General features: G+C 41.6%; 1 protein-coding gene across 10 annotated transcripts; it reads left to right on the top strand.

The window, feature by feature from the left end:
- The first annotated feature begins 1,698 nt into the window (after window positions 1–1,698).
- Window positions 1,699–99,199, top strand: TRIM9 (tripartite motif containing 9). 10 transcript variants are annotated; one of them, XM_037155801.2, is made up of 11 exons: window positions 1,699–2,675; window positions 51,101–51,196; window positions 52,705–52,827; window positions 65,883–65,993; window positions 67,199–67,352; window positions 72,847–72,891; window positions 75,385–75,542; window positions 76,939–77,077; window positions 93,227–93,530; window positions 95,867–96,083; window positions 98,204–99,199. In XM_037155801.2, exons 1-11 carry the CDS (start codon window positions 1,854–1,856, stop codon window positions 98,264–98,266), a joined length of 2,232 nt encoding a protein of 743 aa, XP_037011696.1. In that variant the 5' UTR covers window positions 1,699–1,853; the 3' UTR covers window positions 98,267–99,199. The 10 variants fall into 10 exon arrangements, with proteins under 10 accessions (XP_037011696.1, XP_037011699.1, XP_037011701.1 ...); XM_037155804.2 differs by having other exon boundaries at window positions 95,867–96,029; XM_037155806.2 differs by having other exon boundaries at window positions 93,227–93,476.
- Window positions 99,200–122,838: the final 23,639 nt, after the last annotated feature.

Here is a 122,838-nt window from a genome sequence, read left to right on the forward strand (position 1 = left end):
CATGAAGAAATTCTATGTAAACAGAGTACATATGCCTTTGAATTCTCTGGACCTGACTATTTAAAAGCCAAGTTAAAAATAAATTGTATAGCATTTGTGATTAGTGTAACTTTAAATAATGAGAATATTTCCCCCAAACAGTGATCAAGTGCTGTTTTCATTGAAGAAAATGTTGGAAAAATAACCTAGCTTATTGGACTGTTTCTCCAAGGGCAGGGTTATAAAAAGCCTATTTTTTTTTTCCTGGGAAGTAAAGTGGTTTTAAATTATAAATGTAGCTGCATATAACCAAATTATCTCTTTTTTGGAAGATGGAAAATGGGAGTATTTTTTAGAATTTAGAAAAAGTTTTTGTCATTTATTTCAGAAATCATTCAGCAAAAGACAGCCATGTACTATTTCAAATAAGTTACTAGCAATTCAAAATGTCACTTGACTCAAAGTTTTCTGTTTTCTTCCCCTTATTATCAACTCAACCATTCCGCAGGCAAGGGACAGGACCAGCTATCTCCAGAAACATTTGGGGAGAGGAAGAAGGGTGCCTGATATGTGAGGACTAACACCAGAACTCCCTACATCCCCTTCCCATCACCTTCACTTAAGAAAACAGAAAGAACCCACCCACCATTCTGAAACTAGGGTAAATGCTCAGGCCATGTGACACTGAATAACGCTGATTGGAGTCAAATATTGAGACTCCACAGCGACACAGTGATTTATCAGGAGCTCGTTATTGAAGAATGGGCGCTCAGAAACGGGCAACCCATTCCTACGGTCCTGCTGGCCTTGTGAAAGCTTGACCAGATGCAGAAAGCGGCATGAGAACACGGCTTTGGGAGGCAGGGACAGTGAAAATGGTACAGAGGCACGTTCAACCTATACCTTAAGAAGCCTCTGTGCCCAGCCTGAATTTAAAGCGGGAAATGAAGGAGCATAGATTTAAACTAATATAATGAACCTTTACTTCGGTCACCTAGTTTAAATCTCTAGGAAGTCGATATTATTAGACACCAGGGACTGAGGGTGAAAGAATGGAAGAGACTGGAACAGACTCTTGCCTCCAGGCGCTGTCAGACTCCCAGGATGGGGAAGCGCCTGGGGCAGGCTTTAGTGGGTTCATGATGGGGACAAAAGCCTGGCTGCCATACAGAAACCTGGGCATGAGTGAGGGCCTGCCAAGGCTGCCAGCAGCGGAAGAGGGTGGTGGTGGAGGGGGGAGAAGGCGAAGGGGGGTATCTGTTGTGGTCGGCGGGGAGATCATAGATGGAAGGCAAACGCAGATTGTTGGAGAGAAGGACCAGCCTCCTCCGCCAGCCCACTCGCTGTGTGGAAGGGTTTCTCACGCCCCCTCTCCTGGATGACTGCACCGGATCCCGGTCGGAAGAAAGCGGGGCGAGGATGAGTCATACCGCCTAATTCCTCCTTCCGAGTCCCCTCGCCAACGCGCGCCGGCCCCCACCCGATACCGTGCAGCCGGGATCTCAGACTTCCCTCGTCCTCGGAGTCCTCCACCAAACCCCCCGTAGCCTGCGGAGACAAGAGAAAGACGGGGCGTTTCGCCAATAAGAGCTCCGCTTTCTCTGCTGCCGCCCAATAGGCCACTGTTTACAGGCGGGGGCGGGACTAGGAGGGCAGAGGGGGCGGTCCCGGGCTGGCGCTCGGCGCCGCGACGCCGTGGCTCACGGAAGAGCGCCTCACTCACCCGGAGTCTGCGTCTGGGCGACGCGGGAAGGCTCTGCTGCGACCGCAGCCGCCGACGCTGGCCAAGGTGCTGGACGAGACAGACCGACTGCCACTCCGCCAGTTCAGCCACCCGTTGCAGCCGCAGCTGTCTCGCTTCCATCCGGGTCTCCATGGAAGAGATGGAAGAAGAGTTAAAATGCCCCGTGTGCGGGTCCTTCTATCGGGAGCCCATCATCCTGCCCTGCTCCCACAATTTATGTCAGGCGTGCGCCCGCAACATCCTGGTTCAAACCCCGGAGTCTGAGTCCCCCCAGAGCCGTCGGGCCTCGGGCTCCGGGGTCTCTGACTATGACTACCTGGACCTGGACAAGATGAGCCTGTACAGCGAAGCGGACAGTGGCTATGGCTCCTACGGAGGTTTTGCCAGCGCCCCCACTACCCCGTGCCAGAAATCCCCCAACGGCGTCCGCGTGTTTCCCCCAGCTATGCCGCCACCGGCCACCCACCTGTCACCGGCCTTGGCCCCGGTGCCCCGTAACTCCTGTATCACCTGTCCCCAGTGCCACCGCAGCCTCATCCTGGATGACCGGGGTCTCCGCGGCTTCCCCAAGAACCGCGTCCTGGAAGGGGTAATTGACCGCTACCAGCAGAGCAAAGCCGCGGCCCTCAAGTGCCAGCTCTGCGAGAAGGCTCCCAAGGAGGCTACCGTTATGTGCGAACAGTGCGATGTCTTCTACTGCGATCCGTGCCGTCTTCGCTGCCACCCGCCCAGGGGTCCCCTAGCCAAGCATCGCCTGGTGCCCCCGGCCCAAGGCCGTGTGAGCCGGAGGCTGAGCCCGCGCAAAGTCTCCACTTGTACAGACCACGAGCTGGAGAACCACAGCATGTACTGCGTGCAGTGCAAGATGCCCGTGTGCTATCAGTGCTTGGAGGAGGGCAAACACTCCAGCCATGAAGTCAAGGCTCTGGGGGCCATGTGGAAACTACACAAGGTGAGTCCTAAGAAAACCCATCCCTGACTCCCCGCACCTCCAATCTTCCGGGTCTGCAGCAGACAGCCCTCATCTTTTGCGCACAGTGCATCCCAGCGGGGGCGCAATGCAGGTGCCTAAAATATTTGCTTCCCCTGTCTGGTGCATTGCAGGAAGCGCAGGGAGATCTTAGACGGTGCACCAGGGAGTTGACTATCCCCAGAGAGCTGTTGCGGGGATGCTTAAAGCGGGTCTCCCTGGGAGCGCTGGGAGCCAGGAGCAGGGCGCCCCCACTTCGCTGCAGATATGTAGCTTGCGGTTGTGGCCAGCACTGCGTAAGTGGGCAGAGCAGCACCAGTGCCGAGGACCGCCAGGGCCCCTCCGGGGCAGCGCCGGCTCTGGAGCTCTGGCCCCGGACCCCGGGGAGGAGGCGGAGGCTGTTGAGTTGCGAGGACTGCCAGGGGCTGGAGCTCCTGGATAGGCAGGCGCTGTGAGTCACTGTGTGGGCGGGAGAAACGCCGCGGGCGGAATACTGATGAGTCCACGCTGGCCCAGACCCCGCGAACCCTCTGGAGGGGCTGCGGATCCTGCTGCTTTGAACTCAGGAGACAGAGGAGTATGGTGGGGGAAACTCTATGGTCGCCTTGGCAACTTGGCTTGGAGGCTTAGATCTTGACCCTTCCCAGACGACTTATAGCTGAAGGAGCAGGACCTGAGGTTTCAGTGCAGTCGAGGCCTGAAGGCTAGGCAAGCGTGTAACCCCTTCCCCCCAAACACCCACACACCCATTTGTCCAGGATTCAATCCTTTTCTTCTTTCAGTAGTTGTGGGTGCAAACTTTGAAGCACCTGTTACCAGATTTCCGGTCCTGGTCTCTTTTGATGGCGCTTCCACCAAAGCTAGCCTCGGTGTTAAGTCATGCCACTTCGCTGCTCAGAATCCACCAATTGCCCCCCACGTTTCTCATACAATCCTTAGAATGGTCCACCAGGTCTTCATGACCTGTTCCCCTTTGGCCTCATCGACCTCATTCCCTGCCACTCATTCCCTCTGCTCCAGCCACAATGTCCCTCTTGCTGTTCCTCAGCCAAGCCCTTCTGCCCCAGTGCCTTAGCATTTGATGATCCCTCAACCTAGAATGCCCTTCCCAAAAATTCTACACACATATTGAAGAGGCTCACTTTCTTGCCTCCTTCAGATCTTTGCTCAGATGTCATCTTTGCAGGGAGATCTTCCTGACCACCATTTGCTGCCACTCATTTCAGATACCCCTTGTTTTCCTCCCTACTTTATTGTTCTCAGTAATAGTTATCACTGTCTGGCATGCTATATATTTTAATGATGTTACTTTTGTCTATCTATTGCTTCCCTCCCCCCACACTCTAGAAAATAAGCCTCAACAGTAAATAGATCTTTATAATGCTGTCCACAGGGCTTAGAAGGAAGGGAAACATTCTTGAGGAGATGTACATAAATTGACTTCTACTTTTTAAGTAGTCCACTTCGTTGGGGTGTGAAGAGCAGGGCAGATTGTTATAGGAGGGGTTTCTTCACATCATTTAGTTGCAAGCCCAAAGATAAGGCAGGGCCCAAAGATGGTGGTTAGTCCTCAGCTATGCCTCCATTCAGGGTTTCCCAGCATTCCTGGGAGATTGGCCTTTGAGAGGCCATTGGTATTTTATTTACAGAGAGAATTTTAAAAGTCACCACTTTCAGCAATCAGGGAGGGTTTCTCAACTCCATATTGATCTAATGCAATGAATATTTACAGTCATTTGTAAATTCAGATTGCATTCCATATATGTTCTTACATATAACCTGTTAAACCATATTAGTCCTGATGGAGATCTAATTTAGAACAAATTTGAACCCCATGTGGCACATGCCATTTTGAAAGTGCTTCAATTTAAATGTTTTTAAATGAAAATTTTGAAAGTTTTCAAAAATTTAGTTAACAGCCAGTTTTTATTTCCTTTTGTGATTTCATTCTTGAACTGCCAACTATGTTGTATTGCCTTATAAAACTTGGTACTAAGAAATTAATCACCCTTTCTGGAAGAAAGAACTTAAGCCATACACTAATTAGGATGGTCAAACCATAGCATTATTTTTTTCTACGAACAAGAGCCTATACTTTATCCAATAAGACTAAGAGCAACCTGTAAATCTGCCTATCCCTGTGTAGATTTCAAATGTTACACTATCTGTTTCATCAGTAATGGAAGCTGTGAATAGAAACTGTGATGGGGCCTGGGCTGGTATTTGGATGTCTGCTAAAAAAGAATACGTTAAAGTCCTTGAGATTTGACATAAGAATGCTAGGAAGGGAATGTTGGTTACTTTTCTTAAAAAAAAAAAGATAATTTCTTCTCTAATCTTATGCAGATTTTTTCCAAAATAGTAAGCAAATATAATTTTGTTCAGTCAATGCCAGTATTATTAAACTGCCAAGAAAAAATAAGGCAGAAGGATGACAGATTTTAACTTTCATTTACCATCTGTTGATGAACAACAAACATTACTCCCCCACCCTATCTCTTTAATAAGGTAGTTAAAATGTTAACACTTTGTTTTTCTCATACAGTCTATTTATGTTCTAGTTAATGATACCTTTATTCTCACAAAAAGGTCATGGACCAAAATTTCTATGCTCTTTAAAACATAGCAGAGCAAAGAATCACACGGAGTAACTCTTTCAAAGTTGGACAGGTAGTTATCTACACCGGTAGATTACTCGATCTGAAAGTTTTCATTAATAGTCTGCTATATTAAACAGCCATTTCCAGTGATAAAGAAAATCTGTGAATAAATATTTTCCTTGGGCATTAAGTTATTATCTTACACACTCAAGACAAAATGACTAGTTTTTTAAGTGGTTTTAAAAACAACTAGTTAAACTTCACTAGTCGTCAACTGATCAAATTAAAGTACTTTTTGGTATATACGACCTTTAAAATCCATGAAAAATAATGCATAAAGTGGTTTTACAAGATAAAATCTGGTAACAGGTTTTATTTAGTATCATCACTTGCTATATATGGTTGGGTTTTTTTAGCCAACTCAGGTTGATATAAAGAATTGTTTCACAAAAAAATGATTTTGTAGAAATTGGAATCATTACTTATTACTTTATAATTTTAGCAATTCACATTCCTAAATCTAGCATTCTTGAATTCCTCACGTTTTATCAGTTATTGAATCAGTAATATATTTATGGCCATTCTTTTGTGTTTGTACTGTTAAGCAAGGATTTTTTGTTTTTGCTTCGTATCCTAAATACTGACTATTCATTCTGAATTTCTTTAAAGATTTATTTATTTGTTTGTTTATTTATTTATTTATTTTTAGAGAGAGGGGAAGGGAGGGAGAAAGAGAGGGAGGGAAATATCAATGTGTGGTTGCCTCTCTCACTCCCCCACTGAGGACCTGGCCTGTAACCCAGGCATGTGCCCTGACTGGGAATCAAACCTGCGGCCCTTTGGTCTGCAGCTCACACTTAATCCACTGAGTTACTCCAGCCAGGGCACATTCTGAATTTTATCTCAATGTTATTTTATACCTTCTTTTTGTTGATGAAGATTTGCAATTTAAAAAACACCTAAAGTACACAGTTGTTATGCTTTGATTTTCAAAGTATTTTGGAAAAAATATCTGCTCCGTAATATGGTGACATCTCATCACATATTTATGTAGCAAAATGTGTTATTTAATGTAACTAAATGACATTCAGTTAACTCTATATCAGCAGTAAGCATGATATGATCTAAGATGATCCCCCAGCTTGGAGAGCTTTGCTTGCTTCTTTTGGAGCACAGAGTGCAGCCCAAAGGCCCCTCTGGACATTGGCCTGAAAGAGTGAGCCGAATTGTGATAGGTCCAGAGAGAATACTCAGTTGAATCAGGCTCAGGGTTCTTTCTATAAGGACATTACACAAAGGTTTATGTACATAAATGAAGGTATTTTGTTATTCAATGACAGAGCTAAAATGGTAACTGATATGACATTTTTTTCAGATATTATTATTACTTTGAACAATTAGAAGTTGTTTTTTCTGTATGTGCCAAGAAAACATGCTATTAATTGGAATTCAGGGTCAAATCACAGTTTGCATAAGTAAGAGAAAATTATTATATCCTTCTGTTATTAATAAGATAATGCACAAAAATTACCTTTACTATCAGTATAAGAAACTACACTTCTCTCACACCTAAACACTTTTCAAACTGTGTATAACTGAACCTTGGTACAGAGGATAGAACTCATTATAAGATAAATGTTTAAGAACAAAATAGTTTTAAACCTACTATTGTAAAACCAATAATTTTACAACCAACAAAAAATTGTTGGTTGTAAGCCTGCTTAGGTGATCTCAGAGGAATTTCATGGGAAATGAAACAAAATCAACTCCCAAGGAGAATGGAACTGGAAAGCTAGAAACTAAGTTCACTCTGTGTATTTGTCAGCTTGGACTAAGTTATTTGTAGTAACAATTTCCAAATCTCAGCGAAGTACAACACAGCATCTGATTTCTTACTCATGTCAATGCTCACTGAGAGTCAGCAGTGGCCCACCTCCACATCCTTCTTATTCTTGAACTCAGGCTGAAAGGACATATTTGAGGTATGCCAAACTTACAGCAGAGGAAGGAGAGCAAAGCAGAACCTCTCAATGACACTTAAAGAGCCTACTCAGATATAACATTGTCTTTCCTGCTTACATTCCATTGGCTGAAACCAGTCATGTGGTCAAACCCGTTATTCAAGTTGTAGGAAACACACTCTTCCAACAGAGAGAGGCACCAGAAATGAGTCCTATAGAGGTGGGCAGAGAACATTTTGAACAAATAATGCAATTTGCCACATGCTTAACTCTGTTATCTCTACTGCTCTTTCTCAGGATGGGGTTCTTGGCCTGCCCAAGGCCGTACATGACTACTCCACCCCCCAACTCAGCAGGACATTTCAGTTCAAGTGTTCACTGTCATCTAACTAGCATCTCTGTGTCTCTGAGTTCACATTTTCAAGTTTACAGAAAGAATCTGATTGACTGAACTTGAGTCAGGTATTTACTGATGACTGTCTGGGTCATGGCCACACCGCTCTGGCGAGATGAGTGCAGAAGACTAGACCGAAACAAGTGGGGCACTCACCTCAGGTGCAGGACTTAAGAGGGCACCAAAAACAATTTATAGGTTTGCTTTTTTTTTAAGACAGAAATGACATAAGAGAGTAAGTAGAGGAGTTTGGGGGGGTGGAATTTTAAATATCTTTATCTCTGTAGATCTAAAGCATTTATAAGTCTATCTTGGAAAATATGCAAATATGTTTAAACCTGTAAGCAGGTATCTGCTTTATGTTTACTTTCAGTTTTCTCTTATACTCTTTGCCAACGCAATTGAAAGAAAATACATGTATGCCTGTTCAAAAAATATATACATGGCTCCACCTTTTACCATAATATAAAAAGGAATATATATGAACTGGCAAAGCCTATTGTTTAAGAATGGATTTAAGCACTGCCAAATAAAATTCTCATAAGCCTTGAGTGTTTTATACCACTAGTTCTGGTCAAAGAAAAAACTGTCTCTTAAAGAGTTAACATTGGAAGTAGAATGCTAAACATCATTGTCTGGTGTGGGAATAGCCACCTCTGTCATTAGCCAGTGCACATAGATGGCCGATTCTCATCTACTGCTGATTCATTCATGTGAAGCCAATTTTCCAGCCAGACAGCATCACTTCAGCTTTATTGAGATTTTTGTTTATCCTATTTTTACTCTTACTTTGCTTGCAGCTGGCATTTTTAAAAGCAACCGCTTGACACCAAATATTTATCACTCCCTTCGGCTCCAGGACAAGTCTGAGAAAGGGCCACGCTGCCCTGACCTGTGGTGTGTGCATCATCTAAACCATTACCTGCTCAGTGAACAAGGCAGGTTGCAGAGAGAAATAAATGTGAATGTCAGAGGTTAAACAGTTTCTACCTAAAACGCTCTTTGACTTTGTATGGGGCAAATGCTTGAAAGGTTAAATATACACAGGTTCAACTGTAATTACAATTCACCAAAAGCCAAAGGAACATAACTCTAGAACATAATCTACCATTTCTGATCATCTGCACATTAATTTCTTTTCATCCATGCAAATAACCAGGAGCTGGTTTTACTGTAGGTGTGTGTAGTCCATCACATAGTGGTGATCCTGCTGCTCATACCATCACCCAGATGATACACCAACATATGAAATTGATAAAATGGTGTAATTTATGCTATGCCATCCTCCCTGAATGTATGAAATATTATCCTAAGAGTGAGAGTAAGATAAAATCAAGTGCAAAATTATTAGTCTTCCACCCAAACTAATAAATCTTACATGGCACGATAAATCTGCAATGTTTTTTAACAAGCAGGTGTATTGATTGTATTGCCCATCTGGCCAAGACTTAGCAAAGAAATATGATAAAACCCCTTTCAGCACACAATCAATATAGTATGAAGAAGCTTGATGTTTACATGAACTTGTATTATCTGGCAATCTTCTGCCATTATGCAAGCAAATCTGACACTGGCGGAATTAACACATTACTTAGTATTAAATAAATTTTTTCTCTGCTTTCCACTTTGAGGATCAAGAAATAGAGTATTTAGAGACTAGTATAAGCACTGATTTCAAGCCAGCTTCCATCAACACAATAAGGATGTAACTACCATTTCCTTACAGTTCAAAAACAGCACCTTTACCCCTGGACAACCAGGACATACATTTCTGATTCCTCTGGTCACTGCATATGAAAATTTTGTGGCAAAGTTGGAATTGATAGTAAGTCCTGCTGTGCAGATATAAAACATAGTAGTCAAACTATTGGTATCAACTGGCAAATCAATGCATAAACATTTTACATGAAATTTTAAAATCATAAAGCCAAAGAGAAATGTAGTGCTTCTGTCATTGAGGATATCTTCGATTCTTGTTTTCTGAAAAGGCTGCACAATCTTACATTTCTACCAACAATGTATAGGGGTTCCAATTTCTTCATATCCTCCCTGAGGCTTGTTATTGTCTGTCTTTTTGACTAGAGCCTTTCCAGTGGATGTGTAGTGGTGTCTCGTTGTTGTTTTGATTTGCAATGACTAGAGATATTGAGTGTCTTTTCATGAGCATGTTGGTTATCTCCATATTCTTTTTAGAGACATATCTATTCAAATCCTTTGCCCATTTAAAAAATTTGGTTGCTTCTCTTTTATTGTTGAGTTGGAAGAGTTCTTTTTATATTCTGCGCACTTACTTTTAACATTGAAGGGACAGAGATGTGAGCCTCTTATCTATCAGAGAGACTTAATGGGAAATAAAAAACAGATATAGAGCTGAGCATGAGGAAAAAACTTGTCAAGACTGACTCACCAAGCCCTGGCTAGTGTGGCTCAATGGATTAAGTGTCAGCTTGGGAACCAAAGGGTCGCCAGTTGATTCCCAGTCAGGGCACATGCCTGGGTTGCGGGCCTGGGTTGTCCTAGAGGCAACCACGCATTGATGTTTTTCCCCCTCTTTCTCCTTCCCTTCCCCTCTGTCTAAAAATAAATAAATAAATATTTTTAAAAATACTGGCCCACCAGAACCTACTGCTAATTTCTTGCCCCAAAACATTTATTAGCCATTTTCTGAGGCAAGATTTGAATTAAGTTCTACTAGGACTGGCTCCTGACAAATAGAAAACATGGAAAAGTCCAAAAGCAGGATGGGAAAATAATGTAGTTATCAGGCTCCCTGGATATGATGGCCGAGTTCCCTCCTTACCTCTAGATCCACTTTTTTTGACTTTGATAATGGGTGGCTGTTACTTATGGGCTACCAATGTCATATTCAAAAGAGTCACTCTAGGGCCCTGACTGGCATGGCTCAGTTGGTTGGGCATCATCCCACAAAGCGAAAGGTTACCAGTTCAATTCCTGGTCAGGGCACATGCCTGGGTTCCAGGTCAGGGTGCATATGAGAGGCAACCAATTGATGTTTCTCTCTCACATGCTGATGTTTGTCTCCCTCTCCTCCCTCCCTTTCCCTCTCTCTACAAAATAAATACATAAAATTTTTTTTTAAAAGTCACTTTAGGGTGTCAAGATGGTGGCTTCTTCACTATATTTGATGAATTATGAATTGGTAAAAGAGACATTGGATCTTTGAGATTATTTCCAACCTCCAAAGTCCAAAAAATAAATGCCAGAACACTTCAGGAAATTGCCAAAGTCACATAGTACATATTATGCGCCCCCCCCAAAAAAACCCTGCTGATTTCTTAGAACTTGTATTAATGTTTATGAATATCCAAGGACCCATTTTCATATATATATATATATATATATATATATATATATATATATAAATTATATATATATATTCAATGAAACACAGTTGAAAAACTAAATCTCTGTTTTGGAGGCTCTCCTATGTCCTCAGACAACTATAATCACAGGGTTTTTTCCATAGCCCTGACCACAACTATCAAAGTTTACTTTACCCTTGTTGTTCCCTCTTTAAGGGGATATCGTATATGCCTGTACAATTGAATTAATGTTCCTTCACTATAAATAAAGTTTTTTTTAACATCGGCCTTCAAGAGATAGTGCCTTTGCTCAAAGGATCCATCTAATGGTAGGAATTTCAGCATGAGGATGGAAAAGGCGAAATCTGTAGAGGTCAGAGTGTGCTTTGTCCCTCACACAGGGGGACTGCTGCATTGCATGGCTGACTCCTTTCACTGACTGCCCGACTGGCTTCTGCTCTAGGCAACAGTACAAAAGAAGTTGATGGGATGAAGCAAAGAGCGTCTCCTGTTGCTCCTCTCCCCTTCCGGCACACTGCTTGCCGGTTTTGTTGGCTCCTTACTGACCACCAGTACTTTCTACTTCTCTTCTTTGCCTGGGGTCTCCTGTGAATCTTCTGTCTGTAAGCCCAGATTTGGCTTCAATATATGAGCCTTCTTTCCTGATCATCTCCATGCCTCTTTCTGAGCAGTGTATATCCTGTCTGTTCATCCAGCTCCAGAACCTTGACCAGCAACTTCAGGGGAGACTCTCTGCCCAGTCCATCTGGCTGATGCACCTTTTGCCTCCAGCGTAACACTGGCTTTCCCAGCCCTGGCTTCATTCCCAGTGAACGTCCCAATGCTAACAGCTCCTCAGATCATACCTTGTGGGCAGCAGCTTCAGGGCTGGCACTGATCCCAACAATAGATTATTGTAATGTACTTGGCTGATCACCTATAATGTTAAAATAAGATTATAACATGTATATCCTGGTGGTATGAAATGTACTCACATAACTCTTTCCTTTTGAAACATGCCATAAAATGATTTAACTACCTACAAACATAGAATTTATTGATATATAGCCACCACTGAAATTAATGATGGCTATTTAGTAGAACTTGGAAGCCCTGCTTACATTAAGAGCAGGAAGTATAGAATAATTTATAAATTTCATCTGCAAAACAAGGAAGGAATGATTTACTTGATAGATTATATCCCAATTTGGAGGCTAGCCAAAGACTGGTCAATTGCTGTCTTCTGAGTCAAACCAAATAGTTCTATTATATTATAATTTTAGTCCCTCCAGTCTTATATTAACTTTTATAGGAACAAAAGCATCAGTTCATTATTTTATATTATTTCACATGTTGTTACAGCTTTGGGGTGATGAACAATTATTAAGTTTTCTAAAACTATATGTATAAAAGTTATTATTCTGAGATACAGCCATCAAAAATTAACTTAGTGTTTTAGGTACATTTTAAATTAGTATGTCTGAAGGGATTGGTATAAAATTTGCATAAGTATTAGAATTGAAAATTAACTTCATTTAGTATTCCTTTACATCTTCTGATTTTCTTCAGGGATTAAATTATTTTTATCAGTGGCATATTAAACCTACTATATTCCTTCCTACCATATTGTCCCATAATCTTTCCAGCTATGTTAAAGAATTTCTATGATCTATATTCAGAGCTCTATCCTCACTCTAACTCCTTCAAGGCCCAGTGTGGGATGGGTGGGGCCCTTACTGTTGTGGATCCAGACTCAGGATACTGATGGTATAGCATGAGACCAGTGGTTGTTCAGCAGGCATTAAGCTCCAGTTTTATTAAGCTGCTCAAGTGGCGAAATTCACACAGTGAGGGAGATTTCCAGTTTGATCATATAAACAAAGCACCTTCATAGGCCCAGAAAGAGGACTACATAGTAGTTACACGGATAATGGTGTATGACTATTTTAATTCCCAAGTGCCTCTGAGAAGAACTGGTTCTTGTAACATATTAAAACCAAGGTCATGGAGGAGTTGTTGCTATAACAAGATTTGCTGTGTAAACTGTGCTATGAGTTGTGATTTCATATCAGTGTCTTGTCCACCATGAACTATTTCTTTGTTTAACAGTGAGAATCATTAGAATTCAGTAAGGAGGACACTGTGCATGTTGAAGCTGAGACTGAGGGCCAGGACATGAGTCTGAGAGCTCATGATCTTTAAAACACCTTATCAAGGTAACCGTGACACATACAGGAAACATGAGACTCCTTCCTGCCTGTGCCTCAAAATAGTTGATCGGATATGCCATTGTGAGGTTCCCACATCAATGCCTTGTTGGCTGAGAGCAAATGATGACAGCATTTGGACACATATCTAAGCTAGGAGATTCTGTAACACACAAGAATTCAGGTAACAAACAATACAATAGTCAGCGAAAGAGGAAATAGAATAAACATAACAGAAATGCAAAAACTAGTCTCTGGTAAAACCCTTGTATAGCAAGCTCTGAAATGAGAGTGAGGGTCAAACAAAGTAGGAGAGCCCAGCGGAAGATTCCTTTTCTTGATAAAGCTATAGTGGGGGTTGCCTGTGAGATATTGTCAGGCTTACTGGTTCAAGGTCAGGAAAGCTGGGTTCTCTTCCTGGGTCTACTATTATTCAGGAAATAGAGTGGAGGGGTTTGGGACATGGGCCTTAAAGCAGACTGCCTGGCTTTAATCCCTAGCTTTTTCACCACTTAGTTGTTTGAACTTGGGTAAATCCCTTGACCTTTCTGTGCCTTGGTTTTCTCATCTGTAAAATGGAGATAACAGTTGGACCATCCTCTAGGGATTGTTGTGAGGATGAAAGGAATGATAGACACCAAGCCCTTGGTATAGAGCCTGGCCAGATTAAGTGCATGATTCATGTGTGCCACTGTTACCTTCAAAATGGAGCTGGTCATTTCCGTCTAGACCTGGGGTGGTGATAAGGACTGGAGAAGAGAATGAATGCATTGAAAAGCCTTTTGCACCCTACTAATAAATCCAAAGGTTGTTTTTAAGCATCTTTCACATAGAGGCAGAGGATATAGAAACAGAGGAAAGGAGGTCCAGGAGACAGAAAATTTTAGCAGGAGGTTATGACAGTCTCTTAGGGTCACTCCTGACTTTGAGAACATATCATTCCATAAAAAAAGAGGGACAGACATTCTTAAAAAGGAGCCCAGCCTTTGGAGCCAGAAAAACTCACTTTCTTCACTTACTTGGGTTTGTCTTTGATCAATTATTTAGCCTATCCGTGACTCAGTTTCCTCATATGTGAACATACCAACCCACCTCCTTGGGTAGTAGGACAAGCTCAGTGAGATTGTCTTTGACAAGTGCCTAGCATTAGCAGGTCTTCAATAATTAATAACTTTTATTACTCAAAGGTTTAAATATTTGTTTTGGTCTTCAGGTACTCTTGTAGCTGCTGACAATATAGCAATAAAAAGATACACTTAAAAATCCCAGCTTGCTAAATTAAAGTTTATTTAATGAAACAGTTGTTGAATTCTTGCTGTGATCCTTTTTTTAGGGTCTGACAAGAGGGCACACAGATTCTTTGCATTCAGCGCATCTTGCACTAAATGAGGTAGAAGTTTGGTGTATTAGCCAGGGGTCTTCAGAGAAATAGAACCAATAGGAGATTATGTATATATACAAATGCACAGGGTGGGGCAAAAGTGGATTTTCAGTTGTTCGTATGGAAAATAATACAATAATCAATAAATAATAATGCAAGAATAAACTGTATTTCACTTACTCAACTGTGAACCTACTTTTGCTCTACCCTGTGTGTGTATATATGTATATATAGACACATGTATACATATGTATACATATATATATATATATATATATATATATATGCTTTATTATAAGGAATTGGTTCATGCACTGGGGTCTGAGAAGTCCCATGATCTGCCATCTGCAAACTGGAGACCCAGTCGAGCACCAGGGGAGCCAGCGGTGTAATTTCCGGTATGAGAGCAGGAGAAGACCAAGGTCCCAGCTCACACAGGCAGGCAGAAAGGGCAAATTCTGTCTTCCTCTACCTGTTCGTTCTGTTTAAGCCCTCAGTGGATTGGATGATACCTGCCCACACTGGAGAGGGCATTCTGCTTTACTCAGTCAGCCAATTGAGATGCTAATCTCATCCAGAAACATCCTCACAGACACTTCCAGAAATAATATTTAGTTAAACATCTGGGCACCCAGTCAGGGTGACACATAAAATTAACCATCACATTGGGTCAGTTAGAAGTTGGCCCAGAGCAATGAAAAATTTAAATAGATTAGACCTGTCTCTCACCCCTCCCCCCCGAAGTCTTGAGAGGACAGCTCAGCCATCTGTGTTGCCATTTGTTCCTCCTCTGAGCCCACTTGCTCCAAGGCTTTCTGACTCACACTCTCCTCTTTGTGTTTGCAAGGAATTCAGGCCACAACCTAAAGGAGGGCAGCGAAAATGCCGGGGGGGGGGGGGGGGGAGTTGACAGGCAATAAGCGGCTAAGGAACTTTCTGAAATGCAGCCCCATAGGGGCATGTGTTTCTGGGAACTTTGTGTAAACGAAATCATACTTTAAATGTCTAGAGACATTCTCAATACGTATATGTAAAACCCTCTGGTATATATTTTCAAATATAAATATCTATTGTAAATCCAGATTGCCTAGATTCCAAGATGCCAACAGGTTAATAACATCTTTGTAAATTTTTTTCTAGAAAAAAAAAAAGAAAGAACAGAATTTTTAAAAAGTTTTGTAAGCTACATCCCAAGTTCAGAAACATTAGCATGGAGTGAGAGTTAGGGAGGGGACCCATCGAGGAATTTGGAATCGCAGTGGTCAAGTGTAATAGAAAAAGCAGGAGACGCAGAGTTAGAGGCCCCTTTTCTGATCTTGTGTCCACCTCTTGGGCAACCTACCGACTCCTGAGGACCTCCACCTTCTCATGTGTAGAATAAGGATATGGGATTAGATAAGAGCCAAGATCCAAGTCAGTGGCAGATTTCACTGGGACCTAGATCTACTGATGTTTCTCTGGATCAGTTCCTGACAAGAGTTTCTTGAATAAAACAGTCTGCTACCTGCTGCACGTGCCTTTGTCAGAGACACTTTAATTTTCCTCCTGTTTCAAGTTTCTCAGTTGGGGCTTCTCCCTTTGGGGATCAAAAGAAGATACTAGATGGCAGCAGCACCTTGCATTTTTCTCATTTGACCCTGGGCTCGGAAGTGCCCCGGGAGCTCCAGAGCCATGAGAGAGAGAGGCTGTGGGTACAGGAGGCAGCTAAGTGGGGAGAGAAGGGCACATGCTGCCCAGTTTTGAGCTCTGCTTCCAAATCTCTCAAGTGGAACAACCCACTGGCGGATCTGTAATGACCTTGTCTAGAGATGACATTGTCTTTTACTTTCAGAGAAAGAAAAGGGCAGGGCAGAGGGGGTTGGTCGAAAAGGAATAAAAAATCTGTTTTTGAGATTTACTTCCTAAAATGAGAAGTAGCATTTTATTGAGCGAGATAAAAAGTAAAAACAAAGGTTAAGTGTTCTCATGCCTTCTCATTCCTTCATCCTGGAGATTTTGAAGCTTGAGTTGGCCTGGAGTTCCTTACCAGGAGCAGGAGCCAAGTTCAATGCTAAATTTCTAAGAGGTATAATGTATTGTTCATGTTAAATGCCCAATTCCTTTGATTTCAAGTGGTTATTATTTATGCAGAAGAAATAGATGTGTGTGTTTTTTGTTGCTATTGCTGTTATTCAGTGGTGTGCTGGTAAATATGTAAAGTCCTGATTTCTAGCATTTGCCATCGATGATTTCAAGCTACCTGACATGAAGGCACTGACCTTGGAGTTGGAAAGAGAGTCGATACAAGCCAGCTCCAGCATCCTACAGCTTCTTTGAGCTCTGTTGCTCTATGTCAGACAGGACAAACTGCCAGATTGTAAGTTTTCTAAAATAGTTTCTAAAATTATTTAAGCCTGCAGCTGCAAAAAAATAACATCACAGAAATTTTTAGTATAGAAATTATGAATGTAGAGCTCAATGAATTTTCACAAATTAATCACATCTGTGTAATTAGTACTAAATCAGATACAGATTATTATCAGTCCCTGGAAGCCCTCCTCATGCTCCCTTCCAGTCCCCAGTCTCCATCCACCCCTGGTAAGTAAGGGTAACCAGTATCTTGCCTTCCACCAGCAAATTAATCTTGCCTGGTTTTGCACTTGCCATGAGTGTAATCCTATATAGCACGCATTCTTAAGCATGGCTCCTTTTGCTCACTTTGACATTTGTTGGACCCATTCATATTACTGCAAGTAGTTTTAGATCATTCTCATTGTTTGACAGTATTCCACTTTAGAAATATTCCACAATTTATTCATTCTACCATGGATGGGCATTTGGGCATTTTCCGGGTTTTAGCTGTTAGGGGCAGTGCCACTATAAACATGGTACTTATCCTTTGGGGCACAAATGTAAGCAGTTCCGTTGGGTGTATGCACAGGGTGGGGGAAATTCCTGGGTGACTGGGTATGCATAGGCTCAGCATTAGTACCTGCTGCCAAGCAGTGTCAGAGTCGTGGTGCCATAGTGCGTTCCCACCAGCAGTACTCCTCCGTCTCACCAACACTTGCTAGTTTATGTTTTTGTTTTTCATTTCAGCTATTCTAGTGGGTAGATAGTAGTATCGTAGCATTGTGAAAACCAGTGGTATTAAGCATGTTTTCATAAGTTGGTCATTTGAATATCCTCTTTTGTGTAGATTCTAAGTCATTTGCCCACTTTCCAATTGGGTTGTTTGGCTTTTTGTCACTCACTTGTCTTTAAATTTTTTTTTAAATCTACAAATACAAAAAAATAAAATAAAAACCCAAACCCTAACTCTGAAATAACCTGCTTTTTCCTTGTGGGCCAGAGGTACTAATTAGAAAAGATTTGCCACCCCTGCTTTTCTCTTATAATTTACTTTCAATGTAGAGCTTCTGCTCTAGTGTGCATTGCCATCAGGTCTTTATCAGATTTTGTGCATATATGAGAGCTTCACTTAGAAATATGATAAAGCAGTTTAGAAAGAGGCATTTTATAAGAGCAAATAGTGCAAATGCAAATACATTTTCAAAAAAGAACAATTCTTTCTTAAATGAAAGTAAGAGCTATTCAATAGTCTGTAATAAGAAAAAACATTGAAACCTCAATAACCTCAAAAAAGTAATTCTGATTTCAAAAAGTTCCTAGAAGTAAGGCTTTTTTTCCCTTTCTATTATTTCAGTAGAAAGACCTCCCTCCTCCTTCCTTATCTACAAGTCTTTTTTTAAAGCCTGTCCACTAAAAATTGAATTTCTCCTGTGTATTGTGTGAGCTGTCTTATATTTTTCAATCCTTATTTAGATATGGGAGTTCAATCTGTTAAGCCATAACTAATTCTATGGCAAGAAAATACAAAAACTTAAAGAATATTTCACTATTTCAGAGTTAAGGAACTTTTGCTTGGAATGATGGATGTGGGTCAGATATACCAAACAGGCTTTTTCGTGGAAGCCTAATTGCTTTACCCTCCTTCAGTATTTTTTCTCATCTAATAAAATAAGATAAAGTATGAGAACTACTATTTCAGGAACAACAAGTTAAGTCTCCCCAAGAAGAAATAAATTACCTGAAATGCTGCGGGAGGAATCTGGGATACTCCCAGACCTCCTGAAGGTCCAGACAGATTTCCCCAAAGCCCGGATTGGCTAATCCTGCCACCTGTGCCGTTTCCTAGCACACGGCGGGGGCGGGGGCAGGCCAGAGCAAAACTGGGGAGAAGGGTAAGTTCCCCTTCCATGCATCTGCTCCTCTTGTCGCTATGCTATCCCTTCATGGTACTTCCTCACTTTACGAAGCCAGGATTGGTGGATACACAGCACCTGCCACTCCTCTACTCTGGTCCCATGGGAGCCATCACTGTCTATCACGGCACTTTTTTCCAGGTGTAATCCAAATGCAGCTCAGAATTTTTAACATGTCACACTGAGAGATCAATACCAATCTCTCAGATTTGGCATTTAAGTGATGGTTTGCCATCACTTTCTTAAGTGATAATGATTCTTAATTCCATCTTTCCCATCAGCCCCAAAGTGTCAAGTATTATGGTTCCCAAGATTATTAACATTATCTTATATGGCAGCCTCTGTCATCTCAATCTCTGACTTACTGTCTTCTATCATGGTTCTGGGCACTTTCCAACCTGGAACTGTGAGTCAAATGTCTACAGGGACCAGATGATACAAGCAAGGTAGCAAGATTTGAACTTTGATATTTTAGTCGGTAGGAATAGGAATAAGAGCAATAGTTTTCACCTTTAAAGAGAAATATACTGTCCATTTTACAGATAACACATGGCCCTCATTCTGTCTTTGGTTTGTCCAGTTTTGGAAAAGGCACATAGTTGATTCTCATTATTCAAAGTAGTTATTTTGTGTAAACCATGAACACTGAATTAGCAAATACTGAACCCTTGCTCCTGGGAGAAGTACAGAGTTAGGTTCCTGCAATCCTCTGGTCACGACATTTTTATCAACCCATCCATATGTAACTTTCTTTTATGTGTGTTTCTGTTCATAGGTACCTCATTTTATATATATTGTTAGTTCATTATCAGTAAACTCATGGCCGGCAGCAGCACTGTAACTCGTGCCTGAATGAAGTGCATCTCACATAATGAATTCATTGTTATAAAGTTATTCAAATATTTATTTATTATCCTTTTAATGTTTGTAGGATTTGTAATGGAAGAGATACTCTTTCTTTCATTCCTGTTATCAGTATTTTTGTCTTTGTTTCTTGATCAGTATTTTTCAAAGAAACAACTACCGACTTTAAAATTGTTCTTGACTATTTCATTCTCAATTTCATTGACTCCTTCATTATTCCTTTTCTTTTTCCTTATCATGTTTCCATTTCTTTTCCCTTTTCTTTTAAGTTTTGTGTCTTTAAAATATAAAAATTTAAAGTCCATCTCTTGCAGACAGCTTATAGTTGGGACCTATTTATTTAGCCTGTCAACTTCAGCCTTTTAATTGGGATTGTTAGGCTTAAATTTAATGTAATTATTGATAAGGTGGGATTTAGGTCAACTGTTTTCTTGTCTGTCCCATCTTCTTACTGTTTGTTGGTTGGTGGGTTTCTCTGTTCTTCTTTCTGCATTTGTTTGGGGTTATGGGCTATTTTTTAGTAAATACAATAATTATAATTCCTTTATTGGATTTTTAGCCAAAGTTCTTAGTGTTATTTTTAGTACCTGTGCTAGAATATTTAATGTACATCTTTAATTGATTATAGTACTTACAGCTAACATTCACATAAATATCAGAACTTTATGACAGTGTAGTTTAATTCCCCCACCTCTTACTTTTTGCTGTTAGCATATATATTACCTTATATTATGAGATATACTTGTAAACTCCATATGTTGTAAACTCCACAATGCAGCCACAATTTTTGCCTTTTATAGTCATATGATTTTTAAACAAATTAAGGGGGTAAAGTCTATTATACATATGTATTTACCCTCATTTCAGATGCTCTTAATTTCCTTTCTGCAGATTCAGATTGCAATCTGATATCATTCCACTTCACTCTGAAAAGGTTTTTTTGTAACATTTCCTGTAATTTAAGTCTACTGGAGACAAATTCTTTTAGCTTCTGTTTACCTGAAAGTGTCTCTATTTTGCCTTAAATTTTGAAGGTTATTTTCAATGGATGTAAAGTTCTGGGTTTTTTACCTTGTAGCACTTTAAAAATTTTGTTTCATTATCATCTTTCCTTCTTTGTTTCTGATGAGAAGTTGGCTGTTACTCCTCTATGGAATGTCTTTTTCTGTCTAATTTCATGATTTTTCCCTTTGTCTTTGGTTTTTAGGAGTTTGACTATCCTTAACTCCTATGCTTAAGTGCATATGATTGATTTATTTGTTTATTTTAAATTAATCTTCTGTTCGTTTCACTGAACTTCTTGAATTATATTTTTTTTATTTTTAAACCAAATTTGGAGATTTTTTATCACTATCTCATCAAAAATTTTTTCCGTATTATTCTTCATCTTCTTTCCTTATTCCACTTTAATTAAATGTATTTTAAGTCACTTAATATTTTCTGGAAAGCCACTGAAGCTCTGTTCTTTTTTTAACCTTTTTTCTCTTTTTCCTTCAGATTGAATAATTGCTATTGATCTCTTTTCAGAACCCTTTATTCTGCATACTTCAGTATACTATTAAGCCTGTTAAATTGATGTTTATTACAGTTATTTTACTTGTCTGTTCTATTATCTCCATTTGGCTCATTTTTTATAGCTTACATTTCTTTGTTTAAATTCCTCATCTGTTTATACATAATGACTATATTTTTCTTTAAGGCATTGAACATATTTATAATAGTTGTTTTTGAAGTTTTTTCTGCTAATTCCAACATCTGCATTGTCTCAGACTCTGTTCCTACTGACAGATTTTTATTCCTTTTTTTCTTTTCACAGTAGACCTCATTTCTTATTTCTCCACATGTTTCATAGTGTGTTATTATATACTACAGATGATATATTTTTAAATTATGCTTTCTGTTATTTCTCTAAAGAGTTTTTTCCTGGCACACATATAAAATACTAGGTGATCACTCTGATCTTGTAAAAGCTTAATGCTAAGGTATTTACCAACTGCTCCATAGTGCAAGACTCAAACTTAGATTCCACTTAGATCCTCTTCATTGCTCAAACATCTCTGCTCATTTATTTCACCCTTATAGTTGTTACTAAGTTCCTCAAGGCCCTCCAGGGCCTCTTCCATATATCTACAGTTCAAGGGTAGCCAAGCATTTCAGTGGGGGTTTAAATGCAGATTTTAGGGAACTGTTCTCTATAACACTCTCCTTCATAATATTACCCTTTCAATTTCCATCCACTCAGACCTACATGTAATTCCTTCCAGTTTATGTCTGCTTTTGTTTGCTCTTTAATGCTTTTACTTTTTAAATATATATTTTGCCCAAAGTCTATAATTGATACTTGCATGAGGGTTATTTCAATAAAATCTACTCTACCATTAGCAAAACTGGTGTTCTAATTTTTCTTGTCAATATCTGACATACATTTTCAATACCTGACATATATTCAAAACTCATGAGATACATGAAGAGTCCAGAAAATATGACCTGTGGTCAGGATCAAAAGCAGTCAACATAGCAGTAACCAATATTCTAAAAAAGCTGCACTGATGGTTAGATGTCCAAGGCTATAGTGGAGGAATATTAAATTCCTTAGTAGGGCTGTATTTTTTCCCATTCTTTTCACTGTGCCCAGAGTTCTGTTCCACCAATTTGAATACTGATGAACAATTAAAAGTAAATGTTGGAAGAAAAGACTACCCATCATTGTATTTTTAGCAAATTACTTGCATTTCCTATTATTAATTAAGGCACCTGGTTGAATGCTATGTTTATTGGCTTCCATGATTGCTGTTTTTGTAGAAATTAATCATGTAGTAACCATGGTAACATGAGGCAAGGTTGTGGAAATGGTGTTTAGAGGAAATGAAAAATCTCTGCCCTTCCTCTGCTCTGAAGTTTTCTGTGCCCCACTGTTTCCCTCCTTGGAGGAAAGAGTTGATTTCCTGGAAGCTATTATGAAGATGATTGGTAAGAGTATGAGAATGAGGTGTTGGGGGGGTGGGGTTGCTTATATGGGGTCAGTCTTAGGCTTGGCTGACTAAACCTCTATTTTATCAGTTCTTCTTATACAAACACATTCTGACATGCCCCAGAGAACGTGGAGAACTGGGCACTCAGCCCAATGGTTCCAAAATCCTTGTTTCCTAGTACAATGTCTAAAGAAAAATGCAAATCATCACATGAGAATTCTTACTTGTGTGTGAAGAACTAAAAATATAATTAAGAATCAGCAATATTTTTCTTACTCTTCAAACATCTCCTAACAAATCCTGTCCAGAATTTTCATGGCATTTGTCATTCTGAATAAGTGTGAGAGAGACACACTACATGTAGCTGAATTAAAGGGGCTAAAACAAGATAGAAATTATTTCTCTCACATAAAAGTCTGAGCTGAGTGTCTTTGTTTTGCTGAAGCAGTCATCAGGAGTCTAAGCATCTTTGTCTTGCTGCTGTCATCTGCATGGCCCAGGATGGCTCACCACCACACCTGCATTCTTACCACCATGATGGGAAAAGGCACAGGGAGGGCATGTCCTGGAGGGTGCACATATGACTTCTCACATCCCAATGGCCAAAAATTAGATCTAGGTCTACACCCAGCTGCAAGAGAGGCTAAGAAATGCACTCTTTATTCTGGTGGAGAGAATTCAAATTCATATGCAGCTGAGTCAATAACCTATCTACTACATACATGATCTCATTTGACCTTCCCAACCAAAAATGTTGGCAGAGTAGGCAAGGCAGGAATAACTGTCCTCATTCTGTGGACGAGAGGCTCATAGCACCTGAGTTACTACTCAGGGCTCTGAGTAGCTCATGGGCACTCAGATAAGAAGTGGTTATGTCTGGACTAGATTCCAGTTTCAGCTCTGAGTTCCAGTGCATGATTGTGTTGTGCTTTAATGCAAGGACACCCTCAGCCCCACTGTGGGAGGTTGAAATGAGTTGTTAGCCTTTGCCCCTAGATTACCATGGACTTTTCTTCATTTTCTCCAGTTTTTCAGCCTCTATGCTGGTAGGCTATCAGCTGCCGCCTCTTGCTATAATCTCTTGATAAATGTGTTACTTTCGATGAGTTGTAGACTTAGAAACTAAATAAATAATCAAGGTCATTAAAATTTAATTTAAAGAGCAAAATAAATCGGTTAAGAATCAGGCCCCAAAATCCTCTCCTTTGAGTAAATTATCTTTAATTGGTCTTTAAAGTTGTGTATCAACTTCTTTCTTACTTGAATTCCAGAGAGATGGTTTAGCTTTATGCAAATGTTTTGGTCACAAAAGAATTTGTTCAATTTGTGGATTATATAAGCTTGGCCTATTTTTCATCAACAGGCTACACTACTAAAAGAAAAATAAATTCAGATGAAAAGACAACAATTTTAATTTTATATTAAAAATGAAAACATGATTTTTCTTGCCTTCTGAAAATTGCTGATATACAATGCTGTTATACCTATTATGTCATATTTTTATTGGGTCACAAATGAACAGTTGACAAGCACATTTTAAAGATGAAAAAATCTAAGAAAAAAATTTAAATATGACAAAGCAGTATTTCAAATTTAATGCATTTTATTTTAGCAGGTAGAATACTAGTATAAAAGGTAAGGAACTCAAGTTGTAATAATATTAATTATGGTGGCTTCCAGAAAACAAATCCCTTGATCTATAAGAGGAAATAACATGACATCCATTATAACCTTCTTGAATACAACTAAAGGAATATCTGTAAATTTACAAGACAGAAACGTTTTAATTCTGTAAAAAGAGCAGCACTACTAATAATCAGGTTAATAGCAGTAATAGAACAATTCATTAACTCAGTCATTCACTGTCAAGGCCACCCAAGTAATTGGCTTTCCTTCAAACTGTGAGCAGCAATTCCTGCCTAAGGGCGGTAGGGTTTTAGGGTAATGAAGAAAGCATTGGAAGACTTAGAGCACAGCGTCTGTGGCCATGAAGGTATATGTCTGAGGTCCTATGCTGGCTAACAGAAGAGACATCAGTGAGTACTTCGGAAAGCAAAAGGCTCCAGAATGATTCTGTTAATGAATGGGAGATGGGTTTGTTTATTCATTCTTTTATCTGATAGGTAGAAGCTAAGCCAAACCAGATGAATATTAACAGGTACAAGACATTGCCTTAAATCTCTATTTCACCTTAGTAAATATTTGCTTCGTGATCTTAGAAGCTGAAAAATTGACCTTGGATAGAAAGGAGATAACAGAAAGGCTTGGGTAAATTGCATTATGTGTGACAAGACAGCAATGATAGAGGAAACAAAGGAATTTTTTTAAATGGTTTGCCAGAAAAACTGAGACCTTAGACCAGCTATAATTAAGATCCTGGAATTGTGACCCTGGAAGAAAGGATAATGGCATAAAAATAATAAAATAATAATTCTCTTTGATGAAAATTCAAAGAAAATGAAATTCCAGAGAACCTGGATGGTTCGCTGAGCTGTTCATCCAAAACAACTGCCTGGGTCACCTATTTTGTGTTCTGAGTACTGTGCCCTCTGACAAAGAGCTTGCTGTGCATATGTGAGGTGACATTTTCCAACTTCCTGAAAAATGTTGGCTTCATTTATTTAATGTCAAGTTTTTGTATGTGAGGTTATGAGATCTGGGATCTAGAGTATAGCATGTCTGGCATTAGGGATTATTTCGTGAGTTTGTTTATTTTGCTTTGTTGTTAGAAACTCAGCATTGGATTTAGGCAATGTAGTTGCAAACTGTACATTTGTATAGAATGAATGTAGTTATGTGCTGGATTGAGAGCTAACAAATAATTTGGTATTTAGAAAAATTTTAAATAAGTATTAATGTTTTCTATTTCATTCCATGATAAAGATCCACTGACTATAAACTAATTTCTGGTCTTGTTAGAGAGGTTTTAATAATTCTGAAATAGTCTCAATTTTTAGCTGGATCAAGGATGAGAAATGCATAGGCATAATTTTCATCCCATTGTAAAGGTTTGCTTTTCCACAACTACGACAAATAGAAGCAAATGAAACATCAGAGACATGAGTGGAGTGTGCAATAGTGAAACTCGTTTTGGGATGTACTTTTCTAAATATATACATCCTAATGAAGGTTATTTCCTATGGCAGAAGAGTGCATAATTTATCTTTTCAGGATTGTCTAAAAGTGTTTATTATGAATAACAGTTAAATAATTCTCATGAATTTTTTAATCTAGTAAAATATAAATATTACAATTTCAGATTTGTACAAGTTATACTGTATTCATGGATTCTATGACATGTGTTATATTAGCTTCCTAGCCCTGCCATAACAAGTTCTGCAAACTTAGTGGCTTGAACCAAAACAAATTTATTGTCTTTTACACTTCTGTGAGTTACAAGTCTGATACAGGTGTCTTTAGGCTAAAATCAAGGCGTCATCAGAGGAGCGTTCCTTTACTGGAGGGCCTGGGTGAGAATTCATTTCCTTGTCTTCTCTAGCTTCTGGAGGCTGCGCACATTTCTTGACTTACAGCCCCTTTCTCCATCTCCAAAGTCAGCAACCCTGCTTTTCTCTGACAGTTCTTCTGTAATCATATCTTCCTGTGACTTCTGCCTCTGTATTCTACTTTAAGGACCCTGTAATTATATTGTGATTTTAATCCAGGATAATCATCTCATCTTCTGATTAACAACCTTAATTCCACTGCAACCTTAAGTCTCTTTTGCCGTACAACCTAACAGATATAGAGGTCCCAGGGGTCACAGTGTGGTCATGTTTGTGGACCATTATTCTGCCTACAACACACATTTTTCACATTTTACGATCTTTGCAATCAGGATATGTCTTACAATCAATGTGATAAGAAAACTCAGTTTTATAGTTTAATTGGCAATGCTTTTCCTTCTTATTAGAACATAAAATAATGTTGCTTCTTACAGTTGATAACATTGAAACTTAATGAGATAATATCATAACTTCAAAGTAATATAAATGAGTATATGATCCAGTCCTTTCTCTTCTATGTCAGTCATAAATCATACTTTCAAAATTATGTCAAAAAGATTTCTAGAGAAAGATTAGTCAATTCTGTGATTGTCTCTGGACTTCAGTAACTAAATTTTAAGATAATGAATTTTTAAAATTCAGGTTGACTATTCATCTATCTTTACAGATGGTAGCTGATTAACTTGACAACTTTATTAAAGACTTTAAGACAGCAGGCCATTGTGGATTCATCCTTGTCCATAAATTTTTCTTTTATAGACTTTATCTTTGGGTTACAGTTTGTAACCCTTCCCATCCATAAGAATGTCTGTTCTGATTAACTCTAAAGTTGATCTTGTGTGTTTGAGACATTCCCAAATGTAAGAGTCTCACATGTAGCATACATGTGAGATGTAGGTTACAATCTGAGTGTCAGATGAACTCTTCTGCATTTGAATTGAGCATCCCCCAGTGTCAATGTGCACTGAGCATCATTTCCCTGTCAGTCGGAGATACCCCCTCCATAAAGACTCAGCTCTCGAAAAGAAAGTACTAGAAGAAGTATAGGATTTCCCTCAGGACCTTGGGAGGAAATGGACAATTGAAACTTGACTTCTCTTGGAGCATTCTGATAAATACTGAGAATACCTAAAATGAAGGTCATCTTATTATCAGTAATAAAGCCTTTCATAAATAAGAAATAAAAGTGCTTTGTGCAAGTCATTTTTCAAAATTCTTTTTTATTCTGAGTATTGTTTTGTTTTGACGATAAAGATAGTAAAATGACAAATTCTGTCCCTTGGTGTCAGGAGTGAGGTGTGGATGTCACCCACTGAACCCTAACTCAAAACAATGACAGATTTATAGGCAATGAGGTCTGTGCCTTGAGTTTAAAATGAGGGCTAGAGAAAAGTCTGCTTAAGTAATAACGTCTGAGTACCTAGTGGCAGCAGCTAAACTGAATGTTACAGAATCTTGGTAATCACTGTGCCTCCGCCAAAACTCCTACTCTGCAGTGAGGGACTCATATCATTGCAGAGTGATGGTGTGTTAGACCTGCTGCGTCAGGCAATCAGAATCGCTATCTCCTTTCCATTCAAAATGCAACCCATAGGGGTGAAATGTAATTAAATGTTCCTAATAGCAATAATAGATAGCCAGAAATAATTAGTGCTACGGGATGAGGCTATTGATAACCAAATTTAATTCCCAGGAGAAGAGGAATTCCAACAGACACTGGACAGGGCGGTTAGGGGGTAGGGGTAAAAAGATTTTGAAGAGTCATTATTAACTAAAAACTAATTCCTAGTCTTGTTTGCAGACCTTGTCTCTTTGTTATTTTTAAAGGGCTCCTTAGCTCCTTAAGTGTTAGAGAGAGTTGGTAGTTTGCTTTAAAACACTTAAAGGTTTTTTTCCCACCATTGGAAAATATATGTAAAGAGAATTAATTTAATGAAAAGTCAGATAAGGACACTAATAAAATTTAGTTGCTGGATCCTTATGCCTTAAAAAAGACCTTAAGAACAGTTTGCTAGACTGTTCCATCTTTTTCTTCAGGGGATCATATTTGTACCTCACTAACAATCTAGGTTCAGTATCATTTAGCTATTTGCATTATACTCCTCTGCTAATTAGCAAGTTACATGAATACATCTCTTCCTAGGTGCCTTGTAAAAAAAATTTCCCATCTCTCAACCTCAGTATTCAGCAAAAGCCTGCCAGGTAAGACCTGCCTGCCTTCACCCCAGCACCCCAAATTTCTGTTCAGTCCTTTCTCCACAGTGGTGATTTGGCTAACTAGAATCACGGCTCCTCTGAGTGGCCTTGGGTAGGCCAAGGAAGGAAGAAATGAGAATAATGAGAAGAAGAAAAGAAGTAACAAGGAGTTTGTAGGGGCTAGAAGGAGGTAGGTAGAGACATTAAAGAGAGAGCAAGGATGGAAGAGATGAGATAAACAGGAGCAAGGAAAAAGATAGATAAAATGTTTAAGGACAAAGAGGGTTTCATGTGGTTATCTGATTATGATATTTTTTTTGCAACTGGTAAATCAGTGCATATCAATTGCTTTTTAAAACTCCAGTGACTTTCCATCATACTCACAAAGCCAAGATCCTTGCTATGACCTACAAAGCTTTACATGACCTAGCTCTTAGACACCACTTAGAGACTAAAAACAGTTTATTATCTCACAATTTTATGGATCAGGAATCAGGAATGGCTTGGCTTGGTGGTTCATGAGGTTGCAGTCAGATGTTAGTTGGTACTAAAGTCATCTAATGGCTTGGTGAAGAAGGCTTGGTTGTAGAATCCGTTTCCAAGGGGCCTCATCCAAACAGCTGACAGCTTGGTGCTGGCCGTCCTGCAGGAGGCCTCAGTTCCTCTGTATGTGAGCTTCTCCAAGTACCTGGGCTTCCTCACAGCCTAGCAGCTGAGTTCCAATGGTGCTCATCCATGGGGGAAAAGAAAAAGAGGAAGGTAGGAAGAATTGGCAGGAGAGAGAGAAGGGAGGGAGGGAGAGAGACAGACAGATTTGAAGTGACTTCTCTATCTATATAATGTCATATCTATATAATGTAAGGCTATATAGTCTTACATGAAATATCTATATCTACGTTTGCTCTTTTGCCTCCCATCAGAGTGTAAGCTCTGTGAGGGCAGGAATTCATTTTGTTTACCATCCTACCTCCAATACATGGAGCAGTGTCTACCCCAGAGTGGGTACTCAGTGTGTGTGTGTGTGTGTTGGATTCTGAGTGCTAAGAAGCATGCACATTACTGCAAGTCACAGTGAGAGCCAGTCTTAAAGAAAGAATAAAAGCCCAGAATAGTTCCTGCACTAAACTATGTTAATGTGAATGATAAGACTGGGGTATAATGACTTCAAATTTAAGCATTCAAATTCTAACCCACCCATTTGCTTTTGAATGTGTTAATTGTTATTGTCAAAATCAATAATCTTTGAGGCTTTTTGAAACAGTCTAACACTGTTTTAATGATGATATATCAAAGGATTAAAAACTTCAGGTAAACAGGGCTCTATAATGGATTTTTAAAGACGTATCACTGGGTACAAGGTAAATTATACTAATAATGAGATGGTAGTTCAGATCTTTCCTGAAAGCCAGCAGAATAAAGCCAAGCACAATGCCAGTGCCACATAATTTAAGAAATTTAGTAACAGCTTGATCAGTGATGGCTATGTCTACTACAGGAAACAAGGAAAACACCGAGAAATCTCTGGGCCATGTCTTCTCACTGTCCTGCTGCAGCCACGCTGCACGGTTCACAGTTCCCGACCAAGCCAGGCCGTCTCTCACCTCCACGCCTACATTTGCTATGTTCCTCCTTTTGGGAACAGCTCTTCCTACAACTCCTGAGCTTCACCGCCTCTCTAAGGCCTCTCTCAGCCCACACCCACCCGAAGTAGAACTGGGTGCTTCTTCTGTTAACTCCATGCTTCCCTGTACCCACACCTCTCATAGAACTATAACACTTTCTTGTGCTTATTCAACAGTTTGCCTGAGCATCTTCTCCTGAATTATTAGCTTCTCAAGAACAGATTCTGGGTCATGTTGGTCTTTGTATCCCTACTAACAAACCAGTAATTTTTATACAGAACATACTCAGTAGAAAGATTTGATAGATGGGCAAGCAGACAGAAAAATGCATGAACTTTCATAACAGTGCTCAACTAACAAGGGCTCTTGAAAGTATAGAGGAAGCTGCTGAGTAATCAGCATCTTGATATCATACTCACTGGGGAAAAGGGTTGGTGGCTCTCTTCCTAGACTGTCACACTGAATATGGCTTCTGCCTGTAAGTTCTGTGTAATGAGAATCCTCAAAACTGCCCTTCAGGGGCAGAGCTGCATGACATTCAGTCCCGTCAGCAGAGCACATACAATTAAACATTCACAAGGTGGAGACGGCCCATGCAGTGATTCTTCCCTAAGCTACTACATGGCCACTTGAACCCTGAAAACCTCTGCACGGCAAAACAATTGGGCAATTTAACTTGGTTTGGTTGGATATTCATCATTCTAACATTAACAACAGAGTCTTAGGCGAGTAAATCTTAGAAAATGGCATCTTAGAGCAAGCTCTTATCCAGATGAAAAATGTTACTCTTCAGTGCCTAAATGAGGGCATGTACTGTGCAATTTATAAGATTTGCTAAGGGTGTTTTTACAGAATAAATTATATAAGAATGTATATACTTAAAGTAAATTGTTTTCTGAGGTGTTTTTTAAGTTAAAATTAAATATAAATGTTTGTGAAAAGTTGTATTTTCTCTTTTATATATAATCTTTATTATATTTTGTCCCCTTATACCCCCCTCCCCACAGCAGTCACCTCACTGTTGTCCATGTCCGTGAGTCCTTTTTCCTTTTTGCTCAATCCCTCCACCCCCTGACCCCCACCACCACTAGCTGTCATCTGTTCTCCATCTATGAGTCTGTCTCTGTCTTGAAAAGCTGTATTTTCCATTGAAAATATTTTTATATAAATATTGTTAAAAGCTATATATTTTAATGGAAAGTTTTGTTATTGTTCTCTTAAGATGTGTTGCATTATTCTAACTTGGGGAAAAAGGAATCTCTCAGACTCATTGGTAACATTAGTTAATACCCTTCTCTGACCATTTTTCCTACCAGACACAGATCATACGTGTACATCTTTACTAGACCATATGTCCCTTATCCTGTTTGTCTTTGTGTAGCATGGCCTGGCCCGGTGCTTTGCACACATTAGGTGCATCATAAATATTTTAATTAATTACCAAATCAAATAACTTGATTCGGAGTTAATTGTCCTCTCTTGCTTCCTAACTTTACAACACCCCCGGTAACAAATCAGTCTCATGATTCCATCATCCTACAGAATGCTTTTCTTGAGCATTATCTTCATTCCTCAGTAGTCAACGATTGCCCTGTCCTTGTCCTCAGAGAAGTCCAGTAGGAGACACAGCCTTGGAAGGATGAGTGTTGCAGAAGTAAATGAAGGTGCTGTCTGCGTGGTAACAGACGGTCCCACCTGGGGTGGGGCAGGCAGGCAAGGACCGCGTCTCAGAAGGGGCGATGTTTGAGCTATGGGACTTGAAAAATAACACTATGCAGACAAATGATGTTTCCTCTGTGTCCCTCCCCAGGGACATTCCCTTTCCCATTAGCAAAGGTAATTCTGTCCTGAATTTGTACTTATCACACCCATGCATTTCCTTTTAGCCCTATCTGCACACATGGATCTCTGTTCTAGTATCACCTATCTTCAGACTGTATATCAGTCATATCAGCGTGTTTATCTAAGAACCAGCAATTTACTGGGCACTTAAGCTGTGCCTGTGTTGTAAACATTGTACATATACTGAACTAGTTAGTCCTTACAACAACTGGATGGTAGGTACTATTGTTATCTGATTTACTAAGAAAGAAACTAAGGCTCAGAGTTTTTAATCTGTCCACGTTTCACAGATAGTGTGAGAACCAGGACTCAGTCCCGGGCAGTCTTGTTCCAAAGACTTGTTCCTTTTACTTTCAAAGTAATTTTATTAATGAGAATCACTTTGTTTTTTCTCTGAGCATAAAAAAAATTAAATTTCTATCATAGGACAGAAGACCAAGAATACTTTGTAAGTGTTTTCACACTGTATTATAGATTCATATGCAGTTTTAAGAAATAGTATAGGGAAACCCCTTCCACACTTCCCAGTTTCCCTAGTGGTAACATTTTGCACAAACTGTAGTACAATATCACCATATCACATAGCACTGATACAATTCACTGATTTCATTCAGATTTCTTAACCTTAATTTTATTTTACTCATTACCAAAATTTCCCTTAGCTACAAAGAAATAAAATATTTAAAAGGGAAATCTTTGGTTTAGATAAAAAATTAATGTGCATGAATTTCAATGAAAGGGAAATGGATGGGGTATTTGGCAGATCATTTGTAAGTGGCTGGTATCAGGTCATTTCTAAGCTTTGAGAGGAGGAAGGAGAGTTGGCATCAAGGGACAGGCTAAGGCAACACGGAAGGTGCACGGCATGGAGATGGACACTTGACCAGATTTGGTCATGATTATCTTCTGCTGGGTAGGAACAATGACAGGTGGTATACTGAGAGATTGCTGTCAAATACTTGCAGTGTTGTTTTTTTTTTTTAAAAAACAGCTCACTTAGCATAATGCACCACAAGCTGGGGTGGGAGGGAGCTAATCTAGCTGTCAAGTTTGCACTTTGCAGAGGGCCCTCATCATATCTTCAATACTTGCATCCTTATTCAAAGCTGCACACTCATTCCCTCCTTGGGTCTCTGCTGGGACAAAACCTTCCTCCAGCAGAACTTCCTACTTCGGCAGTGAGTCCCACTGTTCAGGAGGATACATGGCTTAATGGATTCAAGGCTGGAGTTAAGGGACTTTAATTATCTACGCTAGATCGATAGTAGTTTTTTTCTTACAAATTGGAATTAACCATTATGATCTATATAAATGTTACTGGGAAAATATTTTTATAAAGTATTATTTGAAACTGCATTATATTATGTTTTGAAATGAAAATGAAAAAAACTGAAAATGTTTCTATACAATTTTTAGTTAATAAAATAGGATAGATAACTAAGAAGGGAAAATGATGGTAAGGAGGTACAATAGCAGCACCTAATTTTAACAGAGAAATAAGTAATAAGCAATTAAATTCATACCATACTGGATGTCTTAACCACGGCTCTGAGAATCTCTTCTTTTCAAGGAATTAATAGTTTCTGGAAATAAAAGGAAAGACATTTGGAGGTGAACACTTGTCATTTGCTATGAGGTGCTCTAAAATCTGTTCCCTCCACCTCGGATTCAAACATCGTTAAATGCACAGGAGAGCCAGGCTGTGCGGTCCACCCTTAGCGGGTGCAGAACAGAGCAAGCGCAGCAGCTCGAACAGGCATTTCCTGCACCTTGCTGTCTGTGGGACGTTAGCAGTAGATTCACTGGTCACCTCACATAACCTGCCCTTGCTCATGCAAGCTTGTAACAGGCTTTTCTTTGGAAATGATTGCACACTTATTAAGTCGTTTACAAAATCAACCCACTGCCATGGTGAGATTTATTTCTGTGAGTCAAATCTTACATTCTAACGAGCAGAGCAAAAATCTGTTGTCATGGAAACCATTCCCATTTCACTAGGCTGGAGCTGCAATTCACTTGCATGGAGATGGATTGACAAAGATGTAGAGCGAAAGGGCGAAAAGGTATCAGGCAAGGCTAAAATCCTTTTTCCTGAACAATATTGATGATCACTGTTAATTCCACTTTGGCTGGAAATTGACTTATAAATACTGGATCCTAATAAAACCTTCCCATTCTGGGGTAAGGGGACTCCTAAATGTGTTTTAAAAGCTATTTAAGATATCCCAAAGGGTTTCTTTTTGCCAATGAAGAGGATCATTTATTAGAATAAGACTGTGTTTTAGTTTGCCCTCAGAGTAATTAAAACCATAGTGGGAGGGAGAGTTATGTTAAGGATAATTTAATTTCCTTATATTCGGGTTTTTTTTATTAAATGTTGGGACTGTGAGAGGAGGAATATGTGGATTTATTATCAATATGAAAGGATCACACACTTCTCAAACTCATAGTCAAAGTAAAGGAACCCAGCACATCTGCACCCAAGTTCTCCCTAAAAGGTTATAGCATCGTGAGTTGACCAGGAAGGGAAGCCTTAGAGTATCAGTGCCTTCACAAAGGATGGGACACTTTTGAGGGTGGGCAAAGGTACAAGCAGAGGAGAGAGTATGTCATCCCATTTCTTACTCTGTGGCCCCAATAATTCCTCCTCCCTCTGAAGAATCACACTTTTCAAATTAGGTATCCCTTTCCTCTGGAAGGACCGTCAGCCAGACACGTCTTTAGATTTAAAATTGTGTTATTGTGAGAGGGCACCCAGAGCAGAGTTTGCATTTGCCATGTGACAAGGTTTCAGGTGTTGCTGGGTGTCTGCAAGAGAAGAAAAATGACCACATGACCGCGTGAAAGAAACAGCCTCTGAGTGGAGAGCTCCCAGTATCAAGCATAAGATGCTTGAGGGTTTTGTGGGTATTTATTGAAATTCCGTTGGAAAAAAACAAGGCCACCTGAAAAAAATACTTTTATTTTTCACACAGCATGGAATTCTTAGTAAACAGAAATTAAAAATTAAAATACATAAGGAGTATTTATCCTTGGTAAAAATGTCCATTTTTTAAAAACATAAGTTATGTACAGTAAATTCTACAAACCTTATATTTACAACTCAAACTCTTACATACATATATATATATGTGTGTGTGTGTGTATGTATATAGATACATAATTACAACTCAAATCAAGATATAGACCTATCTCTACCTCGGAGAATTTCCTCACACCTTCCAGTCACTTTCCCCACCTCTAAAAGTCACCATTTTCCTGACTTCTATCATCATAGGTTACTTCTGCTTGTTCTTAAACTTCATATAAATAAAATATATACTTTTTTATATATGGCTTCTTTTGCTTAACATAATATTTTTTAATCATTTATGTTTTGCATATGTCATGAGCTTGTACTTTCTTATTACTAAGTAGTATTCCATTGTATAATAAACACAATTTATTTACCCATGTTATTATCTATAGATATTTGGGCTGTTTCCAGCTTGGGGCCATCATAAATAAGGCTGCTATGAACATTGTTATCAAACCCTTTGTGGACATATGCTGTCAGGCAGGGTAGGTGTACTGTGTGGCTGTCACACTCAGAATGACTGAGTGAGTAGAGCAATGAATCTGCATCCAATTTTGCATGAAGCCTGAACATTTCTCCAAAGAAACTATTCGGATGATTCAGAAGGCTCTCAGGGAGGATGCAATGAGTGCGGCACAAATAAAAGTGTGGCACAAATGCTTCAAAGATGGCTGAGAATCTGTCTAAAGTGACCCATTTCTGGAAGGCCTGCAACAAGCAGAACCCGTGAGAATGTTGAAGATATGCGGGCTGCAGTCAACAAAGATCGGCAACAGTGTGAGAACTAGAAGCTGATTTGGGGATTCCAAAAACTACTGTGTCTAAGATTTTTATGCAGGGTCCTGGCATGAAACTTGCCGTGGCAAAATTTGTCCTGCAGCTTCTGCCCCCAGAGCAGAAAGAACATTGCACTGCAGTCGCTGTGATTCAGTCTGCCACCAATGAACCAGATTTGGCGCCCTGTGACTTCTGGCTTTTCCCAAAACTAAAACCACCTTTGGAAAGGAAGAAATTTCAGACCATTGATGAGATTCAGGAAAATATGGCTGGGCGGCTGATGGCGACTCCAACAAAGGATATGCAGAGTGTTTTGAACAGTGGAAGAGACACTGGGAGACCTGTGTGTGATCCCAAAGTGCCTACTTTGAAGGGGCCTGAAGTGTCATCGTCCTATGTACAGTATTTCTTGTATCTTGCATCTTCAATAAATGTTTCTGGTTTTCATATCACGTGACTGGATACTTTCTGGACAGACCTTCGTGTATTTAACTTTATTAGAAAGCTCCTGCTTTCACAAGTGGCTGTTGCCTCTTCCTCACCAGCACTCAGTGTTGTCAGTCTAGCGTGTGTGTAGCGGTCTCTCCTTGTGTGACCTTCGTTTTTAAAGAAGCTGTGCTAATGTCTGCATCGATGTTACAGTGGAGTCCGGAAGTCAGAATCTGAACTCAGATATTGTGATTAACATTGGCAGCTTTTTAATGGCCCCACGCCTTTGAAAAATGTAGCTTTTCTAAGAAAAATACAGATTCGAGTAAGCTGAAATTTCAGGGTAGCCATAAGCTGATGATTAGAACAGATTTAAGCTGGAAAGGAATACTTTTGTATTCCAAACACACATCAGTGTAGGCTTCTGAAATGAACAATAGCCACTTGCTCTGAAGAAACCCAAATCTATTTCTGTTTCTATTTTTAAGAAATCATTGAAATTCGATAGCTGACTCCAGCCTAATGGGAAAGCTTCACTCTTGGTGATTAGCTACAGGACTGTTGAGCCAGCTCAGTCTCACAGAATTTCTGCTTTACCAGGAGGTCAGGTGCCTCAGATACCTCACATGTGTGTGCAAAGAGCTAAAGAGCCAATTCCTGGTCCTTCACTCAACCCTGAAATGTGTCCACAGATTGCCATGGGTCAGATTTTTTTATTTGTTGTAGTCATATTGCTTTCCATGTAAAGCTTATGAACTTAGAAATCAGAAGATGTATATTCTAAACAGATTTATAAAATGTAAGGTGAAGCAACCTGGCCATTGCCAAAGGGGGTAAATATCACTTCTTAACTGACTGCCTTCTCAGGTGTATTGGGTTTCTCTGACCAAAAATTTTGTGACTTAAAAAAACACAGATTTTTTTTTTTATCTTAGAGTACTGTTATATCAGCAGTCCAACACACACAGAGGAGTCCCTTCTGGATGTTCTAGGGGGGAATTCCTTGCCTTGCCTTTTCCATCTTCTAGGGGCTGTCTCCATTCATTGGCTTGTGGCCAACTTCAGAGCCAGCAATGTGACTTCTCTCTGATCTTCTGTAGTCACATCTCTCTCTTATTAACATAGCCCAGAAGGTCCTCTACTCTTAAGGATTCATGTAATTAGAATGGTCTCATCCAAATAATCCAGGGATAATCTTCTCATTTTAAGATGCATAACCTTAATCACATTTGTAAAATTTCTCTTGCTATATAAGATAACATATTCACAGGTTCCAAGGATTAGGGTGTGGACATTTTTGAGGGCCATTATTTTGCCCACTATATCAAGAAACAGAATCAATACCCAGGGATCGAATCTGGTCACTTCATTCTTGTGGCTGAGCCTCACTGCAGTGATGCTGCTGAGACCCAGGTGCTCCCATGAAGTGAAAATTCATTCATGCTGCTCTGGTGTAGGTGCCAGGAGTGTGGCTTTTGTCCCTCTGAAGGTATCTCAAATGGAATGGATGGTAATGCCAGCAGTTGTAATTGTCTGCTGGTAAAGTTAGGCAACTTGCGACATGAATCTCAGATTCAACAGGGTTGCTTAGCTATGATCTATTCTTTGATGTTATGAAAAATATTTTATAATGAGAGAGAAGCCATTACATTTTGCCATGAAACTCATAACTTAGTATTGGAAAAAAAGACTGAAATTACTGAATGTTCAGATGTAAGAACAGTCTGCAAGAGCCCTCCTAGATGTAAGCACTCGTGCAAAAAAGCACACCTCTTTCTTTCGATCTGGTCACCATTGTGGTTTAGCTTTGAAAGCATATGAGAGGTGGGAAGAATTCTGTTCTGGATCTACAAGGTGCAGGGTAGGGAGAAGTGGAAAAAATGCTCCTGGTTTTTCATGTTTCATCTAAGAACAGTATTTCTAGTGGGAACAATGTTATAAAGAGCATTTGGCTTTCCTAGCTAGCCCAAACATAATATCTTGAAAAGCAATATATTTTCATAAACTATTTGTCTTCCTTTATTAATATCTAGATAATATGTAAACTTGGTTTTAATTTCTAGTGTGATCCAGGGGTATTTAAAATGTTATTTCTCAATTTACAAGAGATACTAAATATTAAGTGAAGTATTTGGGGCAATGTAGTAGAGTAGAGGGGTCAAAGTTATTAGTTCATTTTGGCTTAGTAATAGACAAACATAGGTTTATATGTAATGAAATATGAGAAACTAACAGCTTGCAAAATGAAAAAGCATAGCAAAACATCCAAATTAATTGTTGAGTGGGATTAAGATATTTAAAGATATGTGATAAAGCCACAGAAATTTTAAAAAATAAAAATAGATTATAACAAATAGTTGTACAGGGAGGGGCAAAGTAGGTTTACAATTGTGAGTACCTGAAACTGAGCTCTTCCTCGTATTTATTAATTATTGTATTATTTTTCATATGAAAAACTAGAAATCTATTTTTGCCCCATGTATAAGCAAAGTTGATGGAATAAAGCCAATTATGTCAATTAATACAACAAATGTGAATAGCCCAGATTTCCCCATGGTAAAGGAAAAAACAGTTTTAACATAAAAAGTAAGCAAAGTTATGCTAGAGAGATGAAGAGCGAGGAGAGTGTATATAATAGTTTCCAGTGAAATGGAGCACAAGACCAAAAGAACCACGTGAAACACAGAAGGACATGACCTAGCGTCAAAGGTGATTATTCCTGGATTATTTGGATGAGACCATTCTAATTTACCATAAGTTATCATAGACATGCATCTGTCCATGAAATAATGATTATACTGTAAATTCTAAATAATAATCCATGACTTTGCACTTCCTCTTCAGCAGATCTGGACTTCCTAAGTTTCCAATCTGGGCTTCCTAAGGCTTTCATGGTAAACAAAACACAGCCTTGTCCACAGTTAGTCATCAGCAGTGAAGGAAACTAGTTTCTTTAACAAACACTATGGGCTAGTACCTCTTCCAAGGGCTTCAACAAACAATACCAATGAGAACTTATACCTTAACTACAAAGAAAAGATCAGTAAGAAGCTTAAAGAAACACTACCCTGGTAGTTTTAAAATGCAAGTTTTCAAAAATGAGATTCCAATTTTTACCTATCAGATTACAAAAACAAACATAAACTATATCTGGAGTAAGACATGTAAGCAAGTATTATTGTATTACTCTCATCATCGTCCTCAGGAGTGTGAATTGAACAACCACTCAGAGGGACATTTTGATAACATGATTTTTAAAACCTTCTAAATTTTAAAAGGTTGTTGATCAATAGTTGCATTCCTGGAAATTAGAATAATGAAGAGTATGTTCAGATATTTAATACATGAATTTCATTTCAGCTCTTTGCAACAAGATGGAAACAAACTAAATATCCTAAAATAGGAGATTAGTTAAGCAGATTATGATGTTCCTACACAGTGGTTACTCTACAGTTTGCGGTTAATGGAATAGGTTCTGGCCGCAGACTTCCTGTATTTGAATCACTGCTCTGCTTTTTAACAGCATATGACTTTGGACCACTTAACCTCCTTGCCTTAATTCTATCACTATTTTTAAAAAATGGATAATAATAGTACTCACCTTTGCTGGATTGTTTCATAGGAAAAAGTGAGTTAATATGTGCAAAATATTGCAAGCACTGTCTACTACTTAGCAAATTTTACCAATGTTATGTAGCTATTAAAAAGGGAGTAGTCATATATTATTTATAGTATACTAAGTGAAAAAAGTGGATTTTGAGAGAACAGTAGGCATATGACATGATCTCAGTTTTGTTGATTTACATTATAAATGTAATGTAGAGACATTTCATTGTCTCTAGAGACTTCCATATCTGCCTATAAATGTATACAAGGTTTCAAAGGATAAGCTAAATGTTCATTTTCAGGCTGCCTCTGAAGATATTGGTAGTTTTTTTTTCTTTTAAGTCCTTTCATTTTCTGATTTTTCTGAGATGAGCATGTTCTGCTCTTGAAACAAGGAATAAAAAGTTACTTCTTTAAACAAACAGAAAGTCATGCTCCCACCAGATATTTAGTTCCCATCACTGGAAATTTGAGAGGATAAATAAGAAGTCATTTTTGCTTTGATGTAACACTTGAGTCTCCAAAAGAGCACAATAAAAGTGTTCCTGCAGTGTACGGCAAAAGTAAGGCCTGCTTGAGTATGGTAGGTAGGGTCATAATATGGGTGTAATAATTTATAGTTTTCATTTGAATATTTCACCTGTAATGTCAGATGGTGTGCTTGAGTGTGATATTGTTATGTTACAGAATTACATGCTTAGGATTTTTAGTAAAAGATTTTGTAATAAAAAGGGATGTTATTTGTGCCAGACCCTGTATATGAAAAATAGTTTGGTGATTTTTCACTTTATTACATACATTTCTAAGAGCATGTTTTCACTCATTTAGTGAAAAGCCCGTAATTGTAGCACTGAGAGTTTCTCTCTGGGGCACTTAAATACTACAGAGGACTGAAAATTTATAGATCTCAAATCTGTTTTCCTTCTTCAAACTGTTCCCTGGTGCAGTAGCAGACAAAGCAGAATGCTACAATACCGGGAAGAACATGGCGTTCCAGGGACTGTGGACTTGAAGGCAGCCAGAGCGGGATCGCAGAGGAAACGGCTCTCTGGAAAGGGACTTAGAGCCTGCTGGCCAGGGCCCTAGAATTCTCTGGAGGAAAGGCAGCATTTGCACAAAGGAGTTCCGTCCTGCAGTCCATCTCTGAGATGTGAAATCCAATATTTACACAAAGGCTTAGCCCAAGGAAGGCATATTTTTGATCCTTGGCTGTAAATACTTAGTAACTGCCTGACAACACACATACCATGGCTTAGAATATCTGTAGACAGGCATGCTCTCTGACAGAACCTTGGGCACAGTGGTGTTGACCTTGCAGTCCATATGCCTCTGCTTTATTAAAGTTTCATGCCTTCACTCACAGTCACTGCATGAATTCTTTTACAGCCTCCAGCACTAAGCAAAAGCCATAGAGACATGGCAAATTAATTTTTCCCTGAAGAAACTGTGAACATTGGGTGAAGCAATAGTTTTTTATTTGTTTTAGGAGTTTGGGGTACCATGAGGTGAAAAGTGGCTCCTCATCTAATTACGGGAAAAATCTGCCACGTTGATTTGTATTTCCAGTTTAAGAACTTCCTGTCTAAAGCAGAGGAATGTCTTCAGTTTGATAGACTTCAAAGCTCTTCAGGGTATCTGTGGAATTCCAACTGTGCCCGAACTGGCCGTGTCTTGCTAGGGAAGCAGATACTTTGCCTTTTTCCCTGAGAGACAGAGAAACTCCATCTTTGTTGATGGTTATTAGAATATTCTAGTCTTCTGCTTTGTTAGAGAGCCTAGGAGAGAGAACTTTCAAATGGACATTACTAAGCTCAAAACAGGGGTAGTTTCAGGGCAATGATGGTTCCTTGAGGGAAGGGATAGTGTTTTCTTTTGTTATCATTATTTTCTTACCATGAAGCACTGCTTGGCCCATGGTGAGACTCCATGAATAGTGATTCAATTAATAAATCATGAAGGGAACAATTATCATTGTTATCTGCATTGGTGGCAAGACACCCCGCAAAACCTTAATGGTTTATAAAACAACGGCTTATTTCTTGTTCACATGAATTTCATAGGCGGCAGTGTGAAGTCCTGTTGCACATGTCTTCTTCCTGAGGCCCCCAGCCACTGCGTGGGGCCCACCCCGCCCACTGGTCTGCTCACCCATCTCAGACCAGCTCACAGCTCCACAGGACTGATGGCGCACGTCTCTTCCAACTCCATGCTCGGCGATATCATTTGGGCAGCCTAAAATCAACTTTCTATTTACACCATGGAAATTGGCAAACCCTTTCAATCAGAATTTGTTTTTGTTTTTTGAGAACCAGTTTATCAACACTCTACCAGACTCATGTGACAAATAAGAAGAACAAAGGAGCTGGCAGAAAATCACAATGTCTCTTCAGGCCAAAGCCACTCACATGGCCAAGGATGACAATTTGGCAGGAACACACTCTTCCTTTACAGGAGGCCCTGCCAGGCCTGTGGCAAAAATGGGGAGGGAGCGAAAGGTTGTGAGCAATACCACAATCTGCCCCACTGTCTGAGTGATTATAATTGACCAAACCCCAAAGTGGGACATGTGGTACGGCAGAGTGTTTTAATGATGCCTATGTATATTTTCACGTTAATTTAATATAAATAATACTACTTATTAAACAAATGCTTACAATGTGCCAGGTGCTGTATATAAGAACTTTCTATCCATGATTTCATATAATTCTCACAACAGTCCTATGATGTAGGTACTGTTATTGACCCCCATTGCAGATGAGAAAACTAAGCCTAGAAAGTCTAGTACTTTAGATGGGATTCCCTGGACACAGACTCAGAGAGTTGCGTAGGAATGCTGAGTTGCTGCGTATACTCAGTAGATCCACCTGTAAAGAAGTAAGAAGTGAGAAGGCAAAGGGAGAACAGTGGTCTACTGTGGCCTCCGCCCGCCCTGCAGGGAGTTCTGGAACTGAGATGGCCCTGGAGGGTTGTTCTCAAGTCAAGGTAAGGGGTTCCCAGCAGCCACTCATGGGACTCTCCAGAAGGGGCATAGCCTTGAGCAATGCAGTTGCATCTTGCTCTGCATTGTTGGCAAGAGCAATTTCTAGTGTAATCTATCAACAGTGATATATGTAGCAGCTAGGAAAAGGTTGTATTGGCCTTTAAAAGGGGGTCTCCACAGAGCACCACAGTATCCACTACAGTTAGGTAATATGTCCATGATCACACAATAAAAGGCTAGAATTTAGACCTGAGTCCATCTGACCTTAAAGTCTATCCTCTTAACCCCATTGGCCTATGTTACTTTCATTTTCCTATCTATCTCATTCAGTTGCTACAATCTGATGAGATAATGGCATTTCTGGTACATGTTTATATTTTAAAGAGTGACTGAAACAGAATGCTTGGATTTAAATTGTTTTTTTAAGGAGGTAAATGGCATTCTGCGTACACTTTGGGTGAGGGTGTGTGCTTGTGCTTGCAGGGCGGGCACTGAGGAGTGGGAACGTGGATTACACATGACAGTGTGTTCGATTAAAAGTCCATGTCTTCCTTCTTTCTGCCCTCCACACAACTTACAGGGTCAGGGTCACAACAAAAATGGTGAGATTTGCTTCATATATGAGAGCCATGCCAGTTTACGCAGGAAACCTTGGATCTGTTAGTGATAGGCTTTCTTACTTATCCTTAAGTTAGCCTGGGCCTGCTGAAGGGTCGGCTCTTTGCCCAGGGATTGCCCCAGCTGTCCCTGGGTCAGAGCCTGGGTCTGCCACTGTCAAAGATAAACAAAGTTGGGCACCAGGTGACATAGTAGGGACAGATTTTAATCAGTGGTATACTTTTGCAATAGGAAAATGAGTCTAGCATTAACGGACCTCAACTTCAATTTTTACAGAGATGACTGGGCATTGTAAAGGGAGAATGAAGGAGGAGGGGGGAGGGAGGCAGGAGCTCACTGGAGTCAGATAAGAGAAAAATTACGCAAAGTGGGAAGGAGGAGTTGGCTCATGTAATACCCATTTGTTGTGCTAACAGGCGCCTACCGCGGTTAGGCTCCTAGCCTCCCCCGGAGACTGGAGACAGGGGCCCTATCTGTAGGGAATGCCTGGAACAAACAGTAAATTCTTTTGGCAGCCTTGAGTTTTCTCAGACAAACACTTTAAGGGGGGGTTAATGTCATCCTAGGGATGTGGCCTTGAGGTGTTTGAAACTGTGTTCCTGTTTTCTTCAAGCCTTTATAGGCCAAAATTGAGGCCTCATTGAGAATGCAGCTCAGAGGAGCCTCACTAAAGTTTGGCCACAGAGAGACTCTTTGTCATAACCAATGAGAAATAAGCAGCAGTTGGGTGGACAAATTCCTTACCCATCAGACCTCTCTGACACCAGTTTCATCCAAAGCCAGGAACCTACTCTACTGATCAGAAATCTCACACACACATATTCTCTTACATTCACATATTCTCTTACACCCTCCCCACTCTACTCACATGCACACACATGTGTACATGCAATCACATACAGTTTACAGTCTCTCATACACACTCAAATATTCTCTCTCTCTCTCTCACACACACACACACACACACACATTCTCTCACCCCTAAACTGTGTGTTTCAGTTCCCAGGCTCAGCTACTCAGTTTTCACATCACACCCTGTTCACTGCCCTAGCCCTGCTACGGGGCTTAAAGACAGGGCGGCACCTCCAGGCAGGCCAGCCTCTGGAGCTTCCTTCTCATGCAACTGCAGTGAGCTGGAACTGGGGTTGATGCAGGAACTGCCACCATCAGAGAAACCAGGAGAGATCTCTTCGTGGGGACAGGAGGGGTACAAACAGGAAGGACAGAAGTTTTAGCGAGGAGAGTCGGGCCCTGGGCAGCTCAGCTTGGAGGGTCCTCAGCTTGAAGCTTCACTTGGTGAATTCTCATTTGTTTATGTTATTCCATATTCAGCTTAGTTTCTGACCAGGTTTTAGGTCATTAGGTAATAAAGCCAGCATTGGCCCCCAATACAAATCTTCTTGCACTTTCCATGAGCCCCTCACTTTGACAGGGATCCTTTTTCAAATTCACCAAAAACCTTTATGCAGGGAAAAGAAGTCGAACATTTCATAGGTTAACTAGCCATGCTATGGTTTACGTATTGTTCGATTGTTAAGCATAATTAAATTCCCTCATAATCAACTGTAATCCCCTTATCATCCCATCTTCTTTGGTTTTACATGTTCTTACCATGGGTTTGTGCTGTTCCTTCCTGCATGAGTGAAGGAGGAGTTTTCTTCTTTGGGAGGATGAAGAAGCAAAGGGCACAGCTGTGGAATCAGACGACGGTTTGCGTTTGGCCCGTCTAGGTGTGAGAGGTTGAACCTGATCTCATGTGTATCCTCCCTGAGCCTCTGCTTAATGGCAGAGTGGAGACTGGGGTTAAACTGGGCACATATTAAAACTCCTGTCAGAGTTTCTGGCTTAGAATAAATCAATACAATACATCAATACAATATACTCTGGCCAATATATTGTAGCTATTAGAATTTCTTGCTTTTACTTTTTAATTATGTAATGTCAGTATGTATTGAGACTCAAAATCAGTATTTCTTCAAGAAGAATTGTTATTCTCTTAGGGGAAGGGGAAAAGGGGCTTCCTACAGAATCGCACTGCATGGATTATCACTTCACTCCTGTGTTTGGTGCTGACCTTGGCACCTGAGAAGAAGGTGGAATGGGTTGCAGTCCTGAGCAGCATGCGTTGTGACAGGCTTTCCCTGGGGAGGCAGAAAGGTTATGCCTGTAATTTCAGATCCCAGACAGCCAGGAAGCTTCCTGCATTTGCCCCAATTTGCCTCCATCCAATAATTGTAGTAAATTGGGCCCAGGAAGCAGGGGGAGGTGGGGTGGGGATGAGACATGGGGAAGGGAATGGATGACACATGAATAATGTTCACAGCAGGAAAGGAAAGGAGACCCTGTCTTCGGTCTGAGCATGCTCAGCAGCTGGGCTGGGCGAATGCACAGGCAAGTATGGAGTTGGTCAGGGTGCACGGAATGCACTACCCATTTGCTGAGCCTGAATAGTAATAGGATTTGAAATATCCTCTATATGCACTCCCAGGTTGAGCTCCCAGTCTCCTGTAACACTTTGTCTTTTAGGAGGCAAGGGGAGCCCGTCTGGGTGGGAACTGGAGGGGGAAGTCAGGAGAGGAGGGGGGGAGAGGATGAGGCGGAATTCTTTGTTTCTTTCCCCAAGCCGCGGACAACTTGCCATCTTCCTGGGAGATCTTGGTTATTCAGAGCATGCTCTGAGTGCTTGACTGGAAATTCTTCAGCAACATCATTTTTTCACTCTCATTCACTTTCTAATCATGACACCTTTTCAGGAAATTGGAAAACAAATATCTAAGAAATCAGAATGTCATGCCAGAGCTTTATAAACAGCTTCTAATGGCATGTACAGCCAGAGATGCCATAATGAAAACACACACTAAATATTTGCATCTTCAGTGCGCTGGTAGAAATTCACACAGGGTTGCTCTGTGGTCCTGAATACAGACCATCTCTGTGAGCACAGAGCAGGAATTTAAATGCTTCTGAGAAACAAAATTAACCAATAATAAAGTTCTTCTATATCAGATGTAGTTTATAAATGTGATCAAAAGACTATACTATAAAAAATCCATATGTAAATCTTTACAATAAGAGCATTTTCTAGTGATAAACAGTTTCCAGGATTTTTTATTGTCTCCTGCTTAATTTCTACAATTTAGCAAAGCTTCAGAGAAAGGTTTCTAGGTCTTTATCTTATAATGCAGTTTTTTATCAAATACCAGAACAGTCATTTGCCAGGTAGAATGTGTTCTCGGGACTGAACATAGATGCAAAGAGAGGAATTCTGCAGATAAATAGATTTTTCCAGTTCACTTACTGCTTTGCCATATAAAATCCTGCAAGTGAATGAGGCCAGCCTTCTTTGTCAACTACAGAATAACTTTCTTCTAAGTGTGTAGCAGCACCTGGTTAACAATTCTTTAGGGGGTGAGGATTGACTTAAATTACATAGACAATTAATTGCAAAGCTGTAATACAAGAAATTAGGTAGCTGTGTAGCTGAAGGGATTTGGCCTCTGTGCTCCAACCTCCAAATGTTACTGAGGTATATGCCTTAGTATAATAATAAAAAGGGGAAGAAAACTGTGGTCGCCCGGCCAGCTTTTGCTCATTCAAAAAAAAAAGTGCTATGAGTTCCAAAGTAACAGTGAAAAAATTTCTCCTTTAGAATTTCTCTCATTTTATTGCCCACTCTTGCAAATAAGACCCTCTTTTCTTTCTTCATCCCCTGGGCCCCTGGAAAAAGTTCTTGAGAAGAAAACTTTTACCCCAGATTACAGTGCAGCTGGAACCTAGTAATAAAGAACTGAGTAGCCCTTTCAGCAAGTGTTGGCTCAGTCTGTGCTTTTTCTTACTTAGTTGTGCCGTTGGCCTAGCCTCCTAGAGTCTGAATACATAAATCAAAGCACAAGTGTTAAAGGAATTTCCTCTTTAAATGCCCCCAGTCAGGGACTTCCAGCCAAGATCGAGGCGTAGGTAGACACACTGTGCCTCCTCACACAACCAAAATAAGGACAATAAAAATTTAGACACAAAAAACAACCAGAACTGACAGAAAATTGAACTGTATGGAAGTTGGACAACCAAGGAGTTAAAATAGATACATTCATCCAGACCAGTAGGCAGGGTGGAGTCAAGTGGCTGAGCAGAAAGGGGTAGAAGCAAAAAAAAAAAAAAAAAAAAGGTGGCTTGCGGACCCCGGGTGTGGAAGGCAGCAGACCCCAGGCGTGGGGTGACAGTGGGTCCAGTGAGTTGCGCAAGGTGGCTGGCTGACCAAGGAGTCCCACATTCCAGCACAGATAAACCTAACCAGACAGACCGTGCAACCCAGGGTCCCAGCAAGGGGAAATAAAGCCTCAATAAACAGATTGAAAACACCTTTGGGGGTTGAGGTGCCAGGAAAGACTCCCAGCTTCACAAGAGAGTTTGTTGGAGAGACCCACAGGGTCCTATAATGTACACAAACCCACCTACACAGGAATCAGGACCAGAAGGGCTCAGTTTGCTTGTAGGAAGCAGTGGAAGGGACTAAAATCTGACAGGGAGCAGAGCAAGCAAGCACCATTGTTCCCTCTCAGACCCTGCCACCAGATACAGCATCACAACCCAGCGACTGGGTTGTTCTGCCTTGGTGAACACCTAAGGCCCCTCCCCTCATCCATAACAGGCACCATGATACAAGAAAAAAAATGCTCACCAAGCATTTTTTTCGAACTGAAGAACAGATCAAAGCTCCAGATCAAATACTTCTAAGCAACAAAGAGATAGCCAACCTATCAGATGCACAGTTCAAAACATTGGTGATCAGGATGCTCACAGAATTGGTTGAATTTGGTCACAAATTAGATGAAAAAATGAAGGCTATGCTAAGTGAAATGAAGGAAAATGCACAGGGAACCAATAGTGATGGAAAGAAAACTGGGACTCAAATCAATGGAGTGGACCAGAAGGAAGAAAGAAACAACTAAATAGAAAAGAATAAAGAAACAAGAATTCAAAAAAATGAGGAGAGGCTTAGGAACCTCCAGGACATCTTTAAATGTTCCAACTTCTGAATTATAGGGGTACCAGAAGGGGAAGAGCAAGAAGTGGAAAACTGAGTTGAGCAAATAATAAAGGAGAACTTCCCCAATCTGGCAAAGGAAATAGACTTCCAGGAAATCCAGGAAGCTCAGAGAGTCCCAAAGAAGTGGGAGCCAAGGAGAAACACACCAAGGCACATCATAATTTCGTTTGCCAAGATTAAAATGAAGGAGAGAATCCTAGAAGCAGCAAGAGATAGTTACCTTCAAGGAGACAGTTACCTACAAAGGAGTTCCCATCGGACTGTCAGTGGATTTCTCAAAAGAAACCTTGCAGGCAAGAAGGGGCTGGAAAGAAGTATTCAAGGTCATGAAAGGCAAGGATATACATCCAAGATTGCTCTATCCAGCAAAGCTTTCATTTATAATGGAAGGGCAGATAAAGCGCTTCTCAAATATGGTCAAGTTCAAGGAGTTCATCATCACCAAGTCCTTATTATATGAAATGTTAAAGGAACTTATCTAAGAAAAAGAAGATAAAAAACCTGTATAGTAAAATGACAGCAAACTCACAGTTATTAACAACCACACCTAAAACAAAAGCAAAAGCAAACTAAGCAAACAACTAGAACAGGAACAGAACTACAGAAATGGAGACCACACGAAGGGTTAGCAACTGGGGAGTGGGAGGAGGAGATGGGGGAAAAGCTACAGAGAATAAGTAGCATAGATGGTAGGTAGAAAATAGAGAGGGGAAGGGCAAGAGTAGTGTGAGAAATGTAGAAGGTAAAGAACTTATGACCCATGGACGTGAACTAAAGGGGGTGAATGTGGGTGGGAGGGGGTGTGCAGAGTCGGGGGAATGAAGGGAGGAAATGGGATAACTGTAATTGCATAATGAATAAAATATATTTAAAAATAAAAAAAACAAAAATAAATAAATAAATGCCCCCGGTCAGTCAACAGGTATGTGTGAGCAGGAAGGAAGAAGGTAAATAAGAGTTAATAACAGTCAATGTGTATTAAGCACACACCATGTACTAGCATGATTCTGGGCCTTAGGTATTATATGTGATGCAATGCCCACAACACCCAAGAATAAGAGTATTCTTCTCTATTTATGGATGAGGTAAAACTCTGGGTAGAAGTTTGAACAGCCAATATCTGGCAGCATTTATTAATTCAGAATAGTTCCCTTAACCACTACCCTTAACTAGAAGGAACTTTCATATTAATGAATGAACTAAACCCTCACAATAACCCAACTACAATATATTATTATTATTATTCCTGTCTTATTCATTGGAATAACTCAACCAAGAAGTTAACTTTCTCAAGGCCACACTTAGTAAGGGCACAGAGCCAGAACCTAAGCCCTTCCAAAACCTTTGTCCTTTCTACTGCCCTACATCACTTCCAGCAAGCATTTGGCATGCATATTCTCAAAGAGGTTTAGTGCCAAACTTTGTATTAAATAAAACAAATATAAGAGAAAAACATGCATAGGACCAAGAGATATAATTTTAAGATTCTGTCTTTTTTACTGAAAGAGTGAATGATGCATGTGTTAGCAAGGAGGAAAGTTGGCTTTAATTTTCAAAGAATGCATGTGGGAAAGGGAGTGTGTTGCTGTAGTTCACCAGAGGGGGATGGAAGGATGTGTCCGGGCTGCTAGGTGTTGGAATTTTGTACCAAGTTCAATGGCAATGGCTACAAATAATTGAAAGCTCCAGCAAAGGGACTTGAAGTTAGTTTTAACAAGAAGCCTAGTGGTAGGAGACTTCAAGTATTGGTTCAGCTGCTCAAAGATGCCATTGGAACTAAGGCTCTTTCTTTTTCCAACCCTACTCCCTGATCATGTCGGCCTTCTCCTCTTAAGAATCACAAGACATGTGCCATAAATTCAGGGACAAAATGGAAGAATGCACCTGCAACACTGATACCATGTTGGCAGAAAAGCAGAGGCTTTCTCAGACTCCACCCACCCCCAGATGATTTCCCCTTAGGTCTCATCAATCAGTAAGGCCCATGGCCACCCCAGGAGACAGGGAGGCTGTGAAAGCCAGTGCTTTCTGGACATGTGCCCCCCAGAAGAACTGCAACCCTATAAGGATGGGGTGGTGTGGGAAATCACAAAGACAGTATGCCTTGGTTTAGGAGGCTAGTGTGGAGGAGAGTTAGGGCAACAGGGCTGTACTTGGGAGAAGGAGGATATTAATGAGAAAGAATGTTGTGGTGTTTTTTTGTATCTATCTTTACATTGAAATGACCCCAGAGCATCACACCTGTGATGCTTCCTTCCTTCCCTCTCCTGTTCTTGACTCTCTTCACTTCTTCTGCACCAACCCCTGACCAATAGTCCTTTGGGCTAAATAATGTTGATAATTATAAGATCATCAAAAAAGCCACACCCCCCTTCCCCGGGAAACCCCAACCCGAAAACAAATGATTTCATTTTTTTAATTCTTGCAAATAATAGGTATTGAATAAATTATTGCCGAATTAATTATGTAATGGGATGAGGAAATGCCAGGCAAATATTAGCTGGTAAGGGCCTTTGACTGCATGGCCAGAAGTTCTCACTGCTTCAGAGGAGAAACTACTCAGGAGCCTGTGGAAGGCATCTGAAGGCCACTGTTAACAGAATCCAAGTACAGATGTTGGCAAAGTGACCCAGTACAGACAAAAGGACTCTGAAGCAGTCTAAAGAGGCTGAAGACTTGGGTGTCGAGTCAACACAGCCCTGCATGATCTTGTTGCTACTTCACGTGAGTATAGCTCCATGGTTCCTTCTTCATCTTTGCAGAGCCAGCTCTCCCAGGCGCTGAATGGGCTGTCGGACAGGGCGAAAGAAGCCAAGGAGTTCCTGGTGCAGCTCCGCACCATGGTCCAGCAGATCCAGGTACCACAGCAACTGAGACCCCAGGGGTTAAGATGTAACTATGTGGTGGAAGCATTTATCCGTTTCTTCTCTTTTATTTTATGTGTGGTGGGGAAAATCCCTTATTTTCTTCTGCTCTGTGTCTTCTAATACATATAGACACACATACAGACAAACTTAAAAGATGTCCCTTCCGGAGATGGTTATGTTTGCCAGCAAGCCAGAAAGAACCTGGTTTTCCAAGTGGTTCCTTTCTTCCACGCAGAGGTCCTAATTACCCACTACTGTGTATTTAGAAAGAGGTTTATTTCTTTGTGAATTTAGAGTCACTATTGTTGAGTTTTTTTAACTCTGTAGGCCCCCCAAACACTTTGCAATGATTATATTTTATCTGATGGTAACAAACAAGTCACACTTTTTTTCTTCCTTTTTTCTTTCCTTCCTTCTTACTTTCCTCCTTCCTTCCCTTCCTTCCTGCCCCATAGTAATGCTTCTCCTTTACTTAGATACTTAAATATTTTTCAGCCATGCTCTCCTGCCGACTCCAATTTCAGATTGCTCTATCTGGACACAGTGACCAACATATCAGCCAGCATTTGGAAGCTAAAGGGGAGAAGCCATAAATCACATGAAATGCCAAAATAATGACTTTCTGCACTGTTCACTGTTCTTTTCAGATTTACCTCACAGAAGTAACCTTGGCTCTGGCCTCCAGTAAATTGTCTTTTGAGCTAATAGTTAACCCTTGTCAAGGCAGAAATGGCTTTTTAAATGTAAGCCAGCTTTCCAAAGCACCTCACACTGATTTCTTTGCCTATTTTTGGCACATATGCCATGTTAAAATTTCTGATTCCCTAACAGCCAAACGCTTGTACCCTTCCTTCTGTTCTTCAAAGGAATAGAGTCCCTTCTTTTCTTTCACTGGCATGAAATATGCAGCCCCAGGCTTGCCTCTGAACCTCACCTCTTCATCAGACAAAGCTTTCTTTCTGGTCTAAATCAGAGCCTGCAAGGAGAAGGCTCCCTTTTCCCTCCCAATACTGCCCTGCATGGGACATAGAGAGCTCTTAAATGATATTTTCCAGGGGACTTCTCTGAGAACTCAAAAGCAATTGCCATGAAAGCTGAAACTTTACATTTGTGGAAGTTGTTGCTCAAGCCATTACTAATACGTGCCTTACAAGAAGAAGACCTTGCATTTGAAAATGGCCACAAAATATCTATGCTTATATTAAGAGAGAAATACAGTTCTTTATGGCTTTGGTGTAAATTAAAATTCGATGAGCTAAGCTGTTCCTTCCTTGCCACTCCCCAAAAGTTCACAGTTTACTCAGTTGTGTTATTAGTGTAATGAAATGAAATTTATCCAGTTATTTTTGAGATGCCCAACATGCATTGTAGATAGAATTTCTCTTCATTGTCTTCACTGGGGATCTGTGTCCCACAGGTGCACAGGCCAGGTCTCTTTGCTCCGGCAGCCTGGGGGCACCTGGGCACCGTGTGGCTGAGAAGTGTGCTCTCTCACACAGGAGAACAGTGTGGAGTTTGAGGCCTGCCTGGTGGCCCAGTGTGATGCCCTCATTGATGCCCTCAACAGAAGGAAAGCCCAGCTGCTTGCACGCGTGAACAAGGAGCACGAGCACAAGCTGAAGGTGAGTGCTGCCCTGCAGGGGGAGCAGAAAGCCAGCGAGCTGGGCTCCCAGGGCCGTGATGGACAGGCTAGATGGGCGGGGGAAGCAGCATGCCCACAGCCTGGGGTGGCCAGTGGCCTGGATGGCGAGGAGCGGGCGTAGCCTTTATCCACCACTCACTTGTTCATTTAACTCAGCAATATTTGTTGAGTGACTTTTCTGGGCCACACATTGCTTTGGGTATAGGCATAATAAGATCAGTCAAAATCCCTGCCCTCATGGGGCTTATATTCTACCAGGAAGGATTAACAATAAGCAAGGTAAGTAAGTAAAATATCTAGTATATTAGTAAAATGTGCTAAAAAATAAGGAAAGAGGGATGGGGGTACTGAGGATGGGGGTTGAAATTTTAGGGTGGTCAGAGTGACCATACAGAGACATAATGTATTTTCGAATTGGGAAATGGAACCTGTACTTTCCAGAAAGCAAACAAGATTTGTCTTAACTTTGAAGTGAATTGTGCCTTTAGACAGGTGTACAGACTTGTCATCACACAGCGGAATCGAGTGATTACAAGTCTGGCTCCCTACTGGCAGAAGGACTGGTCCTCCTGGGGACATCTGATATCCCATTCGCTGCCCTGTTGGAGCAGGGCAACGACATCTGAGAGCAGGCTAGATAGACAGGAAGAGTCCAGCCAAGAGAAGCTCAGAAATAGAAAGTCAGCAGAGGTCCATATACACACCCAGCAGACCTCAGGGTGACTACCAGAGGATGGTGGGTGGGTAGTGTGCAGTGGTGGCCTGGCCTGGGGTGGGGGAAGAAATGAGGTCTGACCTAGGCTCCGTGTTGGGGTTGGGCAGCCAACATCAGGGAGCTTCAATAGTGGGCAGCAGGGAGTGGTCCCGCCTTGGGGGAGCCGGTTGCGTGTGGCTGGCGAACAGTCCAGTTAGTGACAGATATCCCCTGCATGTTTGGAACAGGCTCTAGTCCCTGAAGGACAAGAAAGGCACCATTTCTAAAAGACTAGGGTCCAATAGGAGAAACAAGGAAGAGTTTGAAAGTGAAGAAATAAGAGAACACAGGTGACAAGATTTGAGACTAAAGCTCGGCGGCAGGGGAGCTTTGAGCCAGGCCAGTACCCAGTTCGTAGTTCCCAGAAACAAGGCAAGAAATGAGGTCCTAACAGGGTCATGAGACCTGGGCGAGACCTGCAGCAAGACTGGCAATGCTGAGCCCTGAACAGCAGAGTTGGCAGTCCTTCCTCCGTGCCCCACACACACACCAGGACCCAGAGCCCAGGAGGTCAGGGAGCCAGGCAGCACGAGACAGAACACCATGCCCCCGAGGAAGCTGCCCACTACTCCCCACAGGTGAAGAAACCCCTACTTCAGATGCCTCCTCAAAGCAGCCTCCTCCACTCCCCACCTGTTGCTCCTCAAAACACTCGCACAGCCATACTCTTGCTTCTTCCTTCTGCAAAGCCAGGGCAATAATATAGCTGGAACATAAAACTTTTTCCCCTGCCTTTGTGACTTGCGCAGCTGTCCCTGTGAAGGGACCTGTGGAATGGAGGCATACAGAAGGCTACTCTGTGACAACGGGATCCGAGCCAGAACGGGCTCGCGAGAGGGCTTGCGAGAGCTGTGCCCTCTCATCAAGTTCACTGGCAAGACCTCCTGTGGCGCTGTATCTGAACCATGTCCCTTTGAGCATTCCTGATGAGACAGCAAAAGCAGAACTGGGTCAAGGAGAGGCCCAGCAGGTTCCTTGATAAAGAGAATTGTATACCTGGAAGTTGGATCTGAACCGGGAGTTTGGAAAGAAAAGTGCCTGGGGCTCCAACGTTCACAGAGGCTTGGCCTCTTCTTTTAGAGAACAAACCAAGGCTGGGGATGGTAACACTCCTTTCAGAGCAACCAATACTGTCTCCTGGTGGTGAGTCTAACTGGATGACCCTCTCAGGGTCATCTTACGATCAACCCTGAGGGGCACCGCACCAACCCCCCCTGGCGGGGCCTTTGCCCTGGAAATGAAGGTGATCATGAAGGCACTGAGCTCTCAAAGGAGGTTCCTCGGCGGCCTGTTCATGCTGAATAATGGCAAGTCTTACTTACATGGCTTTCTCTAGCTCATCAGTTTCCAGGCTCCGGTCTTCTAAATTCAGGGAATCATGGAGGGCAAGTTCCCTACAGGACCACTGACAGTGTCTCGTGGCTACATATGTCGTAATCCCTAATATGTGGGGGAGGTGGGAGGGCACAGTATTAAAGCTACTGTTTTTCACCCCCAAAGTTCCCTGAAAGTTTTACCATGTGGATATCAGTCTTATAGATTTAGCTGCAACAAAAAAAATCTAGAAAATACTTCTATTCTATAGACATTTTCACCCAAGATAGTCAGGTTAGGTCTGAATGAAAATTCTAGAGTCACCAACTTAAAATCTGAATTAAAATCTAGAAATGCTCTAAGACGTGAGTCTGTAGTTGCCCAGTGAGCAACACAGAACAAGCACACTTGGCAACCAAGCCCTGACTTTACTAATAGCAATAGCTCACGCTGGGGGGCACCCGGTTTGAGGCAGCACTGTACACATTGTGGTACAAGGATCAACTTCTCAATTCCTCACAGCACCTCTACAAGGTCATTATTACAACTATCCCCATGCTAGAGGTGAGGAAACTGTGGCACCATGATATAAAGAACTGGTTGAAGGATCCAGAATTCCAGCGCTAGTAACCTGGCTTCAGAGCCCGGAATCTGGACCGCGACACTGTACTGCCTCTGGCTGGTACAAGCACAATGCACAGAGGAGGTTTGTCCCCACCCTCACCCTCTCATCAGTCAGCCAGCACCTAATGCACCCCTGCTGGGAGCTGAGTGCTGGCCGGGGGGCAGGGGATGAGAGAGATGACCCAGGATGAGTCCTGCCCTTGGGGAGCTTACCTTTCAGTGTGTGAGATAAGTCACACCCACCACGACTCCAGCACAGGTAGGTAGAGAGTGAGCTCCCAGGCACCAACGCCATAGAAGTTGGGAGGGGGGCAAAGTTACTCCCAGCTGAAAGGTCACAGAGTGCATCCTGGAAGAGCTGGCATTGGAGTAGCCCAAATTTGGGGAGGTGTGCACTAATGGTGGCTTACATTCTTACCTGCAGGATTTGGCAAAGTGGAGAGGGAAGAAGGTGGTGATTAGCACAGTGCACCCTGGTCTTGCTCCAACCAGTTAGTTATGAGGACTGACAGATGTTTTTGTTTCTGTTGCTTCTCTGATAGTATTAAAAGATCATCACGATAGCCCTTCATTTTAGCATGCTCCAGAAACCCAGAATTTGTGTTGCTATAGTAAGCACTCAAAGTACCATTTGAATCACACGGAGCACTCTGAAGTGAAAACACAGCTGCGTATACGAAATGAGCTGGACAGCAGAGGTTTCCCTCTAAATAGTGGGCCACCCGTTTCAGTATCTAGCCATAAAGCTTCAACTTTTCCTCAACTGAAATCTCTTTTTAAAAATATTATAGACACTTGTCTGGCACATTTAAACGGAACACAATGAACAATTTGTGATAAGTCATATGGATGGCAAGTATAGTGGCCACTCCAAGTTTCTATATGGGAGAGATGTAAGGGCAGGAATGGAAGAGGAAATCAAAAAAGCATCATTTATTTCTATCGAAAAGTGGCCGAGGGGCATGAAAGCTCCCCAGTCCCCTGCTAGTGCTGCTTCTGCAGGATGGGACTACATGAAAATCAGTAATGGGCTGTGATGAGGGCACAGATAGAGACACACAAGAGTGGCTTTGACGCATCACTGGGACTCCAGGGCCGTGATGGTGCATTGGTGCCGTAGCCTGACCCACAGGATGCACTGATGCTTCTGGGGGCTGCTGAGCAGAGGCAGCTGCCTGTCCCCATTCCACCCAGGGTGGGCTTCCCTGCCCCAGATCCCAAAGGGCTACAGAAACCAGACACAGGTGGCTGGTTGTCCCCCATGGCAGCAAAGCGCTGTGTCTTCTGTCTCGAGCGGTTTGTCTCTCTACTGTTTCAGCTGATTGTATCTGTCACTGCTTCCAAAAACAACCAGCAGTGCCGATGCTGTGACTACTGATGCCAGCCTCCATGTCTCCCTCTCTCTGTTTTTTCCCTCCTGCCTTTCTCCTGTCTTGTCATTTCTGTTGCTACTCAGATTTGTGAGACAAGACTGGCCTTTTTATAGACATCAGTTGCCAAGCACAGTTCTTCTTTCTGTCTTCATTGGCTAACCCATCACTCACAGCCAGCAGGGATAATCTTATGGTGTTCTGCTTCCTTTGACCAAGTTCTCCGGGGGGCCTACTTTTTGCTGACAAAAAGAGAGTTTTGTATGTGTGCGGTTTTCTGGCAACTTTCTCTTCTTGAGCAATCCAAAAGGCTAGGGAAGCTGTGGAAGGAGAGCTTGTATAAATACAGTCTTTATAGTCTACTCATGCCCCTCTCTGAAAGCACTGATGGCTCAAGCAGACTGAATACTTCTGGTTCTGAGGAAGATGGAGCGGAGCAGTGAGAGTGTCGTAAAGAACAGGGTTTGAGGACACACTTTATCATGTACTGGGTCTGTGACTGTGGGCAAGCGAATGTCTTGATTTCTTTTACCTGCGTGTACAATAAGGCTAGATGTTGTCATTACCTCCTATGGCACTGAAAAACACTGAACACAGTACTCAATGCATATTTGCTATTATTATTGATGTTACTACTGAGAGAAAATGACTGGAAATCTGGTTAGTTCAGCACACTGAAGAAGGGCTCCTACGGGCTAATTTTTCATAAATAATCGTTTATAATGAAGAATTAGCCTATGCGTGGCTATCACTGTCCCTGAACCTTGGAAATTCTTTAGTGGCCTGAGTTGATAATTGATCACCCTATAAAATTGTTCACAAAGTTTGGTGGACTATTTTTAAAAGCTGGAAAAAAGGCTTTGAGACATATGCAGTTGTGACCACATTTTAGGAACACCATTTGAAATGTAAATTACAGTGAACACTATTTCGTGGTTTGAAAAAAAACACTAGGAACCAAATATCTGTTTTTAGGATGTAATAAACTAAAGCTAACATCAGAAAGCTACTGGAGAAAAGAAAAGCTTTCGAGCTTTCAAGAAATATTACCAGTCATATTTGGAATTACTGGGCAGCGTCCTGGTGATCAGAAGAGCAGACTGGGTCCCTGGGCTTCCTGTCCCATCTTTATGTTTTGTTAACATCGTTCCCAGCTCTTCCTCAGCTGAGGAGGGCCCTGAGGACTGTCCTCTCTGTCCGTGACTCTCACAGGAAATTTGTGACAACATTTAAATTACAATGTGTTATTAATGAGATTTATGCTTTTTTCAGGGACTTTACAAATGCTGTTTTTTTTGCTAAACCCAAAGAACTATCTGAGAATTATTTGTATTTATGTAATTTCCAGAATTTGAAATAATTTTGCAATCATCCTAATATTTTAAGATAAATTCAGCCCTGACTGCTACGGTTCAGTGGGTTGGGCATTGTCCTGCAAACCACAAGTTCACCAGTTCAATTCAAGGCCAGGGCACATGCCTGGGCTCTGGGCCAGGTCCCCAGTAGGGAGTGTGCAAGAGGCAATCAATCCATGTTTCTCTCACATATTGTTTCTCCCCCTCTTCCCCGCCCCCTGCTCTTTCCCTCTCATAAAATAAAACAAAAAATGAGTTCATATGTTGAATATTTGTTATAGTTATCTTCTTAGTTACCTTTCAGCTCCAGGATCCTCTGGAAAAAGAAAAGTTACAGTTATTTGAAAACATTATCAAAAAGTCTAATCTTTAATTTCCATAGGTCGTTGGTAAATTAACATACCAACAAAATTACTCAGCAGAATGCTGAGGGATAATGATAAAGCTTACTGTTTTATAGAGAATCTATAAATATATACTGTTTTATATGTATATACTGTTTTATATATACTATTATATATTTATAGAGAATATACTGTTTTATATATTTATAGAGAATCTCCATGTCCCAATTATAATTACCTATAGAATGCTTAATTTTTAATCCTACGGTACTGTTGGACTTTGCTGAAATTATTATTATCGTCATTATTATCTTTGTTATTACTTACTATGTATTGCCTGTTATGTCCCCACTATGTTTGTAAAAAATACTTATATGGTCATATCATTGAGTATAAATTTACACTAGGGATGTTATTGGCTTGCCAAACTGCTTACTTCAGTTATTTTGCCATTGATTCATGATAGCCAAGCAAAATAGAGAGAGTTAATTTAGGGGGTGAAGGAGGGAAGTAAAAAGGAAAAAAGAGAGGGAAGAAAAGGGAAAGGAAGGGAAGAAGTAGTACCTGCTCAAGCTCACAAAGAATTTAAAAATAATTATACAGCCCTGGCTGGTGTGGTTTAGTGGATTGAGAACTGGCATACAAACCAAAAGATCGCCATTTGATTCCTAGTCATTTGATTCCATCTTGCTTCAAGACAAGGTTGCCATTTGATCCCAACATGCTTGGGTCGTGGGCAGCTGGGGGCATTAGAGAGGCAACCGATGGATGTATCTCTCACACATTGATTTTTCTCTCCTTCTCTTTCTTCTCTCACTTCCCATCTCTCTAAAGATAAAAAACAAAAATAAAAACAAATTTAAAAATGATTATATAGTATTTGACTGGCTGTAGCCATTACTAGAAAGAAAAAACAACAAATTTAAGTCAATAATCAGCTCAATCCTAATAAAATTACAGGCAAGGAGTTCAATTAATCTATTACAATGAAGATATTTGGACAAATTAGGTACACTATAACAACTTAAAACCTTCTACTGTCCTCATCAGAACTCTTCAGGGGGCCAACTCTAATAATTTGCCACAATTATTATTAATTACAAGTCTGTTTTTAATGGGTAGTTCCTTTCTATTTCATCTGGCAGATTCTGTGGTCCTCTGCTTCCCAGTGCGTAGGAGCAAAGGTCCCAGCAGGTCTGTATGCAATAGAGCACCCAGGGCGCCCATGGAATCACAGGACACCATCACATACAGCTGGAGCTCACCAAGGTTAGGGGACGTACCTTTGAACACTCTCTACACACCTGGGCAGTGCTAATCAAGGACAGCCCCAGAACTTCTTTAATACCCCTGTCTAAACCCAGATGTGAATGACACTTCTTACCTCTGGAAGGCATAACAGATACTTCCACGATGACGGAGTAATCCTCAGCACCCCACTGTGCCTCACATTCTACAAAATACCATACTCCAAGTATCACTTTTACTGTGTCCCACCATAAATGGTAAATGTTCTCCTGTGTGGGTGGGACTGCACTAACGCATTTATCTCTCCAAATGGCTTATATTTCTTCCTCCATCAGCTTTTTGGTACAAGGGTACACAGTCTTCTGTACACTAGGAGCACACATTGCACATTCTACTCAGTGTTGATTGGTGAAGCTGTTCGTGGCATTTACACTTATAGACTAGACAATTCAGAGCTTTACTATTCAAATCTCAAGCCTTCCTCAAATCAGGTACAGTATTTTATTTATTTAATAGGCCTCCACGATTTTTGTCTTGACTAAAAACTCAAAGCCTCAGACTTGTCTTTGAAATGATTAGTTGCTAATATGGATGAATGGGTAACACCAGAACAGAGGGTAATATGAAGAGAAAGGAAAATATTTGCCAAAAACTGCATGGGAGGATGGTGGCATGTGAGAAAATAAAGAAGTTCTTTCTTTATTTAAATGCCTCTAAGTTTCAGTGAGTGTCATGATAATATAGGAGATAATATTCAACTCTAGGAAAGTAACAAGAGAATCCTTTATTTTACTAGATGAATTTAACGGCCAACGCCCATCACCTACAAATCACAGATGAATCAGTTTCAAGCATTCATTGGTCATCTTGCTTCAAGACATGATAGAAGACATAGAAATACCCCCACACACACACACCAAAAGGACCTGTGAAGAATAAACTCAAGCTTGCACCTTTAAAGGATTTGTTCCTCAACTAGGAAAAAAAAAAAGATTACCTTATACTTAGGGGAAATGATTTTAAACTGTAATGGCATAATATCGGGGTGTCCCACCTTTTGTCATCTCTGGGCCACACTGGAAGAAGAGTGGTCTTGGGCCAAATATTAAATACATTATGACATGTAATCACAAAAATAAACTCAATGTTTTAGGTAACTTTACAATTTTGCATTGGGCCACATTCATAGCCATTCTGGGCTACAGGTGGCCTGCAGGCCATGGGTTGGACTCCTTTAGAAGAATTCCTTGAAATAGGAAAGAGAGAATGTTAGTGTTTGCTTAGACTAAAAATTCATTAGTAGTATCCCTCCAGATTCCATGGTGAGAGAGAATGCTATGAGGAAAAGTGTTTATTAAATAGAAGAAGTAAAAAAAAATGTCAAGAGCCACCTTTAAGATGAAGAAATGAATGGAGGTACAGAAAGGGTATCAAGGTAAAAAAATCAGATAGGATAATAAAATTTCCTTTATTTGACCTTAGTGCTTGCTGCTGCATGTATCACATGATATGAGTGGAGGGACGGGATGGACTTGTTAGAGATGGAATGGGAAAATGTAGTTTGGGGTAGGCAGCACAAAGTTTTGTAGTTGTGTTGAAGAAGCCGTCATGGCCTGCTCTATGCCACTGACAAAGTCTGAGCATTCAACGGGACACCACCATCCCTTCTCAGGTTCTCCTTTATAAACTTGCCACTTAATGAAATGAAACAGTTAAAATGATTGCTAGGCACTTGCCATCCAGAACAGATGGTGATTGCTGATAAAATGGTGAAAGTCTTCTCTGAAACTTTGGGCCACAGATTAATTCATTATCCCAGGAGAACTGGCTTAGACTTTAACGCAGATGAAAGCAGGAAGACTGTGTTCCCAGCCCCTGTTCGTGTCATTCCTGCAACTCACACGTTTCCTAAGGAAAGGAGCTTTTGAGTCCAACCAGCTGTGATGCGGTGCCAGGGGTTTCTCTGGAGCATCAGAGCTTCAGCACGGAAACGTGAAACTCAAAGACAAAGAGACATGGCAGCTTCCTGGGAATTGTTTTTCATACAAATGACAATGTAGAAATAAATAATGATAAAAGGGGTAGAAATAACAGAGTGAGAAAGGGAGCAAGTAAGAGGGCTGATAGAGACACTCAGAGAAAAAATATTTATACTCTTAAAAGTTCTGTCTAGCTGACTTTCATAAGATGGGGAATCTTTCTAAGTTAATTCAGAAACTAGAAGTCAATTACAATGCACCCAAAAATGCCACTTTTGGGAAGTTTGTAGCTTAATTTTTAGCAGTGATTTTTATCACAGGCTATGGTGATCATGGTGAAATGGTTGGTTTCAAATGTAAAAAGATAAACCAGAATCTATTGTTGTAACAATGGAAATTGACAGCCAGGGACTCAGGGAGACTGAGTCCACACAAGAAGTTTGCCCCATGGCACGCAGGAGCCACAGCAAACCCCACTGACACTCACCGAATCTTTGGTGGAGCAGCAGTGAAGCTTCTTACGAGTAGCCAGGGAGTCCCAACACTCAGACAACTCCGTGGGCACCAAACAAACCTTGCTTGAGAAAGAAATTTATAAAAGCAGGCTTAAAATTTCATGAAGCATGAGTATTGTATTTATTTCAGCACATTTAGACCATAAAATTATCACTGAGCCGAATGCTCTGGAAAGTGAACGCAACGATTTAGTCTATTTTGCCTCAGAAGCAGACTCACTTCATGTTACTGGGCTTACATCAGGTATGTGCTTGTTATTTGGACTTTTAGTATCAGATATTCCCGGTAGATGCCATTAGGGTAGCAAATAATGACTGCCAAGGTTTCTGCCATCTGGCAGCGTCGTTGCGCTGGCTACCAAAATATAGAAACACCTTATGGGAGCAATGTAGGCGAGCCTTATACAGCAGAGAAGAGTGGCATGTTAGATATAGGTCACTTGTCTTGGCATTTTTAAATGTTCTACTAGTGGGTGGTATTTTTCTGGCGAAGAAGTAGAAACTTAACCTCCCTGTTTCTTTACTGATTAAAAAATAAAATAATTTGTGTTCCTTTATCACAGACCAACAGGTGGTGGTGGTGGTTTGACAGAGACCTACTAGATGCCAGAAGAAAATGAATCAATTCTAAATTTGATTTCCTCCACCCTCCCCACCAAAATCACAAAATGAAAATCTTCACATGAAAGTTGATTTCTTTCATTAATTCCAGTAAACATTTTAAGTCCCACTTTTATTTTTATTTTTATTTTAATTACATTGAAAGTTTAAAAGCAATAGCAAATCATCTGTCAAAAAATTATGAGACTTCAAATAGCCAAAACAATCTAAAAACAGAAGGACAAAATTGGAATTCTGATACTTTTTCATTATGAAACTGACTACAAAGCTACAATCATCAAAACAGTATAATACTGGCATAAAGCCAGCATTAAAGACACGCAGACCACTGGGATTGGGTAGAGAGCCTAGAAATAAACTCTCACATATGCAGTCAAGTTACTTTTGACAAGGGTTCTAAGATCATTCAATGGGGAAAGGTCATTTTTTCAACAAATGATGCTGAGAAAACTGGCTACCCACATGCAAAAGAGTGAAGTTGGACCTAATACCATATATAAAAATTAACTGAAAATAGATCAAAGACTAAGGAAAACACTCCACAACACTGGATTTGAAAATAATTTCTTGGATATGACACCAAAGGAACAGACAGCAAAAAAAAAGTAGACAAATTTGACTTTATGAAAATCTATAAATTTAATATATCAAAAGACAACCGAAAAATAAACAACCCAATAAAAAATAGTGAAAGGACTCGAATAGCCATTTTTTTCCAAGGGAAATATGCAAATGGCCAATAACACATGAAAAGAAGCTCAACATCTCTTTTCTCGGGAAATGCAAATTAAAACTACAATGAGATAGCACTCAACACCCATTAGAACTTCTGTTATTTTTTTGAAAAAGAAACACAATAATCAGTGTTGGTGAGGATGTGGAAAAATTGGAACCCTTATACATTGCCAGTGGGAATGTAGAATGATGCAGCTGCTGTGGAAACCAGTATGATGAATTCTCAAAAAATTAGAAGAGAATCACATATGATCCAGCAATTCCACTCCAGAGTCTATACCCAAAAGAAGTGAAATGGGGACTCGCACAGATATCTGTACATCCATGTTCATAACAGCTTCATTCATGACACTCCAAAGGTGGAAGCAACCCAAGTGTTCACCATCGGATGAATGGATAAACAAAACGTGGCACATATTTTCAGTGTAATATTCTTCAGTCTTAAAAAGAAGGAAATTCTGATACAAGTTACATGGATAAACCTTGAAGACATTTGCTAAGTGAAATAGGCCAATCACAAAAGGACAAGTATTAAATGACTCCAGTTACATGAGGGTCTTAGAGCGGTCAAATCCAGTCAGAAAGTAGAATGATTCTTGCCTGGAACAGCGGTGGGTGGAGGGTCGGTGTGGTGGAGAATAGAGTTGATTAATGGGTACAAATTTTTCATTTGAAAACATGAAAATGTTCTGGAGATGGATGGTGGGAATGGTTTCACAACACTGTGAATACATTTACTGCCATAGAATTGTCTAAATACAAATAGTTAAAATGGTAAATTTTATGTTACTTGTATTTTATCAAAATAAATAAAGATCAGTAAAGATGAATGAAAGAATTGTCAAAAATAGGAAGAATTTAAATGTCAAAAAATAAGGGAACAGAAATGGTCAAATATATTACAATAATCCAATCAATGGGATAGTTATGTAGCCAATAGCATTTATTGATGGTTGCAACATGAAGAAAGCCTTATGATAGAGTGATAAGTGGGAAGGGGTAGAATTATCGTGTGCTATGATTGCAACTATAAATAAATCTAACTCAAGGAAAAAAGCTAAAAGGAAATATCAAAGGCTTTAAAAATTTGTATCAGAGAGGTGAGATAATTTGCTTTTTTCCCCAACTATTTTCCAATTGCTTTGCAAAGTATATAATAATCTTCAAAGGAAAATAAATTAATAATAAAAAATGAAAAGGAGGAACAAGGAAAAGTTGTTAAAGAATTATTATTAAAACTCATTTTAGTTACTGGCTATAAAATCTGTAATGTCAGATGTTTCTGAGGCTTTTGCAAAGTAGCGTAAGATATCTAGGATGTGAGTGATTGAGATTCCTAGAAAACTCTTACTCAATTCTGTGCTTCAGAAACCACATCAAGATTTGGGTCACTGAGCAGAGGACACAAAAGATGAGCATCTAAAGAAAGAAGCTTTTCGGGAACTGTCATGCACTTGACTCTGGGCAAAGACAACTTCTCAGAGGCAGAAACTGCCTTTCTGGGTTAAAGCTGACTCACAGTTTGGCGAATAGAGCAGCCTTTAAGACTGGTTTCCAAAATGAGCTGATTCTAAGCAGGTTATATTCTTAAAATAATTCTGCATCCATCTTTCTCTGGATTAGTTGTCATTAGCTCATTGTCTTTCAGCAAGTTCCACCCCTAGCCCCACCCCACCACCCACCTGAAGAAAGAGAATCAGAATGAGAAAGGAACTGAGTTCTGATAGTGATGTCTGCTGTGTAGAAGGGACAGGCAGTGGGTGGAGACAGTGGGCCACTGTGTCAGAGAAGCTGCAGCTGAACCTCAGATGGCTCAGCTGCTATAAGGACTCTCCATGACCTCCCACTTACAGCCACTAAGGATTGTCAGCTTCCCAGAAGAGGGGAGCAAGGGGGACTTGTGGAAGATGTCCCCTGAGGTCCCAAGGTAAGCAGATGATTTCAGTCTGCAAGCCTTTCTGATGGGTCCTGTTGTTACAAGTTCCTGTCAGAGCCATTATCCAACCTGTCCTCTGGGGCCATTGTCCACAGTGGACATTGCCACAAAGTAGCCTCATCAATTTAGTCTCCTTCCACGGTGCTCTTAGGTTCTGGTTTGAAGAAGCTTTCCAAAGTCCCAGTTTGCTTCTTTCCTACTCTGCCATTTTGGACCATTCTGTTCTGCCATCACTCACAGGTGGTTCGAGATCAGATCTCTCACTGCACAGTGAAACTGCGCCAGACCACGGGTCTCATGGAGTACTGCCTGGAGGTGATTAAGGAAAATGACCCTAGCGGCTTTCTGCAGGTACGTACAATTAGGTTCTGCTTCAGAGTCTCAGTGTCCCGGGAGACTGAGTCCACCAAGGCCTGACTCCCGGCAGCCCTGGCTGGACAGGGGTACCTCCATAACACGACCAACCATCACACTGCTGGGTGTTTGCGGGTGCCTGCGAAACTCCACTCACTGACTTCCTGTCACCTTGTGCTACAAGACTGAGAAGTGCATGGGCCTCCTTGTGTTTGTTTCTGTTCTTGTGTTTAATCTTTTTTAAAATATTATTTATTTATTTTTGGAGAGAGGGGAAGGGAAGGAGGAAGAGTGGGAGAGAAACATCAATGTGTGGTTCCTCTCATGTGTCCCCTACTTCATGTGTCCCCTACTGGGGACCTGGTCTGCAACCCAGGCATGTGCCCTGACTGGGAGTCAAACCGGCAACCCTTTGCTTCACAGGCCCATGCTCAATCCACTGAGCTACACCAGCCAGGGCTTGTGTTTAATCTTGAAAACATGATTGCATGTAAGTTCCCCCGAAGCAGAGTTATTGCCTAAGAATTGTGTCCTTTCCCACTAATACCTCCTGGACAGTTTTGCCAGCTAGAAATATCTAACTATGCCAGGTTTCTGCCTTCTGGACACCCCCTACTGCCAGTAAATTGGTGCTTTCCCAAAAAGAGTGAAGTTTTTCATTCCTCAGATGTCTCATGATTTCTTCAGTGTTCATCGTTTTAGTGAGATGCTGTGATGTCAGCTGAATTTTACTTGTTTCAATCCCAATGATTAAGGGATCTTTTATTAAGGAATGTGTAGATCCCTTGCAACTCCCTCCCAAACTGGCCAAGCGTGGCAGAGACTAAAGGTGAGAAATGAAAGCGTTCTCTGCCAAACAACAGAGGGGAACAGGAAGATGATGGCTTATAGTGTAAGAAATTCCATTTTACAAATCATCACATGCAGCCTCTCTACACTATTGGGTTTTAGCTGATCAGTCATAAATGACATGATCATACATCCAGGTTTGTGTATTAGAGCAATTAACAGCTATTAATTGTTTACGTCACCTCCTCAGACACACAAAAGTGTCCAGTTGGGGTCTCCCTTATTCTAACGGGCTCCTCCCACCTGCACAGAGACAGGAAGGTTGGCAGTAGCACTCCAGGAGAGTCGAGGAGCAGTGCTCTGTGTCCAATGTGGTGGCATGTTTCTTAGGCTGTGGTCTTTGATGTGATTAGATTTCTGACGCCCTCATAAGGAGAGTGCACCTGACTGAGGACCAGTGGGGGAAAGGCACACTCACTCCCAGGATGACCACAGACTTTGACCTGAGTCTGGACAACAGCCCTCTGCTGCAGTCCATTCACCAGCTCGACTTCGTGCAGATGAAAGGTGAGTGCCCAGGTTCCTCTGTGCCAGTCAGAGCACCAGCCCAGTGGAGACCGGTGCTTAAAGCAGGATATAGGCAAACAAAAGGCAGCTGCCAGGTTCATAAATCACCTGAGAGGTGGCTCCTGTCTTATCATGCCCTGTAGCTGTGTAACGTACTCTCCGACAGTCGAATAAATTCAGATAAACTCAGTGCTTGTCACTTTGAGAATCTTTGAGATTTCACAGGCTCAGCATCAGAGAATAGCTGACAAAAAGGGAAGTAGGAAGAGAGACAAGCACTACTGTACCTAAATATAATCCCGTTACAGAAAGTAACCCAGAAATATTGATATAAATCAAGGACTTCAGAATTGAAATGACTGCTTCCACATGGATACAGTTAGTGAGCACACGGTTGAACACAGATTAGTGGGAACTGGAGGGGCTCAGCAGCCCACCAGTACTGGCAGGAAGATTCAAGCCTGGGTACAGAAAGAAGATAAAAATTAAAAATAAACATTAACTTTTTGATTTATGTGATTAAAAGATATGGCAAGATCTTGGGGTGGCTGAGGAAAAGTAACAATACTTAAAATTCTTAAAGAAATTAACTCTCCAATCAAAATAAAAACTCAAGCCAGTCACACAATGATATTTTAATGGCACTGTAAGTAATATCCATTTGAAAAAATATATCTGGTAAGGTTTTTTTTTAGTTTTCATGTTGAAATTATACATTCACAGGAAGCTGCAACAATAGTAAGAAGAGGTCCCATGTAGCCTGTATCCAATATCTGTTGATGGTTACCTCTTGCATAACTATCATATAATGTCAAAACCAGGAAATGACATTGGCACATTATACGTGTCTGGTTATGTGCCATTTTGTCAGGTGTGTAACCCCCCACTGCAAGTGAGGTACAGAACGACGTCATCACCACAGAGATCCCCCTCAGGCTACCCCTCAGAGTCACGCCCTCACCCTGTCCCTCCAGCCTCCCCAGTTCCTGGCAACCATGATTCTGTTCTCCATCTCTAGAACTTAGTCATCTTATGATGTGTTTTAAGAAATTGATTTGCTCTTTACTTCTCCCAATTTAAGCATCCACATAATACATAGTTGAGAAGTAAATGCTTCAAAAAGTTTGTTTCATAAGAAAAATCGACACGCCTCCTTTATCAGGCAGACAGAACCACATAACCCAGCGCATTTTAGGGCTGTCTACTGACAGCTCCCATCTCACCCTTAAACTCACCCTGCACCTGGTGCATGTGCTTTTCTCACCATCTGTGGATCTTCGCCCTCCTTTATTTTCAGTTTTCTCTGATGCAGACACCGGCAAGCAGTGTCCACTGCATTGTGGATGAGATGAGACAAATTCACATGGACTACCAAGTCCTGTAGAGGAAAAGGGACCACACGGCCACTCTCTCAAGGGGAGAGTGCCTCCGCCCCTGCCTTGACAAGCTTTTGTTGCTTTTCTGGGCACATTATATGATGGTCCTCATTTACTATGCAGAGGTTCACTTTAGGTGGTTACGTTTTACAGAAAACAAAGGAGAGGATGCCGCTAATCACATCACAGAAGAAGGTTATTTGCAAATGCAAAGGGAAAAGTGGTTGAGCTGGTTACACTCATCCTTGGAAGGTTTAGCATAGATTTTAGGAAGTTAATTTAAAGATATGCAATAAATGTTTTCTGCCTCAATTCAGGGTGAGGGAGTTTTAGCAAAAGCAAGTCTCATAGCAGCCTAGGTACAATGCAGGCCTGATTCCCCATGGGAGAACCTATGCGTGGGTGTGGGCCCTGTGCATCTCCAAGTGGGAGCTGGGCCCACATCACGCAGAATGGTCTCCTATATTTCTCAATTTTTGTTTAATATGTTTTGCTTTGGGATGATGCCTCAATTCGTGTTTGAAGTAAGTAGTGTATAGATGGTAAATAATACTTTGCTGCAGTAACAAAAATGTTTAGCATTTATTGACCAGTTACCAAGTCAGACATTCTCCTAAGCGATTAACTCTTCTTGTTCTCATAGCCCTAGTCAGCAGCTGAGGAAACTGAGGCACAGGAAGCTTGAGTTACTTGCCTGAGCTCACACAGCTAGTGAGTGCTAGGCCTGGGATTCAAACCCAGGGAGCATGGCTCCAGAGCCCACACCTCAACTTCCAGTTTGTGCTATAAAGTTAGCAGCTTACTAAGTGGCTTCTTCAAGGAATCGCTGAATTCCTCTCTTAAATTTAAGAAGTTTAATTATTTGTTGCAGCATTTCTTTCTTGCTGTTTAAAATTTTTTCTCCAAGACCTACACAGTAGCCTGTGAAATGCAGCCATCTGAGTAGTATATAGAGCCCAGGTAAATTCCCATCCATCCACATCTCTCTGTACCCAATTCTTTCAATGAGGTAAAATCATTGAAAGGCTACACCCCCAGAAGCTCAAAAGAGAAAATATACCACAAAAGGACAATGTAAGGGCTTTTGCGGAAGAGAAAAAAAATGAGCCAACCCAATTAGCTTTGGTGGTGCGGCAGGAGAGGAGGGCAGTTAGAGGGTAACAGCCTCCGGTCTTTGAAGTGCATCCATCAGCTGGCAGAGCCCACCCCTCCCCCATCCGCTGTCAGTCTGCGCCATGTCCATCTGCTCAACGTGGAATCCAGGCCACTTGGTAGGATGGGAACAATTGTGTTGGAGTGAACAAGCCCTTTATCCGGCATGCAAACTTCAGGTTCACGTGCTGCGCATCTCAGACCGCATTCCTAAAGCATTGTCTCTTGACTAGTTAGACAGAAAGAAGCATGGACACAGCTGAGTGTGCGGCCCATTAGTTAGTACACACGGCAGAGCATGCCAAGCACGCTAAAGGCCCACATGTGGAATGCACAGCCGAAATTCACCTGGAATGCAAAACTATCCAGAACAGTTATTTATGAAGGTAATAAAATAGGCCATTTGTTATGAGACAGGATTATTCCCTTTTTGTTTTCTTTTTAACACCTCATCTTAATTTAATTTACTTCTGAGAGTAGTATCCCTCTGCAGAGTTAATTTATATGCTTTGTGTTGGGCTCATTAAGTTTAATTAGCTCAGTGAGAGCCTAGTCCTCTGTAGAATCTGAATAATTTTTATCTGTCACGTGCTCACAATGGAAGGAAAAGGCCCTGGGACTTAATTGGGTACAATGAAGACTTCCGCTGGCTTCTCTGATATCTGTAGTCATATATACAACTGTATCCACGTAGCATTAGACCTTTTGAGGGTATTCATATTTTAATAAACTGCACTTTTGCATGTTTATTATCAGTAAACATATTACTGCATGTTACTTATCAGTAAACATATCTCAAGAAACTGCACCCCAAAATCCATGTATAAAAAAACAAAATTTACGTACCGTTGTGAAACTAACAATATGTATAATTCAATATGTTTTCTAACTGTTCCAATTGTCTTCTAATTGTGAATTATAGGAGACGGTAAAAATACTTTCAAAATTACTTAAAATATGCATTTGGAGTTATGATCCAAACTGAAAACCGCACTTTTTTTTCTTGATATCAAAGAAGATAGTCCATTGTTGATTTTTACATGTTTCCACTTAGTCCAGCTACTATTGAGCGAGAATGCACTGCCTAAAATTATTCTGTTAACTAAGGATTTAACTAATCTGTTCTTTCTGATTTCACATCACCCCAAGCAACTGAAATCTTAGTGGATAATGCCGGTACCTCCTTTGTTCAAACATCCCTACATTGTAATGATATGTTTTCTGGTTGCATTTTGACTAGAAAATCTATCTTACCCTCTTTCTAGACTATTGGGCATGGCATTTGAGCTCTCAGACTGTTATAATAAACAACAGACTAAACTTTATTGTTTGTTTTTTATTATTTATTTATTTACTTACTTACTTACATTTTGTTTTTCCTTGATTCTAAGTTGGTACTGTCAACTTTTTCCCAGGTTATAGGAAGAAAATTTTAACATTCTTTTCCTAGCCCATCAAGGGCTCTGCTGCTTGGCTCCGAATAAATTTCAGATACATACCCCCCTCTCAGAAAAATACTATCCCAGAATTGTCTGACTGCGCAGTGTGACTGGATTCCCAGTCACGGTGCTGAGAGGAAACACCAGCGTATTCATTCTGCACCAGGATGAAACAGCAACCCAACACTCTGCCAAGCCTGTTTAGCACATAGACCAATGGCCATTAATCCCCTTAAGTGCCTCTACTCACTTAAGACACATTTCCCTCTATTAACTCATATTGAATGTGAGAGCTCTGAGTATGCACCAAGGTCATGGACTAGGACAGTGTGATCTGAGCAGACGTTCCTATAAATCATGAAGAAAGTGGGCCCAGAGGTTTGGCAGTGATGGAGATGAGCACACAGAATGACTTGCATGTAATCTGTTCATGCATATAATCTGTTCATGGTCTGGGGGCCTAAAAGACATGCACTCAAAACCTGTTATCCTTAACAGTATACTAATGACAGCTTGCCAGAAATAGTTTATTATTCCTCCAAAGTCTAACCTTCCCCCACATGCCATTTGTATTGTTCAGTGATCATAAACAGAAATGACGGTTCACAAAGGAACCTTCAGAGAAGGCAACTCAGGAAAATCATATTCCCAACCACCATAGCTCCCAGGGTGAAATCTTTCATTAATATATACCATCAATACTTGGGAAGCTTTATCATTCCCATATAGAAACCAAAAACAAACACTCCCCTTGGAATTAGCTGTGGGGATGCCCCTCGAGTGCACTATTACTAAACAGCAGACTAGACAGGCAGTATAATGCAGTGTAAGCTTGGCTTTAAAGCCACTCTGCCACTGACTAGCCATGAAACTTTTCTGTGCTTCAGTTTCCTCATCTACAACATTGAGATGATAACAGTTCCAGCTATTGTGAGTTTGTTATGAAAACTAAATGAGTGAATGCATGTAAAACTCTTCATCACCCTGTCATGCACTCAGGAAGTGCTCAAAGGCATCAGCTATCATTATTTTTTCATGTTGAGAGTGGATGGTCAACTTCCCTTCCTCACATGTCCTGTTACCTAAGACATAGGAATCCTGGGTGGCTGGGACTGTTCACTACCTGCAGGATTAGGGGGAAGATCAAATGAGTACCAAGAATCTGAGATGTAATTTGAACCAGAATAGCATTTAAAAAGTTAGAACATTTGAAAACTTTTGTATTAAAAGGCACTGTTGCAAAACTTAATTTTGAACCATAGTTCCCCCAGTCCCCTTCGAGGAAGTTGTTAAGAACAGCTGCCCCTTCCTGTCTAAGAGCAGCTTCTTCAAAGCTTCTTTTAGCCTGAAGCTTGATTTTTATGGACTAAAAGAATGCCACATACTAGAATTTTGATCAGCTAGGAGAAATTAGTTCTTTGGGAAAAGACAACAATGTCTAGGAATGATCATAACAGTGTCACTATTAACAGCTATGGCAGCATCAGTGACAGGCGTTTCAGTAAAATACAACATTTTTTCTTGTAGTTCAGCCCAGGAATTGTGATGCTCTCCATTTCCAAAACACAAAAGGTAAATTAATTTGGAAATACTTTGGATTCTTGTAGACCATTTATTTTCTACCTAATAAAGTGAAGTGGGGTAATATAATACCCACTATAAAATGTGTCTTTCTAAAATGTCAGCCTTAATGGTGTCGTATTTGCATTTTACATGCAACATCACTTTTGGGGTAAATAATGAAAAAGAAAAAATTATTCTGAGTACATTGAGAAAGAGATTTAGACATGCAAATATGTCTAGGTTCCTTCACTTAGTGTGTGTGTGTCTCTCTCTCCCCCCACCTCCCTCTCCCTCTTCTTCTCCCCCCGTTTCCTTTTCTTATTTGCTTATTTGTTTAAACCTGGAACAATATTAAGATCTGAAGATTAGTGAGTGGTTAGACTTTTTTTTATCCTTTTAGACTTTTAAAGTGTATCCGCTGAGGATTTACAAATGAAGTTCACATGTTTTAATTATACATGACACCATGTGTTTAAATTAACCTCTTAATTATACCTACATCTATACAGGGAAATTTGAGTTTCTTATCAGAGACATGGAAAGCATGTGTATGATTCAGGTTGAAACAATCCTACTGGTTTCTTACTGTGCTCTTATTCTTTGATTTTAAAATTGATGAAATACAGACCTTCTTGAAACATGAACAAAGGGAAAATGAAGACTAATAGGGGAGCTAATAAAGCAGAGTCCTGGGAATTGTTGCTTTATGGTAGCTCTAACTAATAAGGCCAGTTAAGAGAAAATATCCCAAGGGAGAATCATCCCATGTCATTAGAAGCCCTTTGAAGAATGGTTTGCTTAAACTTGTCATATTTACTCCATAGTTAATATGTTACAAGGTATTCTTTTTATCATGAAAAATGTTTAAATAAAAAAGCAAAGTAAGTTCCTAACATGTATAATGACCCAGTGTTAACCCTGTAATTACAGCTCCTAGGTGATATCCATTTGTGTGTAGATGGTCATTGGGATCATCAGAGGAAGTTATGTCTTCTCGCTCTTCCTTCCTCCGTCCAGTCCTTGCAGCCTGTCTGTTGAACGAGGCAGTGGCTGCATCTCCTTTCCTCCACATCCAGATGTTCTGGGACTTCTGAGGCTACAGGAACCATTATTCTCTGATAAAATGCCACCTGAACTCTATGTCACTGACACTTGAAACATGATGTCTCTTCCTAAACTGATTGGCTCAAATAACTGGTCATAATTTTAATTTAATGATGTTTGATCTAGTGACTCGGGCATGCTTTTCTTATATCACATTTTTTTCTTAAGTATAATTGACCTGCTTCACCTTCACATCTCTCGTAATATAGTCACTGCTTTGGTTTTCTAGGTTATCTACCAGAGAACCTGTCCCCTACACCACTGTGACATTAACCATCTTCGTGGTTGGGGTGGCTGGCAAGGAGCAGGCTCTTAATTCAATGCATGACATTCGGAGTCCAGTTTTGGTACAGCATACCAGGTGTCCCACAATTAGCATTTGTTTATCTTAATGTCCCTGGATGTGATCCAAACTGTTCTCTCCTGTTGCTAACATGCTACAAAAATAAATGGACATTTTGGTGCTGAAAAAATTCTAAGCAGTTGCTAAAAACATTGTTCCCAGATACACACATTAAGTTTATATGTTAGGAACTTGGATTCTTCATTACCTAACATTTCTCTGTCTATGTGTCTGAAGGCTCAACTAATCTGCAGTTTTACGTAGCATGAAGACGCAGCACAAAATGGAGACAGGGTTACATTGTGACTAGAGACACTTGACAGATTCTCACAAGGTCATGAGGACACATTGACCCTCCCTGCCAGGCCCTATCTGCTCCCATACTACTCTGTAGGCTCACAGTTGACTGTTCTATACCTGCAGAAATAATGGACTTGAGCTAGTGCTGTTTACAAGGTATAGCTACCTTGAAAGAGTGATGTCAAGTTCCTCAGAAGTTTCAAAACTGAGAAATCACTGTTTGTGTCAATGATACTGAATTTTCAAAACTATACCCTCTTAGCTACTTATATGCACAAGGCCTTGAGTATAATCACTGATTTTAAAAAAAAAAAAAGAACCTTAGAAATATAGTGGTTTCAGAGATATTTCTCAGAATACACAATTCCAAGTTTATAAACTTGGGGTTTAGGGCTCCAGATAAGTTGTATGATAAATTGTATGATAAATTTCTCAGCTATGGTATGGGTTAAATAGGCTTTACTGGCCTGGACTGGAAATCTATCCCCCATGTAAAACATTTCCTTAGGTGTAATGTCTTTGATGCTCTATGGAATGAGAACAGAGCACTTGTCTCCCCTTTAATTAAGGTGGGTAGGTAGTACCACCTTGGACTTGGGAAAAGGCAGCAGGTCAGGAAGCAGTTCCACCCCTGGAGACTAGCACTCTGCGGCTCGCTACCTAGTCACGTGTCTGTCCAAGGAATGTTTATCATTCCAAGATACTGAAATGTTTGCAACTCAGCAGAAGCCAGAGTTACACTAATTTCCTTTTAGCTTCCTCTCCAGTCCCAGCAACTCCCATCCTACAGCTGGAGGAGTGTTGCACCCACAACAACAGCGCTACGCTGTCTTGGAAGCAGCCACCTCTGTCCACGGTGCCCGCTGAAGGATACATTCTGGAGCTGGACGACGGCAATGGTGGTCAGTTCCGGGTAAGCCGAGCGCCTACTCCCTGTTGACCAAAACCAGTGACAACTCAGAGGACCCACCGTGGAGTCTCAGGCCCACCTATACCACCTCTCCTTCAGCAGACCATCCCAGCAGGGCCTGCCTGCCCTTGTACCATATCAAAGGTGGATGAAGGAGTCTCTGAATAGAAACGACCCTCCTTAAGAGAAAGTATGTGCAGCACTACAAGCTCTGGAGTCAGAATGCCTGCATTGAGCTCCAGACTCCACCACCTAGCTATGGGACTGTGCCCATTCTCATCCCTCTGAGCCTTCACACCCTCAGCTGTAAAGTGGGAGTGATAACGACAACCTGTATCTCACAGATGGTTAAGAGTCATTCAGATAATCCACACAAAATTCTTAGCACGCTGCCATCCCAGATTCCAACTTCTTAGTGTCCCACTGAAGAGTCGTCATTTTAAGGCTGTGCTTTAAATACAAATTATTTTTACTCATTACATCAGCATAATGTTGCAAAATGAACAGCTAAAGAGGGAGGTAAATGCCTAACCTGTGCTAAAGATGCATTATGCTAGGATTTATTTTAAGCCTTTGAAATGTCATTCTTCCTCCCTTCCCTGTTTGCCCCCCCTTCCCTGTTTGTACTATGATGAAAACCTATAGTCCTGTGGCTTTGAGTGTATAGTCTTTGTAACAGTTCCAGAAGTCATTAGTGGAGTTGTAACACAGCATAGAGACCACCCTCATGTTTTCAAGCCTGTTTTTCACAAACCACACTGATAAAGAGCTCATAGGTATAACACACTGTATAAATGCCCTGTTGATAAGTATAATGCTGCTTATAACACCCAGTTTTAATTTTTTAAGCCCTAGCTGCTAATAACTCCCATTCATTAAGCTGCCATGCCCATGCTAAATACATGGCACTAAATACAATACAAATTTTTTTAAAGATTTTATTTATTTATCTTTAGAGGGGAAGTGAAGGAGAGAAACATCAATGTATGGTTGCCTTTTGTGCGTCCCCTGCTGGGAACTGGCCTGCAGGGAACCGGCCTGCAACCCAGGCATGTGCCCTGACTGGGAATTGAACCACGATTGTCTGGTTCACAGGCCCACCCTCAATCCACTGAGCTATACCAGCCAGAGCCCTACAATACAAATTTTAGTCAATTTTCTCATATGACCTTGTATAATCCTCACACCAACCTCATAAGGTCGGTATTACTATACCCACCTCACAGATGAGGAAACTAAGGCTAAAAGAAGTCAATTAAATGGCCCAATATCTCACAGGATTCGAGTCCAGATCAGGCTGATGCCAAAGCACTTGCTCCTAACCCCTGGGCAACACTGCCTCCCTAACTCCTCACAAGGGCTCTCGTTAAATGGTGGCCTGTTATTTGTTGACCCTCAGGAAGTGTATGTTGGAAAGGAGACAATGTGCACCGTGGATGGTCTTCACTTCAACAGCACATACAATGCTCGCATCAAGGCCTTCAACAAAACAGGAGTCAGCCAGTACAGCAAGACCCTGGTCCTCCAAACGTCTGAGGGTAAGGCCCTTCAGCAGTACCCCTCAGAGCGAGAGCTGCGCGGCGTCTAACATGGCTGGCGAGCCGGAGGTAACCCCACCACTGCCCACACTCTGAAGTGTTTCCATGACTTGCTCTGCACTCTGGCACAGGCCGCTGTTCCTCTCCCGCCGCTAGAGAGCCCATGGTATGTGGATGTATCAAGCCAAAGAGTCCACAGTGGCAGTTCAAATGGCTTGGGCCGTTGGCTTCCTTTTGGTAACACTCTAAATAAGCTGCAGTTGAAGAAGCTGAAAAACGAAGGCCTAAATGCCCCCTGGTTTGTGAGACCAATGTGTGTAGGCTCTAGGCAGGCTCCCATTCTCCATGATCCACATCATTTGTCCAGATGATTTTAAATTGCCTTTTAGTGCTTGTTTGTTCCTGAGGGCGGGGCCGAGGTTCTTCCCAGCTGTGGATTTGTCTGACTGACCGTGTTTCTAAGGGGCGCAGGGTGCTAGAGCTGTTCCGAGAGGGCCTGTCGGCCACTCCTGACTTAACCAGCATGGACCGCTTCCATTGCACACCCAGAGCCCAGGCCAGCAGCATCAGGACCGAGGGTCCCTATGGGCGCCAGACAGGAAGAGACCAGCAACTCCACGTTACCTCGCCTTTTTCATCCTTGCCAGTCCCTCTAGGCTTGGTTAGGCTGCCTCGGGCCACCATGAAAGGTCAATCTCTAGAGAACTTTTGCTTCTTGGCTATACTGTAAATATTGTGGTCATCAAAGGCAAGCCATCCATCTCAGAAGAGAAGCTTGAATGTGATGGCCAGGTATCACCTCTGAGGCTTTTAACATTTCATTTTAAAAGCGATTGTGACACATGAAATTAAAACTATGAAGAGGTATTTTTGGTTGGTGCCAAAGCATTTCCAGAGCTTCTGGGTATGATTTTAATTATAGAAGACGCCCCCAGTACCACTGGCATTCTCCATAGCTTCCTTCTGCAGAACTAATTATGCTGATTTGGGTCAAATTCAAGATGTTAGCTAACAGAACTTGGGTGGTGTTCCCCCCCCCACTTCCCTCAAGCCTCAGCCTGTGCCAGTCACCCCTAAAATGGTTCACATGGTTAAAAACAAGCACAACTTCCAATCTCACAGCAAGGTTGACAGGCCCCTGGCCGTGAAAACCATGCGTGGGGAGCAGTCGTAATTCTGTGAGGGATGCTATTCAAAAAGAAGGACTTATTGAAGGAAAAATGCCCACACGCTCTGTTTCCATTTGGGTTACAGGGATGTGGCAGCTAGAGCCCCCCCTGGAATGATTGTTTTAGCAACTTCTCTTTGGGGTGAGAGCAGTTGCCTCCTGTCCCAAGGTACCATGCCAAGTGCTAAAGCCCTGCAGGGGTTCTCGGACACAGCGCAGAAGGCCCTCATGGTGATGGCCTGGTTCCCCTGTGTGTACAGGGTGTTGGACTGAAGGGTGAGGTGCATGCCGTCGGAGCAGGGAGACCGTTTGAGGCAATGTTACTAATACACGTCATCAGACTTACGGGAAAACTACTTCTATTCATCTGTAGAAATCATACTATTCTGCTAACATCAGTTATTAGCATAGCAGCCTGAGCACTTACGTCTCTCTTCTCATCCTGCAGGAGGATGTAGTTTCTAGCTTTCACTTAATGTTCATAAGATTATGGTGTCTAATAAATTACAATATTGGAACTGCGATCCTTGGTACCACAGTCACAGAACTGGGGTCATTTCCTAAAAGAAACTAATGGAACAAGTCCTCTTTCAACCAAGAAACTGTACTGTAGAAAACAATTTCCTCCATGAATTTTATATATTGTATACAAATATAAGGTATGTATCTAAATACAAAGACAACCTTATCATCGTGTAGATATCAGTATTCTCTGTTACTGCACAGAAGTGATTTTCTCATGATGAAATAAAGTTCACACACATACTTTCTCCATAAACTTTGGTTTGTTCTATTTGTTTCTCCCTCATCCTAATTCATTTAAACAGTGAGACAAGATTTAGAAAGCAAGAAAAAATATAATGTCTAACTCATTTTTGAAAAAAAAGATTTAACCAATCTGTAACAATACAGAGAACCTATAGAATTAAAGAATTATATCTTGTGTTTGTTTTTTAGAAGTCAATGAGAAAAATGCCATTGATGGAGTGTCGATATACTAACAAAACTTATACTCTATTAATATTATTTTCTATAGTTCCTGTAAAGGTTTACTTTGGAGATTTTTTTTTCTTTGCTGCTATCGGGGGGTGATGTGGTAGTTGGTTTTGACTTTCTACTGTAACAAAATCTTTTGCATTCTTCTTAGCAGGAGTCAGTCCCTTTCCGAAGTTCAAAACAAAAGTCTGTATCTCAGAAGGATACAATTCGTAGGTGACAGCAAGCCGAACTTGTATTTATTTACATGCATTCAGTCTGAGGTTTAAATCACTTACCACTTACGCTCTTTGAACTGTCATAAAACCTTCTGCTGACCTAAAGGTAACATCAGCAGCAAAGATCAAATGTCCACACTGTTAAGAAGTCTCATCATTTTTTCCAAAAGCAAATTTGTCTGTTTACCTATTTGTTGGGCAGTGTTTGATAAGTGCCCACTGTGTACTGGGCTGCGGGTGGAGAGTGTGAAGCAGACATCGCCCCTGCTGCCTGGGGAGAGAGACGGGCCTTAAAGAGATAGACACACAGTTACGTATTTGCCGGTTACGACAAACAGTGCAAAAGAGGGAAGGGGGACCAGCGAGAAGAGGAGTCGTACAGGAGAACTGGTCGGGAAAACAGTGAAAAATAATTTTCATTGTTTAAAGAAAAGAGGAAAGGAAAATGCATGTTTGGTTAGTTCCCGGAAAGCAAAATTCTTGGGGAATGTACCTATAACAGTCATGCAAATAAGTGCTGTTGTAGTCTAAACCAAATTACCTTGACTTAAGAAGAAATATAACTGTAAGCAATAAAGAATGTTACCAAAATTTTAAAATATAGCCCACAACCCTGGTTGTATATATCTTTAAAGTAATTCAGTAAATAGCCACCACGTCTGTGTTACAGTCTTTGAAACCATCTGCAAAAGAGTATTCATTAAAAATATTATGTAACAAGACCTTAATACTTAAAAATCTGTTCTGTGTCTGAGACTCCAAAAAAGAAAAGTCTGAGAAGAGGAAAGTAAATTTTTCTGTTTATTTTTCCCTATTTTCCCTCTGTCTATCTAAACAGACTATACCTTTTTTCTTTTTCTTTAATCTGAAGAGAAAATGAAAGAGACCAAAGGTAATATTCCCAGACTCGCATAATTTACAGAGACTGTTAACTCGCTGAAAAGAATCTCCCTCTGAGCCTGGGAATTGCTCCCTGCAGTCCTCCCAACAGAGGGGGCGCTGTAGCAGTCAAGGGGTAAGAGCATGTAGGGTTGTACCCTCTATGCAATAAACACTCTGTAACACAAATCTTCGTGTGAAAAGGTCATTTTCCTTAGACACATTCTTAGAAGTGGCATTAGTGGACCAAGGAGTATGAACATTTTTAAGGTCCTTGATCTGTGTTTTCTAATTGCCTTCCAAATAGATTTTGTACCAGAAATGTATGAACCATTCCATTTTTTATCACTTTAATTCTACTAGAGTTTAATTTTGACCTATGAGTCACTTCTTCTAAAAGTAAAAATGTTTCAAAAGAATAAATAAAAATAAAAGTGTTTCTAACAGAAAGGTTTGGGGGGAAGGTTTTAAAATAGCTTTTATTTTTTGCTATTTTTATATCTGATTAACATTACCATTTGCATTTTTATGTTATTTTTCAATTACAGTCAACATTCAATACTATTTTGTATTAGTTTCAGGTGTACAGCATAGTGGTCAGATAATCATGTCCTTTGCAAAATTATCTCCCTGATATTTCATGTTCTGACCTGGCACTGTGCGTGGTTATTACAGTATTTTTTACTGTACTCACTATGCTATACTTTACATCCCGTGACTATGTGGTAACTACCAATCTGTGCTTCCTAACACCTTCACATTTTTCACCAGTTCCCCAACTCCCCGCCCCTCTGGCAACCATCAGTCTGTTCTCCGCATCTCTGAGTCTATTTTGTTTGTTTGTTTCTGTTTTTTACATTCAACATATAAGTGAAATCATACGGTATTTGTCTTTCTCTGTCCGACTTATTTTGGAGTTAAAAGAGGGTTTTTAATGTATATTTTCATGGGAGTAATATTCTGTCTGTTTTACACCTAAGAGCTACTTGAAAGACATCACAACACATTGCAGATAAAATGGACATGATCTAAGGGGGAGAGAAGATTTCTCAGAGAAGAGAGAGGGGCAGAGGGAAATGCAAACAAAGGGAATAACTGCAAGGCAAACTTCAAAGCCTGCATTAAGGTGACTACAGAAAGGACAGCATTCATTAGAAAACATTAATTGAGCACCTTGATGTTGTCAGGCATTGGGCTGGACCCCAGGACCACAGGGCATGACCCCTGCTCTAGAGAGTGTGGGTTTACTCCTCCTCCTTCCTGAACTTCATGGGGCCTGACTCAGAGCACCTAAAGCACACAGTACCCCCTGAGCTCTCCAAAACGAAGATATCTTCCCTGCAATTACAATAAAAAAGTAAGCCAGAATGAACTCTGATTGGGACAAAAGAAAGTTCAGGCACAGAAGCTCCTGTGTTACCCTCACAGCAGAGCCCTTGGTCTCACCCAGTTCTCACCCTCAGTTTACACACAGTTTCACTGACCTCATTAACCTGTTCACAAAGAGCACTAGAAGCATCACGCTGAGAGAGAGAAGGATTTGGTACAGAAGTGAGTTGAGGCTGTTGGCAGCGATGAGCAGGAAAGATAACAGGAAAAACTGAGCAGAGAAAAAAATCAAAAGAGAACATTCTATGGCATATGTTCTGATTAAGAAGTTATATTATGCACTTTAGAAGGATTTCTGTCTAATGCATTTAAAAGTTGGTATATTATCTGGAATCTTTGGTAATGAGGTATTAGGTATAACTCAGAAGGCTTTATAGAATCACAATATGAAATAAGCCCCTCAGCGCCCCCCAAAAAACTATGATGATAAACCCTAGTGCATTTTGTGTCAGGCTTATAAGAACTTTCTTCATCATCCATTGAAATATTCCATGAGAAATGACAGTTTTAGACTTTAGACTCTACCTCTGTACCCGTTGCTAATGTCCAAGCCCCTGTTCTGTTAAGGCAACATTTTTGATTTACCCTGTCTATTATTTTCCCATTACTGCTTTAAAAAATTGCCTCAAACCTAGCAGTGTAAAACAGCACAAATTAACCACCTTACAGCTCTGGAGGTCAGACTCCTAGGTGGGTTTCCCTGGGCTTAAGATGAGGTATCAGCAGGGCTGCATTCTTCCCTCAGGCGATTCTAGGGAAGAATCCAATCTCTTTCCCTTCCCAGCCTCTAGAAGCCTCCCGTACTTCTTGGCCCGCGGTTCCTTCCTCCACTATCAATGCCAGTGGCATAGCATCTTCCAATCTCTGATTCTGCCTGTCTGGTTTTCCTTCTATAAGGACCCTTGTGTTTACCTTGGACCCACCTGGATAGTTCTGGATAATCTCCCCAAATCAAGATCCTCAACTTAGTCACACTCATAAAGTCCCTTTTACCATAGAAGGTGACACAGTCACAGGTTCCCAGGGTTATGATGTGGGCATTTTTGAAAATGCCATCGTTCAACCTACCACACACCCCATGAGGAAAGTGTTATTATGAATAATGCACCACTCTACACACGGAGGGCCTTGAGCCTCTGAGAGGTTACATAACGTGTCAGACCAGCCTTTCAGCCTCCAGCGCCCAGCGCAGTGCACTTTGGTGCCAACAGCAGAACAGTGCCGTTTGCACTCAACTAAATGGAAGGAAAGAGAGGAAACAACCCTAAGTCTGTCTGCCAGGTATTTGAAACATCTTGTCAAAACGAAGCAACGTTGTGTAGCTGCCTCCTGTGTTGATCCAGAAACCCCAGATAGAAATAGGCCAGTTAACACTTTCAAAGAGTCATGTGCAAGTTTTGTTGAAAAGAATAACGTCCGTGCTTTTAAACAGAGGTATGGGAGTAGCTGTTTTCCAGTATAATGTCCGAGCTCCTCCTCAGGTCCTGTCCTTTTCTCATGTCTTGGCTTCCTCCCGTCCCCACCTCATGGGAGCGCTTACCTACAAAGGCCCTTCTCCCCATTTGGTACTCTTGGTCCACAGAGACAGGTCGCTGCCAGGGAAGGAAAAGGAATGTTGGAGCCAGACCTTGGAGGCTATAGATAATGTTGTAAATTTTAGCGCTTCAGCAAGTAAGTGCTCAGTGCACTGAAAACAAGAGTGTTTTTAAGCATCGTCTTGGTTGAATGTCCACAGGAGCCATCTCCCCAGCACTTTCCAGGAGCGTTTTATCTAATAGCAATAAAAGGGTTGGGATTCTTGATATTACACGTCAGAAACTGTTCTCTAAAAGAGGACAGAGAAAGCAGTATTCATAAAGATTAAAATGCCTTTTCCCCCATGAGACTCAGCATCACACTGCCCTTCCAGTATGGTAGCTGCTTCTCCCACACCTTGAAGGAAGTAACGCAGAGACTGATTAGTGGTGCAGACAAAATCCAGCCCCAGACTGGCTCGATGCACCTGTCCTACATCTCTCAGCAGATCTCTTAAAGGCAGATCTATTTGGGGCCAGTGTAAGTATCTCAGTCTTAAACCCTGATGTCCCGAGACCCACACCCCTAGAAGTTGCAACCTTGTGGGGGTGGGGTGGAGAACCTCATCTGATCTCAGAGACAACAGGGAATGCTTCAGCCCGCCCAGCCCCCATGGCCCAAGTCACCAAGAGAAGAGGGATGTGTTTGCCTCTCAATCCCTAACCACCACAGTCCATGCGATTACTCTATTTAGAGAAGAAAGCTTCATCTTCACCATGGTGCAGAGTTTGAAGAAGGATACCAAGCCATCTACACAAACCTTGGCCACTATGTGCCCATGGCCTGCAGCATAAATTTTACCCAGTTTGTGCCTTTCCAAAGCACAGAAGGACAGCAATGGCATTGTCACCTTGTCACCCTCCTTTATATAGCAGGGATCCATCCTGCCTGAGTCCCTCTCCTGTCCCACCACAGCTGGCCATGTGGCTCCAAGGTGCCCCTTCACCTCTCAGGATTTCAGTTTGTTGTTGTTGTGGGTGTTTTTGGTTTTTGTTTTGTTTTATTTATAGACTTAGAGCAGGTGACCTCTAAGTTTTTCATGATTGGTACCCTGTATTTCTCCTGTGACTTCTCTCTTCAAAAATATTACTGAAAGCTCTTAACCACTTCAGAAAATACCATGAACAGGTGCAGACTGCGCCTGCCTCCTTGGAGGGTCTTCATAGGCCTTCAAGGTCTGCCTGTGACCCTGAAATCTCAACACTAATGGGAAATAGCGGATAAGGGATCCCATCAGGAAAAGGATGGTTCCCTGCAGATATTTTTCCTGTGCTTCTGCTTTGCTCTCCCTGACCCAGAGCATTAAAGCTCCCCCAAAACGAACTCAATTAGAAGAACATGCATCCTCAGGACAAAATCTTCATGGGAGGTAAATCAGACCTGGACGAATTTGGGCAGATTTTATAAAATCCAAGGTAAGAGGCATGATGATAGGTGTCAAGGCCCCGAAAAGAGAGATACTTTGTTCCTTTTAATTTTGACAGCATGCATGATATCCCAGAGAATTTCCTGAATTTTTCCATAGAACTGAATTGGATCCAGACCCTATGTTGGGTTCTGGGAATGTGCTTTGTAGTTGATACTCTGGGGGGCAGGTTAGTCCTTTAGAATCTTTTTTATCAATTTGAAATACAGGAATTTTTGGTTCTTCTGATGGCAGTTCCTTATAAAGAATGCCATGGTATTCTAAATTGGAGTGGAGGACTTGGCGACCAAGCGCACAAGTGTCTTATAAAAGGTTTCAAAGCAGATTTGTTTCTCATTTCTCAACTGTAATTAATGCCACACTTAAGAAAGCTTAAAATACCACCTTCCACTATAAATTATGTACCAGTTGGACATAATTGTGACTTTGGATGCTTATTAGATCATTGAAAGAAACTTGGCCTCCTTCATTTATTTAGTTCTTGGTCTCTTTTAAAAATCTCCCCAGTAAAAGCCAGTTCTTTTCTAGCTGCTGTGTCATTGAACTGAAACTCACCTTTAATGCTGCCTCATGCAGTTCTTAGCAACATGTCTTGATTTGCTGTGCCCTGAAATGCAACCATCTTGCTGGACCAGTGCCCAAGGGCTGCTGAAATTATGAAGCTGTTCACTACCAGGCAGGAAGATGACCAAGACGCCTGCCAGGGCACGAAAGAGGCTGGATTGGCACATGCTGGCATAAGGAACCCCTGTCAGTTTGCCTTTCCCCTTGCAATTCCAAAAATAACTCCTCAAATATCATACTTTACATTTCCAAAATATTCTATAACACCCATAGAAATCTTTAGTACTTTATATATTTTGGAATCGGTCAAGAAATCCAACTCCCAAAAAACTAAAAATCAATCACTAATATAAAACACAGATTTTCTCTAAATTACTGTTTTTCTGGTGGTCAGCTCTCCTGTCAGTTCATGTTTCCTGGCTGCTCAGGTCTAATACAGTGTCTGGCATGTGGCAGGTGTTCAATAAAATTTAGCTAATAAATAAAAGAAATAAGCAGTTAGCCAAATAGTACACCTCGTCTTACTTTCACCTCAGACCCAAAGGTCAGTAAACAATAAATGTGATCCCCCACTCAAGCTTTGCTTTTATAATTCTTGACTGCTTCTTGCAAATAGAGGCCTCAAATCCAGAATTCAGCAATCCCAGGTGAGAAGGGAAAGCAATCCAGACGAGGGCAAGAGGAAAATGATGGTCAGTTGATAGAGTTGATGGAAAGTGTGTCTTGACCCATTCCCATTTTGAACACAGTCTCATCCAGAGTTACAGAGTTACAGGGCGGCCACAGCAGTACTCATGGCGCACCACGTTCCATTGCTCTTTCCTGCTAAACCAACTCTACTTAGCACAGCTCTTCAGCAGACAGGATCACTGCACGAGATGAAACATGACAAGAACATAAAACCATTTAAGGAGACACTTGGCTTTCTCTAGTGATCTATTTATTAAAAACTAATGATAGTTACCCTGCATGTTAGCTATGAACTAAAACATGGTTTTGTGTCATGTGTTCTGGGAAAAAAAGATAACCCCATTCCTTGACTAATAGAATATTAATGGCTGAGAAGCCTTCTCCAGTTCTCAGTATCTGTGCTTTGAAGGGTAGGGGAGAAGGTGGGATGCACACACTTTCTGCATTCCATGGTACAGAACAAAATACGCGAGGGTGTGGTTGTGTGTAGGCTCGGTATGAGCTACAAGACTTGGCTAAACCAGGGAGTGGCGATACTGTTCCCAATGTTGTCTTATTGTCTTCGGTTCATGTCTTCGAACATGTCTAGAAGGGCATGATGAGATTAAAGATTTGAAATCCTTACCATAGAAGGAAGACTGGAAATACAGTTTATTTATCCCCCAAAAGGGAGGATTTGAAGGGGATTGGTGACTGCCCTCAAATACTTGAACACCTAGTGGCCTGTTCTGTGTGATCCCAGATAGTAGTGCTACAGTTGATGAGTGGAGCTCCCAGTGACGCGTATCAAGACTGATAGAAGCAATAACTGCACCCTGACAGGGGCTGCCCTGAGCTGATGAATTTCTCAGCCCAGGGGACATCAAGGGGAAGTTTGATGATTGCCCCTCAGATGTTACCGAGACGTGTCTTCCCTCTAAGACTCCTGCAGTCTGACGTAAGATCAAATAGCATAGAGGGCTTATAGGCAACTGACCAAACATTTGGACTGTGTGCTCGTGCAGACGGGCACTGCTCTGTGGTCTGGCTGGCAGCAAGTGAACCTGATCTCTCGTAATTAATTTGGGAAGTCTTTATGACAAAGTGGAAAATTCTATTATTAGGTGCTGCTTAGAGAAAATGGGGTAAGAGCCCAGCTGTAGGGTGTGGGAGGCTATAAATGGCAAAAACACCAAGACAGAAATGGGTGTGCATATTAAATAATCTCGCCTGAATAGAGAGCGTACTTCAAGAGTGAGAGGAGTCCAGAAATACTGGGTCATCAATAAACAATGGACCCACATTGAAAAGATAGAAAAACAGTATCATTTTAGAGTCAAGTTATTAACCCTATGAGTGACCATCACTACACTTGGCCCCCACCCCACAGAATGGTGTCATCACCAGCCCTAAGTTTTCCCTCCTGGTGCCAAGAGTAGGAAAGGTAAGTACAATCCATGACGGGCTCATATCCGCTCCCCAAGGTCTGGCTTCAGTGTGGAGCTCTTCACTGGTTTTCAGATGACTACTGGGCATTCCAATATACTCTGAAATCAATTTTACTATGTACATCCTTGTACATCCTATGTACAGGTAGCTTTTTAAAGCAACCTGTATTTTCAATATAATGAACTGGTTGTTACCACCTGGTAAAAAATACATTTGCAAGTGAATTTTTGTTAATAAAAAATCTTTTACTGACACAAATATCACAATAAATGCCTTCCCTCTCTAAGAGAAGCCCACATCAGTTTATGGTGATGTTGTTGTTTCTCAAATGTTTCCATTAAACTAAAAGGCTAATTTCCCCTTGAGATAATTATAACAGGAGTTATTTCTCATTTACTACTTCTGAACAAAGAAATGAACACATATGTCAAGTCACCCAAACCATATGAAATTTAGGTAGAAGAAAATACATTATTAGTGAAATAATGTATTGAAATACATTATTACTGGGACCACAATGCTTCAACTCCATAAAAAGCTATTTCTTTCTCTGAGATCTGGTTCATACTTTTCTTATTTAAAAAAAAATCCCCTCAAGGATAAGTCTAAAGCCTAAAAAGTTAACTTTAATATTCTAAGTTCAGCAATGAAACTAAGACTGACTCCTGGCAATATTAAAATTAAAACCCACCAACACGCTTGTTCTGAGGCCTTCAAGTAGGATCATGTTCCACTCACATACATCCTAGTTAGTTTTGCTTGAACATGCCCACGATAGCATCTTCACAGGGAAAAGGGTGTGTTTAACATGGAGAAGCATGCTAACAGACTCAACACAGGAAAATATTCTCAGGAACACCCTCTGCCAAATGAAATAAATTTTTTTCCACAAGAAGCATGTTCCTTGCTGTTTTTGGACTATTACCCTCATGTCACCTGTAGTTCCTGAGTTATGACGACCACACCAAGTTCTGAGAAGGCCCCATTGGTAAAACACCCGTCTCTGACCACACTGCCTGACCACAAAGAACCAGTGATTGACTAACAAAAGGGAAGGGAGTAGTTTTAGCAATTTAGAGAAACCACCTCACAAACACTTCTAAAACCAGATCGAGTAACTAACTGATGAGTCCTTTTTCTGGTAGAATAGTGGTCTTCACACTAGACTTGGTTATCTGAAAATGAATACGTTTTTTTTAACCACCAGTGCATCTCACGGCTGCCCACAGCATGTTTACTGTTACAGAAGCAGGGATGCGGCGTCCCTAGGGTCTGATCCTAATTCAGAAACAAAGGCAAGGCTCCTTCCCCGATTACTTGTTCAATCCCATCTTCCTCTCGTATCCAAAGAGCAAGTCTCAAGTGTGCTGGTACAGAAAGGTCATCTCATTCATTTCAAAATAGAAAAAAATGCATATGTGAAGAAAGAAAGGAGAAACTATGAAAGAGCAAAGAGTTGGTAAAAATCACCTTCTAAGTAGAAAACCTCTTCAAGGGTCGTAACTTCTAAAGTATCTGAAGGGGATGAAGAATGATTAATCTCCTCTTGGTCATTGGGGGGTAATTACCTCTAAAGTTTCTAAATTCAACTCTAAAAGCATTTCATTAAAAGGAAACTTTCCCTACCACACAACATTGGGGGAGAATGAAAACGTCTGTGATGTTTTGGTGTCCTCGGTCTGGCCTTGGGTTCTGACCTGCCCAGAATTCCCTCCCAGCCCAAGCCATTTTGGGTTAGTAAATGACTGTGGCCACTGCCGGCTGGGTGGAGCTTTGAGCAGATGCATTGGGAAGGCCGGTCTTGGGGAATTGTGCAGGGGCAAGGTGGCAGATTTCTGATCTGTAGTTTGCATTGATCTTACATTTAGACACAGATTCAGAAGAACAGACACTCCCTTTTCCAGTGCCTTCGGAAAGATTGCCGCTCCGTAGAATGAGTCCTTTCTCCTCCACCCTTAATCTACAGCCCAGCTTCCCTGGGAGATCCTACTTTGATTTCCGATCCTCACCCCACCAGCTGAGCTTGCATTCCTCCTTACAGTCTCTCAATGCACCGGGTGAGCTGAGCTCGTCTGACCTTTCCCCTTGATCTCTGTGCCTTGAAGGCATCTCTGAAGTACCTGTTTTGTTTTTGCCATTCATGTGCGTGGAGATGGCCGATGAGCTCGTCTCTGTTTGTGGCCTGCTTCGACATGAGGGGCATCTGGGTGATGGAGCTTTGTGGCATTCTTGTTTGTGTGCTGTGAGGACTGACCCTTGAGTTGTGGTCAATGTACAATGGCATTGGAAAGTGATGAGTGAAGTTGTTCTTTTTGCACAAGCTGGTACCGCCATGGATGGCCTGCTCTGTCATCACACGCAGTGGCACAGCACGGCTCAGGCGCTGGCTGAGTGGAAGCCTTAATTTGGAGGTTTGCAACCCTGCTGTATCCAGGAAACCAGCTGTGTCTGGGGGACTGGATCAGTGCATCCAGCCTGGAGTGGTCTGATTAAACATAGACTCAAGAGATCTTTATTGAAAAAATAAAAGTCAAAACACACCAATAGCCGAATGCATCATACAAAGAAGGCAAAACAGAGGGCAGAAAGTAAAAAAAAAAAATCTGCAAAAGACTGTGCTCATTGGTAGGACAGTTGAGTTCAAGGCTGGGATTTTTTTTCCCAAGCAAAAGGGAGGCACCACCACTAGCTGAATTAGAAACCCTTAACTAGCTTAAGGCCCAGAGATCTGAGTTTCCACAGCCACGTGGCTTATGACAGGGCTCTAGGCCGATTTCAGGGAAGCTAGACTTGGGTTACCATGCAGTGAACTGTCTAGCAAATAGATCCTGCAATGTCTACGATGCAGACTACTTGATCTCTTCAGGACTATATTGTAATCATGGGTACACGTGATGCACGTTTCACATTCCCAAGGGGTCCTTTTGTTTTGTATTTTTTATTCTTTTTGCTCATCCCACATCTTGGAATGAAGAAGACCACAGCATGACAGTGCAAAAAGGATGCAGAGACTTCAAGCTCTCTTTAAAATGACATGTTTCTTTGTGCTTTTACGTTTCTTATTGTTTTTCTGTGCACTACTGGCTTTCAGACATGCTTTGCTATGGAATTCTTTTCCCTGGTGTCTAATGTACTGAAATATTGTAAGAGTCTTTGTAATGTATACTGTCTCAAAAATAAAATGAAATGTGGGTTTGGGGATATTTGATGGCGGTGTTTGACAGCACTGTTCTAGTTGTATCGTTGAATCCTGAATGTATGATGGTGTGTTTACAGTGGTGTAAAACATTTTCAGAAAACTTGTTTTGAAAAAGACTTGCAGAAGGCATGATTCATTTAAACATTTTAAAAGCCCTGTTGATATTCTACAAATTTATTTCCAAAGCTGGATATGAGATTCAGTTTAAAAACTTCATGTGTTCTCAGGAGAAAATGATTCTTCTGTGTGGGATGTGTTCCACAGTAAAATAAAGTAACCAAAAGTAAGGTCAGAATCTTTAAATTGTGCTTTTAACTCAATCATTTGTCCCTTCTAAGTTGCTTTCTTAATTCTGAAATTTCCTTAATTCAGTGTATTATCCTTCAGTTGTTTTAGAAATTAGCATATTAGATTTTTAGGGAGTTGGAAAGAAATTAAATGATCCTTCTTAGAAGCTACCCTAATGCTCATCAAAAACACACTCTTTGGAGCAGTCCCTGGCACCGGTTGAGACCATGGTTCTCATGTCTTTGAACATTTTAAGACAAGGCTGTTTCCTCCACCCCCAATGGACCTGCTCATGGGGCAGGTAGGGCATCCAAAACTTAAGGAAAGGGGGTGGTTGGGAAAGTCCCACCGGTGATTCTAATGTGTCTCTGAGACCACTCACACCTCCACCGTGCCCCGCCCCTCCTCTCCCTTAGGTGAGATGGATGGATGTCACAAAACAATCTAAGAAGGAGATGGGGTGATTTTTTTATTACATTTGATTCATTGCCATTATTAACAATGATTAGATTATCTATCACCATATAGATTACATTTCATGTTTAGTTATGTTTATATAAAATTTAACTTGGGCCCAAGTCACAACAAAGGCCTAACCTGAGTCAGAAGTACAAGAAATATCGACGTACAGTGGAGTTTTATCAACACCCAGTGTTTTTTTCCAAATCCAATTAGATGAATTGTTCTCATTTTTAAACAGTAAGCCTTCTTAATGTGGAAACCCTAGTGGGGAAAGTTAGATTTGGGATGATGAAAATTTAAGCTGTACGATTTAGAATCAATTGGAGGAGGACTTATTAAATGGAAAAAATATGTACTTTTTATTTCAAAAAAGCAGAGAAGAAATTTTTACTCAAAGTAAACTAACATAAAAAGGGCTTTGGCTTTTCATGAATCAGGCCCCTGGTGAGTCTGTTTAGCTGGTGCTTTCTAAGTGTCTACAAACAGTTTTTATCCACCTGATTGTTGTTTCATAGCTTTGATGTGTAGTATCTCTTTATAGGATGCAATTTTGAGCCACAGTCTGCACCTTACACTCAATTAGGCAAGTATACCTACTGTAATTGTTATCTTTTACTTATGTGATTGGTATGCTCAATTTCCTTCACAAAATAAATGGCAGTAGCTTATTTTATGTCAATAAAATTGTCTAATTGTCATCCAAATCCAGTTATAACGTCTTCTCAAATACTTAAAAGCATGGAAAAGATACCTGTATTTTAATTTTATACCTCAAAGAAGATGACTTTTTGGACCAGTGTTCTTAGACATCAGTGCAAAGCACTCTTTATGAGCATGTGGGACAAGGGGCAGTCTGACCAACTGCTGTAGTGTTTGCAGTATTTTAAATGGAGCCCTTTCTTGGTACTAGCCTATTAAGAGAGCCATATTTTCTTATCAATGTCAATTTTGCTTCCTATTTCTCTCTCCCATGCCTTTCACTTGGAATGACAACAGTTGACATTAAAAAGCTGTTGGCAGGTATGAAATAACCTTATTCTGTTACAAGTAGAAAGACTGAAGTGCATGTGAGGTGACTCACAGGTTCTGTAAATCAGCAGTGACATCTCTCCCAAGTGTGTTATTGGCAGGCAGCCTTTAGAGCTCAGGGCAGAACAAGGAGTACAAATACATCCATCTGCGCTTAATGTCCAACATACCTACTGCTCCGGCAAAACGTCATACATGTTAGTGTTAGGAGTAACATACAAACTGTATTTTTATCTTATGAAGGAAACAGCCTACCTACCTTATGTCCAAAGTCACAATCACTCATGCAAATACGTTTATATTGCAGATAGCTTCGCAGCTTTTTTGACCTTTCGCTAGCACTGAGGACATTTTCCAAACGACTAGATTTTAGCACTTCTGCGGAAGGACTTCCTGGTTTCACAGTGTGTTTTATCCCTCCTCCATCTAGGACTCTAGATCCTAGCCTCCCGCCTCAGGGTCACACAGGCACCTTAGCACATCCCTCTCCCTTTATGTCTCTGGTGTACTGTCTGCCAGTCACCGGGTGAGGGGACTTGCACCTTCCAAACTCGATGCCACTTCACTCCCGGATCACCCGGTCGGGAGTGCAGTCTGAGCCAGGTAACCCCTGCTGAATCGGTCGTGTGTCCTCCGCCTGCTTCTGGGTGCAGAGAGTACCAGCTCCCAGGATGTGGCCCTGTCTGCTCACTCACGGCCCCTTCTGGCCCTGGACGCCTCCCTCCTGCATGGCAGCATGAAAATGGGACACGGCACTCCTCAGCCGCCCGGGAGTCTGTGATGGCGTCGGGTTCATTGGGTCTGTCTTACTAACCCCACTCCCTTCTGTTGTCCCCAGTGGCCTGGTTTGCTTTTGACCCTGGCTCAGCACACTCTGACATCATCTTCTCCAATGACAACCTGACCGTGACCTGTAGTAGCTACGATGACCGAGTGGTGCTGGGGAAGACCGGCTTCTCCAAGGGTGTCCACTATTGGGAGCTAACTGTGGATCGTTACGATAACCACCCCGACCCCGCCTTCGGTGTGGCTCGCATCGACGTGATGAAGGATGTGATGTTGGGAAAGGACGACAAAGCTTGGGCAATGTATGTGGACAATAACCGGAGCTGGTTCATGCACAACAACTCGCACACCAACAGGTACCCTGCAGCCCCCAAACCAAGCCTTCTTCATGTTGGCTTCTGGTAAAGAATAAGAGCCCAAGTTCAAAGGCCTCCTAAACAGACAACATTGGGGAAGTTGAGCAGGTGGTCTTCATCAAGTAGCACAGGAGTTCTACTGCTGTTAACTGAGTGCATCCTAATGGGTGTTTTATTTTTGTTTATTTGTTCTTTGCATAATAGCAGAGGCATGAGCTCTTCCCTAGGCCCTTCACTGTAACCGTCCACCCCTGGCCGGAAACTCAGAATCCGCATGCATATCCATTACAGGAAAACACTTCAGGATTCTAAAATCTAGCCTTACAACTTACAGAAAAGCAGTTTTGGACAAGCTAATTTAGTTTTTCTAAACCTCAATTTTTTAATCCACAAAATTAGGATAATAATATTTTCCCATGCAGGAGTATTCCCAATTAAACAGAATATGCAAAAATGCCTCACATGAGAGGCACCTGGAAACAGAAGCCATTGTTCTTCTTCTTATGATTATTTTCAATACCACTGCTCAGAATAGAAGCCATCTAATAAACTGAATCTCATGGATGCCAATCTGGATGGCTTTGTACTTGAAGAACTCTCGTAATTATGCAGACTCAGAGCACCTGGTTTGCGGGGGGAAGAGAACACAGTGATCTGCTTGGGTTTTTCTCTACCACCAAAATGTTAGCAGTTATAACTTAACCCATGCTATCGTAGTTTCCCGAGAGTTCCTTTTGTGTTTGGTTTGTGTTTTCTTCCTCAAATGTATCCTTCACAAATTTCCTAGATGGATAAGGGTCTTTCATGGACCCTGGTCCTGATCCTCAGTGGTTTCCCCAGGATACCTTCTCCTTAGTGTCTCTGACCAAAAAAAAAAAAAGTCAGATCAAGAGGAAAGTGGGGAAGGCAGTGGTAGGATAGTGGGCTCCATTGTTTCAGCCTTTTCTGTATGCTCACTGCTGCCCCTTCTCTAGCTCGTAGGTCTCCTAAGGCCTCCGCTGTCTGTTTCCTTGGATGTTTTCTATACACCCCCATGCTGGTGTGTGTTACTCACGCTCACTCTAAGTGAGCACACCTACCATTTCAACCTGATATCAGACGTTACTAGGTGGATCAGTTATCTTCACTGATCTACATTTTTGGAACCCTCTGTAACTGGATCTCTGATTCCATCACAAATGCAACATGCTTACTTTTCCCCTTTAGCTTCTGTGTTTTGGAGTGAAGGAGTGAACAATGACACAAATGTCACACAATGCAGAGAAACACATTCTTAGAGATAAACACGTCTGCTTGCATGCAAACTGTATGTCACTTGTGCTGTCATTGTTGAAGGTATGAATTAACAAGGCACAATTTTCACATATAAACCTGTCTTTGAACAACTACGCATAGGCTGTATTTTGCATGCCTGAGGAAAAGAACAGCACTCTTAAATGTCTGTGCTCTGCTGAGATGAGGATGAAATTCAATATTGCTAGATCTCAAAGAGGGGGAAATGACAAATCTGATCATCAGTGCTCAATGGCTTTCGTGCAACCATCAACTGAAACATAAAACACAATTCATTGCAAAATGACATTCGAATACAGATTTTTTCAAATCAGCACATGTCCTGCAGTATAATTACGTTATAGGGGAGAATCCCCCTCTTTGATGTTGTCATTTTACAGAGCTTCCAACTTCTCAATGCAAACTCAATGTGTCAAAAATTACCATCTTTCTGGAATGAGCGTTTCTCTTTAATGGGTAGCCTAAGGCCCCAAATCCAACTTGTCATGCATATATTTAAGTTTGTCTTAAATTCTTCTTTATTTTGGTTTTTAAATTAAATCACTTTCAATTAAGTGATTTTTAACGCACACCCTTTGTGCAAAGTGTTGCAACATAGCGATGGGCAGACCTCTGACAGCCCAAAGGCGCCTTTCTTTCTTGATCTTTTCAAAGCTGTGTCTCAGTGGGGGTGACCCTGTATGAATGAGTTCACTCTCAGCAGCAGCAGAGCAGCATGGTTAAACCTAACATTCTCAACACGGGGCATGCCTCCCCTAAGGTAGTGACAATTGGTTTGGAGGGAGTAAGCAAAAATGTCCTATTCTTTTTACATATACAGCACGGATATGCATATGGCACATAAACGGGCACACAGTATATCTGTATATTAAAATGTTAGGTGAGGAGGAGTGATTAGGGAGGAGGGGGCTGTTTTAAAAGGCTCTTGGGACGGAGGAGATGCTGGTTTCGAACAAGTTGAGAAACACTGGTTTAACCATGCAAATGGGGAACTTTTAGAATGATGAAGGGTGAGTGAAATCAAATTGTTTTTTTCCCCACAGAACTGAGGGAGGGATCACAAAAGGGGCCACCATCGGGGTCCTCCTCGACTTAAATAGAAAAACCTTGACATTTTTTATCAACGACGAACAGCAAGGGCCCATAGCGTTCGAGAATGTGGAGGGCATGTTCTTCCCGGCAGTCAGCCTGAACAGGAACGTGCAGGTAAGCACTGTGCCCTCAAATGTAGAAGTGACTTCAGAGGCTGCCTGTGCACAGGTAAATCCACCACTGAGAAAGGGAAGCTCACTGTACAAGGTCCCGACCAAGACAGGCAGGAGAGGAGGAGGGGAAAGGATCAACACTGACAACCAACAGGTTTTTGAACCAGCCTAAGCTCCTCTGTTGTACTTGGACACAGTCTAGTTAACAGCCAGTGGGAAATGGAATTCTAGTCATGGTTTGCTAATGATTGTCCCTCTGAGCCCTGGTTTCTCATCTCTAGTAAAAGTGAAACCGTTGAGCCAACCAGCATGAGAACAAAGGACTTGCGCAGTTCCACGAGCACCTGAGAAAGGAAGGTGTGAAACTGAACTTAGCACCATTATCAGAAATTTCAAGCATCTTCTCTGCACTCTTATTCAATTCTGTGGGGACAGAAAACAGTCTCTGCCCAGTAGTTAGTTACTTCTGATTTATTGTGAATAGAAAAACAGTAGGTTCGTCTCATTCATTCATTTAACAAAATCTATTGAACACCCTTATTATGTGAGGCACTCTTATAAGTATTGTTTATCAGGGAAAACGAAACATAAAAATCTTGCCCCCCTTCAGCCCTGACATCGTAGTTGTAAGAAACAGACAACAAATGGGCACAAATGCCACATTAATTATATAGTGTGTTAGAAGGCAGTAAGTGAAAGGGAGGAAAGACTGAGGGTAGGGTAAGGGGGTCAAGAGTGCTGCGGGTGGGAGGGTGTAGCTGTCTTAAACGGGGTGATCAGCGTGGCTAGGCCTTGCAGTCACAGAGGGGCTGCGCGCTTTGAAGGGGTGAGGGGGCGAGCTATGTGCAGCTCTCCAAGCAAAGGGAACAAAAGCTTCTCAGGCATGAGGGGCCTCACACGGGCAAGGGAGGGCCAAGAGGCCATGACAAGAAGTAAATGGGGGTCGGGGAGTCAGTGGGAGAGACGACCAGAGCCCTGCAGGGAGGGCTGTGTCCTGCCAGCCCCTGCTGAGACTTGGGCTTTCATTTCCCTCTTGAGCTGGAGCCCTCCTTGTCAGCCATGAATCTCATGCAGCAAATGGCTACCTTGAGATAGTTAAGGCTTGAGAATCAAAACACTGCCGGTGATTTTTGCTCTATTCAGAACCACAGTCCAGGAGCTATTTTAAAAATCCATTGTTGTTTATCAGTATGTACAGTAAAAGTGACAGCAACCCAGTGACCTCTGCCCTCCTCTCCTCCTGCAACTAGTTGGGGTTTTCAGGGAGGCTGAAATCTAATCTATCAAGTTCAGCCTCTACAATGGAAGAAAGAAAACCATAAAATACTCTGGAACTAAGCCTTAGAAAAACCACATTAAAAGTTTTCCACATTTTTAGCTGCTCTGAGTATCCTTTTTTAAAGATTTTATTATTTATTTTTAGAGAGGGGGAAGGGAAAGAGAAAGAGAGGGAGAGAAACATCAGTGTGTGATTATTTCTCTAGCGCCCCCTACTGGGGAGCTGGCCCACAACCCAGGCATGTGCGCTGGCCGGGAATCAAACTCACGGCCCTTTGGTTTGCAGGCCAGCACTCAATATGCTGAGCCGCATTAGCCAGCCTTTAGATAAAGATTCTTGGGCTGGGGGAGATGTGGACAAGAACAAGAGAGATGACAGTATTGTGTGAAATGGTTCTTGTCCATTGAGGTATGAGGTTGGACAGAAATCAGTGAAATAGCATAAACGCTCATGTTTCTTTGTACCTGGCAATCAGCTATGCAATCCCTGATTTATCTTAATTGGGATAACTAGTGAACCCGTGATAAAGGAAGCGTCATCTGCTCCTCTGTTCTCTAACCACGGTCAGGCCAGCAGACTTTGCTACGCGGATCGGTGCCTAGGTCTTCAGTCATAAGGAACACAAGCTCCACAGAATCTTAAAATGAGAACTATATCATCAGTGTCTCCAGGATCTGAGAGCCCACCATGATGGCCAGGTTCTCAGCACAGGCAGAATTCTAGTAGAATTCTCTTTAATGGATTCTGGAATAGATGTTAAGTAAAAGTGAGTGACTCCCTTTTGAAGTAGGAACACACCCACTGTGCGGGGGAGGGGGGGGAAGGGGTGGAGGCTGAGGATGCAAAGTGGGGGCTGTGCCTGCAGTGCCTTCAGGACTCACAGTCTCTTTCCCCAGGTCACGCTTCACACTGGGCTCCCGGTCCCTGACTTCTACTCCAGCAGAGCGTCAATAGCCTAAGGGTGTGCTGTGGAGGCGCCAGCTGCCTGTTCTTACCTTCGCCTGAGAAGCAACAGCAAGAGGCTCGGCCAGAGCTTGGGGGGATGCCAGAGAGCTAGAAGGAGGGGGAGAAGGAGAAAAAAGCTGGTCCTCTATGGTCTTCACACCCCGCAGCTCCACCCCGTCCCCTCCCAACCTCTCCACTGCTGTAATGCCTGCATTTGCTTCCACCTTCTGCAATTCCAGCCAACAAAGGACCTAGCCAGCCCACCATGTCACTGGTTTCCACTCTCAGATTCTGCTTTTATCTAACATAATTTTTATGTCAGTGAGTAATATTTCATTTCCTTTTTTATCATGATCATGTTATTGGTGACACACGAAACTGGCACTGCCAAGAAAAAATTCTCCTAATGATTTTTTTCTTAAGCTTTCTGTCAGAGGTTGTAGGGAGAGGGAGGAAAGAACGAGCTGAATTTGGAGCCTGCAGTTTACCTCCTAGAGTACTCTTGCCATGTTCCGTCTCATGCAGGGCTAGCTCTGCATAGCTAATCTCTGGGAAGTGGACACAGTGAACGTAGCATTGAAAAGAGTTACTACTATCCACTGAAGCACAAAAATACAGCTAAACATAGCTACCCAAAGGTTCACAGTGGGTAGGTCATTAGGACAGCCGGGTCATTAGGACAGTCCAGAAACCCTGGTTATTGAGTGAAATTGGAAAGTCTCTAGACATAAGCAGACAAGGAGACTTACTAATTTGGTTCATGTATTTCATACAAATTTTTAACTGAGAGCCTGCTGCAGACCAGCCATTTCCCTGGACACTGGCGACACTGTGGTGAATACACAGGCGCAGTCTCTGTCCTCTTGGAGCTTATATTCTCCTAGGAGAACAAACCCAAAATAAAAGAATAGCAAATTGTTATGAACGAGAAAGGAAGTAAATGAGAGAGAGAGGCTCCTAGGCAAGATCTTTTAAATCTCCCAGAATGATGCTAGAAAACCACATATTTTGGCCATAGCAACAGAAACATAGCAATTTAATGTGTCTTTTCAGCTGTGCTATTTTAATTATGGTACCTGCTGGCATTCATCACAGAGCCCGTCTTTAGTAGAAATGATGTCAGCATTCTTATTTGTTACTGCTGCCACAATACTAAGCCTTAAAAATGAATATGGAAGAACAACAGTGGCCAAGAGGAGAGAGAACCCATCCTTAGTAATGGGAGATCTTAAGTTGCAGTCTACAACATTCACATTCTCAGGATAAACATACTTGTCTCCATGTGTACTCTCTGTGCCTGCTACAGATGAAAAATCCATCCACTCTGCTGCCATTTACAGCCCAACTTTCTGGAGTAGTTCAAATAATGTTTGGGAAAAAATGAAATTATAGGTCATCACTATGAGTGGTAGCAAACTAATAATGCTACCTACTTCTATATAGAGATAGACTTACGTGGAAGTTACCCTTCAGACTCTTTAGTTTGACATGGCATTTTAGGAAATGTAGAACCTGGAAAAGGGTTCTGAACTGTGGTCTAAATATTTGCCAGTGAGCCAAGAAATTCACTATGGCAGGGCCAGGGGTCGGACAAGAATAAATAGAAGCAGGATGCAAAAGCTAGCAAATTAAAGTTTGGCAAAAAGTAACATATGTAAATAGCTAATTATTTACTTTTGTGTTTACTTGATTTAGATTACTCCTGTTAGTTCCCATTTTTCCAGTTCTGTGTACCTAATTTATTGAATGGGTGCTATCCCGTTTGCGTCTGTCCTGGTTTTTCTTGGCTACAGAGAAACTCTTGCAGGGCAACACCAGTTTGATGTTTGATTCACTCTCCAATGAGACTCGATGGCTGGGCCGCTGTAGACTCATAGTTACTCCTGTTCTTTATGAAATTCATCCTGCTAATTAGATTTCTAGTGACTTGTAACTGTAGTTTACACAGAATTGCCGTTATAGATGCGTACAGCTGCTGTATAGAAAAAATGGATCTTTCTGGTGTGCCAATAAATGATTTTTATGAGAGAACATCATATGTCTCTTTAGAATATCTTGTTTTCTTGTCTATTTCAGCATGACAGGTCGCCTTTGTCAAAGCAACATCCCTTCAGTCAAGTGTAATTGGAAGGCCCCCCAGAGCTCATGAATCAAGCACATGTTACTCACCCCTTGTCCTAGGAGTTCTTAACTCCTCGGTCTTAACTTAGTGTGAAACATAGATGAGAGGCAGGTGGGGTCTCCCTACAACCACTGGGGATGAACTTGAACAAACCTGCTCCTAAAGAAGCCACAAACTGGCACTACAAAATAGGACTTTCAAACATCATTCCTTCAACATTTCTTTGAATATTTGTATGGCTAAATAATACAATTGTTTTTTGTACATTCAGGAGACTGAACAATATGATTGCTTTTAAACAATCATAACATTATTGATCGTCGTTACATTGTTAATACCCTCTTAAAATAAGCTGCCTTTGTTTCTTATTAAAAGAAAAACATCACCTATGTGCTCCCATGTATAATGTACACCCATGTTTTTGGCCCAAACTTTCAGAAAAAATTTCTTTTATTTTAATTCAATTTATTTATTTATTTATATCGAGATACTTGCTTTTTGTGTTATAAAGGAATTTTAGCATTTATTTTCTAACATACTATAGTATGAGAAATTTTATGTAACAGATAACTATAAAACACAAGAATAGATACAAGGTATTTCAGGTACTACCCCTGTATAATGTGCATCCTCATTTTTCTTTTAAAAAAATGGGCAAAAGCTGCACAATATACAGGGCAAAATGCAGCATGTGGTCTAGGTTATTAGCATACCTCGGAGTGGAGGGCCAGGCCGGTAGCAGCTGCTGCTCCGCCTCCATCCAGGTTTCTGCTCACTCCTCTTCCCTCGTCACCCCCCACCCCAGTGCTTTTTTCTTCTTCCTCTGTTGGTGCTGTCTCTCCTTCTCTTTTTTCTCTCTTCTGTTCACTCCCAAATGGAATACTTTGGCTGTTTTTTACTGTTCTCGTAGCCCTAAGGATAACGGAACTTCTGATTCCTGGTATTTTCTCAAAGGCATGATTAAGTGATTTATAAGAAATCATCCTATTTTCTGGAAATGACATCATTTTTCTCTGCCTCTAATGTGTACATTAATCTTTTGCCCATCTCTATTCAACACACTGATAAGAAAGCAGGGCTTCCTGTTGAATCAGGATTTCTGATTATGAATCAAGGAAACTATAGTAAATAAAGAAATTCCCAGATCACACTACCTTGTAATTTATATAACCATGCTAAAGACATCTGCATATATTTTTCAAATATATGTGCCAGTTACTTACTTCCACTGAGTTACTTAAGGAAGCTCTGACCTTACCAGGTCTGACACACATCACACAAAACTGAGGCTACCTAAATCTTGCCTTTATCTGAAGAACCAGCTTTTTGATGACACAGAATGTGTGGTATTGAATAAGAGTGAACAATGGAAGCATGTAATTAAATGCACAGTAACACCAGTCTGGCCCTTTGAATTTGTTATCTGCTCCACTCTGCCACAGCTGTGCTAAGAAAAGCTGCAGGTATAGAATTAGATATCACAGAATTAGAAAGTGGGAATGGTTGCATAACCTTGTGACTATAGGAAAAAATAAATCACTAAACTATACACTTTCAGAGGGTGAAGGGGCATGTTGAACATGACTAGGACTCTCCTTAACAGCCTCCCTCACACCACACCTATTAGCTGGTTCCTGTTTTGGCAAACCTGTCCTCTGGGGTAAAGCCCAACGCAAAGGGGTAGGGGTGCCAAGGACCTAGCGGCTGACCTCCTGACCCTACCTTTTCTTTCCCCGCCCACCTCCGCCCCACCCCCAGTCCCCTAACACCTCACCCCCACCCCCATCCCCCGCCCAGTGCAAGGGCTTTGCCTCACTTCCACTTCTCTCTGATAAGGATTATCCCTCATTTCATCTCTGCTTTTCTGACAGGGACTTTAACCTTCCCCTTTCCTGAGGGCCATTGTGGTGGGAAAGGTACGAAACCTGATTACGATACAATTAAGGAAGCAATTCAAAATAGCTTTTACATACTCCCTGTGGTTATGAATCTTGTTCCTGTATTTTTCTCTTCTCCCACCAGGTAGAAATAAACGCCATGAGATCTAAAAGGGATCATATTGTGGTTCATAATCTTACCCTTTCTTTCCCAATGCTTTTGCTAAAATTCTCTAATAGTTAATGAAGATAATAAAAATAATTTCAAGCCCTGGCTGGTGTAGCTCAGTGGATTGAGTGTGGGCCTACAAACCAGAGTATTGTGGTTCGATTCCCAGTCAGGGCACATGCCTGGATTGCAGGCCAGTTCCCAGCAGGGGACGCAAGAGAGGCCACCACACATTGATATTTCTCTCCCTCTCTCCTTCCCTTCCCCTCTAAAAATAAATAAATAAAATCTTTTTAAAAATTATCTCACTAATAAGTATGGCTGAATGTTACATTTTAATTACCTGTTTATCAACTTACAATCCATTTTTTGATGCATGACCATGATTTTTGATGTGTGAAAAAGAAAACTATAAAGCTAAAGAAACCACCTTGAAGAGAAGAACTTCATGAAGGTATAAACCAGTGCTTCTCAACCGTGGCTAAAATTCTCTACTGAGGGCAGTGTGTTCAACCATCTGTTCATATATGTTCTGCACAAAGAAAGGGCACAAATGAGATGAAGCAGGTAAAAGTGATTGCACAGTGAAGGTGCAAGACATGTCAGATGCAGGTGTAATGATTGTACCCTCTACACTCTGCATATCAGCAGCCCTGAGAGGAGTAACGCAGCAGCTGAGAGCCCAGTGTCGGGCAGTGACTGAACTCTGGTCCTGGCTCCCGGGGGTGACAGCTTGTGCCCTGGAGCAAGCGATGAACACTCAGGCACGGTTTCCACATCTCTAAAGTGGAGAGAAAAGAGAATTGTTTTTGAGGATCAAATCAAATAACACATGTAAGACACCCTGAACATAATGTGCCCGACCCATAATGAGTGCTATGGTACTTTATCTGCATACAATCTGTCAATGGCGCCGGATCCAGTCCCTCCCTTCTTTATCACTAATCCCATCTGAGTGTCGATAATGATGCTGACCGTCATCTCAGGAGACATTTGGGGAACTTGACAAAATGTTCCTTAAATTCTTCTGCAAACTTAATGAAAGAATGTTGGCAAGGAGATTGAGAAAATGCAGTGACTTGACTTGTAGGACACAGCAAACTATTTCACAGCCACAGTGATCAACATGGTGTATGTGTTACTAAAGTTAACCCCAAGGTAACTCAGAAATAGAGATTTCAGTAGATGTTGAATAAAGAGTCATAAGGGAGGAAATGAAAATTACTTTAAAACGTTGAAAAATATTATTCGAAAATTGGTTAAGTATTTGGAAAGGAAAACTATATCCTTAATCATATCATTTTCCAGATGTTAAGGTGTTAAACAAAATATTTAAAACTTTAATAAATCAGGAAAGAATGCAAATATTTCTTTGATCTTCTGAAGAAGGTTTACGTCACTGTAAATTACTTCATGCAATCGGCTTATCCATTTTATATCTTATCCACTTTATATCTTCTCTCCAACTTATATTTCACATTATAAACTCTTCTTTGTTATTCCTGCCTGCACAAGTTATCTGTTTTCTTCTTTAGTTCCCTGGACCCATCTTCATCCTGTCTACACCCAGTTCTGGTACTGTAGATTTATTGAATGTGTTGTTTATTGTTATGCTGCCATTTAACAAACTACTCTTAAGGGGAGATTGAGGTATTAAGTATAAACTACTCTGCACTCTGTTTTTGGACTGTATTTTCAACCTACCAGTTAATGAGTTTATAATGAACAAGTCCTCTGAGGTAAATGAGGACCCTAATGGTTCCTTCTGTAATGCGAATTTGCACATGTGACCTGTGAAAAGACCTCTCCACTCAATACATTTTTCTAATTACCTGGTGGGCTGTGTGGCTGTCAGATCTGAAGAAATGTCTCCGGTCTTACCAGGTGGGCAGGCTTCAAATGATGAGAGCAGTTGAAGGTTAATTGCAGCTTCTCAAGAGGTTGGCTTCATGGTTGGCAATGCCACAGGGTTGGCAGAACATGCAAATCTTAACTATCTAAGTATAGCAATGCACTCAGACCTGATATATTTGCAGAAAAAAAGTATAAATACCTAACAGGAAAAAAAGACAGTCTTAGAAACTTCTCAGGATCACACAAAACTTCATGCCACTATTAAACTCCATGTCTTCAAGATTTCAACTAAGACCAAGAATTAAGATGCGGTGCAGTTACCATCTACCATACACGTATTGTGTGTAAACTCATTGTCCATCACCAAGCTGAGGGGACACTCGATGTTAAGAGAACCTGGGCATCTGCCCTCCATGCCTTGGGAATGGGCAGAGAGAGAATCTCAGTGGAGAAGACGAAGCACTGAGGGCCAGTCCAGGGGCAATGGGGATGTCAAATCAGGGGCTCAAAGGAAACAAGAGAGAACAAGACACGGGAGCAGGCTCGGTAACAATAATACTGAAATGCATTTCACATGCACTTCTTTTCCTTTAGAAGTGGGTCTCAGGCTTCATCTTTAAGTCTCTTGCAGGTGTTTGGTAGTAACTAAAGGAAACAGTAATCACTGAGGCACATTCCTAGCAGAAACTTTTTCAAAGACACTATAAAAGAGCACAACTACGGAGCATCGTTCTTCTACAAAATGGGTCTGACCCAACATGATATTTTCATGTTCTGAATCTTGCCCAGGGCTACATTAATTATAACCATAACAATAATACCCTATTTTCTCACTTCACAGATGCAAGAGTTATTTTGTGTTTTGATTTTTTTTCACTGCTTATCATCCCTGCAATGAAGATACATCTTACATGTGTCAAAAGAAACTCATCAGCTACCAGCAAAGTGATGGTTCTCAGCCTCCCCTGCATATTGAAATCACCTGGAGAGCTTTAAAAATGCTGGCACCAGGCTACTAATTTAATTGGTCTGGGATGCAGCCTGAGAATGTGGGATTTTTAAGTTCCCTGGGTGACTCCAACCTGCAGCCAAAGGTGAGGATGAGGATGAGGATGAGGTTGCAGAGGTAAGGACTGAGTGGGTGGGGGGCACACAGTCAGACGGTGTTATTGCCTGTACATTCGGGAAATTAATGGGATGCAGGGTTGGGGAAGCGGTAGTTCATCAGTCTGTGACTTCCGTGAGTTATGGTCATTGGTAGCTAATTGATTTAAACTCACATCATGATTGTTGCTTAAAAGGTCTTTTAAAAGAGTCCACATAATGCAAGATAGAAAAGAAAAAATATTTCTGTGTATGCACAAAATTAATGCTCATATACTGGATAATACAGTTGAAGGCAGTAAAAATTGCCAAAATTCTGAAAAAGATCACAGATTTCTATTTGTTGGTACCAGTTGACCTGTGAAGAATTACCATTCAGATATCCAAATCTGTCAAGTGCTTCCAGCTATCTCCCAGGAATTCTCTTTCTTTTCTTTCTTTCTTTCTTTCTTTCTTTCTTTCTTTCTTTCTTTCTTTCTTTCTTTCTTTCTTTCTTTCTTTCTTTCTTTCTTTCTTTCTCTTTATTATTTTTAAAATGACTTATTTATTTATTTTGTAGAGACAGGGAAAGGGAAGGAGAAAAAGAGGGAATGAAACATCAGTGTGTGGTTACCCTTCATGTGCCCCCATCTGGGGACCTGGCCCACAACCCAGGCATGTGCCCTGACTGGGGATTGAACTGGCGACCCTTTGGTTCGCAGGCCTGTGCTCAATCCACTGAGCCACACCAGCTGGGGTTCTTTATTTTTATTTATAATTCCACTAACTGCAGCAATACGAAGTAGCCAAAAGGGAAACACAAGCAAAAATCCCCACGCAAACCACAGCATTCTCCGATACATGTTTAAATTTTTCTTCAGGATTGAAACCTGCTAACGAGGGCCAACTGTGAGCAAGTGTCACCGTTACACCGTCACCACATGCAGCTGCCTGTGGCCGTACTTGACAGACAGGCATTTTAGACCCCAGTTGTGATTGTCCCTCTGAAGAGGAAAGTGCCATAGATTGTGGGGGAGAGTGTACAATATTGTAAATTAGGGTTTTTTTAAGTTGTGTACATTTAATGTTGTGTTTGGTTTTCTTCGGAAGAGCCTCTACTAAGTCAGTTGTGCACTTCACAAGCTCTGTCTGACAAAAGCATCTTACCACTGAGAAGTACTCTTAAAAATATTAGCAGCCATATGTTGAATCTTATTGTTTTCCGTGCAATGTACTAAGGGCTTTGAGTGAATCATTTGACTTAATACTCATTTGACTTACGAATTTTTAGAAATGAGAAAATTGAAACACAAAAAGGTTAAGCGACTTGCCCAAGGTCACATAGCAGGCGAGGGGTATAGCCAAGACTTGAACCCAGATGGTCTCACTCCAGGGCTCCTGCTCTTAACCTCTTGGTTACAGGATGTTGTGATTGCTACATTGGGTGTACCACATGCCACACTCATTCATTCGATACGTATCTGATGAGCACCTATTAAGTGCTAAACAGTTATAACTACTAGGGGTACCAGTGAACAAAATAGAAGGTCTCTACCTTCTGAGAGCTGATATTCTAATAGGGAAATGCAAGTGAAAGAGAGAAAGGAAGAAGGAGGGGACAGAGGAAGAGAGGAAGCTCAGGATAATTTGAAATAGCGACAAATGGCAGAAATTAAACAGGCTAATGTGATAGAGAGTTTTGGGGTGGTCAGCAATTGCCTCTTTGAGGAGGTGACACTCAGGCTGAAGAGCCAGGGGAAAGGCCTGCAAGCAGGAACAAGCTGGTTCTGTCCAAGGAACTACAGGGGGTCAGTGAAGCTGGCGCACAGGGGGAGAGAGGAGAGAGGAGGGGTGGCCAGATGACACTGGCAGATAGACAGGGCCTGACCACAGGGGCCCCTGTAGGCCGGTTACCAAGAACCCGAACCTGACTCTGGCTGACCAGAAGCACAGAAGGAAGGTACTAGAATGGTGTGGGCCAGTTCAGGACAATGGGAACCAGGGCGGTGCTGGGAACTGAGGAGCAGGAAGTGATGAGGTCCGTCTTCTCTGAGCTCCCCTCAACCACCACCCCACTCCTATACACAAAAGCTCCCACTCTTTCTCACCTCTTTGTCTCTGTTCAAGCTCTGATTCCAGAAAGACAGGGTCTGGTTTTGCTGGGTCCTGTGTCTGCCTCTTAGCAAAGGGAAGAGAGGACATCATGGCTTAGAACCCCAAGCACTACCTCCAGTCCAATTGCTGTTTCCGGAAAAGTGGGACGGGCACTGGCAGCAAAGCGTGCCGAGTGGCAGTTTCTATCTCTGTCATGCTTTGAATGGATGAGTACCTTTCATTTCTGGGATGTGTTCTTTGTTTTACAAAAATAAATGTTTTAGAAATGGCAGGAAGCAAGAAGGCTCAATATGAATCTCTGTGGAGAATAAAGAGTGAAGGAGGAAATTCTCTTCAGTTTGATTTTATGTCTTGGAATATCAAATGCTCAAACTGATTTAGCTAAAAAAACAACAGCGCTTCCACAACCGAGTCAAAACTGGGGCCACAGCCAATACTCCCTCTTACGTCTTTTCTAAGCAATGAACACAAGAAATCGCCACCTCTAAGGTACTCAGAACTAAACTAGGAATTTTTTTGCATGGCATACCCAGCAGCTAAGGAAAACATTCCTTCTTTAGGTATTGCTGATCTGAATATCTGTCTCAACATGGACTTCCGAGTCAGAAAAACCAGGTTCCCAGTCCAGGTCAACCACTTATTAGATACAAGCTTAAACAAATTAATTTAACCACAATCAGCCTTCACCTAACCACAATCAGTTCGTCAGGAAGCAGAAGTAACTATACCTACGAGATAGGGCGACTGTGAGATTACGTTAGAAAATAACGTGAAGTGCTTCAGGCAGCACCTCCTTGGGATTCCTCTTCGTTAAGCTCCTGCTGACCTTTGCAATGGCAGGTGGTCCGTACATAATTAAATGCACGCTGCTAGAATGTTTGCATTGTGGGTGTGGGGAGAAAAAGGGTTACAAAAGGGCTCGAGCTTGAATAACTTTAAAAGATTTATGTTTCTTGAGTATAGTTCACGCCAGTGTTTCTTAGGGCAAGTAATAATTGCTACTATTAATTTAGGGCTCACAAGTGTGCCCTGCACTATTGTAAATACTTCACTTTTATTAACTTGTTTAATCTAAAAGCAATCCTATGAAATAGCAGTAGTATTAGCCCTCATTTTAAAAGCCAGTAGTATGTAATTTGCCAAAGGTCACACAGCTGGTAAGTGGGAGAGCTTGGATTTGAACCCCCATGTGTTCATTTGGGGCCTTCACTACTAACTATTCTGCGTCACTCTCCAAACAGCAAAGAAGTGCCCACATGGGCCCCAGTGGGCTGTTCAACTTCCTTTCTGGGGTGCAAAGTTGTCTGTTTGGAGTAACAAATTAGAATTCCAATTTTTAAATTATATGTGTTATGTTGATTCTCCAAAAATACACTTCAAGATTTTTTCAAGTATTAAGTTTTGCTAGGAAAGTACTTTATGTGAATGTGAGATTTTTGAAGACAGGAGCCATGTGTTCTTCGATATTATTCCATATGCCCACTGTCCCCTACAAGCTGTTCTGTGTACGTGTGAGCAAACCAGCCACACCCACCTACGCACACACCTATAGCACTTGGTACTGGTCAAGCTTCTCAGCTGCATCTGTTCACCAGAGTAGCATGTTTGGCATGAAGAAGACATTATCAGTTGGGATCAGGTAGTGGTCTGGGAGTAGAGGGAAATAGGCCTTCTCCCCATTTGCTAAAATAGATTTAAATGGTGGATGTCCACATATTTGACTATTGTAGATTACTCAGGTAAGTGGGGTAATGCAACTTTTGCCCTGATGGGACCAGTTTATTTCATTTAGCACAATGTTCTGACAGCTCATCGGTGTTGTTGCAGAGTATAGAATTTACTACTTCTTTTAAGGCTGAAGAATATTCCATTGTATATATACACCATGTTTTTCTTTACCTCCATTCAACCACAGATGGACATTTAGGCTGGTTCCATTGCTTGGCTCTTGTGAATAGTTCTGCAATGAACATGGTGGCGATAAAACACAAGGAATCAGAGAGTGGAACGGTGGTTGCCAGAGGCTAGGGAAGGGGGGTTGGGGGATTGCTCATCAACGCATAAAGTGTCAGCTAAGCAAGATGAGTAAATTCCAGCGATCTGCTGTACAACTTTGTACTTACAGTTAACAATACTGTATTGTGCACTTAAACATTTTCCAAGAGTATAGACATCATGTTAAGTGTTCTCACCATGATAAAAAACAAAAAAGTTTTTTTTTTAAGGTTGAAGTCCAAGGCCTGGTGAAATTCTTGCAACCTGGCCCCTGACCTTGGCCCTCTTGGAGGATCACCAGGCTGGAGTAAAGAGGCTCTCTTCTCTGAACTGTATTGCCCATCTGGTATCCTGGAGGATGGAGAACAAAGTCAACTCCAGGCAAAATTCCAAAGTAAACAAAGTGTCTCTTTGGCACCTTTTCACTTTCCTACCTGGGGCCACCACTTCTCAGGCAGAACACAATATCCAAAGCACTGAAAGCTCCCAGGCCTCAGGAGCCAAACTCTGCTCAACCTCTTTACCATTTCCCTCATTAATCAAATTTTCTACTCTGCAATTTCTAGGTTATTGTGTATCAGAGTAAAAATCTCTAATACAGTTTCTTACAACCTCCCACTAAGCTATCCACACAAGCTTCTTAAAATGCAAAACTTTCAACCGCATTAGAAATTCTATCCATTATTTGACAGTGCCTACAAGGGATCTAGATCAATGTCAGCATGAAGAAGGCTGAACTGCAAACCATACTTGTGGCCAAGGTGCAAAGGGAACTTTTTGAAACAAACAGACTCCACCCTCTGACACAGAGCAGCACTATCACCTTGAAAGAAGAGAAGCAGCAGCTTGGGTCACCCAACCCCCATCAGGACGTAGCTCAGAAATACAGGTCCGCACAAAACAACGCCCAGGGAGCCAGGCCCTGCTGCACCCACCTCCTCCTACTGTATCCATTTAGGGCCACGCCTCTCAGTACACACCACGGTTGGGGGGAGGGGGGCGGGGGCTGGCATCTGAGGGCTGAGAGGGGAAGGTCCTGAGAGGCCAGCCGTGTTAAGGGTGTTTTGCTAATATTCTTGAAGACAAAAATCAGTTTTCTCAGTGGAAAAGAGTGGGAGTTCGGAGCAAGATGGCTACAGCATAAGAATTTTTAAAACTGCAGCCACTGCTGCACTGAGGACCCTGTAGACAATGTGTCCTTTGGGGAAAAACTGCTTTTATTCTTGTCTTCTCCTTCTCTTTCTTCTGTTCTTCAAATGCTTTAAAGGGACCTCTAGTTGTATAAAAGGAAAGTCCCAGCCTAGCCCAGTAAGGGTAACAGGAGAGAATGTGGAACTAATTGTTCTGTGCTGTAATGTGTTTTCATCTTTGCGCAGTTAGGGTTTGGGCATAGAGGTTTGTTGTTTGTTTGTTTGTTCATTTTAAGGGACTTCTTTTTCCTTCTGGCAGCCCAGAGATTGCAGCTGGGGGGTCTCAAGGGAACAAAAAAGTGGAAAAACACTCTAAAAGGGTGGCCTCCTGGAACACGGAAGCAGAATAGGACCCACAGAAAGAAAGAGCCAGAAAAGAATTCCCTCTGACAGTGTTTGCCCCATGGTCTCTGGGCACAAAGATGCCTGCTAACCAATTTCAAGACATTTCCTGTGTTGTGAGAGACTTCTATTACTGCAAGCTCCCCCCCGCCCCCCCCCCAAGTCTTTAAAAACAAGCTTCCTTAACTTATATGAATCAGGGCCAGTCTTACGTGAGAAGCACCTTTATGCTTCAGATTAGTGACTTGGGGGTGGAGGAGTCAGCCAAAATGCCCGGGATTTATTCAGAATGAAATTGTGCTGCATCCGTATAATGGAACACGATACAATGAGGAAAACATGTGCTGTTTGGCAAGAACATAAATAAAACTCACAGACATAATGCTGAGTAAATGAAGTCAGGCAAAATAGAGAGGCACTGCATGATTCCACATACACGAGGTTTAAAACCGCCAAAGGTAACTTGCAATACTGGAAGTAAGGACAGTGATTACCTTTAGGGTGGAACAGTGAGTGAATAGAGGGGGCACAGTGAGGCTTCCAACTGCTCGTAATGATCTGTAGCACAGTCTGGGTGGGTGTTGCACGAGTTCTTCATTTGTAAAAATGTATTGCGGCCCTGGCTGGTGTAGCTCAGTGGATTGAGCATGGGCCTGCGAACCAGAGTATTGCGGTTCGATTCCCAGTCAGGGCACATGCCTGGGTGGCAGGCCAGTTCCCAGCAGGGGATACACGAGAGGCAACCATACATTGATATTTCTCTCCCTATCTCCTTCCTTTGCCCTCTAAAGATAAATAAATTAATTAATTAAAAAACAAAACAAAAATAAATAAATGTTAAAAAAAATTTTAAATGTATTGCAATACAAACTCAAGATTTATACATCTGTCTGTAACTGTGTTTTAGTGCTGTAAAAATATTACACAAAAAGGGGTTTTCAAAGAGCTCATACAGGATAAGGCAAAAGTAGGTTTACGGTTGTATGTAAAACAGCTTTTTTGGTATAATTTATTAATTACTGTATTTTTCCCATACCAACAACTGTAAACCTACTTTTGCCCCACCCTGTACCTCAAAAGAGACAGCTTTTAAGGTTCTTTTAATAAATGTTTGATAAATCTAAGAACCCGACTAATAGTATGTACATGATGGTGCTTATTTCTCTAGTTCTTAGGAGCCTTAGAGTCAGAGGACATATCATTAATCCAACACAAATGTCACTGGTATTGCTCCCACTTGCCTTTCCAAACCTCCAACCTCTGCACACCAAGCCCTGTATTCCTGGGAGTCTCCAGAAGGGGTATTCACGGGCTGGCAGTCCGACTGGAATCCTCAGCCCCCCAAGCACAGGGGTTCCCCCAAAACTCCAAGCTGTGCAGGAATGAAGTGCAAGAATGACTCACCTGCTCCTGTTAAAAGATAAAGCAGTATTTCTGAGATCTGAGTAAGTTTTACAAAGCCTGGTGAGAAAATTCTCTCAGTTTTTACTGACAGACCTCTTTGTCCAATGGAACACGTGCTTCTTGATAGTTATACCAGAGAACAGAATCAAGAACCCACTACAATGCCCCAGCCAGACTTGCTACCACAACTAAGGCTTCTTCCTGGCTCAAGCTAATCGGCAGGGTGAGCTTACCCTTAGGGTGAGTTCTCACCCAAGAAGCTCCTCAACCTCCACAGGCCGCCCACAGCTTGCTAGACAAGCCTATATAGACTGAAGCCCCAGCAGTGGGCCTGGCCTGACTTCTTTCCTGATGACTCCGGCTCCCCTGGGCACACTGACTTCACTCACGCCTGGCTCGCCAGGTTGCAGACACGCCCACACGGGCTTGGAAACCTGCGACAGACCCCCGTGAACCAGTGTAGAGGTCCATCTACTCTGCTACGGTAAACTCACACGGGCGACTGGGAAGCCCGAGCCGCTAGCACATCCAACTTTGCGTGTGTTCCAAATCTAGCAAAAGAATGTTACGATCCCATGTTTTCTTTTTTTTTCATGGTTTCATTTCTAAGTTTCCTACTTTAATTTTTACTTTTATATTTTATTCTTATCATATTTTTCCATTACCATTTATTCCCCTTATACCCCCTCCCCCCTGCAAGCACCACACTGTGGTCTGTGTCCATGAACATTTAAAAAATTTTTAAGATTTCATCAATGTTCTATATCAGAATAATTATTTATTTAAATTTCAATATATTTACATTTAGTGTTTAGAAGAGAAGAAAGTGCCATCTCTTTATGCTCTGGCTACAGCGATGAGAATAATCAATTTTTATTTATCTTCCAAAATATGGGTATGCAGGGGGGAGGCGGGTTTAATAGGACTAAATGGTGATGGAAAAATACAATAAAAAGATTAAAAAGAATATGAATATTTTTCACAATATTTTTGTGCATAAACACCTAGAACAAAGAAACAAATAAAACAATGATTAAACTGCAATTCACGGCCTTTGCTCAACCACTCAGCAGCCAGAGACGTCAACTTTAAGTGGCAAATACCTCCACCTGCTGGTGGAAGCCTGTTCTGCAGTTCTCACGCTGAGTCCTTTCCTCAAAAAAAACCAAGATGATCTGTCATGAAAATTATTAACGGAGTAAAGCTCATCTTTTCACCTTAAACTGGAAATGTATAATGATTCCATAACTAAGATATTATATCATTCAAGAGGGTGAGGAGTAAATAGAACTTCCAGGAAGAAAAAGAAACATTTGTTGACATTTGGCCTTAAGACAAATACATGATTCTCTTTCCTTCCTCTGAACTTAGATAGCTCTTAAGGTCTAGACTAATTGCTTTTTAAAAAACATTTTATTTATTTTTAGAGAGAGGTAAAAAGAGAGAGAAAGAGAGGAACATCAATGCACTAGAGAAACATTGATCAGTTGTCTCAACGTGGACCTCAACCCAGGCATGTGCCGTGACCGGGAATTGAACCAGTGACTTTTTGGTTTGTGGGACAACGCCCCACCCACTGAGCCACACCAATCAGGGCTGGGCTAATTATTTTTTTCTCTAGCATATTTGGCCTTGTGTCTTCAGGTAGCAATGGTGCCTTAACCTAGTTTAAAAGTTCATGTAAGGCAGTGATATGGCCTGTATTTTTTTGTACCATTAATAGTGAGCACAGTACCCTCTACACAGTAGGCGTATATCATTTAGTGATGTTTTGTTGACTTTCCAAGCTGGGCAAGACTCCCAGGTCCTTCTTCCACCAGGGACACGACCATGGGGGAATCATATAGTCATGGTTGTGAAACCTAGTTCAGGTTAGAAAATGAGCACTCCCACAATAAGCATATGGATTTATTCTAAAGGATGGGGCAGGGCTGGGAATAAAGAGGGGTCAGTTCCCAGAAAACAAGGTACTGGGGAAGCAGTGTGTCTGGCTCCCCTACGGTCAATTTCGCTCACTGATGTATCACAAGTGCCCAGCACAACGCTGGGCACATACTAGGTGCTTAACAAATCTGTTTCTAATAAGTCAAGAAATTAAAACATTGAATTTGAAAAATAGAGATAGGTTATGTTATACAGAATTGTATTTCATGGGGCAAATGTGGGACAAAAAGAAAAGCCCCACATTTGTGTAAGATCAGTTTTCAATACATCACCCAAACTCCCAGGCTCCATTTTTGAAAATACTAGGTGAAAAGGTACCTATTTTTCTCTATATTATGTCTTAAGCTAATAAATGTTACCCCTCATTATTTAAGCACCTTATTGGTTGGAGCTTTAAATGTGGGTAATTAAACAGCTCAGAGGAGTTAAAGTATTTGGCACTTGAGAAGGTGGTATTTGTGATTCCTTCAATTTACCCCTTCAGGGAACGATATTCTAAAGCCAATAATATGTGTATAGGAGCCACCTGCTATATATGGTAAATCCTGTGGGTAACCGATCTCACACAAAGGCCAGGGCAAAATGTGGGCCCCATTAAAGGTCCGTACAATGAAGGCCCTGAGACAAGGCGCGTGTTGCATCATGATCATCTGCTGAAATCCTGTGCTGAGCACACGTCTCACTTCCCTTCCTCTGTCAGCATTTGGTCATATCTCTTTGCAAAATTTTCCCAGAATTAGCTTCATTCATTCTCACAAGTTGAGAGTTTTTTCTGAAACACAAGTCTTGTTGCATCAGTAATAATACCAGAGGGTTTTTTTTTATTACTATTGGTGTGTCCCCCAAACGTTAACCTAGGCCAACAGGCCAAACCCAGCGAGGCTCATGTCCTTCCCCAGAGGTTCAAAACACAGGTGCCAGGGTGGCTTCTCAACACAGAGAGGGGAAAATAAACTGCAGGAGAAAAGTCAAACACTGACTTTTCAAAATATTTCAAAATATGATCCCAATCCAAAAGCTGACATCTTGATAATGCTTTTCACATTTCCTGGCACTTCTCCACTCATTATTTCTTCTTTTTGGAGCTTAGCCATTTGGTGGAGTGAGTAGGACAAAGAATGTTCTCCTCACTTTGCAGACATTGGAATCACTCGGTGGTTCCCCAGTGTCAGCACTTTCCACAACAGACACATTATTAAACTCGTAGGTGAATTGAGGGGCAGGGAGAAGATGGGCTGCTAAATATTTCTGGCTTCTCGGGAACTCCCACCAGACCACACCTAACAAGTCAAACTACTGTATTAATGAGCAAATCAAATATGACAGGACCTGAAAGTGCCAGTCAAGCACCCACTTGCTTCAAGACAAGCCAGATATATTCCGGTAACAAGCGAATGGTCACAGTCACAGCCAATTATAGAGATGGTGATGCAGTCAGCGAGCTGCCTACAGATTCTAAGGACATTCAATAATGTAATAAATCAAGGCTCTCAGTCATCTTACTAAATATTTAAAACAGCAGCACCTTGGTTGACAGATTCAGACATTAAATATACTGTGTGAAATGTACTGAAATTTACTCACTGAGCAGAAAGCTTAGCTCACTTTTTACACTGTCCACCTCTGGAGGGCAAATGACCTGTTTGTGGGCCACTTTGGACCTCTGGCATTTCCCTGGACGTCAGAACTGATTAGAAGTAGGTCAAAAAGCCAGAGAGCAGTGCAGAACATAGGGTGAGTCAGCTGAGGGGCAGGCAGAATTCAGATTTACGTAACAGATTGCAAATCCTGTTTCAGAGGAGGGAAAACAATTTAGAAAGATTTGAAAACCTCATCAGCCTCTTACTTGTAAAGTGATCTTCATCAAGCTACTTAATGTCTCTAAACCTTGGTTTCTTCACCTGTAAAATGGGAAAAAAAAAAATAGAACTTGCCTCAGAGAGCTAAATTGGGGAATGCATATTAAGAGCCAAGCCAGAGCCCTTGAAACGTAGGAGCTGCGGTTTTGATTAGCCTGAACGTGGTGTGCCAACACCATAAGGCCTACTTTGAAACATAATGGCTGTTAACCTATATTTGTTTATCTAATATCTTTCCATGATCACCACTAGAATGGGCCTCACAGACCTGCAACTCCAGGGAACATAACCAGGGGCCCCAGGTATCTTTGCTGTGTTTGTGCAGAAGCCACGCCTCCCAGGGGATGCTCCCACCAAGGACTAAGAGCATGGGGACTTCTCTGACAGCTGACTTTGGTTCCATAACTGTCCAGGGGCCTTGCGACTGCACAGCAGTCTGCGGTTCCCCCTTCCACTCTCCCCGCCCTCTGTCCTTCACTGGGGGCTCAGACTTGCATCCCATTCCAACACTCTCCCCTGCTAACTTGGCTCCTCCTGCATTTTCTCTCCCACAGACATTTCCCCTAATGAAGTCCTTGCATGTTTAATCCTATCTTCTCATCGGCTTCTCTGAAGACTCAGACTAACGCACATTCCAAATGTTCTTTTCCCACAGTGGGAAACTGATACTTGTCCTGTGAGGTCTGGAGAGCTGGCTTATTATTCACAGCAATGCTTCACCACAGCAGCCCCGGGGAAGAAGCAGATGGGAAACAGGAACACAGGTTTGGGGGCAAGATTGGTGTAAACAGATGTGAGCAATTTAATGCACACTTTCCCAGGCAATCACACTTTTTGGTGTTTTGGGTGTTTCTGGTCAGGGAGAGGTGAAAGGTCTTTTTTGTTTTATGATGTAGACCCTGGCTCGTGGGGTCCACGACATTGTGGATGATATATGAGACAAATTCACACGGACTACCAAGTCCTGTGGAGGAAAAAAGATGGCCACTCTCTCAAGGGGAGAGCACCTGGAACCTTGCCTTGACAAGCTTTTATTGGGTTCAATTTGCACAGGACTAAAGCTCATCAATCATGGTCAGGTAGAAATGAGTAAACAATAGATAACATTCAAAGAACTCTGAGGGTCAGATAGTTAAAGTGCCACCAAACTTTGGGGAACAAACTCACTTCCTACTTGGTCCCTTATTATTTAAATTGAGGGTATTAACAAAGTAGGTTTCATAGGATTTTGTGCATTCTTTCTTAGGCATGATCTCCCGAGGGAACCTGCCCTTCCCAGCACAGGGTGCCGCCCACCTCCAGCATTGTTTCAGGCTTAAGTCAGGCAGGGGGACTTCCGGCCAAGATGGAGGCCTGGATAGACATGCCGTGCCTCTTCACAACCAAAATAAGGACAACAATTTAGAAATAAAATAACCAGAACTGACAGAAAATTGAACTGTATGGAAGTCAAACAACCAAGGAGATAAAATAGGCTCATTCATCCAGCAGGGCAGAGTCGGGCAACCGGGAGGAGAGGGGTCATGGCACAAAAAGCAGTAGCACTGGGCCCGGAAGGTACCCCAGGCATGTAAGACAGCAGCTGGTGGACCCCAGTGGTCAGGGTGGCAACAGGCAGACCCAGGAAGGCGGCAACTGTGGAGGAGGCACTGCAGGCAAGGCAGCTGGCTGACCGGGTGGTCCCACATTCTTGCACAGATAAACCTGGGGAGCGAGACAGACCCTGCAACCCAGGGTCCCAGGGCCAGGAAATAAAGCCTCAAAACACCGACTGAAAACACTTGTGGGGGTTGAGGCACAGGGAGAGACTCCCAGCCTCACAGGACAGTTGGTTGGAGAGACCCACAAGGTCCTAGAATATACACAAGCCAATCCACATGGGAACCAGCACCAGAAAGGCCCAGTTTGCTTGAAGGAAGTGGTGTAAGGGACCGAAATCCAACAGAGAGCAGAGCAAGCGCCATTGTTCCCTCTCGGACCCCGCCACCACATACAGCGTCACAACCCAGTGACTGGGTTGTTTTGCCCTGGTGAACACCTACAGCTCCTCCCCTCGTACATAACAGGTGCAACAAGACAAAAAAAAAATTCTCAAACTGAAGAACAGATTAAACCCCACAGCAAATACTTCTAAGTGACCAAGAAATAGCCAACCTATCAGATGCACAGTTCAAAACACTGCTGATCAGAATGCTCACAGTACTGGTTGATTTTAGTCACAAATTAGAGGAACATATGAAGGCTACACTAAGTGAAATGAAGGAAAATGCACAGGGAACCAATAGTGATGGAAAGAAAACTGGGACTCAAATCAATGGGTGGACCAGAAGGAAGAAAGAAACAACTAAATAGAAAAGAATAAAGAAACAAGAATTCAAAAAAATGAGGAGAGGCTTAGGAACCTCCAGGACATCTTTAAACATTCCAACATCCGAATTATAGGGGTACCAGAAGGGGAAGAGGAACAGCAACAAGTGAAAAACTTATTTGAACAAATAATAAAGGAGAACTTCTCCAATATGGCAAAGGAAATAGATTTCCAAGAAGCTCAGAGAATCCCAAAGAAGTGGGAGCCAAGGAGGAACACACCAAGGCACATCATAATTACATTCGCCAAGATGAAAATGAAGGAGAGAATCCTAGAAGCAGCAAGAGATAAGGAGACAATTACCTACAAAGGACTTCCCATCAGACTGTCAGCTGATTTCTCAAAAGAGACCTTACAGGCAAGAAGGGGCTGGAAAGAAGTATTCCAAGTCATGAGAGGCAAGGACCTACATCCAAGATTGCTCTATCCAGTAAAGCTTTCATTTAGAATGGAAGGGCAGATAAAGTGCTTCTCAGATAAGGTCAAGTTAAAGGAGTACACCATCACCAAGCCCTTATATGAAATGTTAAAGAGACTCATCTAAGAAAAAGAAGATAAACAACATGTATAGTAAAATGACAGCAAACCCACAATTATTAACAACCACACCTAAAACAAAAACAAAAACAAACTAAGCAAACAACTAAAACAGAAACAGAACCACACAAATGGAGATCACATAGAGGGTTAGCAACAGGGGAGTGGGAGGGGGAGAGAGGAGGAAAAGATATAGAGAATTAGTAGCATAGATGGTAGGTAGAAAATAGACAGGGGGAAGGCAAAAATAGTATGGGAAATGTAGAAGCTAAAGAACTTATGACACATGGACATGAACTAAAGCGGGAAATGTGGGTGGGAGAGGGTGTGCAGGGTGGGGGAGGAATGAAGAGGAAATGGGACAACTGTAATAGCATAATCAATAAAATATATAGTTTTTAAAAGGCAGGGGAAGTAAGGCAGCCAAGAGATTAGTAGGAGACTTCTCGCAGACAGAATGAGGACTCAGGCTATGTCAAAGCCCAGGGGCCAGGGCCGATCATCCCCTTTTTCTATAGCCCCCCAGGTTCTTCCCTGGGGCCCCCGTGATCATGCCTGTCTTACATCATCCCTCCCCTGAGGAATCTTACCTGTCATTGGCTAACTGATCAAGCACTGAGATCCTGGCAGGGTAAAGTAAAAGGATCAAAGGCGGCGCCCCTGCCAGGGAGATAAGTTTTGTCTCCTTAGTGGCTTATGGTCTAAAGGTCGCTCACTCAGCCTCAGCCATGGGGGGGTTACAGCTTCTGAAACCAGGCAGGAAAGTTCCCAAGAGTTTTGTTTTTTAATTTTAATTTATTAATGAGAGAGAGAGAAACATTAATTTGTTGTTTCACCCGTCCATCCACAGACTCATTGGTTGATTCTTGTATGTGCTCTGACCAGAGACTGAACCCACAACCTTGGCATATATCGACACTGCTCTAACAAAGTGAGCTGCCAAGCCAAGAAAAGGTTTTTGAAGATCATTTTCGTGGTCAAGTAACTCGACCTCCCTAGGCCTCAGTGTCCCAGACCTGACAGAGTACAAGCTGGTGTCAGATTTCAACCAGATCTGGGAGACCAGAAGTTCTGTGTTCCCCAAACTTCGGTTACACACATACTCCACTTTCTGGCCAACCCATGTAACACCCAAACAATATTATTTTTCTTTAAGTGAATTTCTCTTAAACTCAAAACTTAAAAAACAAAGTTTATTTTGAAACATTAACTAGGAAAGTATCATTTATCATAAATGGAAGACAATATTAAATTTTAGTTAAATGCTGAAACCTGAAGAGAGTTTACGTTAAAGGACTCAAGACCTGGAAAATTTTAGCTTAAGGTAAAAAGTTATAAATCTAGCAAGTAATGTGTATGTTAAAGCTTTTGTTTCAGAAACTACAGATAAGGGCCATCCTGGCTCCAGGGAAAACAGCCAGCCTCCTGGGGCACTGGCTAGAGATTACCGCCTGGGGATAAGTTGGAGGCATCCAGGCCTTTGTGTTCCAGGGGAGCAGACCACTACCCTCCGCTGGGAACAGCTAACTGCCCAGGACAGGAATGCTGCAGTTTTACCCACCCAATCCTCCCTGAATTTCAAAGTCCTCACTGTACCTTGTTTACCCACCCACCCACCCACCCTTATAAAAGGTCTGGCCTGGAAAGAAAAGACCAAATGGTCTGTTAGGGTAAGAATCCACCATCTTCTTAGATGGCTGGCCATCTGAATAAAATGCCCATAAAGATCAATCACTGTCATTGCTTCTTGGGTTTGGTACTGACAGGCAGCCCAAACTTTGGTGTCTTTTCTGGTTACATTTAGAGTCTGGGCCTGCTTTCTGTTAAAAGTGCAGGCAAACAAGTTTTAGAAATATACTAATATTAAAAACTTTACAGGAAGACTAAAAGAGAAGTGAAAAGGGAACAATCTCTGACCATATGATTTATCATCATTTGAGCCTGGGTCTGTGTAGTGCCCAAAGCACCTGGTACTTTGATGTTCTCTTTAACACAGGTAGGCTGATCCCTCCCCACGTTGTGTAGTTTGGACAGTCTATATTCCACAGTTTTTCCCCTTTGAGAGATGTTCCACTCAGAGATGTGGGCCCGCTGACCAGGAACTGAAGCAAGTAAATAGTGTGTTTATTAGCTCATTACTATCTTGGGTTTCCAGCAAGAATTTAAGTATATCTAAGTACATCTAAGTATATAGTGGGGCTAGGTTCCACTTATTTGAAACTGTCTTAAGCAAAACTAAGGAACAGTAAGTTTGCCTTTGGAGTTTTGCATCTCTTCTTTTGCACCCCCTAATTCCTTACTCCCATTCAAGTGCCCAGACATTATTTTGCCTTTTGCTACTCAGAGGTCTCCCTGGAAATAAGACATACCCAGATCCTTCCCCTCATTCCACTGCCCCACCCTATTCTTTTATTCAGCTATTAAAGCTGATTGAGCTATTTCATACCAACATGTGAATGACTCAAAATTGGCTTAATGCTGTGACCATCCAAGGGGTATTCAAAACCGATTTTAAGAACACTTTTTAAATTATCTAATCTGTCAAGGATCTTCTCTTTCAGTCATCTACCCCCAAAGATTACCACACAGGCCTAGTCATTTTTTAAGATCAATCATTTTTATGTGGTTCCACTCTCATTCAGGCTATTTCTGCCCTCAGCTGGATGGCACACATTCCTCCCCACATCTCCTGTAAATGTTTTTCTATGCAGATCATCAGTGTTTCAGGTATTGCATGAGTCAAAAGTCAGTCTCAGTTTTGCCCCAAAGGCCTAGGGTCTAAACCCCTGAAGCCTGGAGTACAAGGGGTTGGATATTTTACCAGACCTGTGCATCTGAATTTTCATTTTTATAGCGAAGGCTGCATTTAGCCTGAGTCAGACAATCCTGCCCCCATCCGCCAATGCACCAACTCAAAATAATCAGTTTTGGTTTATTATTATATGTAAAGTCTATCCAGCAGTTCTAATACTACTTCTTCTTGAAAACAGAAAAGCATCTGACATTCTAAAACACCATGTGTTGGGGGAGGGGTGCGGGGAACACACCTACCGGAAGTGAACGGTGCAAAGATCTCCTGTACTGCCGATTAACCATTAACACAGACTGCTTTGTTCCGTGTAAACAAAGGCCCAGTGAGCTATGCCTTCATTTTCCACAAACACACCCTCTCATTTCTCCCCACTCCATCCCCCTTCCGTTCAAAAGTAACTCAAGGTGAAAGCCCCTGGGCCCTAATCATCCCGAAGGTCCAGCCCAGGACTTCCTGACGACGAAGTACTACCTCTCGGCAGATGAGCTGTGGGGTGCTTTGGACAAAGCAAGCATGCGTCTGAGAAGCCGAGAAACCCGAATCTTTGAATCCTTAAAACAATAAATGAAAGAAAAGGGGGCACCAGAGAATTCCTTTCTGAGGTCTAGGATCCAAGATGCGGCAATGCCAAGGACTGACGAGAGCAGAGGAACAATAAAGTAAAAGGGTACAGACCCTCCAACATTCCTTCCAATGCTTGTGGTAACCCCGTTCCAGGTGAGAAATAATAATAATAATTGCATAGCAGGCAAACATCTGCACAACAAATTTTGTACAGATGTGGCTTTTGCTGTGCATCCTCCTTGCATCCAAAGGTCTGGAATGGAAAGGCAGGACCAACGCCGTGTTCCAAATTCCCTTCCGCCGATCCCAAAGGGAGCCTCGGCGCGGCTACGGCTACGGCTACGGCTACGT

Source organism: Artibeus jamaicensis, unplaced genomic scaffold (assembly GCF_021234435.1).
Source record: "Artibeus jamaicensis isolate MK-2021 breed Jamaican fruit bat unplaced genomic scaffold, CSHL_Jam_final contig_548, whole genome shotgun sequence".
NCBI lineage: Eukaryota > Metazoa > Chordata > Mammalia > Chiroptera > Phyllostomidae > Artibeus > Artibeus jamaicensis.

Excerpts from the sequence above, each read along its gene's own strand:
- TRIM9 (XM_037155801.2), top strand. The coding sequence starts at position 1,854 with ATGGAAGAGATGGAAGAAGAGTTAAAATGCCCCGTGTGCGGGTCCTTC. Across the intron at positions 72,892-75,384 it reads CCATTTCCAAAACACAAAAG|CTTCCTCTCCAGTCCCAGCA; the intron begins GTAAATTAATTT and ends ATTTCCTTTTAG. Across the intron at positions 93,531-95,866 it reads AACAACTCGCACACCAACAG|AACTGAGGGAGGGATCACAA; the intron begins GTACCCTGCAGC and ends TTTTCCCCACAG.